The sequence below is a fragment of the Helianthus annuus genome, chromosome 1 (genome assembly GCF_002127325.2).
Source record: "Helianthus annuus cultivar XRQ/B chromosome 1, HanXRQr2.0-SUNRISE, whole genome shotgun sequence".
Classification (NCBI taxonomy): domain Eukaryota; kingdom Viridiplantae; phylum Streptophyta; class Magnoliopsida; order Asterales; family Asteraceae; genus Helianthus; species Helianthus annuus.
The window spans coordinates 100,624,180-100,768,358 of record NC_035433.2 but is presented as its reverse complement, the minus strand read 5'-3'; the positions used below and the strand labels follow the sequence as shown (position 1 = coordinate 100,768,358).

Below are 144,179 nucleotides of genomic sequence, written 5' to 3'. Positions count from 1 at the left end.
AGCTTGTTGATTATAAATCTTTTGTAATTGACAACCAAGGTAAATTTTCCTTTGACAATGAATTCTATTGTTTCTAAAAATAATTCACACTCTATTTAGACATCGATTGGCCATAAATCTTCCTTTTGGATTGACCCATGTAAACTTAGTCTTTCTGATGATTATATCATTACACTCTGTCCATTTGATGCCGACTTCTAGAATTTATTGAATTCTATTTGTTGTAAACTGTTCTCATATTTCTGAACATATTTTGATTCAATTACAGTGTCAATTACCTTAATCCTATTATTTAACGTGTGACATAACTCGGAAATGATATCGTAACCCAAATCTCGAGGACGAGATTTAAAACAAGGTGGGGAGGATGTAACAACCCTCAAAAACAGTCTTGATAACAAACCGTAATCAAAACCAGAACTGCACGTGATGAAACTTGTATACTCAATCCGGAAAATTTAGCGGTTAAGGAATCTTGGCGTCCGACGAACCAAATCACATAAAAATAGTCTTATTAGATTCACAATTAAAAACCAAATTAATTGGAATCAAGACCGAGCATACGCGATAAGTATCGGCACGAAAATCGAGGAAAAACACACGATTGGACAAGAAGGGCGGCCAAGGACACGCGCCACGACATTGCGCCACGTGTCGAGGCTACGTGGGACACGTGGCAGTCGAAGCCAGGTCAACCATCCCCGCGACACGCGCCAGGGAAGGCCGAACCTGGCGCGACACGCGGGAGGAAACAAATATTGGCTATAAAGCCAGGGGTTTGGGACTAGTTTAATTTGCTCAGTTCGCTCGTTCAAAACGACGTCCTACTTCTTGTATCTCTTTTTCTTTCAACGAAACCCCTAAAACCCCGAAACTCTGCTAGTTATCAGGGTAATGACTCTAATCACGGACATGATACTATATCCGATTGATTGAAACTGATCAACGGATGTTTAAGTGCTGCCTATATACGGCTATACTTTGTCATTTGTTGTGAGTTTTGATCTCGTGATTATCGTTAAAGTTGAATTGAGTTAACACGCTAATACGAATTCCATTGTATCTAGAAATTAGAACTCATAACCAGGAAGCTGTTAAACTAGAATACTTAGCGATTAAGTAAACTTAGTGTTTAAGTAAACTTAATAGTTAAAGAAACTTAATGGTTAAGTAAACTTAATGGTTAAGTAAACTTAATGGTTAAGTAAACTTAATGGTTAAGGAAACTTAATAGTTAAGGAAACTTAATGGTTAAGGAAACTTAATGGTTAAGGAAACATCCTAGCTAAGGAAGGAATCTGCCTTACCTATAAATAGGAAGCTTAGGATTTATTTTCCTTTGCTCATTTCTTCTATTCTTCTCTCTATACGTTGGTGTTCTAACCGATAATCACCGATAGGATATTCTTTCCGATCGATTCGGGAACCAACTAACGAATGCCAAAGTGCTATCTAAATAAGACTATACTTTGTGAATTTCGTTAAGGTTCTTATCTCGTGACCATCGTTAGGTATGATATGGTTTTACACTAATACGTATTCCACTCTGTTAAACTACATGTTTAACTATCAGAAAACTCTGATCCATACCATACTATCAAACAAGATGTTTAATTATCAGAAGATTCAGAACTATAAAGTAAATGCTTAGTTAATCAAAAGGCGTAGAATCAAGAAGCTTGTTAAATCAAGACTGCATGCTTATAATGTGAGTCATTCTCTTTTTACCAAATTGTTTGCAAAACCCTAAATGTTTTCCAGTTATACTTTGCAGTGATTAAGTCTTTGCTAATCTTTAATTACTGGCAGTAAGTGGGGGTATTGTGCATATTACTACTAATGATTTATCACTTTAGGTGGGCGAGCCTAATTAGTGATATGTGCACAATCATAGATCTAGTCGAGTGACAACTGAACCGGCTAATTTTAAGATAGGAGCAAATGTGAGAACTCTTAATGCTGTAAATTATAACAATGTGTCTTTGGTACAAATTGAATGTACTCACCAGTATTTCCTGCTGACCACATGTTTTAAAAACGCGTTTCAGGTGATTACAGTAGGGTGGAATAAGAGTTGGATACGGCACCAAAAGGCGTACAGAAGTGGCTTATTTTATCAATTAAATTAAATAAAGGAAAAGATGTTTTATATATTCGGATTTATCCCCCATTAAAACTACCTTTGCAAAACATGGGTTTAGCCCCACATGTTTAATAAATAAAAATCCGGTGTTTCAAAACTCTGATATTTTTCCTAACTCACGGTCCTGATGAAATTTCCGCTGCAATACTTTTCAAAATAACCACCGGTACCACTAGGCTGCTTCACGGCTCCTGCTCCCGCTCCTAGGGTGGGGTCGAGGGTCGTGACACCATTTATGTGAGAACTCTTTCTATTTACTTTGATTTTGGTACTTATTTGAGTTGTTTGTGAAAATACAGGTCTGGGCTTTTGCCCGGTGGCAAAACGAAGGATGTTGGAGGAAATCAAGCAAAGACGGACAAATCTAGCAAACTGCCGGATATGGCACCATATCAAGGAAATTACTGACTGGTACGATCATGCCAGCCCTAGGCACGATCGTGCCCGATTGATGTAATGCAAATTGCATTTGTTTCCATGTATAGTTTTTATAATAATTTGAGTTCTTTTGTGTCATTTTATCATTGGTTTTGTATTTTAGGGTGTCTTGTGTGCTTTGTAGGGTCCAGGGAGTGAAAACGAGCTGAAACGTTGAAGAAACGAGCACTCGGGGAGGAAGATTGGGCTTAGTGAAGGATTCTCATGGAATGAAAATGAATATTTGTTAAGATGAGAAGATAGATAATTGAATTACGAACCCGTAGGCAAAAACGATGAAGAAAATGGAGTTGAAACGAAGAAGTTATGGCCGAAACCGTATTTTCGGTACGCAAGGCCGTCGCGCCATGCGACGGAGGACCCATAACTGGTCGCGTGACGTGCCGTGTTGGCTGTTCAACGCGTAAAACTTCATATTTAAGCTCCATACTTAACCCTTATCAATTCCAGACAACCCTAGAGGAATTGGGAGCCTTTTGGACGAATTTCAGGCATCTTTTGGAGCATAAACGAGCAAGACAAAACATCGGTTGAAGTTGTGAAGACTTTGGATCATGTTAGCTCGCGTGTTCAGCATTCGGGTTTACTTGTTCTCTTGTTTATTAGTTTGATTATGCTTTGCTTCTTTGTGATGACACTTGTTCTTGATTTCTTTATGATGTGTAGCTAAACTTTATAAACTACCTAGATTGGATGAATAGATTTATTAAAGTTTTGATTTTTATGGACGGTTGATTATTTATGGATTGTTTATTAGTGTATTCAATTTGGTTATCATTTTGATGTATTTGCATGTTTAGCTTTGTTTAATTGTCGTTTATTGCTTCGTTTGATTCTTGGTGGATGTTTTTCAGATAATAAGGTCATGCTAGATTATAATATTGTTTTGTAATCTTTTGGGTTAATTGGCCAATATACCTTAGAAGCGGTAATTGATAGTTAGATAAGTCTAGGTGTTCTACTAATCTCAATAGTTGTGTGAGGTGCGAGGTCAGTAAATCGCTAGGAAGGGTCTTCGTGAGGAGTCTGAACTAGTTTCCCTATTGACTGTTGTCTAACAAGTTAAATCGAGAACCCAAGTTTATCCTAGGTTTATAACCCGTGAGAGAGTAGATCGAATAGGGTACTTTCATAAACCACTTAGATAACCTGTGAGGGAGTCTAGACCAACCAGTGTCCATAACAGCCTTTAGAGTTCCATAGGTATCTTCCTGAGAAGGGTCGGGGGTCCTGCTCGGTGTCTCGATAGGTTTAGCATAATAAGATCCCGGTTCCGTAGTAACAAACATCCTAATAAAACATAACTAGCACAATCCAGGATTCCATTCTAGGTAGTCCTTCACCGTCATCTGAGTAAACCCGAGTCATAATTCATGTCAAGTTAACTTAGTTAATTAATTTAATTAATTCACAATTTTAGGATATTTAGAAACCCCCCCCCCCGGCCAAAAAAAAAAATAAGTCGAGTTAGTCTTAGATAAGTTAGTCGAGTCTAGTAAACGTAATTAGAGAGTCTTGTAGGCTCGATACACAGACTTACTTTAGCTATGCTGCACTGATCGGTACACTTGCCGGTTGTGTGGTCTAGGTTTTAGTGAGTCTGTTTTTATAAATTTAAAACTTAGCGTGTCTAGTTTAGGTTAACATTAGTTAGTTTTTTATTTGACCACTTTTAGCACATCAAGTTTTTGGCGCCATTGTTGGGGACTCTTGGAGATTGCTTTTATTGGCTTTGATTACGCTTCACTGTTAAATTTGTGCTACTTGTATTGTTGTGTAATTTTTTTAGTAAGTTTTCTTTTATTCTCTCTACCTTGTTCTACTCTTTCTACTCTCTTAATGGCAGGTGATCCTATTGATCTAGATATCTCTAATGAAGTGTCTTATCCCACCGAACCAATATAGGATTTGTTAGATGAAGAGGATGAGGAAAGTGAAGATGAGCTGTTTTGGAGAGAGAATTTGCGGATAAGTTAGAGGGTTTTCCGGAAGATGAAGAAGTAGGTACGTTTGATCCAGAGGGGGACCTTGCATACTTAGAAGCTTTACTTGTAGGAAACCCAATGACAGAGGACAAACAAACAGAAGAAGAAGAAGAAGTGGTGGAAGAGAAGAACGCCACAGCTGGCCCGTGGTACTTATAATGAACGCAACTCAAAAATCAATACCACGGGATAAGGCAAGGAAAAGAGCAATTGGGAACCGAAACTGGTTGCGGGTCAGAAGATGGTCTACAAAGAAGCAAGTGGGATCTTTGAAGTTCATACACGACCAGTCTTCTCGTTACAAGCCATGCATACGATTAATGCCAGGTAAGTTTAAGTTTTGGTGGTCTAACCTGTTTCTAATTTTTAAAACGTTTTATAATTCCACCACTAAATTTTTAACTGTTTTTGAGGATTAAGTGGAATTAAACGGGTTAGATATGGTCCAAGTCAAAGAAAAACCTACTGATTAAATTTAAGTGTGGGGAGATTTCGTGGAGTTTATATAGATTCGTAGTTTTAGTTTTTATACATTCGTTTGTGTTTCGGATAGGTTATTTTTAGAGTCGATATTGCTCGGGTTTTGCTTTGTTTTTGTTTGTGCAGGTTTGAGTTGTACCACCCGTACTCAATCTCCATTCGGGTGATTTCGGAGCTGCTTATTATTTTTCGAGGCAATCCCGATCATGTCAGTTTGTCAGAGCTAATAGCGAATGGAATGCTATACGATCGGAGCTGGATTGGACGGGAGTTTTGGAGCTTACGCGTTACATAACCAGCTAAGTCCTTTCTAATTTGCCATGATTTTTTTCTTATTTATTTTTAGGTTTATTAGTCGGTTTCTATTCCTACATTGAGGGCAATGTAGAGTTTTAGTGTAGGGATGAGAAACTGTTGTTTGAGTCTGTATCTTGAGTTGTATGAGTCATAAAATTTCGAAAAATACAAAAAAAATTAGAAAGGTCGAGAAAAATTCTTAAAAAAACAAAAATTAGAAAATGTCCTTCATTTAGAGTTTGCAATTAAATATGGAAAATGATAGAAAAGTCAAGTATGTTCGGGTTTCAACTAATAATAATATTAGTATAATAAGTTGAGCATGTGTCTGATTTGGGATATGTGGGTAGGCTCGTTCAGTTTTTAGGTTCCTTTGAGCTAAAATACTTAATACGTTAGGATACCCGTGGATACTCATCTAGGAGAAATAGAGAAGCCGAAATCGCCAATAATAGTATAAGGAATACCGTTATAAGCTAAAAGTCTTAGAATTTTTTGTCAAAGAAAAATTGTGCAATATTGAATATTAAGATAGATTGAATAAAGACGAGACCTATGTAATCTTTATTGGGGATGATGACTCTGATTTAGATTGTCTCTAGGTTGAGTTAAAAAAAATATGCCAAAATGCTTAAGCTCACGTTGTCGCTCTCGGGGATGGTGACTCTGGTTGAGACAACCTTCGGGTTAGGTATGCAAAAAGTCTGGTGTTCATAAGAAAAAAAGACAAAGAAAAGTTGATCTAAATTATTTGAGTTTTGGTATAAAACGGTTAGGAGATAGCCAATTGGTTTTTCCTTTTAATTCATAAGCTTGAGACGGGATTAGGGGGATCCGTGGCTTTTTAGTGTGACACCCTAGGTTGATTAACCAAACATGAACATAATTAAACATGATAAGGGCCTAGGAACCGGTGTTGGGTTTAAGTGGATCTTATACTAGCAATCTTAAGTTAACATATGCTTGGTTTATAATTAAATAATTTAAATTTTGAGATCATATATTTTCTTTGACAATGATTCCGTAGCATATATCTTTTTCATGGACGAATAAAGAGTAATTGTAGGGATATTTGATGTAATGCAAATTACATTTGTTTCCATGTATAGTTTGTATAATAATTTGAGTTGTTTTGTGTCATTTATCATTGGTTTTGTATATTTTGGTGTCTTGTGTGCTTTGCAGGGTCCCGTGAGTGAAAACGAGCTGAAATGTTGAAGAAACGAGCACTCAGGAGGAGGTTTAGGCTTAGGGAAGGATTCTCATGGAATGAAAATGGATGTTTGATAAGATTAGAAGATAGAGAATTGAATTGCAAACCCCTAGGCGAAAACGATGAAGAAAAAGGAGTTGAAACGAAGAAGTTATGGACGAAATCGTATTCTCGGTACGCAAGGTCGTAGCGCCACGCGACGGAGGACCCTTAACTGGTAATTGAAGTTATTGGCTAATATAACTTAGAAGCGGTAACTGATAGTTAGATAAGTCTAGGTGTTCTACTAATATCAATGGTTGTGAGGTGCGAGCTTATTGTTAGGTCTAAGTCAGTAAATCGCTAGGTAAGGTCTTCGTGAGGAGTCTTAACTAGTTTCCGTATTGACTGTTGTCTAACAAGTTAAATCGAGAACCCAAGTTTATCCTAGGTTTATAATCCGTGATGAAGTAGATTGAATAGATTACTTTCATAAACCACTTAGATAACCCGTGAGGGAGTCTAGACCAACAGGTGTCCATAATAGCCTTTAAAGTTCCATAGGTGTCTTCCTAAGAAAGGTCAGGGGTCCTGCTCATTGTATCGATAGGTTTAGCATAATAAGATCTCTGTTCCATAGTAACAAACATCCTAATAAAACATAACTAGCACAATCCAGGATTCCAGTCTAGGTAGTCCTTCACCGTCATCTGAGTAAACCCGAGTCATAATTCGTGTCTAGTTAACTTAGTTAATTAAATTAATTAATTCGCAATTTTAGGATATTTAACCCCCCCCCCCCAAATCAACAAAACAAATAAGTCAAGTCAGGCTTAGATAAGTTAGTCGAGTCTAGTAAACGTAATTAGAGAGTCTCTTGGGTTCGATACTCGGACTTACTTTAGCTATACTGCACTAATTGGTACACTTGCTGGTTGTGTGGTCTAGGTTTTAGAGAGTCTATTTTTATAAATTTAAAACTTAGTGTGTCTAGTTTAGGTTAATATTAGTTAGTTTTTATTTGACCACTTTTAGCACATCACCGACCAAAACGATTCCACGAGCAGTCAGTTCACGAGCACACATTGATGATTACCGGTGAAACATTCCTAGCACGCTCATGCGAATACTTAGCACCGTCATGCCACCTCAGGAACTTTTCAGCGGGAATTTTCCTAGAATGGCAGCAACAAGAACGATTATCGAAAAGTGATCCCGACACAGACCAAGCACGATCATGCCAAAAGGTGGCATGATCGTGCCAAACAAACAGTGCGTTAAACATGAGGTTTTAACTCTTTTCAAGGGAGTTGGGTCCTGGATTGAAGCTTTTCTCTCAAAATTCTGCACTAGGAATGAAGTTGAAGCCAAGGAGGAGCTTTGGAGAAGGCTAAATCACTTGAAGACTTGATTGTCCACCATTTTACTCTTCCCTTAAACTTGGTTAGTGCTTTTATTTTCATGTCAAACTTCGTAATCTTTGAACAGTTTGTGTTAGTTATGGTGAGCCTTAGAGGCTAAATCTTCGAGTTGTCTAAACAATGTTGAAGCTTTTGTGATTATGATGATATGGAAGTAGATGTGATGATAATTTTGTGTTAATCTTCATGATAATATTCTAGTCTTGTTCTTAGAGTTCTTATGTATCTTCAAGTTGTTCATCATGATTGTTTGATTATGATTTTGCTCATGATATGTTGGAAAACCTATGTGTAGATTGTAATTATTGAATCCTGTTACTTGTAATGTGGTTCATAACATGATGCTAGGAATGGTGATTGTTAACATGATATGAAGGAAGATTTGAGGTGTGTATAAATTCTTGCATTTCGATTTGGAAAGATCATAGTAATGTTAATGTGAATTCTATAGCATGTAATTGTGTAAGTATGATGAATTAGGCCCAAATTTTTATCTAGCATGATCATGCTTGTGATTCATATCAAGAAACACACTAGGACATTATCTACTTAACAACAATTTATGGTGATTAGTGTGTTTTTCATATTAATAACTCTTAAGTTGTCGTGTTAGGAGTTTATGATGAAGAAATAACTCTTGTCAAAAGATTAACATCAACTTTACAGAGCTAAAGAATGTTTTCTAGGTGATTAGAGTGTTATTTCATTTTAATTTTCCTAAAGAATTATAAAACTAGGAACCTTTACTGGAACTTAGTTAATTTAGAGGTTGTGTCATCACTACTGCTTCCTGTAGACATCACATGATCATTAGTGGATACTTAATTTAGCAAACATCCTGTTAGATATTGTTTATATTCATTAACTTAGTATTTAGATTACATGCATGCTAAAATTAGAAAACCCACTTGCTATTTGAGAATGCTTTAAAGTAACAACAATTTAGTACCAAGGCACCATGTCCACGGATTGATGGGTACACTTGCCCCTTTGTGTGTGTAGTTTATTTCTTGGGTGAAAAAAACATTTTAAAACAAAATTTGTGTGAAGGAAAATCCATTTATAATAATTTATATAATTCACGCATATTATGTTTTTGGCGTTGTTACCGGGGACGCGGGTTTTCTTGGCAACGGTTCGAGTTACTTATTTAGCCATTGTGAAAAGTGTATAAAGTTTTTGTCTACTTGTTTTATTTGCCTTTGTATGATTATTTGAAATCAAAAATGTATTATTTGCTAGTTGTTTTTATTTTTGTATACATAGTTGCATTGTGTTCCTTCTTCTTCCTTACAGGTCATGCATGTCCTCAACCCCCGTTGCCAACATCGTTGAGCCTTCATCGGAGTCGGAGCCCAATCTTCATCGAAAATTGCAGGAGCGTTCCCGTGTGGTATCCGTAAAGATCGAGGTAGACGCGGCGGAAGACGACACATTGAACGAGGTTCGAGTAGAAATCATAGACGATGAGGAGACGGGGGTCTTGAATGACATAGGGAAACCGTCACTTGAAGGCTTACCTGCGAGCATTAATGCACTGAGGATAAATAATAATAATTTCGAGATTAAAGCAGGCACCATATCGATGTTGTAGAATTCCGTGCAATTTTATGGAAGGATAACGAGGATCCTAGTGTCCACATTGCGGGTTTCCTTGAGGTTTGCGCCACATTCACGATTAGTGATGCATCCGCAGATGCCGTTCACCTTCATCTATTTCTATTTACCTTACGTGATCCAGCCAATGACCGGCTACTTTCACTTCTAGCTGGATCCATCACTACATGGAACCTATTAGCTGAGAAGTCCCCGCCTGAGAACATTGTTCAGTTGAGAACAAAGATTCTCAACTTTCGTCAAGACGATGATGAGCCCCTCTATGAGTTGTGGGACCGGTAGAAACACCATATGAGAAAGGTCCCACATCATGGGTTGCCCAAGTGGCAAAAATGTCAAATCCTCTACCATTGTTTGGATGGTACTTGGCAGATGATGGTTGATACGTATTCGGGCAGAGACATTTGCAAGAAAAATGCCAATGAGGCATTTGACATTTTGGAGAAAGTTTCCTTGAAGAATCGGACACAACAACCACAACGGGGGAGGAGTTCTAGATAGGGAGTTCATCATGTGGGCGATTTCACTGCCATCACATGTCACACCCCGACCGCGTAAAACAACAAACCGCGGCGGAAACGTCGGGGAGTGGAGTGACAGAATTATTGTTTCAACAACCATGGTAATTAAAGTTTTGTATTATTAAGTAAAGTGTTTACATTGTCTTGGAATTTAACAAAAACATAACATAATTAACTGTCTTTTAAGTCACTAAGGCCCAAGTCCGCCTTAGTGTAGCATAAACATCATCATGCATTAGCAACTGAAACACATGTGAAAATAGGTACATCAGCATAAAAATGCCTGTGAGATACATAGGTTTTGTTTATGCAGGATTCATGACTTGTAGTTAAAAGGAGTGTTTAACAAAAGTGGTCATGAACCTTGTAAAACTGTATTCTTTTATAAAATCATATGAAAATAGAAGTGAAAATCAGATGATAATAAAAGATTAATGCATGGTTAAATAAATAAGAAAGTAAAAATGAATTTGTATAAAAGATGTCATTTGTAAAACAATGTCGTGTCTTTGTATAAAATGTATCATGTCTCTGTCAAAGTGGTTTAGATAACGCTACGATGTGTAATATAATAAAAGCACTTATATATAGGAAGTACCAGCGGCGTATCCACCCTACTTTTATCACATTGCACATAGCCTCGTTATATAAATCACTTATCAATAATCAACTAAAATGTTTTGTTTAAAACCAATGTCAAAATGTTTATGTGTAAACAATGTTCAATGTCATGTGTAAACTGTGTCATGTATAACCAAATGTATTGTATGGCAAGTAGAAAGTATCTACACAAACCATATAATAATATCAATGTGAAAACAAATGTCATGTATGGTGAATAAATAGTATTTACTCAACCCCATAGAAAAAATGTACAAAACAATGTTTTTGAATAAACCTAAGTTTAAATCAAATGTTATGTTTTGCAGAAAACTATGCTTTATAGATACGAACATTTATGCAGTAATGTTTATCGCATACATTCAAGCCTTGTGACTGTTTGGACAAACCCTTAAATGAATTAAAGGTTTATCAATTTATGTATATCGGATTCTGTAATTCCCAACTTCCAAACAAACCTAGGAAGTCGGAAACGGGATTTGTCAAGTCCTATGGTACCATTACATACTACCGAGCGGCATGATCAGTGTTAATGAATGTATTATTGTCCCGTTAAACATACCAAATGTCATACCAATGTAAGCATGCTAAATGAAAACCATGTACTAAGTATGCTAAGTAAACATACATAGTAGAAATGTCCATGAAATCAATTGTGCCCACATGCTGAGTAAACATATGTAGCAGAAATGTAATGTAAAATAATGTGTCCATATGCTGAGTAAACATACGCAATAAAAGTGTCTATGAAAACAATGTGCTAGCATTCTCAATCAATATACATAGCAAAACATAGTTGAAATCATGTACTAGGTGAAACTAGCATGTTTATGTCATGAAAAGCAATGAAAAGCAATGAAAAGCACGAAAGTAACAAGTATGCACATGTGTATCGCCCCAAAGTATTTGAAAGCGGTAAAAGAGGGGACTATGTACTCACATGGGATTGCCTATTAGTCTTGAGAATAAGACCAAATAAAGCTTCAAGGATCACGGAATCAAACGACACCTAGTATAGGTAACTACGTTAATAATCAGATCCTAATTCAGGAGATAGGATAGAATGAGGTTATATAAATCAAATGAGTATTTGAACTCATATGGCATGATTTAATAGACCTAACATTCTGATTTGAAAGTTTACCTAAGTGCTTTTGACCCGTTTCGACCCGTTACGGTAGTTTAAGCTACTATAATGCGTCGTTTGCATAAATCTAAGGTCGGATGGTTATCTATGTCCTATGTCAAGTCTTACATGCCCAATTATGCCTAAATATGTTACTAAATCAGTTTATATGTCAAAAACTTGATTACATATGCAAAATATGAATTTATGCTTCAAAAGGGCATTTTGGTCATTTTCTATGGGCATATAAACTACTTAACAAATAACTAACCAACCTATGTGATCATAAGGTATAACCTCACTAGGTTATTCCCTATGCAACTATGATCACTAAATAAGCTTGGTCGGATCCTAATGATCGACCAAACGGGTTGTGACAACTGTCACTTTTCCGTACATTCCGTACAATAATTAGACACTAATATGTGCTTTAATGACAGTGCATGATCTAGTTTATAAGACGAATGAATTTTTTATTACTGTTATATACATACAATGACATTTCATGTTGCAAGACTTTCATCATTACTACATGCAACACAATATAGTTCTATTAATGCACAGAACAGAATTGGCACCATTATCAGACAAACTAAAAGCACTGATGGGAGTTCAGTACTTAGACAGACATAATGTTAAGACACAGAAGGAGCCCCAGAACCAAGTGATACACTAGGATAGTGTGTAGGAAAGTAGGGATTACAAAACTGCCTTCCTAGTGATGACATAGGTGCCGAAAAGTGCCAGAAACATACTAAAACTGCAGAATTCTGCAGAAAATAAATAAATTCAGCAATTTTCAGCAATTTAACATCTAAATGTAATGCAGAAAAATGGTCTAATGATCCAGAATACTTTCCTAAGTGTCGGGAACCGAAACTGTCATAAAATACAACATAAAGAACACTAAACTGAATAATTTAGCACTTTAACGAACAGTAACGAACCGAACAACCGGACACTACCCGAAACGTCAAATTTTCACTAGAAGCATTGTTTTTGTGTTACAAAGCTAGTTATGGCCACCGAACATCATAATACCTCCTATAAACACTAAACACCTAAATCCCTAAATTTAATACTTGGAATCTAACTAAAATGAAGTAACTAATACTTGAAATGTTACACTTTACCCCCCCCCCCCCCATCCAAGGCCGGTTAGACAAGAGCCCCACACATTGATTTTAGTTAATTTTATTTAATTTCTTTTGATTTCTTTCTTATATTTTATAAGATCTTGTTGGAGTATATTCCAACATAAGATGCCATATGCCACTAGAATATTATAAAAAAACACTAAAATAACACATTTATCATTCATCATCTTCAACCAACAAAACACTTCTTCTTCTCCTCCAAAGGCTACGGCCCAAACACCCTCCACTCTCATCCTCATTTCAAGTTTCTTTCCATCCATTATCTTGATATGAAATGGTGTAAGAAGCAAAGTTAGGAAGTGTGGAAGCAACGGAACTTGAAAGACCTTCACCATTTGCTTTTATCCACCTCATTTCTTCTCTTGATCATCCCTAGCCTTGTGCTAGTAGTAAGACTCTTGTGATCTCATTTTACTTCATATTATGTTGGTTAAAAGATGATATAAGTTGTTAAATATAAAGATCATGAAGAAACATAAGCATAAACATGAACATAAAGCTCTAAAACATGAAGATCAAGTTGTTTTAAGTGTATGTAGTATACTTGAATGTTGATTTCTTGTGTTTATGATGTTGATCATCATAAGAACCTTGCTAGATGACGATTAAACACATGATCTAGCAAGTGTAAGGATAGATCTTGAGAAATTTGCAATGATCATCCTTTATGTAAATCAGGAACTTGAAAATAAACTTGTTTTAGTGTATGATGATTATTCCTAAAGGATATAAGTCTTGAAAATAAAAGATTTCAAGAATAATATTTTCAAGAAACTAAAGTTTACTACAAGATTTAACATGATCATGGTGTTTAAAGGAAGTAAACATGTTTTAAGTGTTAAATCAAAGCTAGAAACATATTGTTGACAAGAAAAATACAAGAAGAAGTATTTTTAGAAAATCTTCATACAAGTTAAGAATAACTAAAATCTTCAAGAATGAGTTTCATAAACTATAAACTATGTTTTTAAGGGTAACTTAACCTACTAAATAGCATACTAAGTTACTACAACTTTTTACACAATTTCAAGTTCATGTCAAAGTATAAATTGCGTATTTAAAGCACATGGTAAGTCTTGTTTATGTTGTGGATGATTGATGATGATTTTAAAAGAAAATCATATGCTTTGAAAGCATGGAAACCTCCATTTTTAAGGGGAAAGTATGGCAAAATTTTTGTAGAAATTAAACACTTAGAAAAATATTTTTAAAACAAGTGTTTATAAGTAAATTCTGAGAATGGTTTTCATATAAAAGTTGCCATAATTTTTATTACAAAAATTACAAGTATTGGAGGTTGGTTTTTGATAAATAAAAGTGTATACGTATATATTTAGGAAAGTATATATATTTAGATGTCACAATTTGTGTGACTACTTGTATAATATGTGTATTGGTTATATTATTTTAGAACTTGAAATAATATAACTCATCATAATACCCAAAAATTTCAATCCAAAATATTACCAAAATTCCAAGAATATGAATATACAAGTTATACACAAAATATTGGTGGAACCGAACTAGAGAATGTAACTTACAAAATACTCCGGAAATAATATTCATATGTATACTTGGAAAATAATATTTTGGACACCGAGGAAACGAAAGTATGATTTTTACAATTACTGCAAGGATATATCATATTTTGACAAGGGAAAAATATATTATTTTGGCAAGTATAAATATATATTTTTCTTGAAATTTTTAGAAGATATATTATCTTGAAAGAAATATTTTCTCAACAAACTTAAAATACAATGTTATTGGAATCAAAGATATATTTTCTCATATAAATATGAAATATATCATTTTTGGAGAAAAATGGATTTATATATATTTTCCAAGTTAGACTTGAAAATATATTATTTTAGGAACTCATGAGAAAATACAAATATTTTTGCCAAAGAAAAATTATAATTAATTTTTCTAAATAATATTTATTACAATATGTATTTTGGAAATATATATTGGTGGACTCTTATTAAAGATAATATTCCGGAAAATTAATACGAAATTAAGTATAAGAATACTTAATGAATACAATAAAAATACGTATTCTCACACGTATAAATACACACCGGAATACGACCCCAATACATGGCAAAAATATACAAGTTTAAGAATGCAAATACAAATACACCCATCCTTGGGAAGGATTTACAAGCATGAATACTTGGGAAGTATCAAGTCAATATATATTGTTTTAACAATTATTCCAAAATTTGATAAATGTAACTTAAGTTAAAATATTTATTATTTTAACAAATAATTATATGACTTGGAATAATACCGAAGGCACAATAAAACGTAACTCAAAAGCACTAACTAATACAAAGTCAAGGCACGACCCGCTCGCCTAATAGACAGTAGTAAATTGTAGGTTGTCGTGCACACAAATAGTGGCTTGAGTTTCGTCGGATTGAAGAACGCAAATCTGTGAGTTCATGTCCCCCTTTTCTCTTAACTGTTTTTTGGTTTTATAACTCTCGGGGGTGGAATACACGTTACGAATGTTTAAACGGTATGAATTGACTATGAAGTGAACTATTAGATCTTGTGAGTATAGACTAAATTTGAAATGCCATTAACTTTTAATTAGGGACGAAGGTTAGATCTAACGGGTACGGCCGAACCCCACTCATGGTACTTGTGACCACTTGAGTGCTTCGGTGTCCCAGACGAGGTGAATCGACACTAGTCAAGGTGAATTGACATAGTCGAGGTGAATCGACATTAGTCAAGGTGAATTGACATAGTCAAGGTGAATTGACATAGTCGAAGGGGAATTCGACATAGTCGAGGGGAATCGACAAGGGTATAAGCCTACTCTTTTCGAGTGCTCCCTATGTCCTCACATGCTTTAATGTCCTTGTAAAACATTAATTTGATATGTTCATAAATGCTTTTCATACCTGTTTTCATAGGAGACTCTCAAAGGATTACAAGTTTGTCAGTACTCACACAAAACGCATGAACTCGCTCAACTTTTGTTGATGTTTTCCAAAATTACATGTATTTCAGGTAACAAGTTGGATCTTAGGCGCAGGTGTTGTTTCTAGAAGTAGATTCCAAGTTTAGATGTCATCCACTTTTGTTGATCTGTAACTTAGTCGAAGGTTGTGCTGTTGAAACTTAAACAAATGGTGTTTGTAATACTTTAAACTTAATGAATGGATGAACATTGTTTTGATCATATAGTTGTTTATTATGGTTGAATGCAATGATGTTAAACCAGTCACACAACATATACTTCCGCAAAAGTCAGGGTGTGACACGGGTCGGGTTCGAAAGTCTAAGCGGTTGTTGAGACCGCTTAACTTACGACCCTAAACAAGCACTAAACTAGTAGTGACGAGTTAAACATGTCAAAACATGTTTAACTAACTTAGAAAACTGATTTGGTATCAAAACAAAGTGTTTTGATACCTAAAAATAGTTCCGTCGCAAAATGCGCGTAAATACGCATTTTGACCGAAACTTTGACTCGTCACTACGCCTAGTCAACGTGGTAATCAGTAGGTATAATCGCTAAGGATTATAACCATCGTGATTACAATCACGTTGCAAAGTTCAATTGAACTTTGACTTGACCAATTGATGGTCAAAACCGAAAGTCAAACTGTTGGTCAAACAATTTGACTTTCAGCTCTAAATGGCTGAAAATAACTACAAAGCCATGAAAGAACACTTACAAGGTGTTCAAAGGCTAGAAGAAAGGTTTTAGAACTCAGGTAGGTGGCTCCTTAGAAGGAATTCCTCCACTTAGAGTTCCAAAATGAGAATGAGCAAAGAATGAGGAAGTTTGGATGGGTATTTATACTTGTGGTGAACTTGTAAGATCATTACAAGTGTTTATTTGGTCACCAAGCAATAAATCCCAGCCATACATGTGTAAATGACAGCTATCCTTTGCTTGGAGAGGTGTTAACTTGGTCATTACACAAAGAAATTACAAGAACAGCCCCTGGATTTGCAACAGTTTGCTGAAAATCAGTTTCTGCACATCTGGGCATTCTGTCGCGCCTCGAGTAAGAAATGGAGCCAGTCTACTCGGCCCGCGACCTCAGGTCTGTTCAGCAAAAGTTTCATTTTTGTCACATTTGGTCCCTGCATGCATATAATGGCATTTTTTGACGTATTTGACCTCCGTTAAGCCATTTTCAAGGCTCTACAAGGTCGTCAAAGTATAGGGGACTCAAAATATGCTCAGAAAAATCACGGATGTCGGTTCGTTTGGTCGTATGGTCACGTTGTTCGGTTAATTACGACGAAACTCGAACGGACGCGAAAACGATCCAAATTAAGCGACGGATGGTATTTTTGCATTCCGATCACTAAACTAAAATATTTTAGTGTCTACAAAAATTTTTGGATGTCCGGATGTGGTCAGAACGTAAGATATGCGCGTAAATGCAAACTTACGTTGTTTTTGACACTTTTAGTCCCTGTATGATCAAATAAGCGTATTTACGCACACCTAACCACCCAAAGCTTATTTCTAAGCTATGTCAAGGTTATTTATGGTACGTTTAGCTTATGATCATGTTCCGGACTGTACGTTGCTTTACGAAACGGCAGACTTTTGCAGTTTGATGCAAATAGTCCCTGTGAGCGAATAAACTTATTTTTGCCATACCAAACCCTTTAAAACTTATTTCTAAGTTATGTAAAGGTTATTTAAGGTATGTTAAGCTTATGTTGCTGTTTCGGAGTGTTTGTCGCGTTAAACTGATTACGTTTACGCATCACTTTGCGTATAACTTTCCAGGAAGCGATATAGAGTTTAAAATCGATCAAAAATCAAAACGTGCAAAATGTCAAACATAATTAACAAACAATGGGATCAAAACACATTGTTTTGTTGATATTGAATTGTTCAGAGTTGTACAATGATTACACAACCACAGATGTCACATCATAGCACGTATGGATGCTTTGTTATTGAAATTTGATCGGTTGATGGAGAGTCACTCGGGTAGTTCTCCGAGTGGGGAAGCATATCATGTATGTGATTTTTCTATGGGAAAGGTTTCACACGAGCATGTTGATTTTATGGGAAACCAATTCCGTCCTCGGCATAATCCCTACAGCAATACATATAATCCGGGGTGGAAGAATCACCCGAATTTCAGTTGGAGGCCTGACTCCTCTAGTTAGCATCCACCCGGATTTGCTCCAAGTCCTACAGCTCCAGCTCATAGAGCATATGGTCCACCCCATCCTGAGCTATCATCTTTCATTAGTGAACCAAATGTGAAGGACATGTTTAGTAAACTCTTAGCTGGTAGAAACGCTCAAAAGATCGACAATAAGAAGTGTTCTAAAGAGTATGACAGGCGTTTCATGAGGCACGAGAGTGAGTTGAGAAGCAAAAAGGCTTCCATGCAGACCATATATCACCAAGTTGTTATCTGAGAGACAAGAGTGGGGGCCTTCCAAGCGATACGAAGCCTGATCCGAATGCTAACCATTATGTTGAGGAGCAGCAAGACCGTTGAACCTATTTAAAGCCCATTGATGATGAGGTCGAGACTGAGTCTCCGGGTGAGGTGCAACTGAGGCGTGGCCAGCAAGTACAGCATGACCAAGGAGCTAGTGAGAGAGTATATCCCTCTTGTTCCATACCCGGGGAGGTTGAAGAAATAGAAAATGGAAGAACACTATGGTAAATTTCTCGAGCTTTTTAAGAAACTTCACATAAATTTAACATTTGTCGAGGCACTTTCTCAAATACCTAGGTATTCCAAGTTACTAAACGATATTTTATCTAACAAAAAGAAACTTGAGGATCTTTTGCATGTGACATTGAATGTGGAGTGTTTGGAAGTTCTTCACAACAAACTACCGAAGAAGAAGATGATGAATGATCCCGGGAGTTTCATAATCTCATGCCTGATTGGTAGTTTGTCGATCAACAATGTTTTGGCTGACCTTGGATCTAACATAAACCTCATGCCATATGCGGTTTTCATAAGCTTGATCGGCAAGCCCACACAAACTCGTATGCAGACCGTTTAGTGAAATATTCATGTGGCATAGTTGAGAATATGCTTCTATAAATCGACAAGTTTGTCTTTCCTATCGATTTTGTGATTTTGAACATGGAAGAGGACAAAATTGTCCCACTTATCTTATGTCGCCCACTCCTAGCCACTGCTAGAGCCTTGATTGATGTTTGCACCGACATACTTACTATTAGTGTTGATGACGAGGAGGTGACTTTTGATATTGGGAGGTCCATGCAACACTCATAGAGTCAGGATGATACACTCTACTAATACTATCGATATATATACGAGTGATCATCTTCATAACACATGCTAGGAGGATGTTTTGGACATACAACTGCTTGGAGGGGTGACTTTTGGTTCACCCGGTGTAGATCGATTGGTCGAGGAGGTGGCCTGTCTGATAAGTCCCGCATCTCCCCGTGTCCCGAGGTATTTGAGATTGTGGATCACAATGCCGAGCTTAAGGCACGTCCTTCTGTCTAGGATCCACCTTCTGTTAAGATTAAGGGGCTTCCAGACCATTTTGGGTATGCTTTCTTGGATGGTGAGTCTCGTTTACCCGTTATCATTTATGTTGGCTTGTCAGGTGAGGAGAAGGATCGGTTGCTTAAGGTTTTAAAGCAACACAAGAAGGCGATCACATGGAATATCATGGATATAAAAGGGATCAATCCATCATTTTTTCCCATAAGATATTGTTGGAGGAGAACTTTAAACCTGTAGTGCAGAATCACAGGCATTTGAACCCTAACATGCAGGCGGTTGTGAAGAAAGAGGTCATCAAACTACTTGATGTAGGTTTGATATACCCGATCTCTGATTCAACATGGGTAAGCCCTATGAAGGTAGTCCTAAAGAAGGATGGTTTTATAGTGGTGACTAATGAGAAAAACAAGTTGATTCCTACTCGTACTGTCATCGGATGGAGAGTTTGCATCGATTACCGCAAACTCAATGATACCATGAGGAAGGATCATTTCCCGCTCCCTTTCATTGATCAGATGTTGGAAAGTTGTCGGGATGATGTTCTACTGCTTCCTTGATAGTTTCTTGGGCTACTTTCAGATTCCCATCTTTCTTGACGATCAGGAGAAGACAACATTCACATGTCCCTATGGCACACTCGCCTACCGGCAGATGCCCTTTGATCTATGTAATCCCCGACCACATTTCTGAGTTGCATGGTGGCCATTTTTCTTGACATGATCGAGGTCTCCATGGAGGTTTTCATGGATGATTTTTCTGTGTTTAGGAGTTCCTTTGATTAGGGTCTCGAGAATCTGAAGAGGATGTTGGCTCGGTGTGAAGAAGCCAACCTTGTGTTGAACTGGGAGAAATTCCACTTCATGATGAAGGAGGGCATTGTGCGTGGGCTTAAGATTTCACAGGCGGGACTCGAGGTTGATCAAGCCAAAGTTGAGACAATTTCTAGGCTCCCGCCTCCCACATCAATGAAATCTATTAGAAGTTTTCTAGGTCATGCAGGTTTTACCGACGATGTATAAAGGACTTTTCCAAAATCGCTCGTGCCATGACTCAGCTCCTCGAGAAGGATGCCTAGTTTTTTTTCTTTGATGAATGCCTTTGTGCATTCGAGTTGTTGAAGGAGAAGTTGGTGAACGCCCCGATCATGGTAGCTCGCCGAAGAAAAAAAAACAAAAACTACACATTCATTTTTTTCAGTTTTTAAAAAATTAAAAATAAAAGTTGATGATGTAAATATAATGGTTATTGTTTCTAGATCATCTATCCTAGAATTTTATAAAATAAATACATAAATTAACTTAGTTGTCTGTTTAAATATATAAACTACATATGTCTAGGGTATATTAAGTATGTATATGTAAACGCTACAAATTTTAAGTACATATAAATATATAATTTGCTTTTTTGTTAAGGACATACTATATGTTGCAATCACACAAACTAATTTTTCATATGTTTTATTAATTTTGTAACATATAGGTGTTGTTTGTTTTTTCAAAAAAGAACTTCTTGGCCTCTTATGTCTGTAACACGCAGATCACATGCAGACCTTTGGGACCGAAAACTGTTTGTTTTCTCGAAGACCTTTCATTAAACAATGTCCGTGCGTTCTCTTTTTGGTGCAGATGTGGGTCAAGCTCTTCTTACCTCTTCCCCATTCTTTTGTTTGCCAGATATCACAAATACACAAAACCCTAGAGCTCCTTCCCCATCTCCTCCTCCATCTTTTCCACCCAACTGCCGCCTCCCTCCTCCCTCGTCACCACCACCTCCTCCTCCCTCCTCCACACTTACCACTTCCTTTAGTCGATTGGAAGTTTTAAAATATTGTTTTTTTTTCTTATTTTTCTATGTGTCAAAAAATCTGGACTTTTTGTACTAGAATGAAACAATGAAAATTGGTTTTGGTACAAGCTACAACTTAGGGTTTCAGATCCTCGAAAATCTGCTATGTCTCCAAAATGGTATGCTCTCATCCGTTTTTCTTAGCAATTGAAGTTGAAGATCATGTTGTATTACATCTTATTGTTGTTTGATTCGATTATTTTAGTCATCTAGCTCATCAATTTCTGTTTTATGAATATATGAACTTGAGAACCGATTAGTGGATCTGAATCCGAAGTTTATATGTTTAATTATCTATTTTGATGAATCGATTTCATTTGCGATTTTGATTGTTGACTTGTTAACTGTTGATTGATGATATTTTATAACGCATACACTTGATCCTTTTAACTTAATTTGTTGAATTTGAGCTTTGTGTCATTAGTTTATCATATTTTGTTATATCAGTAACTCAAAAAACAAACAATCTTCTTCTTGAAAACTGCAGAGAGTTGGTCCACCTCTTCTGCTATAGATGTTTGCAGATGTGGTCCGTAGACTGCAGATGTTTTACATCTGGAAAAACAAACAACACCTTTGTTACACATGTGCAAATAATATAACTTATAGGGGACCTAGACATGTGTAAGTTATACACACACATATATAGTGTGTGTGAATAGGATAGTATTATGTTAGTTCGAACGAATGAAAATATAAATGAAATAAATTTTTAGTATGCAAATCTTATTTCCATATTATAAATTAACAACAATTTGTTGCTTAATGTTGTTGTACCCCATGCATGGGGAGTTTTTCAAAAATAAATTTTGATTTTTCACTTTTAACCCAAAGGTTTTACCTTTTGCATTTTAACCCTTTTGCTTTTTTAACTTTTAACCTAAAGTTTTTCATCTTTTACAATTTAACCCCAATACTTTTTATTTTCAACTTTGGTCCCCCACACTTTTCATCTTTCGCAAGTTTTTCATTTTACATTCCGTTCTAAATTATGTGAGTTAACACGCCATAACGTGCGTGTGATGTTCAACGTATTTTCATCATTTTTTTCCTGTTTGAGAGACGCATTTCAACGCATCTATTTCCCCATTTGACAGATCTGTCCCAACGCCCGTGTCCAAGATCGATTTATTTATTCTTTTCTACATTTTACGTTTCATTCTAATTTATTCTCATTAACCCACCGCAACGGGCTTGCATGGTTCAACGATTTTTTATCTGCTTTTCGTCCAGTATTATTTTTTCCACTTTTTATTTATTTTAGTTTTACGAGTTTTTCCGATGTTGGTGGTCGCTAGCAGTGATGTGACGTTGGTGCTACTTTGCACGGTTACATGCATATTCTTATGTATGTGTTTCGATTGCTATGTTTTTTGCGTAAATGTTTTTTAGAAACGAGTCAGATCAAATATTTACGTGCATATATTTATGTGCGTTTTACTATAAATTTGAATTGGTCTACGTATCAACGTAAACTATTGTGGAAAATGACTCAGGTCAAATACAATTTGTTTCTTGCTTTTTTTATGTATGTTTCGTAAATTCTGTTTCGAACTAAGTGGAGTCATATTTTACTTTTCCTTTTTTTCAAAAGGTCTAATTAATCCCTTTTGATTACATGTGTTGGTTTTCCCTTTATACCCGCTATTGTTTCCCATATATGAGCCTGGTCACATATAATACGTTATGATCCTACGGTATAAACTCGATTTACTTTACATTTTGATCCAATCGCAATGCTTATATATGTCACACTGAGCATAATCCGATACGTCGGAACGTGCGTTTTCATATGATTAACGCATAACATGACATTTAGCCTAATCCATTCTATATTTGCGGTGTGCGCGCGTTCGCAACGCACGCGGGTGTTATTGCTAGTTATAATTAAAATAAAACATTAGAAAAAACATCTATTCTTTAAATAATTCATCTCTTCTATATAAGACCATGTGTAGTGGTAATGCCCCTGACCTTGGGCGTTTTGCGTCATGTGCCAGCCCAGTTAGCAATGGAGCATTATGAAGCGTTTTCTAAAATGAGTGTAGTGGGGATGTAGACATTGTGGTCTAATAGAATTAAATAAAAAAAACCATAAAAATGTTATTGGACAAATGGAGCATGGAAACAGCTAATTGGTCAAACAACTTTCTTTCCGGTGTTGATTTTAAAACGCTCCGAGCAAATTTGGTATAAAACGCCCATGGGGGTGGAGAACCGAGCGTGGTTGGGCATTGTTTTCGAAAAAACGCCCAAAAAGGAACGAGTATGGGTGCTCTAATAACTTTTAATAAACTATTTACACATGTGAAAATAATACAAATTTATACAACATGTAAATGGTAAATTTAAACATGTGTACCTTTTTTTATATAGGAATACATGTAACCAATAGGGTGGCGGTCTGTTGGTAAAGGGAAAGTCTTTAAACATCTTGTTAGAGGAAGGTATTGGATTCAAGTCCTATAAATAGGAGGGAATAAAATAAATTTGTTGTTAAAAAAAGAATATATGTAAATTTAGACATTTAATTTATTTTTTATTATTGTTTTCGAAGAATAATAATAATAATAATAATAATAATAATAATAATAATAATAATAATAATAATAATAATAATAATAATAATAATAATAATAATACTTTTAAAATTTATTTTGAAGTTAAATGGTTTTTTTACCAAATTCATGCAGTTATTTCGTTCTTATTTTAACTTCAACTTTATATTACTTTAACTTTATATTAATAATCAAAGTATCGTCTTATTTCTTTCTTATTTTCAATTTTATAAGAGAAATAAGTGAGAAATAATGATAAATTACATTTCAAATATTTTTAAATTATTTATTATCTCAATTTGTCTCCATGTATTCTCGCACCAATATAAATTTACATAGATACGGCTAATGGATACGTACATACATAGTTGTGTGCATTAAATTTTAATCTATGTGTTAGGTTTTTTTATTCTTAAAACCGGTTATACCAGTGTAAGCAGTTTTCCCTTAGACCATGGTGTGAGCGTTGAAATCTAGCGTGGAGGCCAGACCAGGAAGCCCAAACCACCCCGCCCATGGCGTTGTCGACGACGTTGTGCATACGGCTATCGATTTTCCACCGGCGTTGAAGGCAAATGAGAGACGACGTAACAGCTCTGTGTTTATGGAATTTATATTAATGTTTTTAATTTAAATTTAATAGATTTTTTTATATATTTTTAATATAAAACAGTAACAACACGTGAGTAACGCCACTTTTTCACGCCCCGTTCCACACTTTCCGTATTTTAAACCATGTCCCATTTCTAAGGCGTGCTTACATGTCGTATAACGCCTCATTTTTAAGCCCTCTCACAACGCGTACAGTCTGTTACATTATGAACACAATCATTCTAATAGTGAATTTCTCTACATGATAACTTACGATCTATTCTTATCTTAGATATTTTGTGAATGACGACATTGACTAACGAACAAACAAACATCTTTTACGCCTAAATACAGTTGTGTATGCAACACAATACGATTGCTTGTTGGTGATGTCAAATCACCGGTCTTATGGCGCTTTTACGTGAGAAACACATTCAGTGAATCACGGTACTGCTGACTCCACCATGGAAGCGCACGAGGGCTCAACTTGTTACCACGTGACAAATAAATTCACTAACCTTAACATATATTCTGTGCATGTGCATTGCATCTCCAGCCACTTACGTTGTCATCTTTTTTGTTTGTTTCTAAAGTGGATTTCAATGGTGTGCCTTACTGTAACACACAGAGACGTGTGAAACTGACATATCATACAATAAATATAGAGATTGCCAACTTTCTTACGTAGTTTCCTTTTTCACTAAACTAGCTATTTTTCATGAACATCTGAGCCGTCTCAAGTATTCATCGCCTATATATATTGCCATACTTCCAACTCCCACACCACAATTCTGTTCTCCATCTCTCTCTCTCTCTCTCTCTCTCTCTCTCTCTCTCTCTCTCTCTCTCACATTCAGTCACTCTCTTTCTCTATCTATCTAACTATATATCTATCTTTCCTTTTGGGAGTTTGATAATCATTTATATCATCAAGAAGAGCTACAATCTGTTATGGATTGCTTAAACATGGTTAGTTTTTAGTTGATTCTTACACAGTGTTTCTTGTACTTGTTCCTAAAGTATTTATAAAATGACCCAATAAGAAAGTTTTGGAATCTTATTTGTTTGGAGAAAAAAAAATATATCTATATGGATATTGATATAATCAGATTCAAAGTAGTGTGCTTTGAGGAAGGTTATCAACCTCCACATTTACAACAACCACTGAAATGTTAACTTTGAACCAACTGAAACAAACCTGAAACAGTTTGTTCATGGAGGATATAGGATGATGAATATCCATGTTAATTGGTTACTATATAAGAATAGGGATTAACTAAATAAATTTCATGATTGCCTCCAGAGAAAAGTTGAGGAGAAAATGGCGAAAAAGAACGAAGAATGCACCCGCGATGGATCAGTCGATAGAAAAGGCCAACCAGCTGTTCGTGAAAGAACCGGTTCATGGTTTGCTGCCATCCTCATACTTGGTAATGCTTCTTTTAAATGGTGAAGAAACAATAAGATTTAACTATAACTTATTACTCTATAAAAGTGTATAGACCTAACATATTGTTTGTCCTGCAGTGAACCAAGGGCTAGCCACACTAGCATTTTTTGGAGTAGGGGTGAACTTGGTTCTATTCCTAACTAGAGTTATGGGTCAAGATAATGCTGAAGCAGCAAACAGTGTTAGTAAATGGACCGGCACTGTCTACATCTTCTCGCTCCTTGGCGCCTTCCTTAGTGACTCGTATTGGGGGCGTTACAAAACTTGTGCCATCTTCCAAGCCATTTTTGTTGTGGTATGTTTTATATAAAAAAAAAAAAAACAAACAAAGCACTAGATGTACGTGTTGTAGTCCGCATGGGTCTTTGTACATGTATTAACTATACGTAAAAAAAGGTTACCCTTGCAAGTTGTACAATTGGTATTTCATGGTTAAACCATTCTTTAATTAATATGTAATATCTATTTGATATTGGGCAGGGGTTGGTATCGTTATCACTCTCGTCATACATATTCTTGGTGAAACCCGAAGGATGCGGAAACGAAAAGACTCCATGTGGGACGCACTCGACCTTTGCGACGGCTATGTTCTACGTATCAATTTATCTTATTGCCCTAGGGAATGGAGGGTACCAACCCAACATAGCCTCATTTGGTGCAGATCAGTTTGATGAGGATCACCCCATTGAAGGGCTTGGAAAAGTGTCTTTCTTTAGTTACTTCTATTTGGCACTAAATCTTGGATCCCTCTTTTCCAACACTATAATAGGGTATTTTGAAGATAAAGGTATGTGGGCATTAGGATTTTGGGCTTCGGCGGCCTCTGCGCTTGTGGCGTTGATCTTGTTCCTTGTTGGCACACCAAGATATAGGCATTTCGTGCCCTCCGGGAATCCCTTGTCAAGATTTTGCCAAGTTGTGGTTGCTTCAATTAGGAAATGGAAAGTTGTGATCCCTTCTGATGGAGATGAGTTATTTGAAGTTGATGGCAAAGAAAATACCAACAATGGCAGCAGAAATATTCTTCACACCAAAGGATTTAAGTAAGATATTTAACTATTAATATTAAAAATCAAGTATGCTTTTTTTTTTTCAGATTATAATGATTCTATTTTTTTGTTAAACCAGATTCTTGGATAGAGCTGCGGTAATCACCTCGAAGGAAAACTCAACTGAAATTGTAGAAATCAACAACCCATGGCGCCTATGTACAGTAACACAAGTTGAAGAAGTGAAATGCATCTTGAGACTCCTTCCAATTTGGCTATGCACAATCCTTTATTCAGTAGTATTCACCCAAATGGCCTCTTTATTTGTAGAACAAGGAGCTGCAATGAAAACCAACATCTCAACCTTTCACATTCCTCCAGCAAGCATGTCCACCTTTGACATCCTTAGTGTTGCAGCCTTCATTTTCATCTATAGACGGGTTCTTGATCCGTTAGTAGCGAGAGTTAAGAAATCCAATAGCTCAAGGGGATTAACCGAGCTTCAAAGGATGGGAGTCGGCCTTGTGATAGCTATACTAGCAATGGTGGTAGCTGGCACGGTTGAACACTTCAGGCTGAAATATAAAGTGACTGATTGCATCAATTGTGAAGGATCAAGTAGTTTGAGCATATTCTGGCAAGTCCCACAGTATGTGCTTATTGGAGCTTCGGAGGTATTCATGTATGTAGGGCAGTTGGAGTTCTTTAATGGACAAGCACCGGATGGTCTAAAAAGCTTCGGAAGTGCACTATGCATGACATCGATTTCGTTAGGGAACTATGTGAGTAGTCTACTTGTGACAATTGTGATGAAGATTTCTAGTACTGACAGAATGCCTGGATGGATTCCTGGAAATCTGAACAAAGGTCATTTGGACAACTTTTACTTTTTGTTAGCCGTGTTGACAAGTGCTGATTTTGTGGTGTATTTGTTAGTAGCAAATTGGTACAAATACATCAAGTTTGAAGGGAGAAGTGAGAAACTAGAGGGTTGTCAACATGTTTGAAAGGATCTTAATATTCACACACCCCTTCCCTCTATCTCACTCTATATATACATAGATACATATAGAGAATAGAGAGAGATAGAATGTAAAGGATGTGAAAATAAGATTTTAGAGGTGTGAGAATAGAATAAGCCGTTTGAAAAGCAGCTTTGATGTGTTTAAAATGATTCTTTTGTAACAAAGTTATATTACTAATAATGTCTTTTCTTCATCAATTAAAATTTGAAAATAAACTTCTTATCTGTGATTTCAATCTCAATTACATGTTAGCCTAGAAAGAGAGTAGCAATAGTGCATGTTTTACAAATCGTTGTTGCATACATTGAATATATATTGTTAGTATATTGTATACGGTGATAATTACACTAAATGTTTTACTCTGTATAATTTAAGACTCAAACTATTGGCACACTTCTGCTGCCTATTTACACTACATGATTATTTTTTCACACACTACATGTGTTGTAATCATGTTGCTTACTACATATGAAGTCTTACTATAGTGTATGTAGTGATGGTTATGCTATAGCACAAGCAGTAAAGGAGGGAAAATGATTTGTAACATTGATTGGTTGTTGTGAAGATGAAACCCTGGGTGTATTTGAACTAACCGTGTATTAATGAGGTCCATGATAATGATAATAAAATAAAGTCATTTGGATTTTGGAACACATGGATTTTTTATTGACAAAAAATAAGTTATATGTATATTGCTAAATTTGGGTCGGGTAAAGTCGTTAAAGTTAAAATGTTGCTTGTTTTAAGGTCAAGAGTTTGAGCCCTATCAAAAACGGATTTGGTGTGATTTTAGTCATTCAATACGTACATACATACGTATATACATACATATATATTTATATTCTTGGAACTTAATGATTTTGCTATTGATGTAAGAGAAAGAAACATATATATTTATATTCATATTCTCGGAACTTAATGATTTTGCTATTGATGTAAGAGAAAGAAAGATGCCGTTCAAAAAAAAAGTAAGGGAAAGATAGAAAACAAAACGTAATTGGTTTCAAGAAAAGATAATTAATCACACAACTAGGGTCGTTCAAATCGCTCGTCGCTCGTCGTTCGCTTGACGCTCGTTCGGAAATAGCTTGGAAAATGCTCGTTCGATTTGACGCTCGGTTGTAAATGAGCCGCTCTGCTCGGTTCGGTTTGTAAACGAGCCAAGCATGAGCAAAGGTCCGCTCGGCTCGGTTCGGCTCGAATTATTATTTTAATTAGTATATATATACATATACATATACACATACATCTATAAACATGTATATACACAAATATAAATTATACATATATATACACACATACACCTATATATATACACACACTTACACATACATATATACTTAAATATAAATTAAATTTATAGTTTTATATGTACCAATCTATTAGATTTTGGTCAACTATATACAAATTTACAACTACATCTATACGTACTAGCCTAACCACGGCAAAAAAAAAAAAGTTAAAATCAAAACTAAAAGTTAAACTCTAGACCGATAAACGACAGTCTGTTCATCGCCTCAATGTTTCATGTCGTTACCCTAAGTCGATCGTCTTATGCTCTCAACGTAATGGTTCGTGCAATATGATCATCGCCTCGTCAGCCACAACATTGTTATTCATAAGAAAAATATTATACCATGAAATGTGCATGTTTTTAAAGACATAAAGACTTGAGATCCAACATTGTCATTATCTCTCTTAACAAATTTAAATTGTGCAACACGGCTGTCCAAATCGCTCGAACTTCGCTCGACGCTCGCTCGGAATTTTTACTGCTCAAAAAATGTTCGCTTGATTTGATGCTCGGTTTAAATGAGCCGCTCCGCTCGGTTCGGTTTGTAAATGAGCCAAGCATGAGCAAAGGTCCGCTCGGTTCGGCTCGGCTCGTGAACAGCCCTACACACAACACATTAGTTGGTCCCTGGTGGTGGAGGGATGGTGGGGAACTCAAAAGAGGGTTAAAAGGGTTTTGATGAGCAAATGAGCTAGTGGTGATGTAGTGGTAAGGGAAAGATTTGGTGTTACAAATGACCCAGGTTCAATTCCTGTCCCCGGTATTTAGTTTCTGCGGCAGTGGTGATGATAGGCGAGTAGGCGGCGATCCCTAGTTCGATCCTTCAACTGAGAGAGTTTTACCTCACCGCACTGTCGTGCCTTCGGGCGAGTGTTCACGGGCTTCGGCCCTAGGTGAGGTTTCCCCGGTTTGGAAGGCGAGTGTATTCCGATTTGATGAATTTCACCAGTATTTATGGTGTGTGTAAACATATACTCCCTCCGTCCCAGTTATTTGTGTTAATGATTTTTAAATAAACCAAGATTTATGGTGTGTGTAAACATATACTCCCTCCGTCCCATTAAAAGTGTCCTATTTTGAGTTTTCAAAGTCTTTATTTATAAACTTTGAGCTTAAATAATTTTGTTTGTGTTAGATAATACTTGATGAAAGTTATATGATTTAAGTGTGTTTTACAAGTGTTTTTATTGGGTTAATTTTCATCAAGTTTTATATAACACAAAAAATATATAATTAAAGTCAAAGTTTATAAATAAAGACTTTGAAAATTCAAAATGAGACACCTTTAATGGGACGGAGGGAGTATGTTTATTAACATGTGTATATGTGTAGTAAATAACTAGAGGGAACTCGTGTGATTCGGATGCGGCAGAGTGTTCAATATGGTGGTGGTGGTGGTTATCAGTAGTTATTTGTGTTAATGATTTTTAAATAAACCAAGATTTATGGTGTGTGTAAACATATATGTTTATTAACGTGTGTATATGTGTAATAAATAACTAGAGGGAACTCGCGTGATGCGGATGCGGCAAAGTGTTCAATATGGTTGTGGTGGTGGTTATCAATAGTAGCAGTAGCATTAGTAGCAGTAGAAGTGGTTAGTAGGTAGCCGTAGTTAGTAGTAGCAGTAGTAATAGTTAGTAGTAGCAGCAGCTAAACTTTACTAAATTTCAATCCATTAAATTGATGGTTGAGTTTCCTTTGTTAAATTTGTCTTTAACATATAGTATAAATTTACAATTTTGTTCATTTAAAATGCATTTTATAGTAGTATAGATGTGATGATTTATAAAAAAAAAAAAAAAGGAAATCTAAAGAGATAATTATCCATATGTTTTAATAATTAAATGATAGTTACATTGAATCTAGAGATCAATATAGAGATTCAAATTTTGAAAGGACATAAACTTTGTGACCACGTTGGATAACCAACTTCACTACCATTTGAGGTATAACAACCGAATATAGGACCCGTCTTATCCCTCATAGTTATAACACACGACCAAAAACCATAGAGAGAACATTTGGTAGATAAAGAAACCGAGTAGTGATCGGTGTTGGGGTGGGTGTTCAGCATGGTGGTGTTAGTTGCGCTTAGTAGCAGCTGTAGTGGATCACAACAACCAATAAAGTGGTGTACGGTGATGGCAAGTAGTGGCTACATGGTGGTTCCATATGGTGGTGTGTGATCGGGTCATGTTGAAACACTGGTTAACACAAGGACAATCAGTGGGGTTGTTTCGTCTGATGGGTTCAACCTCTTCTTCTACTCGTATTGATGGCTCGGGATCTGCAAAACAGTAAACACCGTTACTCTCGTTAAGAGGGGGAAGGGGGTTTTCCCTCTTAACCAGGCTCCAGCGTGAGAATAAGTACTATTCTGAGAGGAAATAAACAGTGTGTGTATAGAGTGAGTAAGGAGAGTAAAAGATGCTGAACCTGAATGATGAAGGGTTCTATTTATAGCCGGAGGGTGAAGAAGGAAGGAGCAGCTGTGCCAGCTGTGAGCGCATGCCAGCTGTCCGACCAAGGGGAATATCCTCTTGGTCTGCTCTGTCATGGCAGGTGTAGTGGTACACGTGGCGTTCTTGCATTCGCCTGCGCTGGATACCTCGTACCGGTATTGTCAGTTCTTCTCCCTGAATTGTCGCAGGCCTATGTGGCATTCTGCTAGTGGTGACACGTGTTGTCCTTTATGTCGGATAGAGCATCTTTGGTGCCAACTGTGAATCATCCAGAAGTTTCTAGAAGCTTCTGGAGTGTTTCGTTGACGTGGATGCCTTGTGTGCACAAAAGTGGTGTGGTCCCTGCCATGTAGGCAGGGAATTGGGACCGTACCTCTTCAAGTCCCCCTAGTCCAGTGTGCCTTCTAGTTGAGTTGATCGTCTAGGAGGGATTCTGGACTTATGAGAGTTGTGGTTTCTGTGCATCGCGTAGAGTTTGGTACATGTAAAGTGAACCAAAATGGGCGCGTTGCATGTGGATTTTGTCTTTTGTATCGGGTGGGCCAAATGGACGCATCGCGCATGGGTTTTGGCACTTTGAAAAAAAAAAGTGAGCCAAATGGACGCATGGCGCATGGGTTTTGGCCCTTTGAAAAAAGTGAGCCAAATGGACGCATGGCGCATGGGTTTTGGCCCTTTGTAAAAGGTGGGCTACATGGACGCGTCGCGCATGGGTTTTGGCACTTTGAAAAAAGTGAGCCAAATGGACGCATGACGCATGGGTTTTGGCCCTTTGTAAAAAGTGAGCCAAATGGACGCATGGCGCATGGGTTTTGGCCCTTTGAAAAAAGTGAGCCAAATGGACGCATGGCGCATGGGTTTTGGCCCTTTGAAAAAGGTGAGCCAAATGGACGCATGGCGCGTGGGTTTTGGCTTTTGATGTTTCCTTCTGGTGGAAGTTTGGTGGTTATGGGGAAGTGTTTAGTGTGACCGTCTGACATCCCTGTCTTATCGGAGGTGAAGAGTTGCTTTTTCAGTGACTTTCTGTCACGTCAGCCGACCTTGTCGCCCATGCTTCCCGAAAAAAGAGACGACATCTTCTCTCTCTTCTGACGTGTCAGTCGTCTATTGGGTGCTTTTTCTGTGCCCTGCCGTTCCACTACCCATCGCATTAAATGCGATGGGTATAAATAGGAGGCGGTTACCCTTTCTCCTTTACATTTTAAAATCTCAAGTGTGATTTTCTTTCTATCTTCTCCCCTTGTTCTCCGTTTCTCTATATTTTCTTGAGTTCAGATCTTCTACTTCTTTGTACTTATCATGTCTGAGAAGAATCCCACCCAGAAGAAGAGAAAACATAGAGGTAAAGCCCCTCCTGGTCCGGACCAGGCTGTTATTGGCTGGAAGGAGGAGGAGTTTCAGAATCTGGTGAGGGGGATGAACTTCCGTCCTGAGTGGGGGGCTTAGTATCCTCCTCCCGGATCTACTGCTTTGGATGCTCCTCCAGGCTATATCACCCTATATGTAGCGTTTTTCCGGGAGGGTAGTTTCCGGTTACCGATAACGAAGTTTACTGCTGCTGTGCTAAGGGGTTATGGACTTCATATTTCTCAGATAAATGCGATTGGGCTTCCACGCATTACCCATTTTGAATATGTTTGTAGGGCTTATCGTATTGAGCCTACTTTCGAAATGTTTAACGTTTTCTACAGCGTTACATACACCAGTGGTTTTTATTCTTTTCAAGCGAGAACGGGTGTTGCTCCGGTGTGCTCTGTGCCGTTAAAGAGCCTTCATGACTGGAAACAGAAGTTCTTTTACATCCGCCGTGGTGTAATTCCAATAGAGATGCCGTACAGGCATGTGAGTCAAGGGATTCCGAAGGTGGATGTTATGCAAGACTTTGCTGCTCAGGACTGGTATAGGAAGATAACCTCTAAGGCGACTGCCATTTCTCAGCTGGATGAGATGGCTTTAGTTGGGGCCGGGATGAGTTTGTTGTGGGTGTCCAAACATCCACTGGGTCAACCTGTGTACAGCCATCAGGGTAAATGTATGTTTCTTCCTTGAGTTTATTTTTGATTTATTTTCCTTTAGGTTTAGTATATTTTGATGTGTTCCCTTATCTTGTTGCTCCTTTGCAGTTGGTTACAGCTTGATAAACGTCTTGGATCCGAAGACAGCGGGTACCATGGTTGAGGCTATTCAAGCGGATGGGAACCTGACGTGGTTAGACCAGATCCAGGGTCGTTTTTTGCATCCAACAGATGAGAGCTTGAATAGATATGTCGCCGAAGTTCTAGGTGAAGATGTTTTGAATGACCCTGTCGAGCCGGGTCGCGAAGAAGTCATTGTTCTTTCAAGTGAAAGTTCTGATCAAAACTTTGAAGATCTAACCTCTCGTTGCGCGCATGCAGGTACCGCGCAGGGTGATGCTGTTGAACCCGTGCACGAGGTTGTTGGTGACGACGATGATGTAGAGGTGCCCGTTGATCCTTCTACTCAGTTGGAGTCGAGGAAAAAAGCGAGAACTGATAGGTCTGGAAGGAGAGAGGGAAAGCCTGAGGGTAAAGCTGCTGGTTCTTCTCATAAGCGACCCTCTACTCATCCTTGTCTAGGTTATGTAGTGGTTTCTGATACGTTGTCTGGCTTAGGGGTTGGTGAAAGGAGTCAACAGTCGGATCCTGATGACAGTGCTACTCTGACTGAGCACATGAAGAAAAAAGCCCTTGAGGATCACAAACGCAAGCTTGATGAGCAGTCCGCTGCTCTTCTTGCTGCTAAAAAGGCAAAACTTCACAAGGAAGCTCCCCCCCCACCTTCTGAGTCTGAGATTGACCTTGGTGTTTTTAGTGGGGGTCGTGGGAATTTGTTGGAGGAGCTTTATGCTGCATCTGCCCCTCCTACTGGTAATTTAGCTTCTATTTGTATACTGTTTTTTTTTTTTTTTGGGTTGTTCTTGATTTATGTTCCATGACAGCAGTCAAGATTGGTAAGAAGCCTCGTGCAGTAGATATTTCTCAAATTACTCCACCTACTTCTCCTCCGTCAAGGACAGTTGGTTTGACCCCTCCTCGTGATGATGTTGATGCGGACACGAGGGGTGGTGAGGGGTTTACTGAAGGTGTGGCTGAAGCAGGTGTTGCTCCTGAAGGTGATGGTGGAGCTGATGGTGGAGCTGATAGGGGCAAAGGTTTTGAAGTAGAGGGGCAGTCTAGCGAGACTACTCCACAACAAACTATTTATACCAAGCGTCCTCCTGGTGGAGGTGGAGCTACTTCCGGCGTTGTGCGCAGCCCGCACATTGAGCGTTACCCTGCTGATTCCTGGGGTAACCCGGCTTGTGACGATTTGCCCCACGCCCCGCGTTGGAAACTTACTCAGGGTTCTCGGATGGATGATGTTAACCATTGCCATGAGTTCTTTGCTATGTCTCTTCCTCCTGCTGAGAGTCAGAAGAATCGCAATCGCTTTTCCCTTTTGGACGATCATGTTCGTGCTGGGGTTAATTTCTTTGCCACATCACAGGAAATTCTTCGCGAGTGGCGATCGATGGGGGAAGAGACCCTTGAGTTTGAGGAGTCGAAGAAGTCGCTTGCTGAAGAGAGGGAAAAATTTAATGCTGAGAAGAAAGGTTTGCAGTGGAGGGTTGCTGAAGCTGAACGGAAGCTTGAGGAGCAAAAACAGCTGAATGATCAGAGACAAAAGGATTGGGAAACCGCGTGCGCGCGTACGAACGTTGAGATGCAGTCGCAGCGTGATGCTATCGTGCGGTTATCTGGTGAAAAAACAACACTTGCTGAAGAAGCGCAGCAGGCGCGTATTGCATCCGAAGAGAAGGAGAAGGAGTATGTCGGTCGGATTGATAAGTTAGAGGTTCTTGCTCAGCAAAAGGCAACTGAGTGTGAGGATGCACAGCGCCTTCTTGCTGAAAAGGCTGCTGAAGTGCAGGCAGCAGAACTCCTTGCGGGGGAAACGTCTGCTGACACCAAATGGTTGCTTTCCCATGGAGTGCCCTTGGTAATTTCGTTTGCTTTTCCTTATTCTTTGGTTTTTGCGGATTTATCTGATTGCTCTGTTTTATGCAGCTTGCTGACCGTATTCTGAACTCGACTGAGCTTGCCACGTATATGCTTGAATTGGGTCGAGCGGGGTATAATAGCGGTCGTAAGTTTGGTTTCGCTGAAGGCAAGTCTGCGGTTATCAACAAGGAGAAAGACTACCACTTCGAATTGTATAAAGAGGATTGTGACGGTGCTTATGCTGCTAAGCGCAAGGAGTTTTCAACCCTTGAGTTTGCCGTCGTCCGGGCAGCGCAGAAGTTGTCTCGGAAACCGGATGGAGTCGCTTTGTTGAAGAAGGCTTTGGGAGAAGATAATGATGCGGTAGGGGGTGCTGGCCCCAGTCAGACTTGAACGGTGGATTCCGGCCTGTGTGCCGTGTACGGCCATGAAAGGGCCTGTAATGTTGGTTGTTTAAGACAATTTAAATTTTGTTTACCTGTGGGTGTGTGTACCTGGGATTCTTGTGAATATTTTATCGCTTTTTTCTACGGTTATGCGAATTTTGTTATCGTCATAATATGTGCATGTTTAATTACTTTGATCAGGTGTCACGAATGAATGATGGCGCTGACAGGTGATGTTGTGTTACTACAACGTTTTTTATTCTGTCGTTTAAGTATGTGCGCTTGCATGTGACATACGAAGTGATCGAGTTGCAGGTTATTGTGTGAGCTCAGCTGTGATCAGCCTTGGGAGCATTACAATGTTTAGTTACCTTGCTATCGATATTTTTGTGTTTATGTGGGCACGAAGTTATGTTTTGGCGTTTTGTAGGCTTTGGTTGTGTTTCTGACCCGGCTGTTCACTTGGTTGTGACGAGCCTTGGAGGTCTACAACGTTTCCTATGGTCGAGCCATTGATGTTTTCGTGTACGCCCAAAGTAATAAATGCAGTTGTGACAAGAAATTTTCATGAAATAAAAGTAGCCAAACACTTCTTGTATTAAAGTAAATGTGTTGGCTGTACGCCCTTTACGATTACATGATTGTGTTACATGTAGCAGTTTCAGAGTTGCTGGGCATTCCAGGTTCGTGGAACCTCTTTGTCGTTGATGGTGCGTAGTTTGTAGGCTCCTTTGCCGAGTACTGCATCGACTATGTATGGGCCTTCCCATTTGGGAGCCAGTTTTCCGGGCTTTTCTGCGTTGGACGCTTCGTTGTCTCTTAGGACATAATCTCCCGGATTGAAGGTGCAGATTCGGACTCTGGAGTTGTAATACTTTTCCAGCTTCGACTTGTACTTGGCTTCGTTGATTGCTGCTATCTCCCTCCGTTCTTCTAGGAGGTCCAGGTCGATCCTCCTTTCTTCGTCGTTGTTGATTAGGTTCATGGAGAGCATTCTCGGAGATGGTAGCCCGATTTCTGCTGGGATCACTGCTTCAGACCCATAGACCAAGCTGAAAGGCATTTCACCATTGCTTGTTTTTGGCATTGTTCTATGGGCCCATAGTATGCTAGGTAGTTCGTCGACCCATCCTCGTCGTTTTTCACCGAGCCTTGCCTTTATGCCATCGACAATGCTTTTGTTGACTGCCTCGACTTGACTGTTCCCTTGCGGATGCGCAACCGAAGAGAAGGTGTGTTCGATGTTCAATTCTTTGAACCATCGTTCGAGATCATCTGCTGCAAAGTTTGTTCTGTTGTCGGTGATGATTCTGAGGAGTAAGCCGAACCGGCATATGATTTGTTCCCATATGAATCGTTTGACGACTGCCGATGTGGTTGATGCGAGTGCCTTTGCTTCTACCCACTTGGTGAAGTAATCAACCGCGACTATTATGAACTTGACTGCCCCCGGAGCTTCTGGGAAAGGGCCTACCATGTCTATGCCCCATTGTTGAAAAGGCCATGCGGTTGTTACGGGCACTAGTTCATTCTTGGGGCGCATGGTCTTTGGCGCGTGCCTCTGACAGCCACTGCACTTTCTCAATTCTTTCACAGCATCGAGATGCATCCCGGGCCAGTAGTATCCGGCATTCATCACTTTTCCCACTACCATTCGGGGCCCGGCAAGGATACCACAGATTCCTTCATGCACTTCCCGGATCAGATAGTTCGCATCGTCGGCGTTAACACATCGTAGCAGTGGGCCAAGATACGATTTTCGGTACAGTATCCCGTCTGCCATTTGATAGTGTTCTGATTTGTATTGGATCTTTCGCGCCTCGGCTTTGTTCTCTGGAAGTATCCCTGACTGCAAGTACATGATTATCGGCGTCATCCAGGACGTTGTTCCTGTCTGGATGACGCTTACTTCTCTCAGTGGAACGGATGGATTGCTCAAGACCTCTATGCGCACATCTTTTGCTAGGTGCTGGAAACTTGTTGATGCCAGCTTGCTTAAAGCATCCGCCGGCTTGTTTTCGCTTCGATTTATGTGGTGCACCTTGTAGGAATAGAAGGTTTGTAGCAATGTTTTCACTTGATTGAGATAGAGTGCCATTATATCGCCCTTTGCTTCATATTGGCCGTTGATTTGGCCTGCTACTAACATGGAGTCCACATGCGCTTCGATGTGTCGGACCCCCATTTTGATCGCCAATCGCAGGCCAGCCAGGAAAGCTTCGTACTCAGCTTCGTTGTTTGTGCTCTTGAAGTCCAGGCGTATGGCGTATGTGAACTCGTGTTTGTCTGGGCTTACTAGCCTTAGCCCCGCGCCTGCTCCATCTTCGTTAGATGCACCATCTGTGTACAACAGCCATGGCTCTTCTGTTTGCTTTTTCTCGGCTTTCTCCATCGCCTTACATTCTCTGTCTTTGTCATCTGGGACTTCCGTCATAAAATCTGCTAAGACCTGGCCTTTGATCGATGGCCGTGGTCTAAAAACCACATTATGGCCCCCCAGCTCTATTGCCCATTTAGCCAACCTTCCTGATACTTCTGGCCTTGCAAGGATATTTCCAATGTTGTAGTTTGTTAGCACGTAGATAACGTGGTTGGCAAAATACCTGCGCAGGCGCCTTGAAGCGTGGATCAGTGCAAGGACTAGCTTCTCCATGATTGCATACCGGGTCTCTGGATCGGTCAAGGTTCGCGACACATAGTATACTGGTGTTTGAACACCTTGACGATCGACGAGTAGTACAGCCCCGACTGCCCTGTCGGAAGCTGACAGGTAAAGTACCAAAGGTTCTCCCTTGTTTGGTGCGGTTAATGTTGGCAGTTTTATGAGGCAATCTTTCATCTCACGGAACGCACTTTCTGCTTCCGGAGTCCACTGAAACTAGCTTTTCTTCATGCAGTTGCGCAAGGTTTTGATGAATGGGAAGGATTTTGCGGCGTGGTTGGCTAGAAAACCATTGAGTGCTGCTAATCGTCCTGCTAGTTTCTGCATGTCCTTGATGTTTGCTGGTGAAGGCATCCTTTCTATGGCTTGGACCTTTTCTGGATTTACCTTAAAACCATCTTTTGTGACTATGAAGCCCAAGAACTTCCCTTCTTCCATTCCGAATGAGCACTTTGCTGGGTTCAGCTTGATACTTACGCTGCGTAGCGTGTTGAATGTCTTCTGGATATTTGCCAGCATCGCGCTCTCCTCTTTGCTCATGATTACCAGATCATCCATGTACACTTCTATGTACTTACCGATGGCATCACTGAATGTTTCGTTCATCAGCCTTTGGTATGTTGCGCCTGTATTTTTTAAGCCGAACGGCATCTTGGTGTAGCAATACAACCCTGTTGGCGTGCGAAATGCGGTTTTATCTTCGTCTTGAACGGCCATTTGAACTTGATGGTACCCCTTGTAGCAATCCAGAAAACATTTCCACCGGAATGTTGTCAAAGAATCAATTTTCTCGTCTATGTCTGGTAAAGCGTAGCAGTCACGGGGACATGCCTTGTTCAGATCCTTATAATCAACACACATTCTCCAGCTGCCATTTGGTTTCTTTACCATTACTGGGCTTGCTACCCATGTTTGGTACCTGACTTCTCTGATGATTCCTCCGTTTAGCAACTCTAACACTTGTTCTTTCATGGCATCGTGTTTGACGTCGCCTAGGTGGCGTTTGGCATGCACCACTGGCTTTGCGTCTTCTGAGACATTTAGGCGGTGTTCTGCTATGTGCCGTGGAACACCAACCATATCAGCCGGTGTCCAGGCGAACACGTCCATGTTTTCGTGCAGTAATTTCTTGAGGGCCGCGCGCGTCAGGTCGGACATGGCGGGCCCCAGAGTGACTATTTGTTCTGGGTATGCACTGTTCAATACCCATTTTTCTGCCTCTATGCGCGGTGCTGGCTTGCTTGCTTTAGCTGGTCTGATTTCGTCTGTTGCTAAAACTTCCTTACTTGCATATATCAGCGCAATGCCTGTTTCGGTGGGGAATCCAACAGCGGATTGTGGTGCAGAGCAGATCATACTGAAGTCTCCTTGGGATTCTCTTCCTAGGAGGATGTCATTTCTTGAGTGCGCCAGCAATACCATGAATGTGACTTCTTCAGTTCTTGAATTTCTCCCGTCTGAAAGCAACACCGGGAATGATATTTGTCCTAGGGGAAAGACGGCTTCGTTGCAGAAACCAGTCAGTGGATAATCGACTGGCTCTAGGCGCGCCTTGTCCTCTTGATCAAATTGATTGAAGCACTGTTCATATATGATATCCGCGGTGCTCCCGGGATCAATGAAGATGTAATCTGTCTGGTAGTGGCCAATCACACCTGGAATGACTATTGGTCGCTTTTCTCTTGGACCCCCTCTAACAATTGGGAAAATAACTTGTTTCTCGCGCCATGAATCATCCTGCGCGCGCTTGTTGTAGTTTTTTCTCGGTCTTCGTGGACCTCCCTGTACCATGTGGGTTTCTAGCTTTCTGAGCTTCTTATTGTCTGACCCTTCATCTCTTCTTTGTATCTGGCGGTAATCGCGCTTTCCGCCCTTGACTAAGTGAGTGAGTTTTCCGTCTCTTAGGGCTCTCTCGATTTCTTGCTTTAGACTGAAACAGTCGTCGGTTAAGTGGCCCGTATCTTTGTGGAATTCACAAAAGAGATTTGGGTCTTGGCCTCTCTTGTTGCGCATTTGCAAGGGTGGTTTGAACTGATGATTCTCTGTGGCCAATACTTCAGAAGGTGTTTTGGTCGGTGGAGTCCACTGTTTTTCTCTGTTTTCTCGCTTTACTTCTTTTCAATGGGATATTTGATTGATTGTATGGCGTGCGTCTTCCCGTGGAGGGCTTCTTTCTCTGTGCCCAGAAGCCTTCCAGGGTTGATTTCTGCCTCTCCTGTTATGTCGATCATTATGGTTGTGCGCGCGCTGACGGTGGTCGTCACCGGTCAACTGCCTGTCTGTCTGCGCAATGGTTTTGGTTGCTTCTATGAAGGTTTCCCAGTATTTGGGTCCTCCGTCTCGCCCCTTGATTCTTTTAACCAAATCATCACACTTGACCGCCCTCATGAAGTGTGCGTGCATCATCTTTTCTGGTATATCTCCGATCTCTAAACATTCTTTGTTGTACCTGGTAATGAAATCTTCTACGCTCTCGTAGTCTTTTCTCCATATGTTTAAACAGTCACCAGGGTCTCTGGCTTGTCTTCGCTGTTGAGAGAAGTGTGCTAGGAACTTCTCTCGGAAATCGACCCATGATTTGATTTTGCCTGCTGGTAAGTTGTCGAACCAAATGCGCGCCGCGCCGACGAACGTCTGAGCAAACAGGTGGCACCATGTTGGTAACTTCCTTCCGCCTGTCGCCCCTGCGCCCTTAAACACTTGGAGGTGATCATTTGGGTCCGTCAACCCGTTGTATTTACCCACGTTGTGTGGTAATTTCGTTTTGTCGATGGTCGCGCATGCGATTTCTCGGATGAATTTTGAATTTTCAGCCATGTCCTCAGGGCGATAACTCAAGGTGTAATCATGCTCTGCTTTTGGGTTGTACCCCGCGCGCTTGGTTGGTTTGTATGCTTCGTGCTCCGGATGAAGTCTGCTAAACACTGTGGATTCCTCCTTGTAAGTTGGGTCGTCTTCTTCTTCCTCCCATTCCGTATTCATGTTGCGCGCGCCCAAACGGGTTTGGATCGGCCTTCGTTGTAGATTGGAGTTTTGCACGAAGTTGCTCTCTGTTTCAGCATAAGTATCGCGCATGTCGTGTACGCTAGGTCTCCTTATATTTTGCACTGGTCCTCTTTCTGGACGTAAGTTCCACGCATTTGTCTGCTGAGTCGTGTGTGTACTCAGAGACCTTGGTTGTGGAGTTGCAAATGCTGATTGGTTAGCCTGTGCTTGGAGCAAGGCTTGTTGTGCGTTGAGCTGCGTATAAACAAGGTTTATGGACGCCATTTGTTCGGCATACCAGGAAGCCAGAGTTTTTCCCTCGGGTAGCCCTAAAAGTGCAGAGTAGTTGAGTTGTGCTTGTTCCGATGGAGCAGAGGGGCCTGCTCCATGGCTTAGAGTCTGCATCGGCGGAGGTGTTTGGTGTAATATCCCCGTTGGAGTTTGGAAAGCAGCTCCGTTTGTGGTTTGAGTGATGATTCTTGCTGGTGTTTGGAAAGTGGGTCCAGTTGTGGTTTGGCTAACAGCCCTGGATGCACTTCCAAAGATGGATGGAAAATCGTTGTTCAGCTGACCCTCTTGGATGGTCTCGTTCATTTGACCCCTTTGGACGTGTGCCGTGTCCGAAACGAGTTCAAAGGAAGAAACTTCTCCGTCGACTGGGTGTGAGTGATTTTGTTCTGCCATTTTCACGAGTGTTTTTTAGAAAAGAAAAGAGGTGAGAGTGGTTTTGCAAAAAAGCGGATGGCGCCAATGTTGAAACACTGGTTAACACAAGGACAATCAGTGGGGTTGTTTCGTCTAATGGGTTCAACCTCTTCTTCTACTCGTATTGATGGCTAGGGATCTGCAAAACAGTAAACACCGTTAGTCACGTTAAGAGGGGGAAGGGGGTTTTCCCTCTTAACCAGGCTCCGGCGTGAGAATAAGTACTGTTCTGAGAGGAAATAAACAATGTGTGTATAGAGTGAGTAAGGAGAGTAAAAGATGCTGAACCTGAATGATGAAGGGTTCTATTTATAGCCGGAGGGTGAAGAAGGAAGGAGCAGCTGTGCCAGCTGTGAGCGCGTGCCAGATGTCCGACCAAGGGGAATATCCTCTTGGTCTGCTCTGTCATGGCAGGTGTAGTGGTACACGTGGCGTTCTTGCATTCGCCTGCGCTAGATACCTCGTACCGGTATTGTCAGTTCTGCTCCCTGAATTGTCGCAGGCCTATGTGGCATTCTGCTAGTGGTGACACGTGTTGTCCTTTATGTCGGATAGAGCATCTTTGGTTCCAACTGTGAATCATCCAGAAGTTTCTAGAAGCTTCTGGAGTGTTTCGTTGACGTGGATGCCTTGTGTGCACAAAAGTGGTGTGGTCCCTGCCATATAGGCAGGGAATTGGGACCATACCTCTTCAGGTCATGAGAGGGTGAGAGTGTGCAATTTTTCTTAGCCATAGGGAGGACCATAGCGTTGCAATAACACTTGTGGTGACGAAGCTAACACACGACCCATGGTAGTGGTGGTGGTGGTGTTATCAACAGTTAAAAAAATAAAAGGTGATAAACACCTTCCTTATGAGTTGTGGTACAACAGACAGGTTGTTGTTCCCGGCTGATCAACTCAGAAAAAAGCCTAATTGTGATGGTAGAGATGGTCGGTGGCAGCTAGAGGTGGTGTTTCATGCATGGAGGTTTTGGGTTTTCATGTCCGAACAAAAGCACAAATACCTAGAGATCAATTTTCTAATACTTGATAAAGAGTTAATGGTGGTTAAATGAGTTTCAAAGTGGGATGAGCTAGACACGCCTTTCAGGGTTGTTTTGGAATTTTTGGGGTTAAGTGGGTTTTAATGTTTAATTAACTTAATTAGGATGTGATTTTAGGGGTAAAGCACAGGTAGTAAGTGGTAGGTTGATTGTTTGTGGGGGTTATTTATGGTTTTGTGTTGATGAAACACTGATTAACACCGGTGGTTAACTAGCTGGATTATCTCTTCTGTGGGTTCAATATTCTTCCTTACTCGTCAAATGACCAAGGCCCTGCAAAACAGCAACACCGTTAGCTCGTTAAGAGGGGAATATGGGGGTTTCCTTCTTTACCGGACTCCGGCGTGAGAATAAGTACTGCTCTGAGGGAGAAAACAGAGTGTGTTGTGAGTGAGAGTATGGAGAATAGAATAGAATAACCTGAATGATGAAGGGTCCTATTTATAGCCGGAAGGTGAATGAGGGAGGAGCAGCCTCGCCAGCTGTTATCGGGCGCCAGCTGTCCGACCAAGGGGAATATCCTCTTGGTCTCCTCTGTCGCGTCCAGGATAGTGGTCCACGTGGCGCGCCGATATTTGTCCATGCGGGAGAAATTGTACTGCTGTTGTCGGTCTGCTCCCGGATTTATTGCACGTCTACATGGCGCTTGATGACTGGTGACACGTGTTGTCCTTTCTGTCGGGAAGAGCATATTTGGTGCCACCTTAACGTCTTCCAGAAGCTTCTAGAAGCTTCTGGATTTACTTGCTGATAAAGGCGCCATGTTGGATGAAAAAGTGGTGTGGTATCTGCCATGTAGGCAAAGAATTGAGACCATACCTCTTCATGTGTGATTGTGATAAGTTGTATGGATATATTGTAGTAGATATTATGATGCATGCTTAATGCATGAAATATAATTTGTCCGATCAGTTGTATAACGTGGGGCGGGGTTAAATGATGTAGTCCATGCGTGTAAATTGAAGTGTATTTGCATATTGTTTAATCATGTATGTTTGCTAGTTGATTGGATAAGATTATGTAAATAAAGTTGTATGGATAAGTTTATGTGATGGAAGATGCACGAGTAAAATGTGTGAAAAAGTTTTAGAGTAAATTGTCATTTTAGTCTTTAGGTTTGATCCAAATTATCATTTTAATCCAAATAGTTTTTTTTTCCTTTGAGTCTCTAACTTTTCCATTTTATTATCATTTTGATCATATTGACTAACTTAATTTAAAAATCTGGTTATAACTAGGGATATTTTTGGCATAACTGTTGTGTAGTGATAACCAGGGGTAATTTACAACGTAAGTTATAAACCTCAAAATAATTTAATGCCAAAAATAGCCCTGACTATAACCTGGTTTTTAGACTAAGTTAGGCAATGTGATAAAAATGGCAAGAAAAAGGAAAAGTCAGAAACCCAGAGGAGAAAAAAAAAACTATTTGGACTAAAATGACAATTTGGACAAAAACTCAGAGACTAAAATGGTAATTTACTCAAAAGTTTATGTAGCTGAGATGGTACGAAGTGGTTTTCTATAATTGAGTTTGTGTATTAAGATCCACATGGATGAATTCATGTAAATTTTTAAATATATAAATGGATTCACATGAGCTAATAATATATATAACTGATTTCCATTAGAACGGGTAGGGGTAACAATGATTTCTGGTAGAGTTGTTGCTTGAGACTGACATGTTTAGGGATAGTGCTTGCTATCCATGTTGTGTGGGGAGTTGATTCACATCCATGTTAAAGTGGCAGGAATCAAAATCCACTATGTGTAGCAAACTCATAGACATTGCATGGTGGAATGGTAAAGTACAACCATCACACACTCATTAATAATCAACTTTGTACATTTGTTATACGTGTGATCTTGTATTTTTAGATGGCTAAGTTCAAGATAAGTATTTTTACTTATTATACACTACTAGAAAATCTGAAACTTCTTACACCAATTTTCCTAGGAAATGCGTCATAAAACTGGTTTTTCTACGCATTTATGACAAACACCTGATGTAGGAAAACAACTAGTAGGAAACCCGTTTTCAACGCATTTCCTACGCAACTTCCTACACATTTTCTACGAAACTACTACGTCGCAAATTGCTACGAATCTCCTACAATATACTTAATTATTATCTTTTAGGATTTATTTTTTTGGCTACACATTTCTGAACAAAAAAAAACCAAAAAAATTAACAAATTTTAATACTAACATTATTTGTGACCCACTTCCTACAAATAAATTAAAAGTACTGTTACAAATTTCCTAGAAAACTGAGTATTTATTGTGACCCACTTCCTACAAATAAATTAGAAGTATTGTTACAAATTTCCTAGGAAACTGAGTATTTTTTGTGATCCACTTCCTACAAATAAATTAGAAGTGTTGTTACAAATTTCCGAGGAGGAGTATTTTTTGTGACCCACTTCCTACAAATAAATTAGAAGTGTTGTTACAAATTTTTGAGGAAACTGAGTATTTTTGTGACCCATTTTCTACAAATAAATTAGAAGTGTTGTTACAAATTTACAATACCAAAATTCCAGAAATAATCTGCAATACCAAAAACCTGTTTTACAAAATTCACCGAAGTTACAATGACGTAAGTTCAAAAATCATGCGTTACAACGCAAGTTCCATTATGTTTAAACCGTAAGCTAATACAATTCAACGTAATTCCAAAACGATATCAAAAACTACAACTAATTAGAGAGAGGACGCCAATTCTTCATAAACTCTTGAAGTTGTTTTTGAAGTTCTTCCCTTGCTTTCCTTTCTTCGTCAAGACGAGTTGCAAGTAGATCCCTTTCTTCTTCAAGACGAGATACAAGTAGATACAAGTAGTACATCCACATACACATATAGATACAAACATACATATACATACATCCACACACACACACATATATATATACACATACATACTTACATACATATATACCCACATACACAAACACATACATACACACACAAATAGGTATACATATAGATGATATACACATATTCACATATATATATATATATGTATGTATAAACATACACGAACACATATACATATAAATACACACACACACACGAACACATATACATATAAATACACACACACACACATACATACATACATACATACATACATACATACATACATACATACATACATACATACATACATACATACATACATACATACATACATACATACATACATACCATACATACATACATACATACATACATACATACATACATACATACATACATACATACATACATACATACATACATACATACATACATACATACATACATACATACATACATACATACATACATACATACATACATACATACATACATACATACATACATACATACATACATACATACATACATACATACATACATACATACATACATACATACATACATACATACATACATACATACATACATACATACATACATACATACATACATACATACATACATACATACATACATACATACATACATACATACATACATACATACATACATACATACATACATACATACATACATACATACATACATACATACATACATACATACATACATACATACATACATACATACATACATACATACATACATACAATACATACATACATACATACATACATACATACATACATACATACATACATACATACATACATACATACATACATACATACATACATACATACATACATACATACATACATACATACATACATACATACATACATACATACATACATACATACATACATACATACATACATACATACATACATACATACATACATACATACATACATACATACATACATACATACATACATACATACATACATACATACATACATACATACATACATACATACATACATACATACATACATACATACATACATACATACATACATACATACATACATACATACATACATACATACATACATACATACATACATACATACATACATACATACATACATACATACATACATACATACATACATACATACATACATACATACATACATGCCTTTATACAAATGCACACTTAATAACAAATATAATCACATCCACATACACATATAGATACAAACATGCATATACGTACACATACATACATACATACCCACATACACAAATACATACATACATACCCACATACCCTTATTATTATTTAATTTTTTCGTATAAATTATGAAAATAAACATGTGATTATGAGTACATATACCTTACATGACGCGGGTTTATTAAAACATTTACAATTTGAAATTGTAAACAACATAATGTAATTGAATTCGTCATTTAAAAATAATGACAAAACAACATGCGGAAGCTTCTTCTTCATGTGTTCGGTTCTTTCTCGTCGCTTGATCTCCATCCGGTACTTCTGATATTCACCTACGGTCAAAACCAACTCAAAAGTTAGTTTTGATAATTTAAAAAAAAAAAGCAAGTTCCGACATCAAGTTATTAAAACAAAAATAAAGTTTCCAGAATTATGCCTCTCGCGCCACGCGAGAGGCTTGGTTTTACTTGTCGCGTGCCGCGGGGGCTCCCGCGTGTCGCGCTCGGATCGGTGTCACCCCTCGCATGGCACGAGGGAGACTGTTTTCCAGCAGGTTCGTATCTGGACCTGCATTTTCTGCCCAGCTCCAATTTTTTCTCCAAACTCAAACTTTGAATGACCATAACTTTTTATCTACATGTCCGTTTTCCACGATCATTTTTCCTACGCGTTAGTAATTTAATTCTCCATCTTATGGAGTTAAAACCTGATATTCAACTACTTTAAAAATTCATATTTCAAGCTCTGGGCTTGAAATTCCCCCTTTTTTATGCCTATACTTCAACACTTAACTAAACTTTACTTTAACATAATACATGTTTCTAAACGACTCATAAGGGTCGTTTATCCGATTTACTCAACAAGGGCGTTTTGGTCAGTTTTAGTCCCTCTTTTACTATGAAGGACCTATACTACTTATTTGACCAAAATCACACTTTTCACTATAACTTATTCATGCGTACCTGGCTCGGGTCATCATATCGACTCGTTTCAATACCTTTCACTATTAATCACTAGTTAATAGCAACGCGAACCTTATGTTAACTCCTGTGAACACAAAACTCAACAAGCGACTATCAATGTTATTGTCAAATGGTGTTAACAACACCATTCGACCCATTTAGTCTAATTGACCATTCGTCCGTATGAAATGGTGTTTAATTACCATTTCACCCCTTTAAACCTATCCCGGTTTTCTCCTTGAACTCTTTTTACTTAAAACTGTTTCTTATTTGTTCGTCATTACATGACTAATTTACCATTTTACCTCTTTACCATAGTTCATGATTTCTTACCATTTTCCTTTGTTCCGACTCGCATTAAATCGTGTCGGAACATCATATTCCAATCACTTAATAGAATTTATACATAATACTTGCAATTAAGTAAATTTTAAATAATGTAAAGGGGCGTAAGCTTTACTTACCTTGCATCCGGTTATGCTCTTTTTCCCGCATACTCGATCCGTTTGACCCGCTTCTTTCCCACGTCTTCATCTAGCTTGTCTAGAGTCAAACTATCATCATCACAATTCGTAAGATGGTTAGATTAGTCATAATCATTTACGACTATTCCATCCTACAGGTTTTATGTCGAATTTATCATTCGACCATATCAAAATTATCATTCGATCTAATCATTGGTCGGTTTGACTTTTTAAAGTCAATTGACTTATCAACATATTCAAATGCACATTTGGTTCAATGAACTCACTTAGGCATATTTCATCCGAACTCTTGACGAAATCAAATTTTACATACTAACTAGTAGGCCGTGATTTCATTTAGGCATTTCATATCACTGAAAATGGGGTTGTTTTTGGTGACTTGTTTAACTTGTTTACAAGTCTTCAAAAATTATGATTTTTTTTATGTGGGGTACCTCTCGGAGGGTTAGACCTTGTGTTAAGATTTCAAGATCTAACTCTTTACCAAAAATTCGTAAAAATTCATTTACTAAGCTGCAATCAGATTCGTCACTTCTGACTGCAGCTTACGGAAAAATTCATTTAAAATCTCTCATTTATCCGATTGACGAAATTCCAATTGGCGATTTTTGTAATCACTTAAAACTTTCTACAGTAAGAATTTGAGATCATAACTCAACTCCTAAATTGAGTTATGACATTCGTAATGGGCTGCAAATTCTGCCAGAAAACGCAGCCTGAACCTTCGATACCGAAAAATTCATAAAACATTCAATTTTCGTCGAAAAAATGCAATTCCAGTGGGGTTTTAAAGAAAATTCCTGGAATTACATTTTTGTCCACGTTACAGCCAATACAAGTCGGCTGTAAATTTTGATCAGAAGCTGTTTGAATTCAGCTTCAATTTGAACATGTTTATGACATTATAACACTTATTCTTAGCAATCAAAACCCCTAAAAGCATCACATACACGAATTTAGTCAAAACTCACTTAGCACATGCTAGAGTAATCATCAAATCCCTAGTCTTTAATACTAATTCATCAAGTTTTTCAATTAGGGTTTGTTTCTAAACATGAATTCATCCTAGTTTCATCCAAACATCAATCATTCAAGCTTGAATTTCGATTTTTCATAAGTTCATCAAAAATATCAACTTCATAAATATCAAAAATTTGACATACCTTACGATCCTCACGACTAGGTGATCGTTTCTATGTGTTCATGCATTTGATTCGAGCTAGTCTTGGCCTTCAATTTGATGAATTTGGGTGAGCTAGGGTTTCACTCCTCTTTCTCCTGCTCCTGGTCGATCGACCACACATGATGTGTGTGTTTTGTATTATTATTTTTTTTTAAACCTTTAAATTAAACATCATTCCTATTTCCCACTTTTAGTCCCTCAAAGTTTAAGGGTTTTATAAATGGGTTAGTTACTATAAGCTCCTCCTTTGTTTTACCAACCATAAATAAATAGGTTAATTATTCCTAGTAAATTTAGCGAGTTTCGGGAGTTATTAACCAAGTTTATTCTAAGTCCCGTTAACTCGGGCCTTTCATAACTTTATTTTCTCAAGCATTTATTTTCCTTTTTAATTAATATTAGGATTATTTGTTTAAGTCTTAATATTCACCGGGTTAATTTTACCATTAACGGTATTTTATCCGTCTTTAGTATTAACGTGGTTTGATTACCAAACCCGTTTTCGGGGTGTTACAAGTCTACCCCTCTTAAAGAGGTTTCGTCCCCGAAACCTTTCTTACATATTTCCTTAGGTTCAACTCTACGTACTTAGTTTCAGCAACTGATTGAGCTGTCACACCCTGGCTTTTGCGGAAGCGTGGATTATTTTGGTGTGACTTCTTAATACCATAACAACAATCATAACAATGCTATATGAAAATAAAACACAAGATGATCATCCATTCATTAAGTTTAATTCTACCACAACATCATTGTTTGAAAATGTCGACACTTAGGATAAATTACAAACCATACTTGTTTAAAATGAGTTCTCAAAGACTCAACAAAAGACTCTAAATAAAACGAGGTTTGGAGACGTGTGACCCGTCCAGGAAAGGGTTACACCTCCCAAACCCTATGACCCTGGATGACATCTTTATTAGTACGCAACTTGACACATATGCAGACACTTGCCAGATACGACCAGTTTCCTGAAATACATGTAGTTTGAAAAATCAAAAAAAGTTGAGCGAGTTCATGTATAAGTGAGTATATATAAATCTTTGAAATATGTCCGTATGAAAATCCCTGGTATGTAGCAATAAGGAAAAAGAGATCACCAATGGGTTGCAAAGCCACGGGTATGTGTGAAATGGTCCGGGAAAACTCAAACCTAGCGGAGTTGCACCAGGCTTCCGGCTGTAAGACACAGTCACCACTATGGGTCGCCCCGGTCTCATGGGTGTGGACTCGCTACACCCAAATAGATCTATCACTCATGTCCCTCGGTCCTACTACGAGGATTAATGGCTTTAAGTGTCGCGCCCACCACTCACATGATCTAAGTAGTATGGCCTCCTTAAGCTAACCATACCATGTATAAAAATGTCCGAAATAATTGTAACATGTATTTCACCCCCGAAGTTATAAAACTGAAAACAGTTAAGAAAAATGGGGACATGAACTCACAGTAGTGCGTCTCCTAAATCGTATCGTCAACTCAAACTTGATCCGCTACACGACAACCTACAATGTACTAATGTCTATTAGACGAACAGGCCGTGCCTTGCTCTCGTATTACGGGTTTGAGTTAGGTTACTTTGTTATTGTTCCAAGTCATAACTTCTTGTTAAAATAATAATAATTATTTTAACTTAAGTTTTATTTTGAATAATAGTTAGGCAACTATTTCGTATTCATACTTCTCAAGTATTTTATATGTGTATTTCCTTCCCAAGGATGGGGGTATTTATACATGTAATTTGGTAGTTCCGAAAATAATATATTTTTAAGTTCCACCTAGAAAAATATATTTAACGTATTTGTCGAAATAATGTAATCTCAAAATATATATTTTTCCCAAAAATAATATATTTTCATTCTTTGTATCAAGATAATATCTACCCAAAATATATTCGTAAAAGTATTTTTCGGAATTATGAATGTGATGGTATTTTGCTAAGTTACATTATTTTGCCCTAAATAATATAACTAGCTCACAAAATAAACAAATAATCACACAAGCGTTTTAGTATAAAATATATATTCTAATTATATATTTATCCATTTTTATTTAAGAAAATCAACCTCCGACACTTGTATTCTGTTACAAAAATTATGGCGAAGTTTATATTCGAAACAAAAGTTATAAAATATACTTGTAACACTTGCTTGGAAAAATATTTTCTAAGTATTGGAATTTTTAGAAAATTTCGCCAGAGTTTCCTTTGTAAACGGAGGTGTCCATGCTTATTAGCATATCATTTTCTTTTCAAAAATTCATTCAATCAATCACAACAAATTATCAAACAACATTACACTAACCAAGTGCAAAAACAATGCACTTTACATAATAACATGAACTTGGTTTTTAGTAAAAACGCGTAGTAACTTAGTGGGGTGTTTAGTGGGTTTAGTTACCTTCCAAAGTGTAATTATTTCTTTAAAAACCATTTTCTTACAAAAGTTTAGTGTTTACAACTTGTAAACAATTTTTACAAAAATAAAACTTTTGAACTCTTCTTGTAAATAAAATATTTTCACACTTGTTTTAGTTCTAAAAATGGTGTAAGTGTATGTAATGTCATGATTTTCCAAAACCGATCCTCTAACTTGGTTTATTTACAAAAATCTTTTATAAAACTTGTATCTACATGATCATCACTTAATTTGTTCACTAATATTTCAAGAAAAATAATTTTCTTCCAAGTTCATGCTTAGACTAGTAGGTGGTTATTTCATGTGACACATAACCACTTTCTAATCTTGTTAAATCATGGTTTTAATCATCATTTAACAAGTTCCCTATGGTGATTAACATCACATAACCAAGAATCAACATGAAATCAACAACATGTTCACTACAACCTCCTACTAACAACATTTCATCTTCATGTCTCATCCTTATGTAAACTTTATGTAAAGCTTTATGTTTTTAGTTCTTGTTCTTAGTGTTCTTGTAATATTCAACATAACATATCTTTTAACTACTCAAAATGGAAGTAAACTAAGGTAGCTCAAAGACTTACAACTAGCACAAGGCTAGGGAAGAATCTCTAGTGAAAAGATGAAGAAGACGATGGTGGAAAGCAAGAGATAAAGCTCCTTGAAGTTCCACAAGATGCAAGATCCTTTGAATCACCTTATAGCGTTGAATGAAGCTTAAAATGGAAGAAGATGATGGTGTTAAGGTGGTGATGGTGGTGGCGGTTATGTGAGCTGAGAGGGAGGGAGAGGAGAGTGAGGGAGTGGGGTGTGATTTTGTGAAGTGATAAGGATCTATGGAACCATACTTATAGGATGTCTTCTAATATCTGGCCAAATCAACAAGCAACTATCTATTATAAAATTGAAATTAAATCTAGGAAGAAGATATGAAGTATGGTGAGAATGTTTGGGTGGGTCCCTTGGGACCGAATTCGGTTAGGGGGGGTGGATGTAAAAATTTGCAACTAATAGGTAAATGTTAGTTAGATTTCAAGTAACATGATTTCATATATTAGTTAGTTGATATTTAGGGGGTGTTATGGTGTACGGGGATCATGACTAGCCAAAAATAATTAAACAATGTATTTGACAAAAAAAAATTTAGTGTCCCGGTGTCACACCCCAACCAATGGCGGAAACATCGGGATGAGACGAAGTGTGAAGATTGCTCGAGACATCATAACGCTATTTGTGACAATAATTTAATAATCCAAATTTCATTTCCAAACTTCAAGTAGTCATTAATACAAGATCCAAATAACAACAAGTTTAATCAAAATAACAAATCAACATAACCAAAATTCGATACAACATATTAAACCTAACGTCTAAGTGTGTATCTAGGCATCGTGCTACCTCTTTCATTTCATCATCATCAACCTGTAACATGTTTTAAATACAATTCAATACAAAAGCAAAGGCGAGTATACAAGTTTGGTACATACATAGCATAAGATAAAAGTGTGAACAATTCCTCATAGCAAGCATGCGATTCAAGATAAACATTAAGTATGGCATGTGTCTAACATATCAAACCAAGAAAACGCAACTTGCTCATGACATAACCAAAGTTTCAGTAGAGGCGGGTCGTTAATCCTATAGCGCTACATATGTCAAGGTTTGGCTCGTACGAAGTTAATGATAAGTTCAACACATAAGAATCACCCAAATTTAAAGTATCAAGTCATCACATATACAAGCATGTTATAGGAATGTTCATGTGTTTAGACAAAAGTTCATGTGTAAGTTTCAATAGGTAAACATGTTACACCCCAAAAGTGGTAAAAATAAAAGGGGGAAATACGAGTATACTCACGGTTTACAAGTCGTGACTTGAAGTTCCGAGAGCAAGTTGGTGGATGGATTAGTTTGGAGCACCTTGTCCTTCTACACAAGGAAACGTAGGTGTGTGAGTTTGGCGTATAACGGAAGATTATAGATTCGGAGTTTTTAAAATATATAGAAAGTAACATAGGTGAAAATAATCATCTTGTACACATAACTCTTGTTTTTGACACTATTGAAACTCAAAAGAGTTGGTATGATTTCATGGATTCTAAGATCCATTAGAGTCGTAACAAGGGCATGGTCATAGATGATGTAACGTCCACTTAACAAATAACTATTAAGTCATCATTAAGTCTTAGTTACTTAGATGTATACATATAGAATAACTTAGATATTATATAGTTTACAAGTCTTATGATTCAAGCATGAGGTAGGAGATTAATGTCTCCATTTAGGTACCTCTTTGTGTCATAGTATACATACATGAGGTAGGAAGAACAAGCTTCCATTTAGGCACCTCTATTGTTCACCACTACACTTGTTGTTATAAACAACAAGGAGGGTCATGAACATACAAGTATTAAGGTAATAACAACAACTAATCTATAAAAAAACATCAAGTAATGAGTGGATTCTTATGAAGGATAGCCTAGGCTAAACCAACCATCACACATACATCAAGTTTCACACTTGAACACTACTTGTGGGTAAAACCCTAATTAAAACAGAAAGTTTGTGAGGTTTTAACCTCTGATTTAAGTGTCTCAACCATGTTTTTAAGCTTAACCAACCATAAGAGAGGTTGTAAGCATTAGGACATTGGTGTGAGATGTGTTAGACACAAGTTGGATAAGAAATAACATGTTGTTGATTAATAGTAAACAAAACAGAAAGTTTTAGTCCATTTTAGGGCAAATCCAAGCATGATTCTTCCAAGGAAAAACCAAGGATTCAAACCCAAGGACATAACAAAGAAATAGGAAGAAGAACCAAGTGATTTGGCTAAGAAATAAGCAAGTTACACTCACTTTAGTGAAGTTACAAGAATCTGTCCAAAACTCAGATTTACTGCAGATTGAGAGTGAATTTGTGAAGATTATAGAGTTGTGAAAGTGTCAAATGGGTTGGAGAAGGTGGGTATTTATAATGGAGGAGTTAGAAGATGATTGGAGGTGATTAGAGGTGGGTTAAAGGTGATTGGGTGAGGTTGGAGAGTTGGATTTCGTGCATGCAGCTCAAAGAAACACACCTTCTGCCGAAACAAGGGTGTCGCGTGACATCTAGGACCCTCGCGTCACGCGGCGGGTAGGGGTTGTCTGACTTTCGTTTTATTACACTTAGGCCCCTGAAGTTTATATTTGGTTCCTTTAGGTGCAAAGTTGAGAGTTTAGGGACTTGTTTTGATATAAAAGCATAGTATAAGGTGTAGTTAAGCATGATAATCAAAACCAAAGTATGTTTAAGCGTATAAATGTCATAACCAAGTATCGTTCTTGTTCAAAAGACGTTCAATGCATAAGTTTAGATTAATTACAAGTTTCGCACATAGTTTCCAAGAATAACGATTAAACATTGATTGATTCACCAAATCGAACATACGAGCATACATAGAGTGTGTATAACATAAATGTAACAAAACACAAGCTTCATTAATGATCCAAGTCTCGGTTTGACAACGATTACAAAGAAAGGAACGATTACAAGAATACAAGGTTTCCAAAAATAGAATTACGAACAAAGCTTTCTATAAATGGAAAGTACAAAAGAGCCGGGCGTTACAGTCTCCCCTCCTTTAGGAAATTTCGTCCCGAAATTTAGGAAGACGTAGGGAAAAGATGAGGTCTCGTCAAGGATAATCGAATATAATGCGTTTGTGAGTTGTCTAAGGTTGTAACAGGTCTAAATGGTCTGTAAAACACTGAACTTCTCATGGCACGTTTTACGAGAGTTTGGTACATGGTGAAAACACTTATATATAGGAAGTACCAGCGGCGTATCCACCATGTTTTGACCATGTGACGTCCATTTCGTATCCGGTGTCATGTTACGTTCCGTGTCTTATCATACACAATAGTACACTCTATGGTTCTCATACGACTATCACTATAATCCCGTGTGCACCCGCGATTACATTGATCGTCACATGATCCGCATAACTTGTACTAGTTGCGTATGAATTAAGGTATAAATAAATTCTAAAAATAAGATTGCGTGCATAGAGGCATAGCATATAAGCATGCTTGTGTTCCCAATAGTATAACAACGTAAGCGAATCTCTCGGGTTTCGCCCGCGTATAGTGCGAAAGTATAAATTTTGTGTAAAAAGCATGAGTCTAGGGTAAGTTTAAATACGAACACGCACGAGAGCATAAACACAAAAACGCATGCCAGGAGTATGAGTAAAAATATGAGTATATATATGTGAGTACAATTTTGAGCATAAACGAATGAGCGTGAGCATAAACGTAAATCGTATAAATGAGAGTATATGTATAAGTATGAGTCTATCATAAATTGTATAAATGCGAGTGTAACTATGAATTCACGTATAAACATAATTGTATTGGTATGAGGAAAATATATGGATGTGAACATAAGTTTAAGCATAGTTGTATAGTGTCACGGCCCCCGACCCACCCTGGACGGAGTCGGGGCCTGCGAGGCAGTTCCCGTGGTATTTAATTTATGCGGTAGCGGAAGTCTTTTTACAACAGGATCTTTTCACCGTAAAATGCTCGTTTAATATATTACACAAAGTTTAAGGGATAAATCCCATAATTTACAATAAGTGGATTTCACACAGAAATCTTTATTTTTCAAAACACGTTTTATTGGTTTATTTACACTGAGCCACTTCTCTGAGCTTGATAGTGCTTTACTGCACTTTTCCTGGATCACACAGATCACCTGAAACATGTTTGAAAAAGGTTTTGTCAGCGGGGAAATACTGAGTGAATCATTCTGTTTTCTAAAACGACCCGTTAGTTATAATTTACAGTATTAAGAGCGATTACAATGTTTCTATCAACCAATTATCAAGAATGGGTATTTGTCACTCGATTCATTTCTGTGACTGTGGTCATACCACTATTGGGTCCCGTTGCCCTAATAGTGACGGTGTACTCACACAGAGTAATAATAACTCACATAGAGTAATATTCACTCACATAGAGTGATAATAACAGTAATGTGCACAATACCCCACATACCAGCTGTAATTTGGTGATTACAAAGACTTAATCCCTGTAATTATAACCTTGAAAATAATTTGAGGTATTGTAATACTTACTCACAAACGGTGAGAAAACAATTTAAAAAGAAGAATGACTCACATTGCAGATTAACGAGCAATAGATATAAGCCTACTGATTAGCCTTGCTTAAACCTAATTTAACACAATGCACACACACACAGGTTAGTAACTAATACAGCAATTACGTCATTTCACGAGATTAAACCTTCACAACGATTAATCAGTGCAATACTCGATAATTCAATCGGATTCACAACGAATAACAGAGCATAGTCCGAATTCGAACAGCACTCTAATATTCAAGTTGAAATCACGACGAATAATCAAAGTACAAGCTCAATTGAGCAGCACCCGGACTATCGTTGGATAGTTATAATCGATCGGACGTTGAATCGTAATAGCGATCGAGTTATTACCCTGATTGCGGCAGCGTTTCGATAATTGTGTGTGTGTTGGACTGTTTCTGTGATAACTCGCTCTACGTAACTCGGATTTACGTCGTTCCAAAGACAGAATTCAAGTCCCAACCCCCCTCTATTTATACCCGAAATTTGACACCGTCGCGTAGCGCGAGGGGTACCCCCTATAGGCGTCGCGCTACGCGAGTGGTAACCTATGTTCATAGGGTAGCTACGTGTGTAACTAGGCTTGCTGTGTTGACAGTTTTATCAAATTCGATTTTGATTGAAAGTTATGAAGATAATCGTTGGCTAGGGTTTATCCCCCCCTGAGTTTTAGGGGCCCTGTTCCTGATTCTGATTGTTCTGGAAATTTTAGGGTTAGTGTAGAATTACTTGGGTTTCTTAATTAGGGTTTCCTTAATAGCTAATTACCATCCTAATTATGGATTTTAGTGACAGTTGTTACATCCTTCCCACCTTAAGAAAAATCTCGTCCTCGAGATTTACTGGAATAGATGAGGGTACTTTCGCTTCATTTCCGATTCCAGTTCCCAAGTGTATTCTGTTCCTCTCTTGGATTCCCATTTGACTTTTACTAGCACTAGTCGTTTGTGCTTGAGAAACTTGACTTTTCTATCTTCGATCTGTAGTGGTTTCTCTATAAACTTCAACTTTTCGTTCACCTCTACATCTTGAAGAGGTACTACCAGGGATTCATCTGCTAAACATTTCTTGAGATTGGATACATGAAATACATCATGTATTCCAGCCAATTCTTCTGGTAGTTGTAAACGATAAGCAACTGGTCCGATTCGTTGAATCACTGGGAATGGTCCAATGTACCTTGGACTTAGCTTTCCTTTCTTTCTGAATCGTACTACTCCTTTCCAAGGAGAAACTTTTAAAAGTACTTTATCTCCTACTTGAAATTCTAAAGGCTTACGACGATTGTCTGCATAGCTCTTTTGACGATCTCGAGCCGTTTTCAATCTTTCCTTAATCTGAGTTATCTTGTCAGTAGTTTCTTGTACAATTTCAGGACCTGATAATTGACTTTCTCCGATTTCTGCCCAACATACTAGAGTTCTGCACTTACGTCCGTATAGTGCTTCAAATGGTGCAGCTTCGATGCTTGAATGATAACTATTGTTATAGGAGAATTCAATTAATGGCAAATGGCTATCCCAATTACCACCAAAGTCAATTACACATGCTCGGAGCATGTCCTCTAGAGTTTGTATTGTCCTTTCACTCTGTCCGTCTGTTTGTGGATGATAAGCAGTACTTAGATTTAGTCGAGTTCCCATTGCTTTCTGAAAACTTGTCCAGAAATGAGATGTAAAACGACTATCTCTATCCGATACAATGGAGAGCGGGACTCCATGTAGGGATACTACCTCGTCCACGTAGAGTTGTGCTAACCTTTCCATGCTAAAGGTTTCTTTCATTGGTAGGAAATGAGCTGACTTGGTTAATCGGTCTACGATTACCCAAATCGCATCATTACCTCTTTTGGTTTTGGGTAACTTTGTAACAAAGTCCATTGTTATGAGTTCCCATTTCCATACAGGCATTTCTAATTGTTGTAGTAGTCCTGAAGGTTTCTGGTGTTCAGCCTTAACTTGTGAACAAGTTAAACACTTGGATACATATTCGGCTATATCCTTTTTCATTCCTATCCACCAGAAATTATTTCTTAAATCTTGGTACATCTTATTATTTCCTGGGTGCATGGTATACCTAGATTTATGAGCTTCTTCTAAGATCTTATTTCTTAATTCTCCTTGCTTAGGTACCCAAATTCGCTTCTTATGGAATTTCCAAATTCCATCATTTCCTTGTTCTAATTCTTTTAGGTAACCTTTCATTCCTTCAGCATCGTCTTGGATTGCTGTTTTCCGAACTTCTTTGATTTGTGCCATTAAATCTACTTGTAGATTTAACCTCAAAGCACGGACTCGTTTCTGTTTCTCATGGTACTTACGACTTAAGGCATCTGCCACTACATTTGCCTTTCCTTCGTGATATTGGATATCACAGTCGTAATCACTTAGCATCTCCATCCATCTTCTTTGCCTCATGTTTAATTCTTTTTGCCCAAATATATATCTTAAACTTTTATGATCTGTATAAACAGTAAACTTACTTCCATACAGATAATGTCTCCATATCTTAAGGGCAAAAATTATGGCTCCTAATTCTAGATCATGAGTCGTATAATTTTCTTCGTGCTTTTTCAATTGTCTAGAAGCATACGCAATTACCTTCTTGCGTTGCATTAACACACATCCATAGCCTAATTTTGAAGCATCACAATATACTTCAAAATCTTCTGTTCCTTCGGGTAAAGCTAAGATTGGTGCATTCGTTAACTTATGCTTTAAAATCTTAAAGGCTTCTTCTTGTCTAGGTCCCCATTCAAACTTAGCAGCTTTACAGGTTAACTTAGTTAATGGTACGACTATCTTAGAAAAATCTTTGATAAATCGTCTATAGTATCCAACTAAGCCTAGAAAACTTCTTATCTCCATTGCTGTTTGTGGGACTTTCCATTTTGTAATTGCTTCTATTTTAGCAGGATCTACATGGATACCTTTGTGATTTACCACATGACCCAAGAATTGTACTTCTTGTAGCCAAAATTCACATTTTGAGAATTTGGCATAAAGCCTTTCTTTTCTTAACAAAGTTAAGAGTGCATGTAAATGCTCACAATGTTCTTTTTGGCTTTTGGAGTAAATAAGTATATCGTCGATGAAAACGATCACAAATTTATCCAAGTATGGTTTACAAATTCGATTCATCATGTCCATGAATGCTGCTGGGGCATTCGTTAATCCAAAGGGCTTGACTGTAAACTCATAATGACCATACCTAGTTCTGAAAGCAGTTTTAGGTATGTCTTCTTCTTGTACCTTCAACTGATGATATCCAGATCTTAAATCTATCTTAGAGAAATACCTAGCTCCTTGCAGTTGATCAAAAAGATCATCAATCCTAGGTAGTGGGTATCGATTCTTAATCGTAACCTTATTCAATTCTCTATAATCGATACACATTCTCATTGATCCATCTTTCTTTTTCACAAACAGTACCGGTGCACCCCAAGGGGATGAACTCGGTTGTATGAATCCTTTGCTTAATAATTCATCTAATTGCTTTTTCAATTCTAGCATTTCGGTAGGTGCTAATCTATATGGTGCTTTGGCTATTGGTGCAGTACCTGGAATTAAATGAATTCTAAATTCTACTTCTCTATCAGGTGGTAATCCAGGTAATTCTTCTGGAAAAACGTCTGGGTATTCTGAGACTACGGGGATGTCCTGGATTTCTTTATCTTTAGTGTTAATGATTACTGAAATCATATACACCATTTCCTGTTTTCTTGAATAACTAGCCAATTTCATTACTGAGATAAATTTCAATGGCTTTCGATGTCTATCTCCAGTAATCAAAATTACTTCTCCTGTAGGGGTTTGAATTTCTACTGGATTTTTGTCACATAGGATTCGTGCATGGTTGGCTATTAGCCAATCCATTCCTAATACTACATCGAATCCTGCTAAATTCATTGGTAACAAATTTGCAGAAAAGTTATGGCCTAATAATTCTATTTTTCCTTCTTGCCAGATTTTATCTATTTTTACAGAATTTCCTTCTGCGGTTTCTATTGTGAAGTTTTGCCTAAGAGTGGTTAATGGTAACTTAAGATCTTGGCAAAATAAAGTATTTATAAAACTTTGGTTCGCACCAGAGTCAAATAATACTTTTGCAAATACGTTGTGACTAAGAACGTACCAGCTATCACATCTGGAATGAGTTCGGCCTCTTGAGTGGTTAGCTGGAATGCACGAGCATTTTTCTTGGTTGTTCCTTCCGTGGGTTTGGCTTGGTTAACTACAGGTTTAGCTAGCTTAGGACATTCAGATTGAAAATGACCTCTTTCTCTGCAATTATAACAAACTTTTGTTTTCTTCCTGCAGTCTTCTTCCCTATGTCCTTTCATTTTGCAAAAATTGCAAACCATATTGCATTGTCCATAATGCTTCTTTTTGCAAATTTTGCAGAAAGGAGATGATGAGGATTGCCCGGTTCCTCTTTTCTTGGTATTACCCACACGAAATCCCTGGGTAATCTTTTGAGCTAATTCCTTCTTGCGATCTTCTTCTCTTGTGCGTACCAATTCATCTGTTAGGGTATTAGCTAATTCTACAGCATCGTCAATAGTACGAGGTCTCGCAGCTTTAACGATGTTTCGAATTTCACTAATTAAACCCCAGATGTAACGAGAAATAAGTACCGGTTCTGGCGAAGCCAGTGATGGTACTACCCTTGCGTATTCAAAGAATGTCGAAGTATATCCCCGACAATCTACTCCTAGCATACGATGACTTAGGAACTTGTTTGCCATCTGTTCCCTCTCGTATTCGGGACAGAATTTTCTTTCTACCAAACTCTTAAATTCTTCCCAACCTATGGCGTAGGCTATCCTTCTTCCTTTTGCCTGAAGGACCGTGTTCCACCATTCGAGTGCTCCTTCTTTGAACAGATTTGATGCATACATCACCTGATCCTCTTTGGCACATTTGCTTATTGCGATTACTGCTTCGGTTTTCTCTAACCAACGCAGTGTTGCAGTTGCCCCTTCGTTACCTGCAAATTCAGCGGGTTTGCAAGCAAGAAATTCTTTATAAGTGCAACCAGGCGTTGCAGCTTTCATTCTTTTAGGGAGTGGGGCCTGCTGCGGATCATGATCGTCATGACTACCGCCTCCATTTATGCTGTTACTGCCGTTATCTTCTGGAATACGTTTACTAGGAATTAATTGTGGTTCGGCAGGTTTCTGAACAGCAGCTACAATTTCTGGAATAGCATGAGCTATCCCTTGGGCGATAAAATGCTCAATATCTTGTCGAGTTATATATTGATCTTCTTGTTCTTGCTCAGATTGATTTACTTCATTAATTGGTTCATTGTTATTATTTTCCATCTGCTAATTGGTAAAATTATTAGTGTCTAACCTTTCAATGACAAAATTCACATAGATACACATAGATTATCACATCATACGAGTATAACCAAAATTGTCGATTTCTCGACTTTTACTTTGTTAGTATATTGTATATGCATCCATACACACCGTATTTTACAGAGTTTTATTGCCCATTTTACAGAATTTTAAGTTACTATCATACAATACGGCTTTCTATGGTTTAACTGACGGTGCTAGTAACGATGCTCCCTCTCATCGTACTTCCAAGTTAGATGCTCTCCCATTTCCCTGATCCTATTACCTGTACCTATCAGTTCTTCACCGAACTGACGAAGTTCAGCTAGGTTTTCATTACTCATGGGAGGATTTGGGAGTGGTTCTGGGTCAAATTGTGGAAGGAAGCTATAAGGACTGTTGACTATGTTTTGGAATTGCCAGTCATTGGTCCACCATTCCTCCATTTGGCCTAATGGTCTGGTATGAACTAGTGGGTCTGGAATAGCTGGTCCTAGGTTTAGTGGGAATTGAACTGTAGCCGGGTAAGAGAAGAGATTATCGTTGATAGGCTCTAAAACATCACAATTCTCCAGTAGGCGATCTATTTCGTCCTGGAACGTGATTTCCTCAGAATGTTTAGAGCTTTCGCCAATCTCTATTCCCTTTTGTTTCAGATCTATTCCTATTTCCTTTTCGGGTGATTTCGAACCTTCTCCAGTTTCTATTTCCTTTCCCTTGTTCATGATCACAGGATTTTCTATTTTAGGGAGTCTCCTAGTGGCAGGTTTCCTACGGCGCACTTTCCTCCACCCTACGTATCTTCTCTTCTTTTTAGGTTTGGCTTTTTCCAGCGGTGGAGCTTTGAATTCCACAGGTTCTTCTATGTCAGCAATGTAACCAGTAAAGTCGTGAGAGACTTCGATAGGCACTGGATATAAGTTGAGATTCTGGAATGCTTCCGACATCTCATTCATGCTGCATAGTATATATGCAAAATGCAATGTTAAAACTTTGGAACAAAGTTTAACAAACAAACACTGAAGTTTTGTTGCATATTACTTTTTGTACAGAAATAACGGAAATAAACACACTGGAATTTTATTTATTTACGGGATTGTGATTTTTCTTACTAGCCCCAACTTATTGGATATTTAGAGATTAGTATTTTCTGCTACAGTAGCTAGCATATAGAGATTTGCCCATTTCCCGTCTATTTTATCTTCCCAAGGTGTACTATTACCCAACTCTTGGACTTCTGGGTTAAACCTAACTCTCTTGGTTCGGGGTTTCTTTGTCTCCTGACTCTTTTTAAGTATCGAATCCCTTTTCTCTGGGGAAAGTGGATTCTCATAGTTTGCCTTGCGGACAAAGATTCCTTCTTCTAGGTTTACTGGGTTTCTAGAAGAAGATGCCACATCTAGTTTGTGGTAGATAGCAGACAGCTTTTGCTTACCCATACTGTAACTAAAAATAGCCAGTTAATAAAACATATAATCACCGAATAACAATTAGTAAAATTAAGCATTGTCCAAATACTTAATTTAGGCTTAATCAGTGGCTCGATCAGTGGCTCAATTTAAAAACCTGGCTCTGATATCACCTTCGCTGTCACGGCCCCCGACCCACCCTGGACGGAGTCGGGGCCCGCGAGGCAGTTCCCGTGGTATTTAATTTATGCGGTAGCGGAAGTCTTTTTACAACAGGATCTTTTCACCGTAAAATGCTCGTTTAATATATTACACAAAGTTTAAGGGATAAATCCCATAATTTACAATAAGTGGATTTCACACAGAAATCTTTATTTTTCAAAACACGTTTTATTGGTTTATTTACACTGAGCCACTTCTCTGAGCTTGATAGTGCTTTACTGCACTTTTCCTGGATCACACAGATCACCTGAAACATGTTTGAAAAAGGTTTTGTCAGCGGGGAAATACTGAGTGAATCATTCTGTTTTCTAAAACGACCCGTTAGTTATAATTTACAGTATTAAGAGCGATTACAATGTTTCTATCAACCAATTATCAAGAATGGGTATTTGTCACTCGATTCATTTATGTGACTGTGGTCATACCACTATTGGGTCCCGTTGCCCTAATAGTGACGGTGTACTCACACAGAGTAATAATAACTCACATAGAGTAATATTCACTCACATAGAGTGATAATAACAGTAATGTGCACAATACCCCACATACCAGCTGTAATTTGGTGATTACAAAGACTTAATCCCTGTAATTATAACCTTGAAAATAATTTGAGGTATTGTAATACTTACTCACAAACGGTGAGAAAACAATTTAAAAAGAAGAATGACTCACATTGCAGATTAACGAGCAATAGATATAAGCCTACTGATTAGCCTTGCTTAAACCTAATTTAACACAATGCACACACACAGGTTAGTAACTAATACAGCAATTACGTCAATTCACGAGATTAAACCTTCACAACGATTAATCAGTGCAATACTCGATAATTCAATCGGATTCACAACGAATAACAGAGCATAGTCCAAATTCGAACAGCACTCTAATATTCAAGTTGAAATCACGACGAATAATCAAAGTACAAGCTCAATTGAGCAGCACCCGGACTATCGTTGGATAGTTATAATCGATCGGACGTTGAATCGTAATAGCGATCGAGTTATTACCCTGATTGCGGCAGCGTTTCGATAATTGTGTGTGTGTGTTGGACTGTTTCTGTGATAACTCGCTCTACGTAACTCGGATTTACGTCGTTCCAAAGACAGAATTCAAGTCCCAACCCCCTCTATTTATACCCGAAATTTGACACCGTCGCGTAGCGCGAGGGGTACCCCCTATAGGCGTCGCGCTACGCGAGTGGTAACCTATGTTCATAGGGTAGCTACGTGTGTAACTAGGCTTGCTGTGCTGACAGTTTAATCAAATTCGATTTTGATTGAAAGTTATGAAGATAATCGTTGGCTAGGGTTTATCCCCCCCTGATTTTTAGGGGCCCTGTTCCTGATTCTGATTGTTCTGGAAATTTTAGGGTTAGTGCAGAATTACTTGGGTTTCTTAATTAGGGTTTCCTTAATAGCTAATTACCATCCTAATTATGGATTTTAGTGACAGTTGTTACATATAGGCACAGGTACAAGTAGGATATATGAGTATAAACACGAATATGAATATTAGTGTAGACGTAATTGTATAAATGTGAGTGTAAGTATAATCGTATTAATATGAATATAAACTTGGACATAAGTATAATGTAAATGTATAATTTGGGAACACGAGTATAATATAAAACGTATGAATATAGATATGATTATGAAAATTAACATAAATGTGTAAATATAAATATAGGTGTAGACATAAGATGTAGAAATACGAATATGGATATGAGTGTAATACGTAATGATTTTGTTTATGATATGAATCGTAATATACGAATTTAAACATGAAAAGAAAGGCCAAGAAGTTTTGAGTATGAAGGTAAAAATATAAGTGTAATTGTCACGAGATATAAACCTAAGCACATAAAATGATATACATATATAGTTGTTTTGAGCAAAGCGTGACGTTTAATTAAAATCAAAATAGATTGAGTTGACATGACACATAGAATCTAGTTCATAAATGTAAAGAGAGCATAAAATATTTACTAGTTTTGCGTGTTATACTTTGTGAAAGAAAGGGATTGCTACTCTTGCTTTAAAAAGGATTTACATTCGTTGAAGATGGTTGGTTCTTATGAAGTTTCCTTGCCCACACATTTTAAATTGACGTATTGAATAATGGTTGAAAAGGTTCTAGAAGTAAATAAGTTTGCATCGTTTTAAATGATCTTGCATTAAAGAAGAAATTCGAATTTTAGACATTTTTGTGACAACGTTGATTCGTAAGAAAAGGATTTTGGTATACGATCTTAGTGATTGTTGAAAAAGCGTTTTTAATAAAACATTTTACTGATTTTGAAAGAAATTTTAGTAAATGATTGAATAACATTGGTAGTATTTTATAGGTGTGCGGGAAAAGTTGATTTGATTCCTAATTGAAAATAGAAGATCTCTAGTTTAAGGATATAAGATGAGCCTTTTTCAATAGTTACGTTGAATACAAAATTTCGTGGGCAATGGATTTATTAAACCAACTAGGTTGTAAATTTTGAAAATCGAGAAATAAGCGTTTATGGTAAAGGTTAAGAATTTCGTGTGTGTGAGCTTTATATAAAAAAAATATATATTGTAGGATAAGGAATTCGTTCATATAAACAATGCATGCTGAAATAAATAGAGATTTGCCTAATGATAAACGATTTAGTTATAAACGTGATTATGTTTACGTAATATAGTCTATTAAGGAAAATATTGGTAACGATCACCTAAGTAAGGGAATCACCCCTAATACGTTGGCGAGGCCGTTGTAAGATGAGAAAAGAAACGGAGTTAGTCGTCAAGGTAAGGAAATCACTCCCACCTTGATGATATGTCTCCATTTATTGTTACAAGGGGTATAAATAAGATTATGTGAAATCATGCATGTAAATAATATATAAATGTACGATAAAGTATTTATACGATATATGCGTAGAAAATGAAATTAAAAAAATAATTCGAATTCGAAAAAAGGGAGTAGATGAGACTTGGTCATAATGTTTGTTTAAGAAAATGAAATTGATCACATAGCATAAAGGGTCACATAGCGTAAAGATTCAAGTTGATTTGCATAGTATAAAAGTTTAAACGTCTCATATAGCATAATCATGAATTCCACATAACATAACATGAGTAAATGAAAGCATTGTAAATTTAGTTTGTTCACAAGGGATTATTATTGTTTGTGATTGCGATAACGTGCGAAATGATTAAAACGACATTTCGAAATGAACGAACGTTCAAGTATAAAATCACATATAAATTGAGATACGTAAAAGAGAGGCTCAATAAAACATAGGAATGTTTCGGGTAGAGAAACGTCGACAATTCCAAAGTGGGTCGAAAGTCCTTTCGATTTAGAGATATTGTGCTTTGGCCTATAAGTAAGATACTCTCGTCGAGAAGCGATTAACGGTATCTTACCCTTCCGGTTACTACACATCTCTAAATGATTGGAACATTCGGGACTTTGGCGAGAATAAAAATCAAGGAATGGGACTTAATCGACAAGATGCGGGTTTCACCCCTAACTTGACGATCTCGTACCCTAAATGTGGTTGGTACTTGTCGGCCAAAATAAAATTTTGACACTTTGACAAGGGTCCACTAGAGTTGAACTGGAAATTACCATTAAGTTGCGGATATCACTCCTAGCTTAATGGTGAAATTTCGTGCAAAATAGATTAAAGGTAGAGTGAGAGTCGTTTACCAAATTGTGGGTTTCACGCCTATTTTGGTAAAGTTGTCTCGTTGATGTCACAAGAGTATAAAATTGCATAAGTGTATTCGTGTTAGCCTTAGGAAAGGCGCATAAGTTTAATAACAAGAAGTGTAGCAAGGAAGCATGTAAGGTAGAGTACAAATGTTTTAAACAACAAATAAGAGACAAAGTTCCTAAAACTATAGACTAGGGCAAAAGCATAGCAATTTTCCTAATTCCCTATAGTTATGGCTCTGATACCAATCTGTCACACCCCAACCAATGGCGGAAACATCGGGATGAGACGAAGTGTGAAGATTGCTCGAGACATCATAACGCTATTTGTGACAATAATTTAATAATCCAAATTTCATTTCCAAACTTCAAGTAGTCATTAATACAAGATCCAAATAACAACAAGTTTAATCAAAATAACAAATCAACATAACCAAAATTCGATACAACATATTAAACCTAACGTCTAAGTGTGTATCTAGGCATCGTGCTACCTCTTTCATTTCATCATCATCAACCTGTAACATGTTTTAAATACAATTCAATGCAAAAGCAAAGGCGAGTATACAAGTTTGGTACATACATAGCATAAGATAAAAGTGTGAACAATTCCTCATAGCAAGCATGCGATTCAAGATAAACATTAAGTATGGCATGTGTCTAACATATCAAACCAAGAAAACGCAACTTGCTCATGACATAACCAAAGTTTCAGTAGAGGCGGGTCGTTAATCCTATAGCGCTACATATGTCAAGGTTTGGCTCGTACGAAGTTAATGATAAGTTCAACACATAAGAATCACCCAAATTTAAAGTATCAAGTCATCACATATACAAGCATGTTATAGGAATGTTCATGTGTTTAGACAAAAGTTCATGTGTAAGTTTCAATAGGTAAACATGTTACACCCCAAAAGTGGTAAAAATAAAAGGGGGAAATACGAGTATACTCACGGTTTACAAGTCGTGACTTGAAGTTCCGAGAGCAAGTTGGTGGATGGATTAGTTTGGAGCACCTTGTCCTTCTACACAAGGAAACGTAGGTGTGTGAGTTTGGCGTATAACGGAAGATTATAGATTCGGAGTTTTTAAAATATATAGAAAGTAACATAGGTGAAAATAATCATCTTGTACACATAACTCTTGTTTTTGACACTATTGAAACTCAAAAGAGTTGGTATGATTTCATGGATTCTAAGATCCATTAGAGTCGTAACAAGGGCATGGTCATAGATGATGTAACGTCCACTTAACAAATAACTATTAAGTCATCATTAAGTCTTAGTTACTTAGATGTATACATATAGAATAACTTAGATATTATATAGTTTACAAGTCTTATGATTCAAGCATGAGGTAGGAGATTAATGTCTCCATTTAGGTACCTCTTTGTGTCATAGTATACATACATGAGGTAGGAAGAACAAGCTTCCATTTAGGCACCTCTATTGTTCACCACTACACTTGTTGTTATAAACAACAGGGAGGGTCATGAACATACAAGTATTAAGGTAATAACAACAACTAATCTATAAAAAAAAATCAAGTAATGAGTGGATTCTCATGAAGGATAGCCTAGGCTAAACCAACCATCACACATACATCAAGTTTCACACTTGAACACTACCTGTGGGTAAAACCCTAATTAAAACAGAAAGTTTGTGAGGTTTTAACCTCTGATTTAAGTGTCTCAACCATGTTTTTAAGCTTAACCAACCATAAGAGAGGTTGTAAGCATTAGGACATTGGTGTGAGATGTGTTAGACACAAGTTGGATAAGAAATAACATGTTGTTGATTAATAGTAAACAAAACAGAAAGTTTTAGTCCATTTTAGGGCAAATCCAAGCATGATTCTTCCAAGGAAAAAACAAGGATTCAAACCCAAGGACATAACAAAGCAATAGGAAGAAGAACCAAGTGATTTGGCTAAGAAATAAGCAAGTTACACTCACTTTAGTGAAGTTACAAGAATCTGTCCAAAACTCAGATTTACTGCAGATTGAGAGTGAATTTGTGAAGATTAGAGAGTTGTGAAAGTGTCAAATGGGTTGGAGAAGGTGGGTATTTATAATGGAGGAGTTAGAAGATGATTGGAGGTGATTAGAGGTGGGTTAAAGGTGATTGGGTGAGGTTGGAGAGTTGGATTTCGTGCATGCAGCTCAAAGAAACACACCTTCTGCCGAAACAAGGGCGTCGCGTGACGTCTAGGACCCTCGCGTCACGCGGCGGGTAGGGGTTGTCTGACTTTCGTTTTATTACACTTAGGCCCCTGAAGTTTATATTTGGTTCCTTTAGGTGCAAAGTTGAGAGTTTAGGGACTTGTTTTGATATAAAAGCATAGTATAAGGTGTAGTTAAGCATGATAATCAAAACCAAAGTATGTTTAAGCGTATAAATGTCATAACCAAGTATCGTTCTTGTTCAAAAGACGTTCAATGCATAAGTTTAGATTAATTACAAGTTTCGCACATAGTTTCCAAGAATAACGATTAAACATTGATTGATTCACCAAATCGAACATACGAGCATACATAGAGTGTGTATAACATAAATGTAACAAAACACAAGCTTCATTAATGATCCAAGTCTCGGTTTGATAACGATTACAAAGAAAGGAACGATTACAAGAATACAAGGTTTCCAAAAATAGAATTACGAACAAAGCTTTCTATAAATGGAAAGTACAAAAGAGCCGGGCGTTACACCCGGGTAATGTCCGGTTGTTCGGTTAGCTACTATTCCGTTAAAGTGTTTAATTATTTCGTAAAGTGTCTTTTATATATATTTTTGTAACACTTTTGATTCCCGGCACTTAGGAAAGCATACAGGACCATTCTGCCATATTTTTGCACCTTACTAGCATGTTACAATGCTGAATTTTATTAACAGATGCAGAATTCTACACTTAAAGTGTGTTTTAGGCACTTCCCGGTATTTTAACTATCACCTAGTGACGCAGTTTTATGGTCCGCACTTCCCTACACTCCATACTAGTGTAGTATCCTGTCCCTGGCTCATACTGGCCTCAAAAACATTGTCTGCCTATGTGCTGGCATTGTCAGCATGTTTCCGAATTATCCGTTGAGTGTGCTAACTGTGCTTTGTGCATCAAGTATGTCACTAAAGTTCGTGTGTAATAATTGGAGTAACAGTATAAAATATGATGCATATGTATGTATGATACAAAAATCATAAAGCAGTTTACGTCATCAGTTGTAATTAAGCACAGTCATTAAGCACATACTTAAAATTAATTAATTGTACGGATACCTGGTTTAGTGAGAGTTGTCACATGAGCATTGCTCGCATATATAATCTTACCAAAAGTATGGTAATGTGTTCTTGGTTTTAAGGCGTAGGTGCTTCTTACGTGTAAGGCCATTACTTTCAGCTTGTATTTCTTATTCTGGTCACCTGTTTGGCCGAGTTGTCATTAGATCACTCGGTTATATCTATTTTCAACATGCTTACTTCAAGCTGATCTTATATCAACAAGTGCTTTGTATAAGTCGTAACACTAACCTGACTTTAAAAGGTTTTTAGCGGCTAGACTGATTAGTCGCCGTCATCCTTTTTTTTCGTCATTAGGGTATATCTTATTGCCAACCCGGCCTTTTACGTGTTTTCTGATTTTCATATCTCGTAACTCACGTTACGACTTGACTGCATTCTATATCATTTTCTATATTTCTTTTCTTGTCTGTGAGCGTGTCACGTCACGTTTAAGTCTAATTCGACTTTTCTTTATCATGCTTCTTCTTTTCGAACGCATCGTCTCGCACCCATCGGTGTTAAGAACCACATTCTTTTATTTATTCATTTCCGAATTCATCTCATAGTATTCATATGTGTTAAAACGTTGTTTCTTACCAAAAATTGAATTTTTTTTTAGTTTAACGTTTTCTTTTTAGCTCATGTCAATTCCAAGGAATTTACGTCCAAGGATTTATCCCCTTCCGTTGTCATTTCGGTAATGACTTTACCCACTTTTGTGATGTAACACAATTTATATAATTGTGAACTCTTTTGTCATTTTTGTCCGTTTAAATGTTTTAGTGAAATTTTCACTTTTGTCAACCAGACCTTTCACAATCTCTTCGCTTTTAACCCATTTAATTAACTTAGTGAAACCTATTGCTTTTATACTAACTTTATCTCCCGTTATTAGTTTACGCGGGGAGTTACAACCAGTTTCCTTGTTTCATTCTATTGACCCGTAGGTTCTTTCATTTAGCCTCGTAGGCTATTTCTTTATATTTTCACCTTTTTACCTTATTAAGGTGAGACCTCAACAATTCGTTTCTTTCTATTTGCGACCCGAAGGTCTTTTTGGTCCCGTAGACCTTAGCATCATTTATAATCTCGTAGAGTATGATAATCCCGTAGATCATCTTTTATTCAAGTCTTTATTAAAATGTATATACATTTATATATGTATGGCATTATGGCACCCTTTTATGTTCGAAATCATTTATTTTCGCCTTGGTATTTCCTTTGACATTGACCGTAGTCGAAGGCTACATTTGTTTTCTTTCGGACAATTTTTTTTTTTTTGTTTTTTAACGCTACCATTACCCCGTTTGCGCTTACTAATGCCATCTGGCATTATATTATATTTGACCCGTTCAACTTTAAAATAGTTGAACATAATTTATCAAAATTTCTATTTACATCATCTTGTCGTCTTTTAGTCATGACTCAAAACCCGAGTCTTGTAACTTTCCATCCGAGTTCCCGTTTATCGGTCTACGCATGTGTTTAAATCCCTACCCATCAACCGGGTGCTTTACCGAAGTCGTTATTATTGCAACCCTCCCGGTATGCATTAAGACTTCGCTTCACTTTTATATTCCGACTTTGTCCTCAAGTTTGATGTTTTACAAAAACGACCCGTTAAGAGACTTATTTGCATTCTCCGGGTTCGAGTGTAAGTACACCCCCTCCCCATGCATGTCTTAATCATTTTACATGTTTGCATTCTCCGGGTTCGAGTGTAAGTACACCTCTTCCCAATGCATATCTTAATCATTTTACATGTTTGCATTCTCCGGGTTCGAATGTAAGTACACCCTCTCCCAATGCATATCTTAATCATTTTACATGATATTTTTTTCCCTTCACTCGGGCTCATTATCATAATGTAATACGCTTCCGTCACACGGCTGTGCATTTACTTTATTATCAATTATTCTGCTCATTCGAATCATTTGGGTACTTTTAATTTGTCCCACTCACCCCCGTCCTTACTACATCGGATGTAAGCATGTCCATCATAAAAAGTTCATGACATCATGTGTTCACTACTTACTTGGCCAGAGTAAGCAATCAACACCTGACACTCATGACCTTTTTATAATTTTTACATTACACCCCATGTAAGTAACGCCTCTATTTAGATTTCTTGGAAATAATATCCTGGATAGGTATTCTATTCAGGTTTTTCCAAGTTTTTAATCTATATATGCAACGGCCAGTCTCTATGTATTTGTTGCATATTACTATTCGTGAAAAAAAAATTAAAATGTGCACATGTAATGCTTGCCCTAACGGGCTTTCCTTGCTGTTCACCTTACTCACGACTGTTACGCGATTCGGGTCCTTGGCGAGTACGCTCTGCTCGTCATACTTTGGACCGTTCCTCCGTCATATCCGAGATTTGTTACACTCCCGCTATCTTCAGATGCGAGTGCCCTTCGACTAAACATTTACAAAAGTTAGTAATTTCGACATTAATAAACGCCCGTATTGTAATATAATGCTTTTTACTGTACGTACTAACGCACGTAATTTCGTCAACTATGTTTATCATTTAATTGAGGTAACGTGAATTACACGCTAACCCTATGTGTTGTCCATAACACTTTAATCATGTTAATCATTAATATACATGTACTTACCGGATTTGCGATCAAGCCTCGAACCGAACACACTTACTCTTTTAACCTTGAGCTCAGATTACCAACTTGTAACACCCTTATTATTATTTAACGTTTTTCGTATAAATTATGAAAATAAACATGTGATTATGAGTACATATACCTTACATGATGTGGGTTTATTAAAACATTTACAATTTGAAATTGTAAACAACATAATGTAATTGAATTCGTCATTTAAAAATAATGACAAAACAACATGCGGAAGCTTCTTCTTCATGTGTTCGGTTCCATCCGGTACTTCTGATATTCACATACGGTCAAAACCAACTCAAAAGTTAGTTTTGATAATTTAAAAAAAAAGCAAGTTCCGACATCAAATTATTAAAACAATATAAAGTTTCCAGAATTATGCCTCTCGCGCCACGCGAGAGGCTTGGTTTTACTTGTCGCGTGCCGCGGGGGTTCCCGCGTGTCGCGCTCGGATCGGTGTCACCCCTCGCATGGCGCGGGGGAGACTGTTTTCCAGCAGGTTCGTATCTGGACCTGCATTTTCTGCCCAGCTCCAACTTTTTCTCCAAACTCAAACTTTGAATGACCATAACTTTTTATCTACATGTCCGTTTTCCACGATTCTTTTTCCTACGCGTTAATAATTTAATTCTCCATCTTATGGAGTTAAAACCTGATATTCAACTACTTTAAAAATTCATATTTCAAGCTCTGGGCTTGAAATTCCACCTTTTTTACGCCTATACTTCAACACTTAACTAAACTGTTGGTGCACTACATCTGTTGTATAGCATAGGGCACGAAATACGAGAAAACAGGTGTTTGTATAGGTGTTAGGTGCTAGGATCGCTTATAGGGTCACACTAGTCTTGGACCGTTTTTTTGTCAAAGTGGGCCGCTTATGTGGACTAGCCTGGACCGCTCATATGTCACATGTCCATATGAGCGGTTCCAGAACTCTATATATAGGTAGAGTTGAGCGATCCTAAGTAATCGAGCGATTGTATTCCACGCCGAAGCTTTGCCGGTGTGACGATCGAGCTGTAAATTGTTTCTAATCAATACAAAAGACAGTTAGGAGGAAGAACAAGCTATATCTACTTGCTTTTCTTATTATTCCGCATCTGAATTGCAAGAGTAAACCTCTGAACGACTCGTTCGGGTCAGTAAACGATCCTACAAGTGGTATCAGAGCTTGGGAGGAGGTTTTCTACAGATTATAGCCGGATTTCACTGTTTCTTCTCACTTCTACACCTTCTTTTCTCATTTCCGGGAGATTTCACGGTTGAAATTCGTTCAAAAGCTCACAAACTGTGCATTATAGTACCGAGACAAACCCTTGGAAGTTTCAGACCTAAATTCAGCTTAAAAACAGATAAAAAATTGTTGTAAATGTGGACCGCTCATAGTGACGTCATCGTGAACCGCTCATAATTCAGTGTTTTGGACCGCTCATTAATACAAAATTGCCTCTGAACCACTCCAAAATTAATCACCTGGATCGCTCATAGTACATTCATGGACCGCTCGAAATTTTATTCTTGAACCGCTCATTTAAACATTGTTGGACCGCTCTTGGAACTATTCCTGGACCGCTCGAACTAACATTCTTGAACCGCTCAAGTATAATTTCTGGATCGCTCTTGTGGTTATTTGTTTGAATCGCTCGAAAAACATATTTCTGGACCGCTCCAAAAGATCTTTTTGAATCGCTTATCTGTTCAAGTTTGGATCGCTTTTCTGACAACTATCTTGAAAATCGTGCTAAGTCATCATGAATTCTGAGTTTTACAACGCCTTTGCTACATCATCATCACCAGCCGCGATTGCTCAAGCCATGAATCTTGAAAACGAGACGGGAACCACCCAGAAACCCCCGAAACTGATGAGTATTGAAGAATACTACGGGTGGAAGGATCGTTTTGAAAACTGGGTTCAGGCAAATCATCTCAGATCATGGGAATGCATATTGGAAAAGTACACATTGCCTAGAACAGAGTTGCAAATCATTAAACAGATATCTGAATTCTCAGAACAAGAACGTGCAATGTATAGAGCAGAAAAAATGATGATCAGTTTGTTACAGCAGGCAATTAAAGAAGATATATTCATTCTGCTACAACACGACAAAACTGCAAAATCAATTTGGGATGCTCTTAAAGTAAAATTCGAGGGTAGTGAAAGTATGATCAAAAGCAAGAAGGCATTGCTTAAAAAGGAATTTGATTTGTTTAGTAGTTTGCCAAGAGAGGATACTAAAAAGCTGATTGAGAGATACTGTCACTTAGTGCGATCGTTATCGATGTTGGGAGTTGAAAAAGGTCGTGAGGAATGGGTTGATAAATTGGCTGACGCGTTACCTCAGAAAGAGTGGGGAACGTATTTGATGATACTGAAAAACACGGGTGTTTATGACAAACTTACAATTGGTCAGTTTATTGAGAAAATTGAGAGTCAGGATCTTGAGCAGCAAAAGATCACGAGGATGAATAATCCTAGTGGTCAACAAGATGTTAAAATGTACTATAAAGGTAGTATTCCAGTTTCTGAAGCTGAAAGAAGTCCGAAAATTCAAACCGCTTTCAGTGCTGGTGATTCATCTGAGAAAGCTGATCAGGGTTCGAACAAAAGTAGCAGCGGGTTTTCATCGTTTCCGAGTGTGAATCCGAAAGAGACTAACACAAGTTTTCAGTCTCAGAGTACAAAAACTGGAAACGGATATGTGATTCAGTGCAACATAGCTCTTAACCTTCCAGAAGGTCAAAGCTTCTCTGAAGACACTGCTAAAGACCACATGGCACTTCTGGGTTCAGTTCTGTTATCCTATGAAGGTCTAGTTGCTGGTCGGATCGGAAATCCTATGCTCACCAAAGAGGATTACGATCAAATAGACGCCGAGGAAATGGAACTTATGGATATCAAATGGTGTCTTGCAAGTGTTCTTCGTCGGGCTGAGAAATTCAAAACCATTACCGGGAGAAATGACTTTCTTGATGCACATGTTTCTACTTTAGGTTTTGATAAATCTAAAGTTACTTGTTTTCGATGCAGGGAGAAGGGCCATTTCAAGCGGGAGTGCAAAGGAAGAGAAGCTAGCGGAGCACAGAATCCATTCGGGAAAAATGATTATTACCGCAAAGCTATCTATCAACAAGTTGGTCAATCCCAAGAACCTCAGACAGCTCATGGGAGAAAGATTGAAGATTCCAAAAGAGCACGTGTTGTAGATTTCAGCTGGAGTGATTACATATCATCTGAAGCTTCAGCAGAACGTATTATCGATCAAGATGATGAGAAACTACCAGATGGTTTTAGTTGGGATATGTTTGTGGATGAAAAGGGAGGTTTTAAAGCTTTCATTGCCAAGATCGTCCGAGAGCCAAATTTGTTTGCTACTTGGATGAGATCAATTGGAGAGAATATGAGAAGTGAAGATGAAAAGTCTGTATCATCTGATGAAAGTTTAGATAGTACTGATAAACATTCAGAAAACTCTGGAGATGTTTCAGATAGTTCAGATGAAATTGTACAAAATGAAACTGTGCAAGAACAGGATGTTGTATTTGACAAAACACCATCGGATTCTGATGTATCAGATGGTGATTCTGATAAGTCTGTACATTTTGATCAATCACCTGATCACAGCAGCAGTGATGATGAGGAAGAGAAACATATAAATATAGCAAAATCTCATTTGTCTTCTGAAAGTTTTCATTTTTACTTTGCAGATAGAATGAAGAAACTGAAAGAGAAACAAGCTGCTAAAGAACTACAATCTGAATCTGAATGTGATGTTCAGAATGCTGAGAATGTTGCTGAGAAGATTGGTGAGGTTGTGAAAGAAGTAGAAAAGGTGATCGAAGTAGAAAAAGTGGTTGAAGTTATTAAAACAGTCAAAGTTGAAAAAATTGTTGAAGTCGTCAAGCCATGTGAGAAGTGTCTGGAAGCCTGCAAGGATTGTGCAGCCAAAGATGACATCATAGCTGAGTATGAGAAAAAGAAAGAGCAGTTATTGTTCAATCTCAATTATGTGAAGGAATCGTACGACGTGTTGAACAAAACAGTAACTGGTCTCCAAAAGACAAACACAGAAAGAGAACAGGCGCTGACTATGATGAATGCAACTTTAATGTCAAAGCAAAAAGCTATAAATTTCTACATTGAAGAAAGTGCAAGATGGAAGCAAGAGTTGGAAACTGAAAAGATTGAAAATGAGAGAATCAGGAGGTTATTATTGAGTTATTCTACCTCTGATTATGTTATTGATCGTGTTTACCCAACTGTTGCAGGTATGGAAGCTTTTCAAGACGAGAAATCAAAAGAAAAGAAAGACTGTGGTAAGAAAACAACTGTTAGCTATAACAAGTGCCCGCCTCCAATTTGGGATGGGTATTCACCTAGGAAACCAAATGAGGAGCAACTTGCAAAAGCAGTCAATATAAAGCTTAAAACCGACACAAATGACATCTTACCAGAAAACATTGATGTGACGTTTACCTCATCCGATACTGATCATGAGTCTGAAATAATCAAAAAGGTGGTCGATCAGGTGTTGGATACTGATGAGGAGACAGAGTCGAAATCTGAGTCTGAAAAGCCAAAGTCGTCAGTCAACAGTCAAAATTCATCGGTTAAACGGTCTTATAGTAAAGAATTATTGTTATCAAAGGCAGATTTGAACGATGAAACATTCGAAGTTGCTTATACTTTGAATGGTTCTGACAAATTATATTACAACAAAGAGTTTCCGATAATGTGTATCAAAACGGAATTAATCAACAAAACTTTTAAACTAATAGAGGTTAATATTCCTGAATTAAAAGTGTTGAAAAATTTTGATAAACCTAAAAAATATACTTCCAGAGTTCAACAACGTCTAAACAAGAAAAAAGGTTACAATTTTGGTCCTGGTTTTTCAAAGAAACCTAACCAAAATCGTAGCTACAAAAAGAAAGGTTTAGGTTTTGTTCCATCAGAAAATCACAAAAATGAGAAAAATTTTAAATCAAACACTTAATTTGTGACAGGTGGAAGCTCGGAAGATGAACAGCAGAAACCATTTTGGAGACAGTCTAACAAAGAGTTTCTTGCTGAAAAGAGAAAGAATGGAACTGGAGTATTTCATCCGAGAAATACTCAAACTTCTTCTAAAAGCAATGAAGCTAGTCACAATGCATCAAATTGCTCAAAAGAGACCAACGTAAAACAGGGAGCTTCTCAGAAGATGAAAGACAAAGTTGTAGAAAAATCTGAGAAATCCAAAATGTTTAAAAATTCGAAAAATGAAGATGGAGAATGTTCAAAGAAAAAGACAAAATTTTATAAAAGACAAGGAAATGACAACCAAGTGTGGGTTGCTAAAAAGGTAGAAGAAAAAGTCGGCGATGAATCTGGTTCCACAAAGCCAGAAGAGCCACAAGTTGTGGAGAAAGTTTCAGTGAATGATGATGTTTTTCCATCACTGAAGTTTGAAGAGGTTAAAAAGAAAGTTGGCAAAATTGAAATTTCAAATCAATTTTACAATGAAGAAAAAGAATTTGATGGCGAGAAAACATTCAACGGGAATGTTAAAAATATTTTTGGGAAAATGTTGAGTGGGAGAGCTAAAGGGGTAAAAGATTTTTACGCAACTAAAAAGGCGACATACAACCCTACAGCAGAAGAGTTGAAAGTTCTCAAGTCTGAGAAGACTTGGAGGGAAGTTTGTTTTCCAGAATAGTCAAAGGACTATGCCGGAGATCCCAAGTTTATATCGTGGATCAGGAATCGGCATCATTCTAGTTTATGATATGTTTGTTTGAATGATTGTGATTAATGTTTGGATGTTTTTTTTTTACAGGTGAAAGGACTACGCCGGAGCTTCCAGGTGGGTAATTGCGAAGCAGGAATCGGCATTTTGATTGGTAAAATGGTGATGTAGACGTACCATTCCTACAACTGATAATGTTTGGGTTTCTACAAGTGGTAATCTTGATCCCACAAGTGGTAATTGTGGTTAAATTTTGAAATGCTTGGATACGTTGAAGTAATTACATTTACAAGTGGTACAGGAGGTTATTAAATGCAAATGGTAAATCAGGGACATTAAATTGTACTTGATTTACTATTCATGACAAAATATTGACAAGATGATGAACCACATCCCCGTTCTTAAAATTGATACTCCTACAAGTGTTTTGATTAACACAAATTCATTTTCCGGAAAAATCATTTTGATTAAAACAAACTTAAGTGTTTTGAAATCTAAATGAGAAAATGATTTGTGAAAGGGGGAGTTCAGATTGTTTATGCATAGTGAATGGCGATTTGATGTGATTCAGTGTCAGTTGTCAAGTTTCTGTATAGTTTGTTTTTGCATTTTATGTTTCTAGTAGGTCAAGAGTCTTGAAGTCTTCAAATTTTCTTTAAAATGTGTTTGCATTTTAGGGGGAGTAGGGAAATTTCAGAAAATCCAAAAACATTTGAAAATTTGAAAAAGCCAAAAACATGATAAAATTCAAAAATGAGTTTTGTTGCGAAAAAGAGGAAATGATAGTACATCAGTGGACTATCACGGCACGCTAAAGAAATGTAAAGTTAAAAAGTGTTAAACAATCTTACTGCGGATGTGTCAGTAGATTTTCGCACACTTAGTAAATTGAAACGAGATATAAACCTAAATTCAAACTTGCTTAATTCGTGGGTAACTATTCTTGAATATATGGGTAACCCCTGAAATCTTGTTTGAAAGGTCCCATATTCTGAGATACTAGGTCTTTATACTCAGTGATATTTGGGGTATTATCCCGGGACTTCTGCTGAATGGAAGTTCTGACCTAGTCCCCGGATAATACTTTCTGCAAATGCTTGAAAAAGCGTCGCCCTCAGCATGCTGATGAAACAATAAAATTGATAGTCGCTGCTGTTGAAATGCAAAAACATTTGAAAATTTGAAAAAGCCAAAAACATGATAAAATTCAAAACTGAGTTTTGTTGCGAAAAAGAGGAAATGAGAGTACATCAGTGGACTATCACGGCACGCTAAAGAAATGTAAAGTTAAAAAGTGTTAAACAATCTTACTGCGGATGTGTCAGTAGATTTTCGCACACTTAGTAAATTGAAACGAGATATAAACCTAAATTCAAACTTGCTTAATTCGTGGGTAACTATTCTTGAATATATGGGTAACCCCCGAAATCTTGTTTGAAAGGTCCCATATTCTGAGATACTAGGTCTTTATACTCAGTGATATCTGGGGTATTATCCCGGGACTTCTGCTGAATGGAAGTTCTGACCTAGTCCCCGGATAATACTTTCTGCAAATGCTTGAAAAAGCATCGCCCTCAGCATGCTGATGAAACAATAAAATTGATAGTCGCTGCTGTTGAAATGCAAAAAGATCCTCTAAAGGGGACCCACCAAAAGTCGAGCCGTCATCTCTCTGCTGAACGGAAGTTCTGACCTGAGCTCTCACGGTTTCGCAGCTAACCTCTTTACAGATATCAGTTGTGGTATACTCACCTGTAAGACTGAATATTTGGGATCTGGATACAGGAGTATATTCTAGTGGAGTGATACACAATTAAGTTTAAGTCTCTAAAACTTTAATATCGTATCTCGAATCGATTGAAATTTGTGTTGAGAATTTAAGAGGAAAAACATACTGACAATCTAGGTAAATTGTTTAAAGCTTAAAATGAAAATCAAGCTTAACGGTGTTGGTGATAGGTTTCATAAACTGATATGATCCTCTTGCACGAACTCACAAAAATATTGTCTGTAAATAGTTTATTTATGTTTTTATTTTCTAGTGATGTCAGATCATGTCTCTCAGAAAATCCAAAAAGATTTTTGGATGTTTTAGCATAAATTTTTTTAAAAAAAAAATCAAAAAGATTTTCGACAACTGATGTTGGAAAACTGATTTTCAAAATTCCAAATGCTAAACATGATGAGCAATATTTGAGGGGGAGTGTTTGTGTAAATCTAACTGTATTTGTTAAATCTAACCTTCTTCAAGTGGTTCATCATAGATTGTTTTGAGGGGAGTCATATGTTGGTGCAGAGGTATCTGATATGTGATAAAATTAGAAAATTTATTTCTGGGTTAAGATTGTGCAGGTAGCCAGGTTTCGATCTCAGAAATTAATACTAAAGATTTTTGATAGAGCCAGGATATTCGATTCTAAAAGTCTGTGAAGATCAGATTCTGATTCTGAAGATCATGACAAACTGATGATGCTGATGAACTTAAGGAATTAAGAAATCTGATCAAGAAAATTAGAGTGTTTGAATGCCAGACAAAGATCCTAAAGATGTTACTGAAGAACAAAAGAATGCCAGGAAATCGAGAGGGGGAGTCTGTAGATAGAGATAAAATGAAAGCCCAGAGACTGATCAAGACTAAAGATGAGAAGACGGTGCTCAATAGTCGACTCCATCAACATCTGAGGGGGAGTCTGTTGGTGCACTACATCTGTTGATTCCGTCTAAGTGTCTAGGATCAGGTCTTACATCATATTGTATAGCATAGGGCACGAAATACGAGAAAACAGGTGTTTGTATATGTGTTAGGTGCTAGGATCGCTTATAGGGTCACACTAGTCTTGGACCGTTTTTTTGTCAAAGTGGGCCGCTTATGTGGACTAGCCTGGACCGCTCATATGTCACATGTCCATATGAGCGGTTCCAGAACTCTATATATAGGTAGATTTGAGCGATCCTAAGTAATCGAGCGATTGTATTCCACGCCGAAGCTTTGCCGGTGTGACGATCGAGCTGTAAATTGTTTCTAATCAATACAAAAGACAGTTAGGAGGAAGAACAAGCTATATCTACTTGCTTTTCTTGTTATTCCGCCTCTGAATTGCAAGAGTAAACCTCTGAACGACTCGTTCGGGTCAGCAAACGATCCTACATAAACTTTAATTTAACATAATACGTGTTTCTAAACGACTCATAAGGGTCGTTTATCCGATTTACTCAACAAGGGCGTTTTGATCAGTTTTAGTCCCTCTTTTACTACGAAGGACCTATATTACTTATTTGACCAAAGTCACACTTTTCACTATAACTTATTCATGCGTACCTGGCTCGGGTCATAATATCGACCCGTTTCAATACCTTTCACTATTAATCACTAGTTAATAGCAACGCGAACCTTATGTTAACTCTTGTGAACACAAAACTCAACAAGCGATTATCAATGTTATTGTCAATGGTGTTAACAACACCATTCGACCCATTTAGGCTAATTGACCATTCGTACGTATGAAATGGTGTTTAATTACCATTTCACCGCTTTAAACCTATCCCGTTTTTCTCCTTGAACTCTTTTTAGTTAAAACTGTTTCTTATTTATTCGTCATTACATGACTAATTTACCATTTTACCTCTTTACCATAGTTCATGATTTCTTACCATTTTCCTTTGTTCCGACTCGCATTAAATCGTGTCGGAACATCATATTCCAATCATAGAATTTATATATAATACTTGCAATTAAGTAAATTGTAAATAATTTAAAGGGGCGTAAGCTTTACTTACCTTGCATCCGGTTATGCTCTTTTTTTCCGCGTACTCGATCCGTTTGACCCGCTTCTTTCCCAAGTCTTCATCTAGCTTGTCTAGAGTCAAACTATCATCATCACAATTCGTAAGACGGTTAGATTAGTCATAATCATTTACGACTATTCCATCCTACGGGTTTTATGTCGAATTTATCATTCGACCATATCAAAATTATCATTCGATCTAATCATTGGTCGGTTTGACTTTTTAAGGTCAATTGACTTATCAACATATTCAAATGCACATTTGGTTCAATGAACTCACTTAGGCATATTTCATCCGAACTCCTAACGAAATCAAATTTTACATACTAACTAGTTGGCCGCGATTTCATTTAGGCATTTCATATCACTGAAAATGGGTTGTTTTTGGTGACTTGTTTAACCTGTTTACAAGTCTTCAAAAATTATGATTTTTTTATGTTGCGTACCTCTCAGAGGGTTGACCTTATGTTAAAATTTCAAGATCTAACTCTTTACCAAAAATTCGTAAAAATTCATTTACTAAGCTGCAATCAGATTCGTCACTTCTGACTGCAGCTTATGAAAAAATTTATTTAAAATTCCTCGTTTATCCGATTGACGAAATTCCAATTGGCAATTTTTGTAATCACTTAAAACTTTCTACAGTAAGAATTTGAGATCATAACTCAATTCCTAAATTGAGTTATGACATTCGTAATGGGCTACAAATTCTGCCAGAAAACGCAGCCTGAACCTTCGATACCGAAAAATTCATAAAACATTCAATTTTAATCAAAAAAAATGCAATTCCAGTGGGGTTTTAAAGAAAATTCCTGGAATTACATTTTAGACTCAAGAAACACATGTTTTTATCACGTTTTGTCCACGTTACAGCCAATACAAGTTGGCTGTAAATTCTGATCAGAAGCTGTTTGAATTCAGCTTTCAATTTGAACATGTTTATGACATTATAACACTTATTCTTAGCAATCATAACCCCTAAAAGCATCACATACACGAATTTAGTCAAAACCCACTTAGTACATGCAAGAGTAATCATCAAATCCCTAGTCTTTAATACTAATTCATCAAGTTTTTCAATTAGGGTTTGTTTCTAAACATGAATTCATCCTAGTTTCATCCAAACATCAATCATTCAAGCTTGAATTTCGATTTTTCATAAGTTCATTAAAAATCTCAAATTTATAAATATCAAAAATTTGACGTACCTTATGATCCCCACGACTAGGTGATCGTTTCTATGTGTTCATGCATTTGATTCGAGCAAATCTTGGCCTTCAATTTGATGAATTTGGGTGAGCTAGGGTTTCACTCCTCTTTCTCCTGCTCCTGGTCGATCGACCACACATGATGTGTGTGTTTTGTATTATTATATTTTTTTAAAAACCTTTAAATAAAACATCATTCCTATTGCCCACTTTTAGTCCCTCAAAGTTTAAGGGTTTTATAAATGGGTTAGTTACTACAAGCTCCTCCTTTGTTTTACCAACCATAAATAATTAGGTTAATTATTCCTAGTAAATTTAGCGGGTTTCGGGAGTTATTAACCAAGTGTATTCTAAGTCCCGTTAACTCGGGCCTTTCATAACTTTATTTTCTCAAGCATTTATTTTCCTTTTTAATTAATATTAGGATTATTTGTTTAAGTCCTAATATTCACCGGGTTAATTTTACCATTAACGGTATTTTATCCGTCTTTTAGTATTAACGTGGTTTGATTACCAAACCCGTTTTCGGGGTGTTACAGTTTCCTACGCCTTTGTGACAATTATTTTAAAAATAAGCATTTTGTCATAAATGTATCGGAATATGTTTATTTTATAATTATTATATACTAGTTTTATTATTATTTAACCTTTTATAGATTATTTGTGACAGATCTGTAACGTAACTGTCAATTAATTAGGATTTTCTTAATTTTTGTCAGAAAATTGCAAGTTGTGACGGAATTCCGACGGATGGTTTAAGTTAATTAAAAAAATAAATATTTCGTCATAAATGTGTAGGAAACGATATTATTTTCCCTTATTTTTTGGCTCATATAAATATTTATTCGAAAAAATATAATAATTAACCTTTTGTAGATTATTTCCTACAGATTTATGACGCAACTGTCAATTAATTAGGGTTTTCTTATTTTTCGTCATAGATGTGTAGGAAACGATATCATTTTCCCTTATTTTTTGTTTTGTAGGTTATTTCTGATAGATTTGTTACGCAACTGGGAATTAATTAGGGTTTTCTTATTTTTCGTCATGGGTGCATCGAAAATTTGTAACAAAATCTTGAGATTTTTTTTTGTAGGAAATTCGTTATAAAAGTGTAGTAATCTGTGACGAAAAAAATTGTGTAGGAAATTTCTGTAGGAAATTGTCCCTTTTTCTGGAACGCTATACCACCTCCTTCCCTAATTCACTATGGTTTGCATGGATTAACCATGGCAACCATGGTCCTCCTTTCCATTTTTTAAGAAATTATTTCCTTTTTCTTTAGACAAAGATAAACTAAAATAAATAAGAAAATAGTGGTCTGGGTCATTACCAGTGGCGGATCTAGAAAGTTTGTATAGGGGCAACATTTCAAAGAAAAGGGGTAACGAAATCGAAAAAACGTCAAAATTTTCCAAAATTTACACTATCGTCCGAACGTTAAGGGGTAGCGGAGGCTACCCCTAATTACATAGTAGGTCCGCCCCTGGTCATTACCACACCCTTAGGGTTGTGGTTTTGAATTGTAGATTAGCGGTGGATGTTATGACAATAATGTGGAGGGTCATGGTGATCATGAGTGTAATGATCACACCCTATAGCTTAAATAGTGATATGAGGGTTGGTATGTATTAATATCGGATTAATAAACATTACTTTTAATTACTGAAATTCTTTTTGTTTGATTAGGTAATATTTTGAAAGTTCTATTAAATTGTAAACTCACCAGCAAAAACTAACAGATTTTAGTACGTATTTTAGGGTTAGTCTGGATGTGAAGGGACATGGAATCTCCAAATTACCTGGCAAGGAAATTAGCAGGGCATCCTAGGTGTCAGGATGTGAACGGACATGGAATCTCCAAATTACCTGGCAAGGCAAGTAGCAGGGCATCCTAGGTTTAGAAGTTAATAATGTTTTACACATTGCTGTTCAAAAAAAAATAAAAATAAAGTTATTACACATTGTAATTTGAATTACCAATTATCAGTATCAAATTGTAAAGTCTCCCGTTGTGTGTGATATTTAAACATAATAAGGGATAGGGGCGCTCCACTAGTGATTGAATTTCATCACTAACAACATCCAATCAAGTTCTGCCACTTTATTGAGTTTTTATTCCATCACTAGTGATAGATTTTAGTGGAAATGCTCATCACTCACCACACACTCATCTCCATCATCGAACATGTATGGCAACGCGTGGCCATGTCAACGCGTTATAAGACGTGGTGGCGGTGATGTATCACGGAGAAGAACGCGTGACCAGCCATTCATAAGGGGCGCCCCATCTCCTCTAAGTCAGATGCCTGGTATTGGGGTGTGACAACTTCATATATTAATTTATACACTATTTCGTTTTACATAAAAGGCATTAAATGTTCGATATGCCAGTTACAATTGATTAACCCTAACTTTGAATCAAAAAGCAGCTCATTTGACTAATATGACAAAGTAATATTGGCTTGGTTTTTAATGTCTAATAAACGGTGGAAGTATCCACAAACCCCCCCCCCCCCCTCCCCTCAAAAGTATTTACACACCCCCTAACCCTAAATGACGCTCATTGCCTAATACGCCTTAAACTGGCCCCACCCATACGCCCCTCATTGCCTAATACATTTGAAAATGGTCCCTACCATCTAATTAATGCCAATCATTGGGTGTCAGTCAATGATTACCAATGATTGGGGTGTAAGGAACTTTATTTTGATAGGGTATTTGTATGGAGAAGTTGTGAAATATTAAGAAAATTAAAATTTATTTTATAGAATGTTGTTATAAAAAACTAGGTGTACACCCGTGTGAATACACGGGTTTGTTCTAATAACGATCGGAATCAAATACTAAAAAAAATATTATAATATATATTTAAATTCTTTGTGTTTAGTATACATGTTTGATATAGAAATAAACTTAGTAGTCAATGTACAAAGTTTTTTCCTACATCTATATGTAAAATCTGATGTGAGTAAATAATTGCAAGAACATCACATTCACATTATAGTTATGAATTGAGAATTTCAAATTTTATAAGTCATAAGTGAAGCTACAAAACATTCAGAAACAAAAGTCCTCTGTCTCTGTTTCAAGGAAATATTGACCTTGAAACCATATCTGCAAGTGGCGTTGAATTTCTTGATTTCAACCCCCAACCTACCTGAAATTGACAATTACTATCCAGTAAGTTTCAATGCAATGTGATTGAAAAATCATATAAAACAACCTAAGTTTCGAGATGTATTAAGGAAAACCGTTACCTGAGATGTAAATGGAAAGAATGTGATGGCCCAATGGTTGTTGCCGTGATTAGATGCAATGAGACCTCACAAACAAGAATGTGATGGCTTAAGAATAATTATAAGCTTATTAACAAATGAGACCATATTAATTTAAAATTTAACCTTATGATAACCAAGAGGCAATCTTGGTATATTCTGGAACATAAAGCATCCTTGAACATGGGTCATCATCCACGGTCAAATACTAAAAAACAAATTATATCCCTGCATGAAAAACAAAATCGATAAATTTAGGGAAAATGGGTTTGAAAGATGATAACCCAACAGTAGAGGATCTAATTCTATAGCTCCAATAAATGCAGGGGTGTTCTCAAATAATGGTTCATAGATGTTTGAAAACCGACAAAGAACAACAAATGTCCACAGTACTGCTTCGTTGGACATTTGTCGGTCTTCAAACATCTAGGAAGCATTATTTGAAAACACACCTGAATTTATCAAAGCTGTAGAATTAGATCCTCCACTATTGGGTTATAACCTTTCAATCACATTTTCCTTAAATTTATCAATTCTATTTTTCATACCTCGCAAAGCCACCTATCCGCCTGCAAAGAGATTGAAAAACCTTGAAGTATAACCTGTACTTAATTAAATGGCACCGGATTCTCACTGATCCAAGAATCTCAACATCACCTAATAACAAAGAACCAATTTACAACCATCTTAATAACAATCCATAATTCAGATTATTAACTTCTGAATGCACTAACCGGTTTTTCCTAAAGAATTGTTGTCTAGTCTGTTTAATGTGGTGCCAATTGTATTGTTATTCCGCTTCTTTGCTGTATTAACACATTAAAATCTTAAAACATAAAAGCAAACAAAATGTTCCAAAAAAAAAAAAAACAAAACACAAATAGTTAGTTATATGCTACCAACCTTGAAGTGTTGCACCGCAGCCTCCACATGTGTACACCAGTTTGTTGCTTATGAAACTAACCGTCATCGTAATCAGCAAATTGTTGTTATCATCAAAACACGTTTAAGAGAAAAGTAAACTGAATGAAACTAACCGTCATCATAATCAGCAAATTGCTCATGAAACTAACCGTCATCGTAATCAGCAAATTGCTATTACCACCTGATCTATAGGAGACAGTTGCTTCAACCTTAATATCTTCACAGTCACTCCGTATCAATCGCAACGATGATTGAACCAAATTGACAGTAAACTGGCAACACGAACACCTGTAAAAGAAAACACAGGAATCGGTTACAAACATCAATTTATATGACCGATCTACAAACAAAAAATTGGAAAACTTACCGGCATCATCACATACAGCTAAATAGGTATCTCAGACCAACCAAACTCCATTTTCTTGTATAGATGTAACAACAATTATACACGATCACTTTTCAAAACCTTAATCAACAACACAACGTCAGCAAAGGTAATTGATAGTGAAGTTGCAAAACATTTGCAATTTCAGAATACAAGGCTCAGATAGTGAATAAAGATGATAACACCATAGCTGCAAGAGAGGTTGCATGAACAACTGCCATCCTACAACCTTGTCATACCATAATGCTATATTCATCCAATTTTACTCAGATCTACAAAATCATCATAGCCTCATTTTGAAAGGACCTTTGTCAAATGCATTTTGCATTCATTTTTATTCACCATCACAGTCAACACGAAATGATTTACTAAACCATACAAATGATTGCAAAATGTCAGACCTCGTGTATATTTAGGCCGACATTTCCTTCAAGGGAAACGCATCTAAGTTACCATAAAGTGCCTGGAACCCTGGCTTACTACCAAAACCCTCTGTGGAAGCCTTGTAAAGGAAACCCTAGAGTTTGAATCGAAATCGCCTGTGATGAAGAATAGAGAAGAAAGAGAGGAAAAGAGAAGAAAGAGAGAAATGTGTGCTATATGTTTGAATCGAGAAGAAAGAGAGAGTTGAAATGATTACTTCTGATGTGGATTTAATAGCCAAACAACTCCCCATGCATTTTCATATTTTGCCTCCTAAAAAAAAGAAAACTTCTTCAATTTAATAACAAATAAAAAACAGATTATATATACATAATATTATAAAAAATTCGGAATTATGACATCAGCGGAGTCAATGTGGCATACCTAATATAATGACACGTAAGCAAAGTGAGATCATGATCTAAGCTCTTTTAATAGATAGCAATAGATAGATAGATAGATAGATAGATAGATAGATAGATAGATAGATAGATAGATAGATAGATAGATAGATAGATAGATAGATAGATAGATAGATAGATAGATAGATAGATAGATAGATAGATAGATAGATAGATAGATAGATAGATAGATAGATAGATAGATAGATAGATAGATAGATAGATAGATAGATAGATAGATAGATAGATAGATAGATAGATAGATAGATAGATAGATAGATAGATAGATAGATAGATAGATAGATAGATAGATAGATAGATAGATAGATAGATAGATAGATAGATAGATAGATAGATAGATAGATAGATAGATAGATAGATAGATAGATAGATAGATAGATAGATAGATAGATAGATAGATAGATAGATAGATAGATAGATAGATAGATAGATAGATAGATAGATAGATAGATAGATGTATCACCACCCTGGGAGCACCATCAAACATAGAATTCTTGGAAAACACCATAGTTTTAGTCTCATGTGAGATCCAACTCATCAACATCATTGACTGAATATCGCGTGCTATTAAAAAACATTGTCTTATGTGACAGCAATGGCAAAATCATCGGCCGAACATGGATTACAGCGAACGCTACCTAGCACAAGCGCGAACGGCAGCCGGCAACAATGCTTTATGTGATAACTCGAGTTTCCGTCTTTCACTCTTGCACTTATTGCACGTTGACTTTGACCGTTGACTTTGACCGTTGACTTTGACTGTTGACTTTGACTATTTGTTTTGTAATGTAAGTGTGGTGATATAATAAAGTGTTGGGTGATTTCGTGATTATGTGCTTGGTTGATTGTATAAGTATAACATGAGACTATTAGTAAATTAAAGGATAATGGGAGAATGTAATCGATCAAGCCTACTACGGGCCCAAACCCACTAAGGACTTGACGAATCAAGTGATTCGCCAATAGAGACCCGACGAAACATAAATATGATTCGCCAATAGTAACTCGGCGAAACACAAGTGTGTTTTGCCAATTCTAGTCTCGCCGAATCTGATTTGCCGGCCCATAGGTGTTTCGCCAAAGCCCAGTTGCGGCCCAAACTTGTTTGCATAAATAAATATATTTATATAAGGTTAGGGGAACGATTAACAAGATACTGAAAACCCTATTCCTCCACCATTGCGTGACGGCAATTGCAAGACTCCAAACCCCTCCATTCGATCAGTCTAGCGACTCTCCTTTTCGGTTAGTGCTCTATTGTTTGAATAAAGGCAATTGTTTAAGCGATTTGTTTATTATCACTATGAACATAAGATTTGATGATGTTATGTATGTATATACATGTTATTGTTCACAACTGTTATGTTTAATGGATGAAGTGGTCGGCCGTGATAACAGGAATGATATTAATGTGTTAGTGAATGATCTGCGAAATTATTTATAATCTTGGCCATACAATGATTAAATAGTTTATATATATTTTCATATCACCGATTTGAATAAATGGTCGTGTGTCATTGTCCCATGTATCGGCTGGATCAAGGGTTGGTCCAATCATCAATTGGTGGCACACTACACAATTATTAATAGCATCAAAAGACTATCGAGCAGTGCATATGAGCGTTTAGCATAATGTCGGCTACATTGAAATTATAAATTATTGTATTGATGATGATGGAACCGACATCAACTTATGCAACCATTGACTTTTAGTATAGGTTGATATTGGAGGTCCAATGAGAAAATTTTATATGCATTGATGGTCCAATGAAAAGAAAAATAAATAGTCTGACATGTTTGTTTACATCAAAAGTTTAATGTGCAGTGCATGTGTTTACTTAGTCATTGTCGGCCAACATAATTTGTTTTGCATGTGGTGGTATGGATTGATACATATATTGGCGGCTATAAGTGTGTAGTACATGTGCAATGTTTAGGAATTGATGATTACATATTTATGTGCACAAAAATCTAGATCTTTGGTCCAATCATAAATATGTTATCTTACACACTTGATTATATTTTTGAACAAATATACAAATTGAAATAGGGTAAGGGTTCAATCGGTGAAAAGTTCTTGCGGTCCAATGAGGGTTGGCGGTGGGGGATAGGTGTCGGCCACTAGGGCATCTAGGTTGTTGTGATGTGTTTGTTACTTGCTAGATCAGTTAAGGATTCGACGAAACAAGAGTGTGTTTCGCCAAAGGAGATCTTGACGAAACAGAAAGTGTTTCGCCAAGGATGTGTTGACAAATTAGAGGGGGTGTTTCGCCAAGGGTAGTTGGCGAAACAGAATGTGTCTCGTCAATTATGTGTTTCGTCAAAACCTGTGTTTCGCCAATTTGAATACTTTGCACAGTAACCTGATTTAACTCTGTTGAATGTTAACTGGATGGATTAACTGCTGTTAAGTGATATGCTTGACTTGTATGATATTGAATACATGTTTAGTACTTCCGTGATTATACTTATACGTGAGCAACTTCGTGAATATGAACTGATTATACCTACGTGCGTACTTTAGGACGTGATTGATTTACTTTGAGCACATAGATTAGCATACCGAACAAACCAAGGTGAGTTCACACTCTTACTAAGGCATGGGATTCCCAGGGCTTGGGAATGGGATTGAAAGGATAAGGTTGAATAGATTCGTACGGACACTATTACTAGACTACCATACCATCGTCCTCGGTTGTGCAGGACACATACGTAAAACCTACGTATACTTATGCTACTCACTGTCCTCAGGTTGCGAAGGACACTCACGTAAAACCTACGTGAACTTATACTCACTACTGCCTCGGTTGTGTCAGGCACTTACGTAAAACCTACGTAAACCCCCGCGTACCCCTATCCTCGGTTGTGAAGGATACTTACGTAAAACCTACGTAAACTTGTACGTATTACTGTTCTCGGGATATGTAGAACACTTATGGTTACGAATAGTCTAGTGGTTATACACATGGGAAGCCCCCACCAATAGAACGTACTATCGGCCCAGTAGAGCCACATGTTACAAACGAACTTACTATTACGCATTTACTTTCTGTGAACTCGCTCAACTAGTTGTTGATCCTCTGTTACATGCCTTGCAGGTCGTTAGATACATGGAGCTTGCACAGGGAGGAGCTGGTCGTTGTGGGCTTGGATTGTGATTGTTTCGTTAAACATTTATGACATTTAGTACTTAATTATGTTGGGTTTTATTGATACGCTTCCGCTAAACAGTGATAACTTACTTATGTTTTGGAAAACCTTTCATATGGATTTGGTTTGGTTTAATTACAATTACTGTTACTATATACATTGTTCTATATGATTGGTGGCTTGATCCTGGTCAGTCACGCTCCCAAGCGGTGATACTCCGCAGGTGGATTTTGGGGGTGTGACAGATTGGTATCAGAGCCATTGGTTATAGAGAACTTGGTTTTAATATGGGGAAAGCGTTTTTATTAAAACCAGACTATAACCAGTACAGTGCTCTCAACGATCCACAACGACGCTTCGCTCCACGTGCAAGACTCAACATCCTAGGTAATAAGGTTTATGTTTATTGCCTACATGCTAGAATTGCATAGAACTTTGCTCGTAGTATGCTTAGATTTCATTGCTCACTACTTGTTATTGCTTGAGAACACCTGTGTGCTTACACTCTTCTGTCATCGCACTATTCGCGAACCTTTCTCACTAATGTTGCCTTTGATGTGAAGATCAATAGCCGGACGTATTAACATGACTCAAGCCCAGTTGACGGCTCTTATCAATGAACAAGTTGCTGCGGCACTTGCAGCTGCAAACGCAGGAGGTATACCCTGCAGTCGTAACTCATCCTAGGATCTTTAGATCCTACGTCCCTAACCAACTCTTATGTTTAACCTCATTCTATTCTTACACATTAGGTCAACACGTTCAGCAACCTGTGTGTACCTTCAAGAACTTCATGGATTGCCGTCCTAGCACGTTTAGTGGCACTGAAGGAGCGGTTGGACTCCTCCACTGGTTCAAAAAGCTCGAGTCTGTGTTCGAGATGTGTGAATGCCCTGAGGATCGCAGGGTGAAGTACGCCACTGGCACACTTGAAGGGATTGCGCTAACTTGGTGGAACGCGCAAGTGCAGATTTTAGGGTTGGCAGCTGCTAACGCCACCCCTTGGAATGATTTCAAGGAACTGATCAAAAGGGAATACTGCACTCGGGAAGACATTCATAAGCTGGAAGACGAGCTTTATCATTTGAAAATGACTGGATCAGAAATTGAGGCTTACACCAAAAGGTCAAATGAGCTGGCCGTGCTGTGTCCAACTATGGTGGACCCTCCAGTTAAGCGTATCGAGTTGTATCTCAAGGGATTAGCACCGGAGATTCAGAGCCATGTGACATCGGCCAATCTCGACAACATCCAGGCTATTCAACGCCTTGTTCATCGTCTCACAGATCAGGCAGTGGATCAGAACAGACTGCCTAAACGTATCAGCGCTACTGCTACCGTTACCACTTCTGCTACACTTGCTACTCCTAGTGACAACAAGAGAAAATGGGATGGGGATTCTAGCAAGGGATCAGCTTCAGTTCAGTCACAGGTTCAGCAGCGAAAGACTGACAGTTATCAGAGTCCCAGTCAGCACTCTTCAGGCAGTCACAGGCAGGGCGGATATCGAGGGAACCTTCCGAAGTGTAACAACTGTAACAGACACCACAGTGGCCAGTGTAACAAGGGTCGCTGTCAAAGATGCCTCAAGATGGGTCATGAGGCCAAGGATTGTAGAAGCCCTCGGCCTGTGAACCAGAATCAGCAGCAGCCTCAAGTGCAGCAGAATCAATAGCAGGGCAACAAAGGGTGTTTTCATTGTGGTGCAGAAGGTCACTTCAAAAGGCACTGCCCTCAGCTAAACAGGAACCAGAACAACAACAATCACAACAACCAGGGAAATGGCAACAACAACAACAACGGTGGGAACAACAACGGCAATGAAGCAAGGGGTCGTGCATTTGTGTTGGGGCAGGATGATGCCAGAAATGATCCCAACGTCGTTATGGGTAAGTTTCTTCTCGACGATATTTACGTTACTGTTTTGTTTGATTCGGGTGCGGATGCGAGTTATATGTCTTTGAAAATGAGTAAATTGTTAAAACGTACACCAACACCCCTAAGCACCAAACATGTCGTAGAACTAGCAAATGGTAAAAGTGTAGAAGCCACGCATATAGTCAAGGGTTGTAACATCGTCCTAGCGGGTCAGACCTTCTCGATTGATCTCATTCCCATAGTTTTGGGTAGCTTCGATATAGTCATTGGGATGGATTGGTTATCCCAACAGCAAGCGGAAATCGTATGCAAGGAAAAGGTAATTCGCATTCCTCGATCTGGTCGAGAACCTCTTGAAGTTCAAGGCGACAAGAGTGGTGCGGTGGTTGCATCATCTCTTTCTTGAAGGCGCAGAAATGTTTACGAAAGGGGCACACCGCCATTCTGGCACTTGTCACTGACGCAGCAGCGAAAGTACAGAAATTGGAAGATATCCCAGTAGTTCGCGACTATCCTCAAGTGTTTCCTGAAGATTTACCTGGTCTACCGCCTCATCGCCAAGTCGAGTTTCAAATCGAGCTAGCTCCAGGAGCAGCACCGATAGCCCGCGCACCGTATCGTTTAGCTCCAACTGAACTGGAAGAACTGTCTAAGCAACTACAAGAGCTCTTGGATAAGGGCTTCATTCGTCCAAGCTCTTCGCCTTGGGGAGCTCCAGTATTGTTCGTGAAAAAGAAGGATGGCACTTTCAGAATGTGCATAGACTACCGTGAACTGAACAAGGTCACAGTGAAGAACCGTTATCCTCTTCCTCGTATCGACGACTTATTCGACCAGCTGCAAGGGTCGAGCTACTACTCCAAGATAGACCTGAGGTCAGGTTATCACCAACTGAGAGTCCGGGATGAGGACATCTCCAAAACAGCATTCAGAACTCGCTACGGCCACTACGAGTTTCTAGTCATGCCATTTGGGTTAACGAATGCGCCTGCCGTATTTATGGACCTTATGAACAGGGTGTGCAAACCCTACCTAGACAAGTTCGTCATTGTTTTCATCGACGACATCCTGATCTATTCCAAGAGTTAGGAGGACCACGAGCAGCACTTACGTCTCATCTTAGAACTTCTTCGAAAGGAACAACTGTACGCCAAGTTTTGAAAATGCGACTTCTGGCTTCGTGAAGTCCACTTCTTAGGCCACGTGGTGAACAGGGATGGGATTCATGTCGATCCATCCAAGGTAGATTCGATCAGGAACTGGCCTGCACCGCGTACACCGACAGAAATACGCCAATTCTTGGGTTTGGCGGGTTACTACAGGCGATTCATCAAAGACTTTTCGAAGATCGCACAGCCGCTTACGCTACTGACACAGAAAGGTGTCACCTACCGTTGGGGAGATTCCCAGGAAACCGCTTTCCAGTACCTAAAGGATAGGCTTTGCAGCGCACCTATTCTCTCATTGCCAGAGGGCACGGATGACTTCGTGGTTTATTGTGACGCATCGATATAGGGTCTTGGTTGCGTATTGATGCAACGGGATAAGGTTATTGCTTACGCTTCTCGTCAACTCAAGGTTCATGAACGAAACTACACGACGCACGATTTAGAGCTGGGAGTTGTTGTTTTCGCGCTCAAGATATGGCGACACTACCTGTACGGTACCAAGTGCACAATTTACACCGATCACAGGAGTCTCGAGCATATCTTCAAGCAGAAGGAATTGAATATGCGTCAACGAAGATGGGTTGAACTTCTGAACGATTACGAATGCGCTATTAAGTATCATCCAGGCAAAGCCAATGTTGTGGCCGACGCTCTCAGTCGAAAGGACACTCTACCTAGACGCGTACGAGCCTTGCAGCTCACTATTCAGTGCAGTCTTCCTGCACAGATACGAACCGCTCAGATGGAAGCATTAAAGCCCGAAAACGTCAAAGCTGAAGCCTTACGCGGCTCAAGGCAAAGAATGGAACAGAAGGAAGACGGCGCCTACTATGTAACGGGGCGTATTTGGGTCCCACTGTTTGGCGGTTTACGCGAGCTGGTAATGGACGAAGCTCACAAGTCCCGCTACTCGGTACATCCAGGGTCGGATAAAATGTACCACGACATCAGAACTACATACTGGTGGCCTAGCATGAAAGCAAACATCGTTACTTACGTTGCCAAGTGTTTGACATGTGCAAAAGTCAAAGTGGAGTATCAGAAACCAGCGGGCCTACTTCAGCAACCCAAGATACCGCAATGGAAATGGGAAGAAATTTCCATGGATTTTGTTACAGGCCTACCCAGATCCCAGCGTGGGAATGACACCATATGGGTGATCGTGGATCGACTCACCAAGTCTGCACACTTCCTGGCTATAAAGGAAACGGATAAGTTCTCCACTCTCGCAGACATCTATCTTAAAGAAGTTGTTTCGAGGCACGAGGTGCCCACCTCCATCATTTCGGATCGGGATGCACGATTCACGTCAGAGCTATGGCAAGCGATGCATAAATCTTTCGGCTCACGGTTAGACATGAGCACAGCGTATCACCCTCAGACGGATGGGCAGTCTGAGCGAACGATCCAAACTCTTGAAGACATGCTTCGGGCATGTGTTATTGATTTCGGCAACGGCTGGGAAAAGCACCTCCCTTTGGTGGAGTTCTCATACAATAACAGCTATCACACCAGCATACAAGCCGCTCCATTCGAGGCATTGTACGGGCGTAAATGCAGGTCACCTCTCTGTTGGGCAGAGTTGGGGGATAGTCAGATCACGGGTCCAGAGATTGTAGTGGACGCCACAGAAAAGATTGCACAAATACGACAACGCATGGCGGCAGCACGCGACCGTCAGAAAGCCTACGCGGATAAGCGTAGGAAACCGTTGGAATTTCAAGTCGGGGACCGGGTTTTATTAAAAGTCTCACCTTGGAAGGGTGTGGTCCGTTTTGGCAAACGGGGCAAACTAAATCTGCGGTATGTCGGACCGTTCGAGATCATTGAGAAAATAGGCAAAGTAGCCTACAAGCTAAACCTACCAGCTGAACTCGGTGCAGTTCACAATGTATTTCACGTGTTGAATCTGAAGAAGTGCCTGTCAGATGAGACCCTCATAGTTCCTTTTAAGGAACTCACCATCGACGAGCGGTTGCAGTTCGTCGAGGAGCCAGTCGAAATCACGGACCGGGATGTTAAGGTCCTCAAAAGCAAAAGAATCCCTCTTGTTTGAGTTCGTTGGAACTCCCGTCGTGGCCCAGAGTACACCTGGGAACGCGAAGACAAGATGACAGAAAAGTATCCCCAGTTATTCGAAACCAATACAACCACTACTGAGGCTGAAGCTACTACTACTGAATTTCGGGACGAAATTCCAAATCAACGGGGGGATGATGTGACACCCCAGGAAAACCAGTGAACGATACAACTTACCTAGCTTCCTCAGTAAACGCATGCCAAATTTCTGGACGAAATTTCTTTCAAGTTGGGGATAATGTGACAACTCTAGTTTCCGTCTTTCACTCTTGCACTTATTGCACGTTGACTTTGACCGTTGACTTTGACCGTTGACTTTGAGTGTTGACTTTGACTATTTGTTTTGTAATGTAAGTGTAGTGATATAATAAAGTGTTGGGTGATTTCGTGATTATGTGCTTGGTTGATTGTATAAGTATAACATGATACTATTAGTAAATTAAAGGATAATGGGAGAATGTAATCGATCAAGCCTACTACGGGCCCAAACCCACTAAGGACTTGACGAATCAAGTGATTCGCCAATAGAGACCCGACGAAACACAAATATGATTCGCCAATAGTAACTCGGCGAAACACAAGTGTGTTTCGCCAATTCTAGTCTCGCCGAATCTGATTCGCCGGCCCATAGGTGTTTCGTCGAAGCCCAGTTGTGGCCCAAACTTGTTTGCATAAATAAATATATTTATATAAGGTTAGGGGAACGATTAACAAGATACTGAAAACCCTATTCCTCCACCATTGCGTGACGGTAATTGCAAGACTCCAAACCCCTCCATTCGATCAGTCTAGCGACTCTCCTTTTCGGTTAGTGCTCTATTGTTTGAATAAAGGCAATTGTTTAAGCGATTTGTTTATTATCACTATGAACATAAGATTTGATGATGTTATGTATGTATATACACGTTATTGTTCACAACTGTTATGTTTAATGGATGAAGTGGTCGGCCGTGATAACAGGAATGATATTAATGTGTTAGTGAATGGTCTGCGAAATTATTTATAATCTTGGCCATACAATGATTAAATAGTTTATATATATTTTCATATCACCGATTTGAATAAATGGTCGTGTGTCATTGGCCCATGTATCGGCTGGATCAAGGGTTGGTCCAATCATCAATTGGTGGCACACTACACAATTATTAATAGCATCAAAAGACTATCGAGCAGTGCATATGAGCGTTTAGCATAATGTCGGCTACATTGAAATTATAAATTATTGTATTGATGATGATGGAACCGACATCAACTTATGCAACCATTGACTTTTAGTATAGGTTGATATTGGAGGTCCAATGAGAAAATTATATATGCATTGATGGTCCAATGAAAAAAAAATAAATAGTCTGACATGTTTGTTTACATCAAAAGTTTAATGTGCAGTGCATGTGTTTACTTAGTCATTGTCGGCCAACATACTTTGCTTTGCATGTGGTGGTATGGATTGATACATATATTGGCGGCTATAAGTGTGTAGTACATGTGCAATGTTTAGGAATTGATGATTACATATTTATGTGCACAAAAATCTAGATCTTTGGTCCAATCATAAATATGTTATCTTACACACTTGATTATATTTGTGAACATATATACAAATTGAAATAGGGTAAGGGTTCAATCGGTGAAAAGTTCTTGCGGTCCAATGAGGGTTGGCGGTGGGGGATAGGTGTCGGCCACTAGGGCATCTAGGTTGTTGTGATGTGTTTGTTACTTGCTAGATCAGTTAAGGTTTCGACGAAACAAGAGTGTGTTTCGCCAAAGGAGATCTTGACAAAACAGAAAGTGTTTCGCCAAGGATGTGTTGACAAATTAGAGGGGGTGTTTCGCCAAGGGTAGTTGGCGAAACAGAATGTGTCTCGTCAATTATGTGTTTCGTCAAAACCTGTGTTTCGCCAATTTGAATACTTTGCACAGTAACCTGATTTAACTCTGTTGAATGTTAACTGGATGGATTAACTGCTGTTAAGTGATATGCTTGACTTGTATGATATTGAATACATGTTTAGTACTTCCGTGATTATACTTATACGTGAGCAACTTCGTGAATATGAACTGATTATACCTACGTGCGTACTTTAGGACGTGATTGATTTACTTTGAGCACATAGATTAGCATACCGAGCAAACCAAGGTGAGTTCACACTCTTACTAAGGCATGGGATTCCCGGGGCTTGGGAATGGGATTGAAAGGATAAGGTTGAATAGATTCGTACGGACACTATTACTAGACTACCATACCATCGTCCTCGGTTGTGCACGACACATACGACCTACGTATACTTATGCTACTCACTGTCCTCAGGTTGCGAAGGACACTCACTTAAAACCTACGTGAACTTATACTCACTACTGCCTCGGTTGTGTCAGGCACTTACGTAAAACCTACGTAAACCCCCGCGTACCCCTATCCTCGGTTGTGAAGGATACTTACGTAAAACCTACGTAAACTTGTACGTATTACTGTTCTCGGGATATGTAGAACACTTATGGTTACGAATAGTCTAGTGGTTATACACATGGGAAGCCCCCACCAATAGAACGTACTATCGGCCCAGTAGAGCCACATGTTACAAACGAACTTACTATTACGCATTTACTTTCTGTGAACTCGCTCAACTAGTTGTTGATCCTCTGTTACATGCCTTGCAGGTCGTTAGATACATGGAGCTTGCACAGGGAGGAGCTGGTCGTTGTGGGCTTGGATTGTGATTGTTTCGTTAAACATTTATGACATTTAGTACTTAATTATGTTGGGTTTTATTGATACGCTTCCGCTAAACAGTGATAACTTACTTATGTTTTGGAACACCTTTCATATGGATTTGGTTTGGTTTAATTACAATTACTGTTACTATATACATTGTTCTATATGATTGGTGGCTTGATCCTGGTTAGTCACGCTCCCAAGCGGTGATACTCCGCAGGTGGATTTTGGGGGTGTGACACTTTATATGTTGTAACAGTATGCCAGATCTCACAATCGTAACCTCAGATGACAAAATCATCTTCATCGGTCTGAATAGATACGTTTAAGTTGTTTTGCGCATTAAATGTACCTGTGAGAAGTAATCAAATATCCATCTCTCTCTTTCTTCTTGACATTTTAATCTACAAAATCATCATAGATTCATCTTGAAAGGACACTTTAATATACAAAATCATTATATACAATATTATTTTGTCAAAATGCCAGGCTCAGATTGTGCATAAAGATGACAACACCATGGCTGCAAGAGAGGTTGCATGAACAACTGCCATCCTACAACCTTGCCATACCATAATGCCGTGTTCATTCAATTTTTACTCAGATCTACAAAATCATCATAGCCTCATGTTGAAAGGACAATAAAAATGCACTTTGCATTCATTTTATTCATCATCACAGACAACACTAAATGATTTGCTACAGTAATACAAATGATTTGAAAATGTCAGACCTCGCGTATATTCGGGCAGACGTTTCCTTCATCATAGTTTTAGACTCAGTTGAGAAGCATCTCATCAACATAATTGACTGAATATACCTTAGGTAACATCGATCTAATTATCATCAACCAAACATCGATTACACCGAACGCTACCTAGAACTGCCGCGAACGGCAGCCGGCAACGATTTGGGCATGTTACAACAACACGCCAGATCTCGCCATCATAGTCTCAAATGACAAAAGCATCTAAGGTGAACAAAACTGAACCGATCAATTTTCAAAACAGTTCAAAATTGAATCTTAATGTAACAACACATACAGGTTCAATCAAAACAGTTCAAAATTTAGATGATACAACTTTAGGTAATAATCAGTTTTTTTAGGAGGCAAAATTTGAAATGCATAGGGAGTTGTTTTGGCCATTTAATGCACTCAGAACTAATCATATCTCCTTCCAGCTCTCTCTTTCTTCTCTATTTATGGAATCGGTTGCAAAACATTTATATTGTCAAACTGTTAGGCTCAAATTGTGCATAAAGATGACAACACCATAGCTGCAAGAGAGGTTGCATGAACAACTGCCATCCTACAACCTTGCCATACCATAATGCTATCTTCATTCAATTTTCACAAAGTTTGAAAAATCATCATAGCCTCATGTTGAAAGCACAAGAAAAGTGCACTTTGAATTCATTTTTATTCATCAACAGAGTCAACACTAAATGATTTGCTAAAGTAATACAAATGATTTGAAAATGTCAGACGTCGCTTATATTCGGGCAGACGTTTGCTTCATCATAGTTTTAGTCTCAGGTGAGAAGCATCTCATCAACATTATTGACTGAATATGCCTTAGGTGACATCGATCTAATTATCATCAACCAAACATCAATTACACCCAACGCTACCTAGAACAGCCGCGAACGGCAGCCGGCAACGATTAGGGAATGTTGCAACAACACGCCAGATCTCGACATCATAGCCTGAGATGACAAAAGCATATAAGGTGATCAAAACTGAACCGATCAATTTTCACCATCAAAAAAATCCTAATCTATACTATCTATTAAAGGAGCTTAAAGGCTGACCTCACTTTGCATATGTGTCATCTTATTAAATATGCCACATTGGCTTCGCTGAACCGATCAATTTTCACCATCAAAAAAATCCTAATTGAATCTTAATGTAACAACACATACAGGTTCAGTCAACACAATTGAGATGATACAGGTTCAGATAGTAAAAAGAAACCCTCTGGTGTAGAAGCAACCAGTGAGAGTGTTTTGATGGAATTTTTAGGAGGGGTCGATGACATTGTCGAGGGTTGTCAGGAAATGCTATCACTTTGCCTTTCCTGACAACCTCGACAACGTCACCGACCCCTCCAAGTTTTCAACCAAAACACTCTCACCGGCTGCTTCTTCAACAGAGGTCATCCTCTAATCTCCCTTAATAGCTAAGAACGTGACACGTAGGCAAATCGACGTCATCCTCTAATCTCCCTTAATAGAATCCTGAATAAAAACCGTTACTATATAAAATTTGATAAACTAAATTTGATCAATTTAATTGATTTGAGATAAAGAAAAACGAAAACTGATGCATTATTTAATAAATGATTTAAACTTTCAACTGTTGTTAAAAGCAACCATTTTTATGCAGTAAAAACGGGTTGCGGTTGAAATGCACAATTTTTTGTATAGTAAAAGTCAACCATATTGAACAGGAATAGCTTATTAGCAACAACATTTCAAACAACGTCACCTCTACAAGTGACTTCAACTTATTAGCAAAAACATTTCAAACAACGTGAACTCTAACCTGATGTAATTTAAAGGACAACATGAGTTATCTCAAACTTACCGATATCAATTGCTCATGGATAAAATCCATTAACTGTTGGCTTGAGATGCAATACCTAAAAACATGAAAGTAAAATAATTTAGTAATGATCCAAAAGTTTAAGAATAATCCATAAAAAGTTGCATATTGAGTGTGCAGAGGGACTTACAGTGTTGACATCAGGATTATCCGTATACATTTGTTTTTCAGGTTTCATAAAATTCCATGTCACCTGCCCAACCATCGCTACAATATTAAAAAACAATTAATAAAATACACAAATCTATCTATCTCTTTCTGCAGCAATTAGGGTATTAAATGGCTGAATGTCTTCATCACCCTAAACCATAACAAACACTTAACCACACCCAAAATCAAACACACAAATCAAAAGATATACACAAGATACAAAAACCCTAAACAATGAGAGTGTTTTGATGGAATTTTTAGGACGGGTCGATGACATTGTCGAGGGTTGTCAGGAAATGCTATCACTTTGCATTTCCTGACAACCTCGACAACGTCACCGACCCCTCCAAGTTTTCAACCAAAACACTCTCACTGGCTGCTTCTTCAACAGAGGTCATCCTCTAATCTCCCTTAATAGCTAAGAACGTGACACGTAGGCAAATCGAGGTCATCCTCTAATCTCCCTTAATAGAATCCTGAATTAAAACCGTTACTATATAAAATTTGATAAACTAAATTTGATCAATTTAATTGATTTGAGATAAAGAAAAACGAAAACTGATGCATTATTTACGAAATGATTTAAACTTTCAACTGTTGTTAAAAGCAACCATTTTTATGCAGTGAAAACGGGCTGCGGTTGAAATGCACAATTTTTTGTACAGTTAAAGTCAACCATATTGAACAGGAATAGCTTATTAGCAACAACATTTCAAACAACGTCACCTCTGCAAGTGACTTCAACTTATTAGCAAAAACATTTCAAACAACGTCAACTCTAACCTGATTTAATTTAAAGGACAACATGAGTTATGTCAAACTTACCGATATCAATTGCTCATGGATAAAATCCATTAACTGTTGGCTTGAGATGCAATCCCTAAAAACATGAAAGTAAAATAATTTAGTAATGATCCAAAAGATTAAGAATAATCCATAAAAAGTTGCATATTGAGTGTGTAGAGGGACTTACAGTGTTGACATCAGGATTATCCGTATACATTTGTTTTTCAGTTTTCATAAAATTCCATGTCACCTGCCCAACCATCGCTACAATATTAAAAAACAATTAATAAGATACACAAATCTATCTATCTCTTTCTGCAGCAATTAGGGTATTAAATGGCTGAATGTCTTCATCCCCCTAAACCATAACAAACACTCAACCACACCCAAAATCAAACACACAAATCAAAAGATATACACAAGATACAAAAACCCTAAACAATATGAGACATAAAAAAAACAACATCATATTCAATCACAACATTCAAGTAACTAACAACCAATTACACCATCCAGAACAAAACAAACCTCTTTTGACCGACAATTCCATAAATCTCAGCTTTGATTATAAGAACAGACTGATATTTTCAAAATCACGCTCGACATGCTTCGCTGCAAATAAACAATTATTTGTCATTAACACAGGCACACAACAAACAAAATAAGGAAATTCAGCTCATTTTATGTTTTTTTATCAACCAGTTAGAAAAATAATTATGAAAATATTGACTACAAAGGTTAATAACCTCAAACGTCCAAATATTTGATTATCCAAACACTAATACCATTCAAACGATTTAATGATTTATACATAACTGACTATTTAAAATCATACCTTCACTCTCACAACACACCTTACACCCTAAAACATAACTACAACAATGGCTGCTTCACACAGATCTAAGTAATAAAGCCAAAAAAATATTGTAAAAACTGGAGAAAAAGTTCCAAATTAGATCTCACATTTCAGGTCAATAACTATGTACCTTTTATCTAAGCATTTGATGATTCAAAAAATAAAGAGAGACATGAACTCACAAAGCATCTGATGATTCAAATTGAAGAGAATTAAGGCTCAGGTCTATAACTAGAAGATCAGACAAATGGCTCCGACATCGTCATGGCTGCAACACTGGTTGCATCTCACACACCATCCGGGTTGCCCCACCAATATACGGGCCAGATCTAACCCTTAGACTGATTATGATGTTCGAAAAATAATCCATATAGAAACTAACATTATCGCCATATCCAAAAGAAGTAGGAAGTACCCTTTCATTCAAAACTTTTCAAGGGAGTCACCATTTGTGAAACCGAACTGTTGATGATGCGGATCTGATGATGATGCGGATTTCTTCTCGGCTGAAATTGTTCGTGTGAAAGCTTTGTAAAACAAAACCCTAGAAATCGCCTGTATGAAGATTAGAGAAGAAAGAGAGAAGAAAGAGAGAAATGTGGCTGGAAGTTTGAATCGAGAAGAGAGAAGAAAGAAAGAGTGATATGATTACTTTTCTGATGTGCATTAAATGGCAAACAACTCCCTATGCATTTTCAAATTTTACCTCTTAAAAAGTTGAATACTTTTAAATTTTCATAACAAATAAAAAAACAGATTAATAATATTAGATATAAATATAAATCGGAATTATGATGTCAGCGAAGCCAATGTGGCATATCTAATAAGATGACACATATGCAAAGTGAGGTCATCCTCTAAGCTCCTTTAATAGATAGTATAGATTGTGTTAGTATTATAAAAACTTCATATTTTTATGAAATCAATTGTGTATATTATAAAATGCCAATTTTTTATAAATATTATTAAATGTCAATTTTTTTATAAAACAAATAGTATATATTATAAAATGCCAATTTTTATAAGTATTATTAAACGTTTTATTAAAAGTCAACTTTTTTATTTATCAATTATTATTATGTGTTTAATTTTATTAAATGCGTATATTATAACGTTTTATTAAATGTCAACCTTTTTATTTATCAATTATAATTATGTGTTTAATTGTTTCCATAACGCAATGTGTATGTTAAAAATGTCAACTTCTGAAAGTCTTTAATTGTTTTTCAATTGTCGTTTATTAACCATAACGCAACAAGAAACATAAGTCAAAATGTAATTAAACATCGTTTTATATAATACACAAAACATGTAACTTTGATACAGAATGTAACGACTAAACCCTAAACCCTAGATCGCTAATTGTTACATATTTTTGAATTCCTGTACAGGAAAACGATGGGTGCAGCATACACAATATAAAGACAGCCCCGGCTGTCTTGAAATTGCGTACCAAACCCTACCTTCCAACGGGATTCTGTTTCACATCTACCACACTGAAATGGCATAAGGTATCAGGAGGTTGGAGCAGTGGAGTCGGCATTTCGTTTATAAACCACCGTCCAGTCTTCCGCGTCTTCTCGGGATGGTGAGCGAAGTGGCATTCCCGTTGGTGGAAGGCTCGTGAGAACACTAATGAACTCCTCTCTTGGAAGGACATGTTACGGGGCAGACCGCGTTGGCTAGCGTCACTGGGAGCTGACGAGGCAACAGGCTACTCCGATAACACGTAATCCTAGATCGGCGTTCTAGTGCATGAATCTGAAATACGAACATAGTTTCTCCATAAGGATTACTCTACCACCACCGTCAAAACACCGACTTTCGATATCCTGTTAATAAAAAATACAATTTAGCATTAGACTCGGCATTCGAAAATATATTGTACAAATTAAAAAAAAACAAAACACCACCACAGCCGACCCACCACCACCACCACAGCCGACACACCACCACAGCCGACCCACCACCATCACCACCACCACAGCCGACCCACCAACACCACAGCCGACCCACCAACACCACAGCCGACACACTACCACCACCAACACCACAGCCGACACACCACCACCACTACCCCAGCCGACCCACCACCACCACCACCAACACAGCCGAACCACCACCACCACCCCAGCCGACCCACCACCACCACCCCAGCCGACCCGCCACCACCACCACCCCAGCCGACCCACCACCACCACCAACACAGCTGACCCACCACCACCACCACCACCTCCCCAGCCGACCCACCACCACCACCACCACAGCCGACCCACAACCACCACCACCACCACCAACACAGCCGACCAACCACCACCACCACCACCACAGCCGACCCACCACCACCACCACAACCCCAACACCACCACCACCACCACAACCACAACCCCAACCCCAACACCACCACAAACCGCCAAAATAAAACCACAAAAAAACAAGGGTAAGCAAACCTTGAATATTCCGACCATATAGACCGATACGAGAGCAAAAACTATACGAGAGACGCGTGTGGTCCCCTTCCGGATTTTCATCGTGTGGTCAGAACTCGTCCAAAAAATAACTTTTGTATTGTACTTGTTCTCGGTTAAACTATAAAAGGAAGTGAAACTGAACTTCAATGAGACCCGTATGGGTCGATGAGAGGCGTATGCAAGTGGGGTGTCATAAATGTCCTATCCACTTTTCAGAAAAGGTAGATGGAAATGGGTCTCATCGGGCTATACGAGGCATATGGGCTGAAAAGTTGTCAGCCTCCGTACCCACCATACGCGCGTATGGGCCTATGAGCGGCATATTGGTTTGCTTTTTTTTAAAAAAAAAAGCTTTTATATGTTGGTTGCAAATGCGGGTATTTTTGTCATCCTTACTTGCCACAGAAATATACAACATCTTCACAATCACAAATTCACAATGGTTGTTTGCAAATGTGGTAGGACGGCTGCACTAAGAACATCTTGGACTGAAGCTAATCCCGGATGTCAATTTTACACTTGTCACAGTATGGTATGTTTTTAATGTATTTTTTTCCACTAACCCTTGTATATTAGTGATTTATTTTTTTTTTCGTGTCAGCGTTCTAAGTGCAACCTCTTTGTGTGGGTCGATCCTCCCATGTGTCGTCGGGCATGTGTGGTCATCAAAGAACTGATGGATACGAAGGCTGTGCTTCAAAACGAAGTCAAGTATTTGAGAGAGGAGGTTCGAATTTATTAATTGCAAGAAGCGGAATTTGAAGATATTCATTCAAGGGTTGTTCGTAAGAGGGAACGTTGGTTGATAATCAGTTGGATTTTTTTGTGTTGTTTGTCTTGTTATTTTTCATTGTTAGTATGTAAGTTTATGCAAGACATGTAATCGAATATTAGTTATAAATGTTGTTTTTTATATATATTAAGTTTTTAAAAAAATGTAATCGAATATTGTGTCGTTTGCCTTGTTATTTTTCATTGTTATTATATATACTAAGTTTTTTAAAAAAAAATGTTGTTTTTTTATAATAAGTCGACTAAGCATAAATAACAAAACGAACAAACATTCATCAAGTTACAAATGTTTAAACATACCAAAATAAACAAAAAGAAATAAATATTTGTTCATACATGCCCACAAATGTTTAACAAAATAAAGTTCACCCAATAAATACAAATAATAATCCTCCATCTCCTCATTGCTATCGTCAGAATCATCCCCACCACCTGCATGTGTCCCGGACGGACCTGCCTCCATGTCGAAACCCGGATACACTCATGGATGTGGCGGGGCTCGAACCGGCAACCCCGCCTGGGTACGTCTCTCGGCCTCACTAGCCATCACCCACTCCATCAAATCCTCCATCCGCTCCATCCGCCTGTCCATCCGCTGAAACTGCTGTGTCTAGCTCGCCATCATACCATCCTGACCCGCCACCAGCCTTTCAAGGAGACGTTGGGTGGACTGAGGCAACCACACTGCATGATAAACGCGTTGTGGAATCTGTGGCGGCTCCTGCGGATGCCCATGGTCAACCTGAGGCTCCATGTCTCATCCATAGCAGGCACGTCAGCAATATGCGGCATCTCCACCTCCCCAGCCTCGAGCAGTGCCTGGTGGACTATCGGTTGGGGTTCATAAATCTGTTGGTGATCGTCAACAAACCGATGCCCGATATCCGGAAAGTTCACCGCAATCTTCATCCCTCTCATCGTCCTAAGATCTAAGGGCTCGTGTGGTGCTGGGGCCGGCATATCCTCAAGGAATACGTAATACAGACCGTAATGATGGGCAATACGCGTGATAAACGCCCCTCCAATCAAACGGCTACGCCTCTGCCGTTTGCCGTACGAGTCGAAATACTCCGCCAGACAGCGATGGAGGGCGCACGGTATGCCCGAATATAAGCAGTACAGAAAGAACAGATCCACCTTCGTGACCCACTTGTTGCTTTTGCCACGCGTAGAGATCGATGTGGCAATGCAGCGTTGTATGTAGCGAACGAGTGGGTCAGGAATCACAGAAACTCGGGCCTTCTTACTGAAGGGTCCAGGACATAGAGTGGGCCACCAAGCAAACAACTGATCATCAGGCATAGCCCAAATCGCGGTGGTATAGATGTCCTGAACCAACTCATCATCGGTATAGAACCCGGTGGCACCAGCAAACTGACGCAGCGACCAATTTTGTTGCTGCCCGAACAAACAGAAAGATACCTCGGGAGGCGGTGCTTCCACGTTCGGATCGTCCATATCCGAATTGGGCCGGTCAGCCGGCCGTGGACGAAACACGAATGTGGACAGAAACTCCACCATCATGGTCCTATAAGACGGCCCAGCCGCCACCGAAAACATGCGATCCCACGGGGAATTCTCCCTGATCAAACCCCGGGCTCTTTCCTCCTCCCCAACCTCCCGTAAAGCCTCCCATGACAACGCCCTCTGCCGACCCACCTTCATTTGTCGCAACCTGTTAAAACGTTTATACTCCCTAGAATTGTTCGGGTAGTCCATATAGGGAATACCCAAACAATCACGCCCGGCCATCTCATCGAATCCAGGCACCTGTGCCACACCAAACTCCTCCTCGTCTGACGACATATCTGCAAAAATTAATATATAATACGTGTCATATTATAAACTTTTTACAATTTTTATAAACTTGTAATAATTTTAGTAACGAATTGTATAGCCGACCCACCACCACCACCACATCCGACCCACCTTAACGAAATTAACGCCTAAATAGTCGACATAATTTCTAACAAATTAACATCTAAATAATCGACAAACAATACCAAATAACACCCGAATAATCAACACTTCACGCCAAATAAGACATAACTAAATAACTAATCGTTATTTGTAACACATTATTCTTCAATAAACCTTTCAAGTTAATTTTTTTTATAACTTACATTTTTTTACAGAAATATTAAATAAATTTAGAAAATAAAATAATTTCTATAAAAACTTTTTTTATAACTTACATTTTTTTATAACTTACATTTTTTTAACAGAAATATTAAATAAATTTAGAAAACAAAATAATTTCTATAAAAACTTGTTTTTTATAACTTACATTTTTTTACAGAAATATTAAATAAATTTAGAAAACAAAATAATTTCTATAGAAACTTTTTACAATTTTAATGTTTAAATTTAAGATTTGTACTAAACTTTTTACCGGCTAAAACTGCTTTACCGGCGAGATTCCGGCCAAAATTAAAAAAAAAAACTATTCCGGTGACACCTTCATCACCATCCCCACCTATTCCGGCGAGATTCCGGCCAAAGTCTCAAAACTGCTTTACCGGCGAGATTCCGGCCAAAGTTTAACAAAGTGAAGGACTTTCTATAAAAACTATTCCGATGACACCTTTATCACCATCCCCAACTATTCCGGTGACACCTTTATCACCATCCCCAACTTATCCGGTCAACCTTTACAACCCACCACCGGCCAAAATTAAAAAAAAACAAAAATAGACAAAGGAAATATGAAATAATACACTAACCTTTTATAAAAATATGCACCGAATAGGTTGATACGTTCGGATCGAGCGATACGAGAGAGACAGTGTGTGTTCTCTTGGTGTTTTAGTGTGTGTGTGGGGTTAACTTTTAGATCTGGTCTCTATTTGGTGAAAGGTGAAAAGTAGTTTTTGAAATCAATGAGGGGGCGTATAGGGCAATAAGGGGCGGATAGATTTTTTTCTTTTTTAATCTCTGGAACTAAGCGTAAGAAAATAAATAATTGGAAAGATTAATGGGTGAGACACTTGTCCCAGTGGAAGGGACGGGTGCATTTAAGGGAAAGGTCACGAGTTCGATCCGGGTTTAGAGGCGGTTTTTTGCATTTTTTTTGGGTTTTTTTCCTTTTTAATCTTAATTAAAACCGAAAAATTTATTAAATTAATTATAACAGAAAACTTATTAATTAATTAAAACCGAAAAAATTATTAAATTAATTATAACAGAAAATTTATTAAATTAATTAAAACCAAAAATTTATTAAATTAATTATAACACAAAATTAATTAAATTAATTAAAACTGAAAAATTTATTAAATTAATTATAACAGAAAATTTATTAAATTAATTAAAACCAAAAATTTACTAAATTAATTATAACAGAAAAATTATTAAATGAATTAAAACAGAAAAATTTATTAAATTAATTATAACCGAAAATTTATTAAATTAATAATAAATAATAATAATAACAATAATAACAATAATAATAATAAATAATAATAATAACAACAATAAATAGTAATAATAAAAATAATAACAATAATAATAATAAATAATAATAATAACAATAATAATATTAAATAATAATAATAATAACAATAATAATAAATAACAATAATAATAATAACAACAATAAATAATAACAATAACAATAACAATAATAATAAATAATAATAATAATAAATAATAAATAATAATAATAACAACAAATAATAATAATAATAACAAGTGTCTATGCTCAAGGCATCTGGGTGCATGAAGAAGGGTTGTGTTATTTATATGGCACAAGTGACAGTCGACGAGCAGAAGCCCATGATTGAATATATTCCAGTCGTTTCTGAATACCCTGAAGTTTTCCCTGAAGAACTACCAGGTTTGCCACCAGATAGGCAGGTAGAATTCCAAATTGACATCATCCCCGGAGCTGCACCTTTTGCGAGAGCACCTTATAGGTTGGCACCAACAGAGATGAAGAAATTGAGGACGCATCTAGATGATTTGCTAGCCAAGGGTTTTATAAGACCTAGTTCGTCTCCATGGGGAGCGCCAATTTTATTCGTCAAGAAGAAGGATGGATCAATGCGTCTATGCATTGATTACCGTGAGCTTAATAAGGTAACTATCAAGAATAGGTACCCTTTGCCCAGGATCGATGATCTATTCGATCAGCTTCAAGGGGCAAGTTACTTCTCTAAGATTGATTTGAGGTCAGGCTACCATCAATTGAAGGTTAAAGATGAAGACGTACACAAGACTGCGTTTAGGACTCGCTACGGTCATTATGAGTTCTTAGTGATGCCTTTTGGGCTCACTAACGCACCTGCCGCATTCATGGATCTCATGAATCGCGTTTGCAAGCCATATTTGGATAAATTTGTCATCGTCTTCATCGATGACATTCTCATCTACTCGAAGAGTCAAGCTGACCATGAGAAGCACCTCCGTTGCATTCTGAAGCTACTTCAGCAAGAGAAGCTTTATGCCAAGTTCTCGAAGTGTGAATTTTGGTTTCGCGAAGTCCAATTTCTTGGACATGTGGTTAGTGAGCGTGGTATCCAAGTAGATCCCGCTAAGATTGAAGCTATCATGAACTGGCAAGAGCCGAAGACGCCTACTGAGATTCGCAGTTTCTTAGGATTGGCCGGGTACTACAGACGATTTATCGAGAACTTCTCAAGAGTTGCAGCACCCCTGACTTTGCTAACTCGCAAGAATAGTAAGTTCAATTGGGGGCCTAAGCAGCAAGAATCTTTCGATATATTGAAGCAAAAGTTGAGCAACGCTCCTGTTTTGACGTTGCCTGATGGAATTGATGAGTTTGTAGTATATTGTGATGCATCACACACCGGGATGGGGTGTGTGCTTATGCAGAAAGGCAAGGTTATTGCCTATGCTTCACGTCAGTTAAAGGTGCACGAAAGGAATTACACCACCCATGACTTGGAGCTGGGTGCCGTTGTATTTGCACTAAAACTGTGGAGGCATTACTTGTATGGAACCAAGTGTGTGATCTATTCCGATCACAAGAGCCTTCAGCACCTGTTCAACCAGAAGGATTTGAACATGAGGCAGCGACGTTGGATGGAAACTCTGAACGATTATGATTGTGAGATAAGATACCATCCAGGTAAGGCAAATGTGGTTGCTGATGCCTTAAGCAGAAAGGAAAGAGTGAAGCCTATAAGAATCAATGCCAAGAGCATTGAGATCAAGAATAGCTTGAATGAAAGGTTGTTAGCTGCACAGAAGGAAGCTGTGTTGGAAGCTAACTATCCAGAGGAAAAGCTAGGAGTAACTGAGGAGCAGTTATCCTACGGCAAGGACGGAATCCTAAGATTAAATGGACGAATATGGGTTCCTGTTTATGGAGGACTTCGGGATGTTATCCTCCAGGAAGCCCACAGTTCCAAATATTCCGTTCATCCTGGAGCTGATAAGATGTACCAGGATCTAAGGGCTAATTATTGGTGGATAGGCTTGAAGAAGTCTATAGCTGCCTATGTAGCTAAGTGCTTGACGTGTGCTCAAGTCAAAGCTGAACATTAGAAACCGTCAGGTTTGCTACAACAGCCTGAAATTCCCACTTGGAAATGGGAAATGGTGACGATGGATTTCATCACCAAGTTGCCAAAGACTAATAAAGGAAATGATACTATTTGGGTGATAGTAGATAGACTGACTAAGTCAGCACATTTCCTACCCCTTAAGGAAACTTACAGTTCTGACATGTTAGCCCAGTTGTATGTTGATAAGATTGTGTCTCTGCATGGAGTACCAGTGGCTATTATCTCGGACAGAGATACCAGATACACATCGCATTTTTGGAAAAGTTTCCAACAGTCTTTGGGCACGCGATTAAATTTCAGTACGGCTTACCATCCTCAGACGGATGGGCAGAGTGAGCGTACAATTCAAACTCTGGAAGACATGCTTCGTGCATGTGTGATTGATTTAGGAGGTAGCTGGGATAGGCACCTACCTCTGATCGAGTTCTCCTACAATAATAGCTACCATACCAGCATTAAGGCTGCGCCTTTTGAGGCATTATATGGTAGGAAATGCAGGACGCCTATTTGTTGGGCAGAAGTAGGAGAAGCTCAATTATCAGGACCAAATATAGTCCTGGAAACGACGGACAAGATTGTCCAGATTCGTGACCGCCTAAAAGCTGCCCGTGATAGACAGAAGAGCTATGCTGATGAAAGGCGAAAACCCCTCAAGTTCGAGGTCGGTGATAAGGTTTTGCTTAAAGTATCACCTTGGAAAGGGGTAATGCGATTTGGTAAGAAAGGTAAGCTAAGCCCGAGGTATATAGGACCATTCGAGATCATCGAATGTGTTGGATCAGTGGCTTACAAGTTAAACTTACCTGAGGAGCTCAGTGGTAGTCATAATGTATTCCACATCTGCAATCTGAAGAAATGTCTAGCTGATGAGTCGCTAGTCATACCACATACGGATGTGCATATAGATGAGAGCTTGAAATTTGTGGAGAAACCTTTGTTGATTGAGGACCGACAGGTTAAGAAGCTTTGGAGAAAGCATGTGCCTATTGTAAAGGTTAAATGGGATGCTCGCAGAGGTCCCGAGTATACGTGGGAGGTAGAATCCACAATGAAAGAAAAGTACCCTCAACTGTTTCAGTAAATCTCGAGGTCGAGATTTCTTTTAAGGGGGTGAGGATGTAACACCTCGAAAATTCATGTCCAATAATGTATTGACACGTGTCATGGACTTAACACGTGTAAAGGATTGATTTTGAGGGACTAAAGTTGACAAACAAGAAATCTATGTGCGTAAAAGGATTCAAAATGTCAACAATGAGTAAATATATCTTTCAATAACTCTACATGATGCTTATACCCTTAAACGAATAAATCATGGATCATACGAAGCTAATTGTGAAAGAAAGTGAGGAATTACAAACTACAGGGGCTAAATGTGTCAACATGTTTAAAGTATACCTCTGAGTGATCTTTTAGCAAACCCAAAGCTTTGTAATGGTTAATTATACTCACAAGAATGTGTGATAAAAATTTCACAAGGTTTCGATGAAGTATGAGAAAGTTATGACAATATTCGTATGCGAGGGGTTAAAAGCGTCAAACTGCAAAAGTATGTCAATTCGTAAGGTTTCGGACCTTCCGGAATATGACCATGAGTTTAGTATACCCTATTTATCCTTTATATAGCTTAGATATGGGCTTAGAGGTGTTCGGTGCGCAAAAATAAACTTTTATGTCATGCAGGGACTAAAAGTGTCAAAAAGTGCACAAGTTTGCATTTTCGCGCATATCTCACATTCTGAATATCCCCGGACATCCAAAAATTTATGTAAGCACTAAAATATTTTATTTTAGTGTTTGGCTTGATAAAATTCCATTCGTCGCGTAATTTGGATCGTTTTTAGCGTCCGTCCGTGTTTCGTCGTAATTAGTCGAACAACGGGACCGTACGACCAAACGAACCGGCATCCGAGATGTTTTTGAACATATTTTAAGTTCCCTATACTTTAACTTCATTTTAGAGCTTTTAAATGAGGTTAACGGGGCTTAAACGTGTCAAAAAAAATGCATCGAAAACCAAGTTTGGGGGTGCAGGGGCCTGTTTTGCCATTTTTGAAAGTTGCTGACCTGCAAGGCCCTTACGGTCCGTATGGACCTTTGCTTATGGTCATTAAGGCATCCCTAGACCAGCAAAATCTATTTCTAGCTATTTCCAGCTCATTCCAGCTCTTGCAAATGGTTTTTGATCAATCTATGGGCCAATTTTGATGGTTTTCAAGTGCCCCTTGTATTTGTAAACCATGTGCCCACATGGATGGTTGAGATTGAAGCTCGGTTTTCGATAAACGATCCTAACGGTTATCAAAAACCTATAAATACCCCCCCTTGTTTTGGGTTTCACTTGCACTTTCCCTCCATTCTGAATTCTCTGCATTCTTTGAGGGTCTTGAGCTTCTTGAGAACCTCTTTCAAGTCCTTTGGACTTTTGTAAGTGATTCCTTTCATGCTTAGGTTTTTGTTTAGCGTTTAAACCGAAAAGTCAAGCATTATCGATAAACACTTTGACTTTTAATCGGTTGAGCCATCGTTCGCGTCGAACATGGCAATGTGATCGTAATTAGGTAGGTAATTAACCCTCTAAAGGGCACCTCCTAATTACCACGTTTACTTAGTTTAATTGTCGGGTCAAATTAAAGTCAATCGGGTTGTTTTAAATAAAATTCACAACTAATAATATAAAAGTCATAAAATCAGTTTTGTCACTTTAATGACTTGGTAAATATTAGTTGATAATGTCTAAACGTGATTCAACCCGACAATTCTAAGTATAGGCTCGGTTCGCGACCGAAAGTCGCAAAGTTTGACCTTTGCTTAGACTTTCAGTTCTGACCCGAATTAGCTTGAGTTTATTTATGCCTTAGGGTCCTTTGTGACCATGTTGTATGATAGTATAACCTCCCAAAGTTATACTACTTGGTTCTTTAGAATTAAAGACCATCGCATGTTTCCATAATGCCTAAATGTGACCATAATGCCCTTTAATGTTAAAACAAGATTTTTTAAGATGTGAAAGGACTAAAACCTTTATTACTGATCTATAAGCATGTCCACAAAATTTCACATCAGTTTGAGGTCTAGATTAGGAGATATGCTCATTAGCGTAATTAAGAAGCTTTTCGGTAAATTAACCGTATGATTAGCATATAGCCTATCTAAACCCAATTTTTAAATACCAAAATTTTTACCCACTGATGTAATATAATATTTTGGGATTTTTAAAGATTTTTATTTATTTTTAGGCTGATCATAACCCAGAGTTCTAAGCTTAATTCGGTAGTTGTCAGTTTTACCCTTTAAGCCATAAAATGAGTTTTACCCAACCTTTTGATACCAAATCTTTTTCTATTAGTATAATATGATAAATAGAATATGTTAAGCCTTCTGGAATAGTAAAAATATCAGCTTCCCTTTAAGAACCCGGAAATAGCTCAAATCGCCATTTTAAGCATTTTTACGCGTTTCAAGCGCGTAGTATGTATTAAAACCATTTTAGGTATATAAGACTTGATACCTACTGATGTTTTAAGTAAACTTTCATACTTTAGCAGTAAGCAAAAGTCTTGAGCTCAGAATTCTAGTTTTGACCTTTTAAGCCTATATGAAATTACCAAAATGCCCTTAATACGCATAGTTTGGTTATAAGTGATAAATTTCACGTATAGGTTATACCCTACTGGTGTAACTTAGTAAATTAAGTATTTTTACTGATATAATCAGAACCGAAACTCAGATTACTATTTAACCTCTTTTATAACCTTTAAAATGACCAAAATACCCCTACGGGGCATAAATTGGTTTTAAACTCGTTTTGGGCATAATGGAAGATATCCTACTGATATCACAATATATCAAAGGCATATTAACTTATGGAACATGTTCATGACTCTTATGTTTACCCGTTACGCATGTTTCGCGTTCGGATCGGCCTATGTGACGAGTTTGCATATATAAGCCGAAACGGGTCAAACCAAATCGTTTTTGTCTCAATATTCAGAATGTGTTTAAGTTACCCATATTAAACAAGTATTCAAGCTTGTTGGGTCAAAACCACATTCTAAGCCGGCCTTCGCTTCTTCATGCGTTTGAACCGTGCCTTCCTTTGAAAACTAACCGGTCTAAGGCTTAGGCTAAATTAAAGGCCCGTTAGGATTCTAATAGGTTATTAAAACCTTCGTTCCAGATTAGGAGCCCAGTAAAAGCTATCTGTACTTTCTGATTTGATATACGGCTGGGATTGAATTTATATTCAGCTCAGGTAAATACCCTTAACTTATTTTCCCTATACGGGCTTGGGATACGGTACTATAAAAGTACTGCTTGGTCAGGTGTATGTAGTCATTTAAATCGTATTGTGATTGATGTATTTACATAACCTGTTTGATATGTATTATTTGGTGCATGGCCCTTGGGGGTTAAATGACCATGTCCCGGATATCCTTGGCATCATTCATGAAATGGCCACGACCTAAGCACGGGGTGTTGGCGTACACCTGACAGCTGCATTATGTAAAAACTGGTATCCCACTATAAGGAATCGACCTTGTGGGCATTATACCTGTGGCGTGTCAGTTAACTTAAGTCCGGCCCTACAAACCGGCCTTAATGGACGACAAATGAGTAAAACTGTATACAAGATTATTTTGAATAATTGTCCCAAGTTATAAAATATTTTTGCCGAAGTGCATTTAAATCAATTTTCAAACTCTTTTCAAAATGAGTCAGTTAAGTTGTATTTACCAGTGCAAACTGACGTATTTTCCAAAAAGGCTAAGTGCAGGTGCTAGACGAAATAGGCTGGTTACTCCAGGCATCATTACTCAAGTCTCGCAAGCTTTAGATGTCAAAGTCTGTTGAACAGTTTCCTTTTTATTTGATCCGCCTGTGGATCTGTTTCGACTGTTTTGTGATACTTAAACATTACAATTTATTCAGTTGAAATAAATCTATATCTTTTGCTTCCGCTGTGCATTTATATGTTGTGTTGTTTGACTATGATGATATCAATGACGTCACGATACTCCCCACCGGGCCCACCGGTGACACGTGGAAAATTGGGGTGTGACAGGTTGGTATCAGAGCCAACACTGAGTGAATTAAACACTAGCCTTTTGTGTTTAATCTCAGTTACACAATTGCACATTCTCGAGTCTAGACAAGAACATAGGACTAACCATAATTCGTTATATTTTGTCTCCTTTGTTATTTTCTGATTAGCCCTTGCATGGGCAAGTCATTTTGATAGAAGTCCCATTTAGGGCAACCATATACTTGTCTAAATATAATGGGATGATTAGATTCCTATATTATAAGATCTACCAATGTGATAAAATGGCAAAATCTAAAAAGGGACAATACCTAGCTCGGGATAGGGCCAAGATGGTAGTTCCTCAATTAGATTCAGATCCTTGTTAACATCTCAAATTAGGATTGCTCTACGCTTAATATTAAAAGAATCTTAAAGGTAAAACCTAGCCTAAATGTCATTGCAGACATGGCCAAGATGGTACAACCTATTCAAAAAGATTCAAACCTTGTTAACATCTGAAAGCATGTTAATATGCTTGACAAAGTGTGATCCGATAAAATCACGTAAGTCATTATTAAAAAGGGTTATTCTGAATTCCTTTATTTATATAATCATCCCTTAAGGATGAAGTGCCCACGGGCTATAATTAGCGTCCTCTGGGACTAAAGACAATGGTAGCCTGTAACTCCCTGTCAAGAATGGGTAATGAACTTTGATTCAACCTTAATACCTTGATTCTATAAAATCCTGGTTTAATAATTAAATTTGTCTTCGTGACTAGGCCTTTTGTGCTATTATATATAACTTAGGGTTATCCTGGATAATTAACTAAAATGGATATTATAAACCATAGTTAATAAATCATTTAAAACAATGGAACTGTATAAGCTTCTATATGTAAACCTTGCCCTTGTTTTCTTTTATGTAGCAATTAAAGCTACATGGCGAGGTCGGAGGAAGTGAACAGTCATTCCCTGGAAAATGATGATGACGATAGGGTTAATATAACCAAGGGCGAGCTCCGTACACTGATTGATACAGCTGTATCTAAAGCTGTAAAGGAACAATTCAAGGAGGTTAGTGAGACGTATAGTAGAACCTCTTCGGTACCTCACTCTAAGTCTGTTCCTAAGACTCATTCAGAAGCTCATAGCAAGCCACCCTCGAAGAAGGATGGACCTAAGAAAGAGGATGTCGAACATTCCTCAAACCAACATAGTGTTCCATCCAAGAGAATAGTGTTCGATGATGAGCCACGTACCAAGTCTTGTACTTATAAGTACTTTGTTTCCTGCAAACCCCGGGATTTCACTAGGGAGAAAGGAGCAATTGATTGTATGACTTGGTTAGATGAAATGGAGACTATTGTTGATATCAGCGGTTGTGCTGAAAGGGATATAGTGAAGTATGTATCCCAATCGTTCAAGGGAGAGGCACTGGCATGGTGGAAGTCTCTCATTCAAGCTGCTGGGAAGATCCCACTCTATAATATGTCATGGGAGCAGTTTGTTGTTCTCATTAAGGAGAACTATTGTCCACAGCATGAGATGGAAAGAATTGAATCGGATTTCTTATCATTGGTGATGCAGAATTTAGATTGTCAAGCTTACCTCACCAGTTTCAATACCATGTCTAGATTGGTTCCTTACCTGGTGACACCAGAGCCCAAGAGGATTGCTCGCTTCATTGGGGGTCTAGCCCCAGAAATCAAAGCCAGTGTTAAGGCTTCGAGACCTACTACTTTTAGATCAGTTGCTGATCTATCTCTATCCCTCACCTTAGATGCGGTCAGGCTGAGATCGCTCAAGAACTCAGAGGAGAGTAAGAGGAAGCGTGAGGATGATACCTCACGAAGGTCTGAGAAGAAGCATAAGGGTAATTCGGACCACAAGAAAGAATTTGGGTCCAACAAGGGTAACCAGCGAACTGAAGAAAAGCCAAAGTGCTCAACTTGCCAAAAACGCCACTTTGGAAAATGCAGGCTTGAGACCAAGTCTCAATCAGGACCACCTGCATGTGGGTTGTGCAAGTCTAGAGAGCATAAGACTATTGACTGTAAGAGAATTAAAGATGCTACCTGCTACGGCTGCAACGAGAAAGGGCACATTAAGTCCAACTGCCCTAAATACGCCAGGAAGCCTGAGGAGGCCAAGAAGACCAATGCTAGGGTCTTCCAAATGAACGTTCAGGAGGCCATTCAGGACGACAATGTGATCACAGGTACTTTCCTCGTAAATGATGTATATGCTAGAGTACTGTTTGATTCTGGCGCTGATAAGTCGTTCATAGATAATAAGTTTTGTAAGTTGCTGAATTTACCTATTAAAACCTTAAGTGTGAAATATGAGGTGGAATTAGTTGATGGTACCTTAGAAACCGCCTCAACCATTTTAGATGGATGTTTTATATCCATTAGGAACCACTCTTTTCCTTTGTCCTTGCTTCCGTTGAAGTTAGCCGGATTTGATATAGTATTGGTCATGGATTGGTTATCGCATAACCAAGCCCAGATCATCTGCAACAAGAAGCAAGTAGTGATTAAGACTTCGTCTGGTGAGTCACTTACCATTTGAGGAGATACCCAACACGGATTGCCTGAGCAAGTGTCTATGCTCAAGGCATCTGGGTGCATGAAGAAGGGTTGTGTTATTTATATGGCACAAGTGACAGTCGACGAGCAAAAGCCCATGATTGAATATATTCCAGTCGTTTCTGAATACCCTGAAGTTTTCCCTGAAGAACTACCTGGTTTGCCACCAGATAGGCAGGTAGAATTCCAAATTGACATCATCCCCGGAGCTGCACCTTTTGCGAGAGCACCTTATAGGTTGGCACCAACAGAGATGAAGAAATTGAGGACGCATCTAGATGATTTGCTAGCCAAGGGTTTTATAAGACCTAGTTCGTCTCCATGGGGAGCGCCAATTTTATTCGTCAAGAAGAAGGATGGATCAATGCGTCTATGCATTGATTACCGTGAGCTTAATAAGGTAACTATCAAGAATAGGTACCCTTTGCCCAGGATCGATGATCTATTCGATCAGCTTCAAGGGGCAAGTTACTTCTCTAAGATTGATTTGAGGTCAGGCTACCATCAATTGAAGGTTAAAGATGAAGACGTACACAAGACTGCGTTTAGGACTCGCTACGGTCATTATGAGTTCTTAGTGATGCCTTTTGGGCTCACTAACGCACCTGCCGCATTCATGGATCTCATGAATCGCGTTTGCAAGCCATATTTGGATAAATTTGTCATCGTCTTCATCGATGACATTCTCATCTACTCGAAGAGTCAAGCTGACCATGAGAAGCACCTCCGTTGCATTCTGAAGCTACTTCAGCAAGAGAAGCTTTATGCCAAGTTCTCGAAGTGTGAATTTTGGTTTCGCGAAGTCCAATTTCTTGGACATGTGGTTAGTGAGCGTGGTATCCAAGTAGATCCCGCTAAGATTGAAGCTATCATGAACTGGCAAGAGCCGAAGACGCCTACTGAGATTCGCAGTTTCTTAGGATTGGCCGGGTACTACAGACGATTTATCGAGAACTTCTCAAGAGTTGCAGCACCCCTGACTTTGCTAACTCGCAAGAATAGTAAGTTCAATTGGGGGCCTAAGCAGCAAGAATCTTTCGATATATTGAAGCAAAAGTTGAGCAACGCTCCTGTTTTGACGTTGCCTGATGGAATTGATGAGTTTGTAGTATATTGTGATGCATCACACACCGGGATGGGGTGTGTGCTTATGCAGAAAGGCAAGGTTATTGCCTATGCTTCACGTCAGTTAAAGGTGCACGAAAGGAATTACACCACCCATGACTTGGAGCTGGGTGCCGTTGTATTTGCACTAAAACTGTGGAGGCATTACTTGTATGGAACCAAGTGTGTGATCTATTCCGATCACAAGAGCCTTCAGCACCTGTTCAACCAGAAGGATTTGAACATGAGGCAGCGACGTTGGATGGAAACTCTGAACGATTATGATTGTGAGATAAGATACCATCCAGGTAAGGCAAATGTGGTTGCTGATGCCTTAAGCAGAAAGGAAAGAGTGAAGCCTATAAGAATCAATGCCAAGAGCATTGAGATCAAGAATAGCTTGAATGAAAGGTTGTTAGCTGCACAGAAGGAAGCTGTGTTGGAAGCTAACTATCCAGAGGAAAAGCTAGGAGTAACTGAGGAGCAGTTATCCTACGGCAAGGACGGAATCCTAAGATTAAATGGACGAATATGGGTTCCTGTTTATGGAGGACTTCGGGATGTTATCCTCCAGGAAGCCCACAGTTCCAAATATTCCGTTCATCCTGGAGCTGATAAGATGTACCAGGATCTAAGGGCTAATTATTGGTGGATAGGCTTGAAGAAGTCTATAGCTGCCTATGTAGCTAAGTGCTTGACGTGTGCTCAAGTCAAAGCTGAACATTAGAAACCGTCAGGTTTGCTACAACAGCCTGAAATTCCCACTTGGAAATGGGAAATGGTGACGATGGATTTCATCACCAAGTTGCCAAAGACTAATAAAGGAAATGATACTATTTGGGTGATAGTAGATAGACTGACTAAGTCAGCACATTTCCTACCCCTTAAGGAAACTTACAGTTCTGACATGTTAGCCCAGTTGTATGTTGATAAGATTGTGTCTCTGCATGGAGTACCAGTGGCTATTATCTCGGACAGAGATACCAGATACACATCGCATTTTTGGAAAAGTTTCCAACAGTCTTTGGGCACGCGATTAAATTTCAGTACGGCTTACCATCCTCAGACGGATGGGCAGAGTGAGCGTACAATTCAAACTCTGGAAGACATGCTTCGTGCATGTGTGATTGATTTAGGAGGTAGCTGGGATAGGCACCTACCTCTGATCGAGTTCTCCTACAATAATAGCTACCATACCAGCATTAAGGCTGCGCCTTTTGAGGCATTATATGGTAGGAAATGCAGGACGCCTATTTGTTGGGCAGAAGTAGGAGAAGCTCAATTATCAGGACCAGATATAGTCCTGGAAACGACGGACAAGATTGTCCAGATTCGTGACCGCCTAAAAGCTGCCCGTGATAGACAGAAGAGCTATGCTGATGAAAGGCGAAAACCCCTCAAGTTCGAGGTCGGTGATAAGGTTTTGCTTAAAGTATCACCTTGGAAAGGGGTAATTGTCACACCCCCAAAATCCCACCTGCGGAGTACTACCGCTTGGAGGCGTGACTGACCAGGATCCAGCCACCAATCATACTGAACAAGCATATAAATAGTTATAAAAGTTTAACCATTCACGATTGGTGTTCCAAAACAAATAAGTTTAAGTTGCAAGCGGAAGCATAAGTTCAAAGTTATAACATAAGTTCCAAAAGTTTTCAAGTTTTAACATAACATGTAGCAATCCCTGTCCCACAACGATCCTCCTCCATGCAAGCTCCAGCTCAGTACCTATGGTCCTGCAAAGCATGTAGTAACGAGTCAACAACTAGTTGAGTGAGTTCACGGGTGGGCGTTCGTTTTAGTTGTTTCGAAAACAGTTTACTTTATCTGGCATCCAGCCGTGGGGGTTACCCCATAGTTTTAAAAAACGTGACCAGTTCGTTCCCAGTTACTCCGGCACTCCGGCCGTGGGGGCTACCCCATGTAGTTATCAGGCATTTCGGCCGTGGGGGCTACCCCATGTACATCATCTGGCTCTCCAGCCGTGGGGGCTACCCCATGTGTATACTAGACTCGTTACCGTATCGATTGCTGACTGTAGTCATGTTTATGTGCCCTGAAAACATCAATGTCTATCATCATTGACGTGCCCCAGATCCATTAGTTCACGCCCGTCCTCTGCGGCACGGTGTGAGGCTTGTCAGACCTAAATAGCGCTATCTAACTAATGACCCGCTCGCCATTGGCCCGGCGATTAGTCGATACAAAAAGGAGGGACTTCGTGATAGAGTTTTAGTCTAGTACGTTTATCCGTCCATCCGGACGAGGAATCACATTCCTGAACCACTGACGTCCTACCCAATGGTAGACGAGGAACCCATGTTCCTGAATCCCATTCCCAACCCAGGGAATCCCATGCTTTGTAAAGGGTGTGAACTCACCTCGGTTTGCTCGGCAGTTAATCACAGAAAGTCAATCAAGTCGCAAGTATTCAATAACGTCCTATCACGGTTATCACGTATAATCAGAGTCGAACCAAGTAGTGCACAAATGTTCAGTACGTTTGGCAATCACGTATAATCAGTAACAGTTAACAGTCAACATTCAAACACAATCCACAGTCTAAGTGTAAGGCCCAAACAGTTGGGCTTGTGATAACAGGCCCAAGTAACACATCAACAGTAGCACATAAATTCGGCCCACTAACTTAGGCCCAAAAGTGAGTCGCAACCGGACTCGCAAGCATGGTCTCGAGTCATGCTGTGTGTTGATCATGGATGGTTGCGAGTCGCAACTGGTGTCGCAACCATGGTTTCGATTCATCATGCTGAGGTCTCGAGTCGCAACGGGACTCGTAACCTGTGGTTTCGGCTTGTCCTGTTATGGTTGCGAGTCGCAACCGCGTGGTCTCGAGTCATCACGCTGTGGTTGCGAGTCGTAACCGGGTGATTGCGAGTCGGTAACAGTCGTTTTCAAGTTCACGTGTTGATGCAGATGGTCAGATTAATGGTACAGTAAAATCAGGCCCAAATCAGGAAACTACCAATAGCATTCCACTAACAGTTTTCCTAATCAGGTTACTAGTCAAAGATGGATCAAAATCACAAGGGTTTTCACATTCTTAACTATCATTCAAAGTGTTCTTCACATATTCAAACACATATTCAACAAGTTCATAACATATTAACCACTTATTCACCCAAAATCATGAACAACTATCAAGATACAATTTTACTAGCATGCATCCTACTTGACAAACATATTCATTAGCCGATTTTCTTAGTATAAACACCCAAACTTTTCGGATCTAATCCAAGTGCAACCAATATCATCATTCACCCTTTTTAACATACAATGAACCCATTTTCATCATCAAATATTTATGTATAGTTCAACTAATAACAAGAAACATTCATGAACCGATTTCTTTTCAAAACATTATGTATAACTCATCTTAACATATTGTCACATAATCTCATCTTACAAACATAACATGAACACACTAACATTCAACAAAGCATTAAGAACACTAACCGGTTATGGGTTTCGAGGGTGTGTGAAAGGCTTCCAACCGGGTGTGTGTGTGAGCCGATCCAAGTCCAAAGATCCAAGAATGGTGGAGTGTGTTTGTGTTCTAGAGTTTAGGTGAGAGAGAGAAGTAGGAGAGTGTGTGTTGTAATGTTCAACAAAATGGTAACACTAACTAAGGTAGTGTATTTATAGTCAAAGTTCCAAGTGTGTGCACCCTTAGTGGGTTTCGAGTGGGGGTTCACGGCCCAATGGCCCAACCGGCCACAAGGTTCTCGGCCCAAAGGCCTATTCGGTCACTATTCACTCGAGACCTCTTGGTCTCGAGTCGGGTCCGTTGTTTCGTGTCGGGTTCTCGGTTCACATATAACACGTACACACATATATATATACATACAATGCACACAAAACAAAGCACATAAAAGTTCACGTTATCATTAAGTTTAATCATTCAACTAATCACATAACGTACAAGTATATCGCATCAAGACACAACGAAGGTTCTAGGTTTCGGGTTGTCACATCATCCCCAAGTTGAAAGAAATTTCGTCCCGAAATTTGACGGCACTCACTGAGGAAGCTAGTTAGGTTGCAAGGTTTTCCCGGTTATCCTGGGGTGTCACATCCACCCCCCGTTGATCTGGAATTTCGTCCCGAAATTCCGTAGCTTCAGCCTCAGTAGCGTTTGTACTGTTCTCAAACAGTTGGGGATACTTTTGTTTCATCCGATCTTCGCGCTCCCAGGTGAACTCTGGACCGCGACGTGAGTTCCAACGAACTCGAACGAGAGGTATTCTAGTGCTCTTGAGGACCTTAACATCCCGGTCCGTGATCTCGACAGGTTCTTCGACGAATTTCAACTGTTCGTCGATCGTAAGTTCCTTCAGAGGAACTACGTGCGTCTCATCTGACAGACACTTCTTCAGATTCGACACATGGAAAACGTTGTGAACTGCACCGAGTTCTGTTGGTAATTTCAGTCGGTAGGCCACCTTGCCTATTTTCTCAAGAATCTCAAAAGGTCCAACGTACCGTGGGTTGAGTTTCCCTCGTTTACCAAAACGAACCACACCCTTCCAGGGTGAAACTTTGAGTAATACCCGCTCCCCAACCTGGAGCTCAAGTGGTTTCCTGCCCTTATCGGCGTATGCCTTCTGACGGTCACGAGCGGCCGCCATGCGTTGTCGTATTTGAGCAATCCGCTCAGTAGTGTCTACCACATGTTCTGGACCAGTGATCTGACTATCCCCCACCTCTGCCCAACAGAGGGGTGACCGGCATTTACGTCCGTACAATGCCTCAAACGGAGCAGCTTTAATGCTGGTGTGGTAGCTGTTATTATACGAGAATTCCACGAGTGGCAGATGCCTTTCCCAGCTGTTGCCAAAGTCGATTACACATGCACGAAGCATGTCTTCTAAGGTCTGAATAGTTCGCTCGGACTGCCCGTCCGTCTGTGGGTGATACGCTGTGCTCATATCTAGACGTGAGCCAAAAGACTTGTGCATTGCCTGCCACAGTTCCGAAGTAAAACGTGCATCTCGATCAGAGATAATAGAAGTGGGCACCCCGTGCCTCGAAACAACTTCCTTGAGGTATATTTCCGCCAGAGTGGAGAACTTATCCGTCTCCTTGATTGCCAAGAAATGTGCGGATTTCGTGAGTCGATCCACGATCACCCAGATAGTATCGTTTCCGCGCTGGGATCTAGGTAGGCCAGTAACGAAATCCATGGAAATTTGCTCCCATTTCCATTGTGGTATCTCTGGTTGCTGAAGTAGGCCTGAAGGTTTCTGATATTCTGTCTTGACTCGCGCACAAGTCAAACACTTGCTGACGTAAGTTGCTATGTGGGCCTTCATGCTAGGCCACCAATACGTAGTTTTAATATCGTGGTACATCTTGTCCGAACCAGGGTGTACCGAGTAGCGAGATTTGTGCGCTTCATCCATCACAAGTTCCCGTAAATCGCCATAGTGCGGGACCCAAATGCGTCCTGTTACATAATAAGCACCGTCTTCCTTCTGTTCTAAGCGTTGCCTTGACCCGCGTAGAGCTTCTGCTCTAACGTTTTCTGGTTTCAGTGCTTCTATCTGAGCAGCTCGTATTTGCGAAGGTAGACTAGAATGTATCGTGAGTTGTAAAGCTCTTACACGCTTAGGCGTAGTGTCCTTTCGACTCAGGGCGTCCGCCACTACATTGGCCTTGCCCGGGTGATACCTGATAGAGCACTCGTAATCATTCAGCAGCTCGACCCATCGTCGCTGCCGCATATTCAGTTCCTTCTGTTTGAATATGTGTTCTAAACTTCTGTGGTCGGTGTAGATGGCGCACTTGGTTCCGTAAAGGTAATGCCGCCATAACTTAAGTGCGAAAACAACCGCTCCCAGCTCTAAATCATGTGTCGTGTAGTTCTTCTCGTGAACTTTAAGTTGTCGTGAGGCGTAAGCTATGACTTTATCTCGTTGCATCAATACACAACCAAGACCTTGAATTGATGCATCACAGTAAACCACAAAATCGTCTGTGCCTTCTGGCAGTGAAAGGATAGGTGCACTACAAAGTCTATCCTTTAGATGTTGAAAAGCTAACTCTTGTGCATTTCCCCAATGATAAACAACGCCTTTCTGCGTTAGTAAGGTGAGAGGCTGCGCGATCTTAGAAAAATCCTTAATGAATCTCCTGTAGTAACCTGCCAATCCCAAGAATTGGCGAATCTCCTTTGGTGTACGAGGCGCAGGCCAGTTCTTAATAGATTCCACTTTGGATGGATCAACGTGAATCCCATCCTTGTTCACCACATGCCCTAGGAAATGGACCTCTCGAAGCCAGAAGTCGCATTTCGAGAATTTTGCGTAAAGCTGTTCCTTCCGAAGGAGTTCCAAAATAAGTCGTAGATGTTGTTCGTGCTCTTCTTTACTCTTAGAATAGATCAGGATGTCGTCGATGAAGACTATAACAAACTTGTCCAGGTACGGTTTGCACACTCGATTCATCAAATCCATAAAAACTGCCGGTGCGTTCGTCAGCCCAAACGGCATGACTAGAAACTCATAGTGCCCATATCGAGTCCTAAAGGCCGTCTTAGAGACATCCTCTTCCCGAACTCTCAGCTGGTGATATCCCGATCTCAGATCGATCTTTGAATAGTAGCTCGACCCCTGCAACTGGTCGAACAAGTCGTCAATACGCGGTAGAGGATAACGATTCTTCACAGTCACCTTGTTGAGTTCGCGATAGTCGATACACATTCTGAAGGTACCATCCTTCTTCTTCACAAATAACACTGGAGCTCCCCAAGGCGATGAGCTAGGACGAATGAAACCCTTATCCAAGAGTTCTTGTAGTTGCGTGGAGAGTTCTTCCAACTCTGATGGCGCTAAACGATAAGGTGCACGGGCTACAGGCGCGGCTCCAGGAGCTAAATCAATCTGAAACTCGACTTGGCGATGGGGCGAAAGACCAGGTAATTCCTCAGGGAATACCTCAGGATAATCGCGTACAACCGGAAAATCTTCTAGCTTCTTCTCCTTTTCTGTGGTATCAGTAACTAGAGCCAAAATCGTAGTGTGGCCCTTTCGTAAGCATTTCTGAGCCTTAAGAAGAGAGATGATGTTCTCAACAGCACTTCTCTTGTCGCCACGAATCATGAGAGGTTCACTACCTAAACCAGGAATACGAACGATCTTCTCGTTGCAAAGAATCTCTGCTCGGTGTTGGGATAACCAATCCATCCCAATGACAACGTCGAAACTACCCAAGACAATAGGAATAAGATCGATAGCGAAGGTCTGATTAGCGAGAATAAGCTGGCAACCCTTGACTACGTGCGAGGCTTCCAAACTCTTACCATTAGCTAGCTCTACGGTGTGCTTGTCGCTCAGGGGTGTAGGAATACGCTTAAGCATCTTACTAACTTCTAGTGACACATAGCTAGTATCGGCACCCGAATCAAATAAGACTGTAACATAAAAGTCGTCGAGAAGGAACTTACCCGTCACCACGTTGGGATCATTCCTTGCTTCACCTTGGCCAATCACGAACACTCGTCCCCTAGCACCATTGTTGTTGTTGTTCCCATTGTTACCATTCCCCTGATTGTTGTTGTTGTTCTGATTCAGTTGGGGACAATCCTTCTTGAAGTGGCCTTCAGCTCCACACTGAAAGCATCCTTTGTTGTTACCCTGCTGCTGTCGCTGGTTCTGCTGAGGTTGCTGACGATTCTGATTGACGGGGTATGCGCTTCTGCAATCCTTTGCAACATGACCAGGCTTGTTGCATCGATGACAGTTGCCCCTGGTGCATGGCCCACTGTGGTGTAGGCTACAACGATTGCACTTGGGGTGATTCCCCTTGTATCCACCGTGACTTTGACCACCAGACGACTGCTGACTGGGGCTCTTGTGATCGTCCGTCTTTCTCTGCTGAGACTGAGTTTGCACTGAAGTTGAACCCCTGCTTGAAGTTCCATCCCATTTCCGTTTATCCCCACTAGAAGCACCAGAAGTAGTTGCAGCACCTATTCGCTTCGGTAACTTGTTCTGCTCCACCGCTTGGTCGGTGAGACGGTGAGCCAACTGTACAACCTGCTGGATAGTAGTCAGCCTCGCTGAAGTCACATGACTTTGGATTTCTGGCACCAAGCCCTTGAGATAGAGTTCAATTCGCTTATATGGAGGATCCACCATAGTAGGACACAACAAGGCAAGCTCATGCGATCTCTTAGTGTATGCCTCAATTTCTGATCCTGACATCTTGAGATTGTAAAACTCATCCTCCAGTTTGTGAATGTCGTCACGACTGCAGTATTCCTCCCTGATCATTTCCTTGAAGTTTTCCCATGGGGTGGCGTTGGCAGCAACCAACCCTAACATCTGCACTTGAGCATTCCACCACGTGAGAGCCAAACCCTCGAGAGTACCAGTAGCATACTTCACCCTGCGCGCTTCAGGGCATTCGCACATTTCGAACACAGACTCCAGTTTCTCAAACCAGTGTAGGAGACCTACTGCTCCTTCAGTGCCGCTAAAAGTTGTGGGTCGACAGTCCATAAAGGTCTTAAAAGTGCACACCGGTGCCTGAGCATACTGACCTAAGGTAGGTGAAAGAAAAGACAGAGTTTAACACAAAGGTTGGTTCACGAGAGTAGGATCCAAACGATCCTAGAACAATTTCGGACTGCAGGATATACCTCCTGCGTGTGCGGCTGCGAGCGCTGCGGCAACTCGCTCGTTGATCAAAGCCGTCAACTGGGCTTGTGTCGTGTTAACGCGTCCAGACATGGTTCTTCATAATAAGAGTAATACGTGTGAGAGAGGTTCGCGAAAGCACGATAGTAGGACAGAGTAAGTACGCACGTGTTCAAATAACAGTAGTTATACTAATCAAGCATACCATGAGCAATGTACTACGTAACTAACAAGTAGGCAATATACATACATCATATTACCTAGAACGTCGAGCCTTGCATGAGGAGTGAAGTGTCGTTGTGGACCGTTGAGCACTAAACCGGTTATAGTCTGGTTTTAACAAAAACGTTTCTCCTTTATTAAAACCAAGTTCACTATAACCAATGGCTCTGATACCAATCTGTCACACCCCCAAAATCCCACCTGCGGAGTACTACCGCTTGGAGGCGTGACTGACCAGGATCCAGCCACCAATCATACTGAACAAGCATATAAATAGTTATAAAAGTTTAACCATTCACGATTGGTGTTCCAAAACAAATAAGTTTAAGTTGCAAGCGGAAGCATAAGTTCAAAGTTATAACATAAGTTCCAAAAGTTTTCAAGTTTTAACATAACATGTAGCAATCCCTGTCCCACAACGATCCTCCTCCATGCAAGCTCCAGCTCAGTACCTATGGTCCTGCAAAGCATGTAGTAACGAGTCAACAACTAGTTGAGTGAGTTCACGGGTGGGCGTTCGTTTTAGTTGTTTCGAAAACAGTTTACTTTATCTGGCATCCAGCCGTGGGGGTTACCCCATAGTTTTAAAAAACGTGACCAGTTCGTTCCCAGTTACTCCGGCACTCCGGCCGTGGGGGCTACCCCATGTAGTTATCAGGCATTTCGGCCGTGGGGGCTACCCCATGTACATCATCTGGCTCTCCAGCCGTGGGGGCTACCCCATGTGTATACTAGACTCGTTACCGTATCGATTGCTGACTGTAGTCATGTTTATGTGCCCTGAAAACATCAATGTCTATCATCATTGACGTGCCCCAGATCCATTAGTTCACGCCCGTCCTCTGCGGCACGGTGTGAGGCTTGTCAGACCTAAATAGCGCTATCTAACTAATGACCCGCTCGCCATTGGCCCGGCGATTAGTCGATACAAAAAGGAGGGACTTCGTGATAGAGTTTTAGTCTAGTACGTTTATCCGTCCATCCGGACGAGGAATCACATTCCTGAACCACTGACGTCCTACCCAATGGTAGACGAGGAACCCATGTTCCTGAATCCCATTCCCAACCCAGGGAATCCCATGCTTTGTAAAGGGTGTGAACTCACCTCGGTTTGCTCGGCAGTTAATCACAGAAAGTCAATCAAGTCGCAAGTATTCAATAACGTCCTATCACGGTTATCACGTATAATCAGAGTCGAACCAAGTAGTGCACAAATGTTCAGTACGTTTGGCAATCACGTATAATCAGTAACAGTTAACAGTCAACATTCAAACACAATCCACAGTCTAAGTGTAAGGCCCAAACAGTTGGGCTTGTGATAACAGGCCCAAGTAACACATCAACAGTAGCACATAAATTCGGCCCACTAACTTAGGCCCAAAAGTGAGTCGCAACCGGACTCGCAAGCATGGTCTCGAGTCATGCTGTGTGTTGATCATGGATGGTTGCGAGTCGCAACTGGTGTCGCAACCATGGTTTCGATTCATCATGCTGAGGTCTCGAGTCGCAACGGGACTCGTAACCTGTGGTTTCGGCTTGTCCTGTTATGGTTGCGAGTCGCAACCGCGTGGTCTCGAGTCATCACGCTGTGGTTGCGAGTCGTAACCGGGTGATTGCGAGTCGGTAACAGTCGTTTTCAAGTTCACGTGTTGATGCAGATGGTCAGATTAATGGTACAGTAAAATCAGGCCCAAATCAGGAAACTACCAATAGCATTCCACTAACAGTTTTCCTAATCAGGTTACTAGTCAAAGATGGATCAAAATCACAAGGGTTTTCACATTCTTAACTATCATTCAAAGTGTTCTTCACATATTCAAACACATATTCAACAAGTTCATAACATATTAACCACTTATTCACCCAAAATCATGAACAACTATCAAGATACAATTTTACTAGCATGCATCCTACTTGACAAACATATTCATTAGCCGATTTTCTTAGTATAAACACCCAAACTTTTCGGATCTAATCCAAGTGCAACCAATATCATCATTCACCCTTTTTAACATACAATGAACCCATTTTCATCATCAAATATTTATGTATAGTTCAACTAATAACAAGAAACATTCATGAACCGATTTCTTTTCAAAACATTATGTATAACTCATCTTAACATATTGTCACATAATCTCATCTTACAAACATAACATGAACACACTAACATTCAACAAAGCATTAAGAACACTAACCGGTTATGGGTTTCGAGGGTGTGTGAAAGGCTTCCAACCGGGTGTGTGTGTGAGCCGATCCAAGTCCAAAGATCCAAGAATGGTGGAGTGTGTTTGTGTTCTAGAGTTTAGGTGAGAGAGAGAAGTAGGAGAGTGTGTGTTGTAATGTTCAACAAAATGGTAACACTAACTAAGGTAGTGTATTTATAGTCAAAGTTCCAAGTGTGTGCACCCTTAGTGGGTTTCGAGTGGGGGTTCACGGCCCAATGGCCCAACCGGCCACAAGGTTCTCGGCCCAAAGGCCTATTCGGTCACTATTCACTCGAGACCTCTTGGTCTCGAGTCGGGTCCGTTGTTTCGTGTCGGGTTCTCGGTTCACATATAACACGTACACACATATATATATACATACAATGCACACAAAACAAAGCACATAAAAGTTCACGTTATCATTAAGTTTAATCATTCAACTAATCACATAACGTACAAGTATATCGCATCAAGACACAACGAAGGTTCTAGGTTTCGGGTTGTCACATCATCCCCAAGTTGAAAGAAATTTCGTCCCGAAATTTGACGGCACTCACTGAGGAAGCTAGTTAGGTTGCAAGGTTTTCCCGGTTATCCTGGGGTGTCACAGTAATGCGATTTGGTAAGAAAGGTAAGCTAAGCCCGAGGTATATAGGACCATTCGAGATCATCGAATGTGTTGGATCAGTGGCTTACAAGTTAAACTTACCTGAGGAGCTCAGTGGTAGTCATAATGTATTCCACATCTGCAATCTGAAGAAATGTCTAGCTGATGAGTCGCTAGTCATACCACATACGGATGTGCATATAGATGAGAGCTTGAAATTTGTGGAGAAACCTTTGTTGATTGAGGACCGACAGGTTAAGAAGCTTCGGAGAAAGCATGTGCCTATTGTAAAGGTTAAATGGGATGCTCGCAGAGGTCCCGAGTATATGTGGGAGGTAGAATCCACAATGAAAGAAAAGTACCCTCAACTGTTTCAGTAAATCTCAAGGTCGAGATTTCTTTTAAGGGGGTGAGGATGTAACACCTCGAAAATTCATGTCCAATAATGTATTGACACGTGTCATGGACTTAAAACGTGTAAAGGATTGATTTTGAGGGACTAAAGTTGACAAACAAGAAATCTATGTGCGTAAAAGGATTCAAAATGTCAACAATGAGTAAATATATCTTTCAATAACTCTACATGATGCTTATACCCTTAAACGAATAAATCATGGATCATACGAAGCTAATTGTGAAAGAAAGTGAGGAATTACAAACTACAGGGGCTAAATGTGTCAACATGTTTAAAGTATACCTCTGAGTGATCTTTTAGCAAACCCAAAGCTTTGTAATGGTTAATTATACTCACAAGAATGTGTGATAAAAATTTCACAAGGTTTCGATGAAGTATGAGAAAGTTATGACAATATTCGTATGCGAGGGGTTAAAAGCGTCAAACTGCAAAAGTATGTCAATTCTTAAGGTTTCGGACCTTCCGGAATATGACCATGAGTTTAGTATACCCTATTTATCCTTTATATAGCTTAGATATGGGCTTAGAGGTGTTCGGTGCGCAAAAATAAACTTTTATGTCATGCAGGGACTAAAAGTGTCAAAAAGTGCACAAGTTTGCATTTTCGCGCATATCTCACATTCTGAATATCCCCGGACATCCAAAAATTTATGTAAGCACTAAAATATTTTATTTTAGTGTTTGGCTTGATAAAATTCCATTCGTCGCGTAATTTGGATCGTTTTTAGCGTCCGTCCGTGTTTCGTCGTAATTAGTCGAACAACGGGACCGTACGACCAAACAAACCGGCATCCGAGATGTTTTTGAACATATTTTAAGTTCCCTATACTTTAACTTCATTTTAGAGCTTTTAAATGAGGTTAACGGGGCTTAAACGTGTCAAAAAAAATGCATCGAAAACCAAGTTTGGGGGTGCAGGGGCCTGTTTTGCCATTTTTGAAAGTTGCTGACCTGCAAGGCCCTTACGGTCCGTATGGACCTTTGCTTACGGTCCATAAGGCATCCCCAGACCAGCAAAATCTGTTTCTAGCTATTTCCAGCTCATTCCAGCTCTTGCAAATGGTTTTTGATCAATCTATGGGCCAATTTTGATGGTTTTCAAGTGCCCCTTGTATTTGTAAACCATGTGCCCACATGGATGGTTGAGATTGAAGCTCGGTTTTCGATAAACGATCCTAACGGTTCTCAAAAACCTATAAATACCCCCCCTTGTTTTGGGTTTCACTTGCACTTTCCCTCCATTCTGAATTCTCTGCATTCTTTGAGGGTCTTGAGCTTCTTGAGAACCTCTTTCAAGTCCTTTGGACTTTTGTAAGTGATTCCTTTCATGCTTAGTTTTTTGTTTAGCGTTTAAACCGAAAATTCAAGCGTTATCGATAAACACTTTGACTTTTAATCGGTTGAGCCATCGTTCGCGTCGAACATGGCAATGTGATCGTAATTAGGTAGGTAATTAACCCTCTAAAGGGCACCTCCTAATTACCACGTTTACTTAGTTTAATTGTCGGGTCAAATTAAAGTCAATCGAGTTGTTTTAAATAAAATTCACAACTAATAATATAAAAGTCATAAAATCAGTTTTGTCACTTTAATGACTTGGTAAATATTAGTTGATAATGTCTAAACGTGATTCAACCCGACAATTCTAAGTATAGGCTCGGTTCGCGACCGAAAGTCGCAAAGTTTGACCTTTGCTTTGACTTTCAGTTCTGACCCGAATTAGCTTGAGTTTATTTATGCCTTAGGGTCCTTTGTGACCATGTTGTATGATAGTATAACCTCCCAAAGTTATACTACTTGGTTCTTTAGAATTAAAGACCATCGCATGTTTCCATAATGCCTAAATGTGACCATAATGCCCTTTAATGTTAAAACAAGATTTTTGAAGATGTGAAAGGACTAAAACCTTTATTACTGGTCTATAAGCATGTCCACAAAATTTCACATCAGTTTGAGGTCTAGATTAGGAGATATGCTCATTAGCGTAATTAAGAAGCTTTTCGGTAAATTAACCGTATGATTAGCATATAGCCTATCTAAACCCAATTTTTAAATACCAAAATTTTTACCCACTGATGTAATATAATATTTTGGGATTTTTGAAGATTTTTATTTATTTTTAGGGTGATCATAACCCAGAGTTCTAAGCTTAATTCGGTAGTTGTCAGTTTTACCCTTTAAGCCATAAAATGAGTTTTACCCAACCTTTTGATACCAAATCTTTTTCTATTAGTATAATATGATAAATAGAATATGTTAAGCCTTCTGGAATAGTAAAAATATCAGCTTCCCTTTAAGAACCCGGAAATAGCTCAAATCGCCATTTTAAGCGTTTTTACGCGTTTAAAGCGCGTAGTATGTATTAAAACCATTTTAGGTATATAAGACTTGATACCTACTGATGTTTTAAGTAAACTTTCATACTTTAGCAGTAAGCAAAAGTCTTGAACTCAGAATTCTAGTTTTGACCTTTTAAGCCTATATGAAATTACCAAAATGCCCTTAATACGCATAGTTTGGTTATAAGTGATAAATTTCACGTATAGGTTATACCCTACTGGTGTAACTTAGTAAATTAAGTATTTTTACTGATATAATCAGAACCGAAACTCAGATTACTATTTAACCTCTTTTATAACCTTTAAAATGACCAAAATACCCCTACGGGGCATAAATTGGTTTTAAACTCGTTTTGGGCATAATGGAAGATATCCTACTGATATCACAACATATCAAAGGCATATTAACTTATGGAACATGTTCATGACTCTTATGGTTACCCGTTACGCATGTTTCGCGTTCGGATCGGCCTATGTGACGAGTTTGCATATATAAGCCGAAACGGATCAAACCAAATCGTTTTTGTCTCAATATTCAGAATGTGTTTAAGTTACCCATATTAAACAAGTATTCAAGCTTGTTGGGTCAAAACCACATTCTAAGCCGGTCTTCGCTTCTTCATGCGTTTGAACCGTGCCTTCCTTTGAAAACTAACCGGTCTAAGGCTTAAGCTAAATTAAAGGCCCGTTAGGATTCTAATAGGTTATTAAAACCTTCGTTCCAGATTAGGAGCCCTGTAAAAGCTATCTGTACTTTCTGATTTGATATACGGCTGGGATTGAATTTATATTCAGCTCAGGTAAATACCCTTAACTTATTTTCCCTATACGGGCTTGGGATACGGTACTATAAAAGTACCGCTTGGTCGGGTGTATGTAGTCATTTAAATCGTATTGTGATTGATGTATTTACATAACCTGTTTGATATGTATTATTTGGTGTATGGCCCTTAGGGTTTAAATGACTATGTCCCGGATATCCTTGGCATCATTCATGAAATGGCCACGACCTAAGCACGGGGTGTAGGCGTACACCTGACAGCTGCATTATGTAAAAACTGGTATCCCACTATAAGGAATCGACCTTGTGGGCATTATACCTGTGGCGTGTTAGTTAACTTAAGTCCGGCCCTACAAACCGGCCCTAATGGACGACAAATGAGTAAAACTGTATACAAGATTATTTTGAATAATTGTCCCAAGTTATAAAATATTTTTGCCGAAGTGCATTTAAATCAATTTTCAAACTCTTTTCAAAATGAGTCAGTTAAGTTGTATTTACCAGTGCAAACTGACGTATTTTCCAAAAAGGCTAAGTGCAGGTGCTAGACGAAATAGGCTGGTTACTCCAGGCATCATTACTCAAGTCTCGCAAGCTTTAGATGTCAAAGTCTGTTGAACAGTTTCCTTTTTATTTGATCCGCCTGTGGATCTGTTTCGACTGTTTTGTGATACTTAAACATTACAATTTATTCAGTTGAAATAAATCTATATCTTTTGCTTCCGCTGTGCATTTATATGTTGTGTTGTTTGACTATGATGATATCAATGACGTCACGATACTCCCCACCGGGCCCACCGGTGACACGTGGAAAATTGGGGTGTGACAGTTCGGGTAAACCTGCGGTCCATCGAACATCGGGAAGTAAGTTTGACAAACACCATTGTTTAAATGTTGAACAATCACCCCAAATTTTTGAGCCACCAACAACCCTGTGTAGGGCAACCACATCCAGCATGCCAAAGGTGCAGGTTCAACATTTAACCAATTTATCGATCGATACACATTTTCGTAACATCCCTTGTCCAATGATTCGAGTATATGCCCCCAACGCTTTTTGTTAATGAACATCTCGTCGAGTAGCTCTTGGCAGACCCACTTCCACTGTTTCTGGTCATACCCCAAACCCATAGCTATGGATCGAAACCCACAGTTACTATCCGGCTGGGCATCTTCGATATGTGTTATGTATCTCCGATAGCTAGATGGAAGCCAATCCTTAAAATGCTCGATCATGTTTTTGTACCTATAATTGGCAAAAAAAAAATAAAAAACTAAAAAATATTAAAAAATAAAAAATTGAAAAAGAATTCTAAATATATGTATGTATATACGTATGTACCTGTGCCCGGCCAACAGTGGAAAGTCTTTATCTATAATCGGAAGTGTATTTTTTTCTTCTTTGCTTTTCTTTGAACGACTACGTCGCACATTTGGCTTTTGAGTGTAGTCGTTCCTCTGTGATTCGGGTTGTTTATCTTTACGTCTCGCAAGGTCTTCATTCTTTTGTTGTTTTGCTTTTGTAGTTGGGCGGCCCCGGGTATCTTGTTGTACCTCAGGCGGTTGATGGTCAGTCATACTTGGATTCAACACCGCTTTCATCTTTGACAACATAGTTTTTAACACTAGGGGTGGCTGCGTCTGTAGTTGCTGTATGAGTTTATCCATTTCCGCCTGAATATTACACTCGTCTTGATTAATTTTTCTGTCGAAAAATCAAGTTATATCCAGAATTTGTTTATCGCGGCAAGTGGAATTTTGCAACCTGTTTTTCAAGAATCATTGTTAAAACATGAAGTATAAAGATGATTATATTCTATGGATCGAAGCATATGTTATAGTTGTTATGTTACCTGTATTTTCCCACCACTTGTTGGTGCATGTTTGTGACAACAGCTTAGATTTGGTCTTTGGATATCTTGTAATTAGTTAAACGTTAGACAGTTAGCGGGTTTAGCTTTGTAATAGTTAGTTGTTAATGTTTGGGCTTACTAAACCCAAGGAATTGGGTGATGGGGGCGAATTGGGCCTGTCCAATTCGCAGCCCAGGAGTCTTTAACCTAGCCCAGTTGTGAACCTTGTGTTATATAAACAAGGTTAGACATTAGGGTTAAGGTTAATCAGCAAAACAGTGTTTGTGAGAGGATTTTCGTGAGAGTTCTAGCAATTTTGTGTAAGGGTTAGAGCTTGGACGAATTAGGGTTTGATTGATTGTAATACGTTTGTTTGATAATCAATAGAAACCCGGTTGAAAGTGATTTGCTGTTCTACACGTTTTCTGCTACAATCTGATCTAGAGGATTCCGCACTCTAGGTTAGATAGACGATTCTGTGAAAGATCCATACATCAAGGGGACCTACAATTGGTATCAGAGCATTAGGCTCTTGATTGCTCGGTTCAGAATTGTTTGCTGCAGAAACAAGGAAGAATTTTCGAAAATTTGAAACCTGAAAAATTAGGGTTTTGAGATTTTCGAAATTTTTGTGTGTTTTGATTCTGATTTTTGATTTTTGTTGGCTGTTTTGATCTTCTGGTTTGTTTGTTTGGTGGTTTGCAGGTTTTTTCTGGAAAGATTTGGCTGATTCTGGAAAAGTTTGTGGCTGATAGACTTGAAGATTCGAAGACTGTTCTTCGTGTTCTTGAGTTTATTCAATCTGTTCTTGATAAATTTTCGAAATTTTTTTTGCTGATTTGCTGCTTTAATTTTGCAGGAAGTTGTTAGAGAATCAGAAAAATCTCCAAATTTTCGAACAGATCAAGTTTCCAGATTTATCCGGCGAATTTGACCAATTTTGCTGACTGACCAGCGAATTTAAAAGTTCCAGCAAAGTTACCGGCGAAGCTAAATCCAAAGGCGACTTTGGTGACCGTGTAAATTTTCCACAGCGAAATTAACACGGTTTCTCGGCGAATTTACTGGTCGTCGTAATAGCGAAATTGACCAGCGAATTTGACGATTTTGGAGCGAAGTTGTCAGCGAATTTGACCTACCTGATTTTCCAGCGAAATTGAACTTGGACTAACCAGCGAACTTGACCTGATTTTCCAGCGAAATTGAACTTGGACTGACCTAGCGAAATTAACTTAAAACCAGCGAAATTAAGAGAGAACCAAGTGGTGGAATTTCAGTTGGCAAGCGTCGGAAATTTTTCGGTGTTTTGCAAATAGAAATTGATCCGTAACTCGTTAGACAGAACCGTTTGCACCGTTGAACTCGTGTGATTTTTAGGACAAAAAAAAAAAAAGTCTGGAAAATCCCGAATTCGGTTTTTGACATTATATATCATTGGATTCGTCTTTTCGAGACGATTCTAACGGTGTAATTTGATAACCACTGTTTTCGGAAAAATTTTGTACGGTTTTCTCAGTCTGTTAACGTTAAAATGTCGAACATGTCTAGTTTGAACGAGTTGTTGAGAATGGAGCATGAGGTTGGTACTACCAACAAACCACCTAAGATGATGAAGGTGGAGAACTATTTGACATGGAAGGATCGTTTTCAGTCCTTCATTGAATATCAGGATACGCGCATGTGGATATGCATCGAAGATGGATACGTGAATCCAACACACGACTTTGAGGGCAGACCACGTCGAACAGAATATGTGAACATGCAAGACAATGATAAAAAGATGTATGAGGCTGAAAAGAGAGCCTTGGCTGCAATCAAAATGTCGTTGCCTGATAGCATCAAACATACCTTCAAAAAGTACACTAACTCAAAGGATATGTGGGATGCTTTGGAGAAAAGATACGCTGGTAATGCTGATGTCAAGAAGAACAAGATTGATCTACTGAAGAAGCAGTTTGCTGTTTTCAAGTACATGAAGCATGAGTCACTTGAAGACGTCATCACGCGTTACTACCATCTGATGTCAGAAATGGACAACTATGAGATCGATTGCTATTCTGACGTAGAGAAAAATGACAAGCTGCTAGATGCTTTGCCTACTAAGTGGGATATCTACACTTTAATGATCAAGGGTGAAGCAGATTATGAAACAAAAGAGCTTGAAGAGGTTGTAGGAAAGTTGAGAGCTTATGAGCTCAGCATGAAGAAGAAAGATACTGGATATGATCAGGTTCAAGATCCGGCAGTGTACAATGGGCTTACATCTTCTTCATCTCACAACGCTTCTAGCGACTCTGCTACTGCGTTTTTATCATGTGAGAATGAGCAGGTTATGGTGAATCAGGATGGTGATGTGTGTTTTGTTGCTGCTTCAGGAGGTTCATCAGGAGTTAAGAAATCGTCAGCTTCTAAGCAGAGTACTACTGCTAAGTCAATGCCAATGAGTGTGAAGTCTGCTGAAGAGCATCTGGCTCTCCTTGCTTCGTTTGTTGCCTCCTATGAAAACTATATTCAGGGAAAGATTTCTGATCCTGCTACTTTAGATGAAGACTATGATCAGATTGACCCTGATGATCTTGAAGAGATGGATTTGCAATGGCAAATGGCCATGATTTCTAGGCGTGTGAAGAGGTTTATGAATAGAACTGGGAGGAAATTTGTTGGAAGGAGCGTTGGTTTCGACAAGACCAAAGTGAGGTGCTTTAATTGTCAAAGTTATGGGCACTTTGCTAGGGAATGTCAGAAACAAAAGCAAGATAATTCGAGCCAGAGTTCAAACAACAGGAATGCAGAACTAGACACAGACATGATATCTTAAAGTATGAATTCAGTATACTCACCTACTACGATGAATCTTTGTGCATACCTTGATCGTGGGGGTATATCCTGAAGTGGGACACGCTCGTATTTCAGAAAATAAAATTACCTTAACGTATCATATGGTAATGGTACTTGAAATGTTCATGCATTTTGTTTAAATGGACAAATATACTGGTAATCGTCTTGAACTGCTTTTCACGAAAAATTAAATAAAGAATTATATGATTGTGTGAAACAGTTTGATTGTGCTGATATGATCTTCTTACCAGTGATTCTCACAAAAATAGAGTGTTTATTGTTTTTGTTATTTACTTGCTTTCAGAAAAATATAAAAAAAAATCCAAAAATAGTGTCATTTTCTGTTTGAAATTCTTAACGTACGGAAAACTGTTATTCTTGGAAGAATTGTTACCGATAGGGGGAGACGGTGTTAGAAAGTGAGTTCAAAATTTTCAATCAGACAGGTTGTTCTTGTGTGTTGAACAAAACGTTTTTGCGTGTTGGTGATGAAATTGAAAATGCTTAATCTGTAATACAGTTTAACTATCTCTTGAAAAATAATAATTTATTTAACTTTGTTGAAAAATTCTTATGGTTTCTCGAGATGTTTGTTTTATAGTATACAGATTGAAGCAGTTTGTTGCTGAGAAGTTGCAGTGAAGTGTGAAGATGAGAGTTTGATTGGATGCATGGTAGAACCTCCTTTCTATATTGCAGACAAGATTGAAGAGTGTGAAGATTGCTGTGCAAATGCTAAACTGGAGTTTACTCAAATGCTAACGTGTTGAAGATTTGGTGATTGGATGCATCAGCTTAGGGGGAGTCTGTTGCTGACAGTCTGTTG

The 144,179-nt window shown here is 38.6% G+C and overlaps 1 protein-coding gene across 1 annotated transcript; it reads left to right on the top strand.

Annotated features, from left to right (window-relative positions):
* Positions 1-25,286: 25,286 nt before the first annotated feature.
* On the top strand, positions 25,287-28,185 carry LOC110872117 (protein NRT1/ PTR FAMILY 7.3). Its single transcript, XM_022120898.2, has 5 exons — positions 25,287-25,461; positions 25,796-25,922; positions 26,020-26,237; positions 26,423-26,985; positions 27,071-28,185. The coding sequence occupies exons 1-5, from the start codon at positions 25,444-25,446 to the stop codon at positions 27,936-27,938; spliced, it is 1,794 nt and encodes a 597-aa protein (XP_021976590.1). The 5' UTR covers positions 25,287-25,443; the 3' UTR covers positions 27,939-28,185.
* Positions 28,186-144,179: the final 115,994 nt, after the last annotated feature.

Coding starts and splice junctions, on each gene's coding strand:
- LOC110872117 (XM_022120898.2), top strand. Junction 26,238..26,422: donor TCCAAGCCATTTTTGTTGTG/GTATGTTTTATA, acceptor GATATTGGGCAG/GGGTTGGTATCGTTATCACT. Junction 26,986..27,070: donor CTTCACACCAAAGGATTTAA/GTAAGATATTTA, acceptor TTGTTAAACCAG/ATTCTTGGATAGAGCTGCGG.